General features: G+C 42.0%; 11 protein-coding genes across 14 annotated transcripts; 6 read left to right on the forward strand and 5 right to left on the reverse strand.

Annotated features, from left to right (window-relative positions):
- Positions 1-2489: 2489 nt before the first annotated feature.
- lta4h (leukotriene A4 hydrolase) lies at positions 2490-14417 on the reverse strand. Its single transcript, XM_080753997.1, has 19 exons — positions 14243-14417; positions 13204-13334; positions 12591-12711; positions 11141-11209; positions 10482-10586; positions 9479-9531; positions 9313-9385; positions 8563-8703; positions 8206-8229; positions 8034-8104; positions 7254-7365; positions 6781-6925; positions 4885-4988; positions 4689-4759; positions 4057-4111; positions 3713-3808; positions 3501-3583; positions 2979-3083; positions 2490-2842 (listed from the first exon to the last, which is right to left on the reverse strand). Exons 1-19 carry the CDS (start codon positions 14396-14398, stop codon positions 2710-2712), a joined length of 1848 nt encoding a protein of 615 aa, XP_080610123.1. The 5' UTR covers positions 14399-14417; the 3' UTR covers positions 2490-2709.
- A 1381-nt stretch (positions 14418-15798) lies between these two features.
- On the forward strand, positions 15799-27283 carry dennd6b (DENN/MADD domain containing 6B). Its single transcript, XM_080753998.1, has 20 exons — positions 15799-15984; positions 16789-16827; positions 16938-16980; positions 17182-17291; positions 17936-18016; positions 18368-18473; positions 18562-18641; positions 18833-18895; positions 19213-19268; positions 20279-20401; positions 20703-20798; positions 20916-21010; positions 21110-21175; positions 21287-21351; positions 21523-21612; positions 22207-22260; positions 22715-22824; positions 22956-23058; positions 23736-23810; positions 25518-27283. Exons 1-20 carry the CDS (start codon positions 15853-15855, stop codon positions 25638-25640), a joined length of 1710 nt encoding a protein of 569 aa, XP_080610124.1. The 5' UTR covers positions 15799-15852; the 3' UTR covers positions 25641-27283.
- A 280-nt stretch (positions 27284-27563) lies between these two features.
- Positions 27564-32512, reverse strand: gcc1 (GRIP and coiled-coil domain containing 1). The gene is made up of 3 exons (XM_080753996.1): positions 32390-32512; positions 29510-30694; positions 27564-29381 (listed from the first exon to the last, which is right to left on the reverse strand). Exons 2-3 carry the CDS (start codon positions 30623-30625, stop codon positions 28020-28022), a joined length of 2478 nt encoding a protein of 825 aa, XP_080610122.1. The 5' UTR covers positions 30626-30694; positions 32390-32512; the 3' UTR covers positions 27564-28019.
- Positions 32513-33518: 1006 nt separating this feature from the next.
- On the forward strand, positions 33519-41715 carry LOC308308585 (ADP-ribosylation factor 5). Its single transcript, XM_080754004.1, has 6 exons — positions 33519-33694; positions 34389-34469; positions 35235-35344; positions 35853-35924; positions 40076-40201; positions 40962-41715. The coding sequence occupies exons 1-6, from the start codon at positions 33628-33630 to the stop codon at positions 41046-41048; spliced, it is 543 nt and encodes a 180-aa protein (XP_080610130.1). The 5' UTR covers positions 33519-33627; the 3' UTR covers positions 41049-41715.
- Positions 41716-42681: 966 nt separating this feature from the next.
- Positions 42682-46956, reverse strand: lamtor4 (late endosomal/lysosomal adaptor, MAPK and MTOR activator 4). Its single transcript, XM_080754007.1, has 4 exons — positions 46889-46956; positions 45479-45562; positions 44298-44415; positions 42682-43331 (listed from the first exon to the last, which is right to left on the reverse strand). Exons 1-4 carry the CDS (start codon positions 46889-46891, stop codon positions 43234-43236), a joined length of 303 nt encoding a protein of 100 aa, XP_080610133.1. The 5' UTR covers positions 46892-46956; the 3' UTR covers positions 42682-43233.
- A 134-nt stretch (positions 46957-47090) lies between these two features.
- atp6v1f (ATPase H+ transporting V1 subunit F) lies at positions 47091-51331 on the forward strand. Of its 2 annotated transcripts, XM_080754005.1 has the most exons (3): positions 47091-47191; positions 47429-47901; positions 50134-51331. In XM_080754005.1, the coding sequence occupies exons 2-3, from the start codon at positions 47744-47746 to the stop codon at positions 50333-50335; spliced, it is 360 nt and encodes a 119-aa protein (XP_080610131.1). In that variant the 5' UTR covers positions 47091-47191; positions 47429-47743; the 3' UTR covers positions 50336-51331. The 2 variants fall into 2 exon arrangements, with proteins under 2 accessions (XP_080610131.1, XP_080610132.1); XM_080754006.1 differs by lacking the exon at positions 47091-47191 and having other exon boundaries at positions 47374-47901.
- An 828-nt stretch (positions 51332-52159) lies between these two features.
- On the forward strand, positions 52160-56955 carry LOC308308584 (uncharacterized protein). The gene is made up of 13 exons (XM_080754003.1): positions 52160-52598; positions 52729-52773; positions 53431-53493; positions 53836-53886; positions 53973-54002; positions 54151-54168; positions 55153-55209; positions 55730-55789; positions 56073-56129; positions 56214-56234; positions 56381-56437; positions 56529-56555; positions 56650-56955. The coding sequence occupies exons 1-13, from the start codon at positions 52516-52518 to the stop codon at positions 56798-56800; spliced, it is 720 nt and encodes a 239-aa protein (XP_080610129.1). The 5' UTR covers positions 52160-52515; the 3' UTR covers positions 56801-56955.
- A 4652-nt stretch (positions 56956-61607) lies between these two features.
- On the forward strand, positions 61608-64454 carry LOC308308935 (calumenin-A-like; the record flags this gene model as incomplete). The annotated part of the gene is made up of 6 exons (XM_080754391.1): positions 61608-61831; positions 62614-62807; positions 63450-63616; positions 63730-63790; positions 64022-64224; positions 64329-64454. 6 exons carry the CDS (start codon positions 61608-61610, stop codon positions 64431-64433), a joined length of 954 nt encoding a protein of 317 aa, XP_080610517.1. The 3' UTR covers positions 64434-64454.
- A 1618-nt stretch (positions 64455-66072) lies between these two features.
- Positions 66073-68457, reverse strand: opn1sw1 (opsin 1 (cone pigments), short-wave-sensitive 1; the record flags this gene model as incomplete). The annotated part of the gene is made up of 5 exons (XM_080753988.1): positions 66073-66174; positions 66723-66962; positions 67062-67227; positions 67618-67786; positions 68118-68457. The coding sequence occupies 5 exons, from the start codon at positions 68455-68457 to the stop codon at positions 66073-66075; spliced, it is 1017 nt and encodes a 338-aa protein (XP_080610114.1).
- A 6311-nt stretch (positions 68458-74768) lies between these two features.
- Positions 74769-93253, forward strand: tnpo3 (transportin 3). Its single transcript, XM_080754491.1, has 23 exons — positions 74769-75050; positions 76462-76662; positions 77687-77760; positions 78942-79098; positions 81046-81189; positions 81599-81774; positions 83017-83155; positions 83349-83495; positions 84203-84310; positions 84413-84504; positions 84604-84743; positions 84852-85043; positions 86073-86164; positions 86881-86957; positions 87173-87233; positions 87328-87468; positions 87575-87691; positions 87811-87905; positions 89629-89785; positions 90363-90530; positions 91056-91168; positions 92175-92270; positions 92416-93253. The coding sequence occupies exons 1-22, from the start codon at positions 74931-74933 to the stop codon at positions 92233-92235; spliced, it is 2772 nt and encodes a 923-aa protein (XP_080610617.1). The 5' UTR covers positions 74769-74930; the 3' UTR covers positions 92236-92270; positions 92416-93253.
- A 3543-nt stretch (positions 93254-96796) lies between these two features.
- On the reverse strand, positions 96797-106119 carry irf5 (interferon regulatory factor 5). Of its 3 annotated transcripts, none has more exons than XM_080754708.1 (9): positions 105848-106119; positions 103787-104083; positions 102585-102771; positions 102394-102419; positions 102275-102302; positions 101284-101649; positions 100405-100794; positions 99346-99464; positions 96797-97446 (listed from the first exon to the last, which is right to left on the reverse strand). In XM_080754708.1, the coding sequence occupies exons 2-9, from the start codon at positions 103958-103960 to the stop codon at positions 97258-97260; spliced, it is 1479 nt and encodes a 492-aa protein (XP_080610834.1). In that variant the 5' UTR covers positions 103961-104083; positions 105848-106119; the 3' UTR covers positions 96797-97257. The 3 variants fall into 3 exon arrangements, with proteins under 3 accessions (XP_080610834.1, XP_080610832.1, XP_080610833.1); XM_080754706.1 differs by having other exon boundaries at positions 101284-101700; XM_080754707.1 differs by lacking the exon at positions 105848-106119 and adding an exon at positions 104663-104771 and having other exon boundaries at positions 101284-101700.
- Positions 106120-142607: the final 36488 nt, after the last annotated feature.

The raw sequence follows: 142607 nt of genomic DNA on the forward strand, positions 1-142607 counted from the left end.
TAACGTTTAAGTGTATAGAGGGTTTATGCACATTTCTAAAGTGACAATTTAAGGACGTTTTAATATCTCTAAAATGACAAATTAAACTTTGGCCAAATTGTCACATATTAGAGCCATAAATTGTGAAAATAGCAGATCTACTGCGAGGCGTTGTGAGCATGTGGATCTGCTATTTTCACAATAGAACTGTGCTATACAAAATGTAATGTCTCAACTCTTAGTGCTTGTCAGGGTGGGGGTTCCCCAGTTAAAATGATTATTTTAGGGGTTCGCGGCCTGAAAATGTTGAGAACCACTGTCATAAATCAGTGTCATACATATTCTGAAGAAAACCTGGAGACTTTCAGTAATTGGGTCTTATAATGGTGTGTAAAAAAAGAGAAACTCTAAAGGCCAAGTCTTTGCCACGGACACATACTCGCACAGCCTGCAAACTCTCCCTGAGGCATGAAGCTGTCGTGTTCTTAACTTGCATTGCTTCTCCTCTGAACCTATAGCCGCAACTTACATCTTCCAATTGCAAATGTGTGACTTGAACCACTCTCAACCTGGTGTCCCTATTTTGAGCATGTTGTTATAGGCGACGCACTGTGAGCTTGTAGATCGGCTATTTTTGCTATTTGTTGTACAACAAAGTACATAGTGCTTTAAGTGGATAACTGTTTAGTGGGGGTGGTGTGTTTGCCATACACTGATGTTTGTTAATACCTTTTGTAACAAGCCTTATAATTGTCTTTGACTTTCTATCGTGTTATAAAGGATTTATGAATAAACTTCATACGTGTTTACTGTGTATTTTGTAGCCATATACTGTAGCAATACTCGGCTCTCTACAACATCAATGTCGTCCACAATTACCCCAAAAGTCTTATATCTTGACTTTGCAAGGGTATGTGAGAGAAATTACCCCAAATATCTGTCATTGAGTTATACAGATACAGCAACATCTCCTCACTCAAACCTCCATTTTGCTTTTCTAGTGCATGTAGAGTCAACGTATGGAATCCAGAAAAAAGTCAGGTGAATTTCACCATTTAAAACTTCTTCCTGTAAGAGTATAGCTGGACGGAGTTCTTTCGGATATATCCCTACACCTTTACCTCTCAGGAAACAGGGGGAGGGACACCCCTCCCGATGGTCCTCCGTGTAGCTTGGGCATGGGACTTCAAACCTGTCTGAAACTGAGGACCGGGACTACCGATCAAGCGCACCACACCATTGAGCCAACGCACCTTTGGGCCCTCAACAGGTATCTCCTGGTGCTTTTGAGTTTTTCTCTTGTCCTTTAGCCTTGCAAATGTCAAAGTACTCCAGCAATGAACTGTAGGTGGACTGGGATTTGAACATGGAACCTCTGAACTGTACCAAAAGTAAAAGTACTCATGATCCCATTTCAAGTTTTCAAATGTATCGCGGCAGCCACACCAAAGTACCTAGTGGATTCCCCATTCCACCAATGTATTTCAATCCGAGTGGAACGGTTTCATGCTAGTAGAGGATTTCTGCAAAAAAAAGAAAACGCTCCATTCTCATTGAAATACATTGGCGGAATGGGGAATCCATTCTCATAGGTACTTTGGTGTGGCGGCAGCCTATAACAATCTAAACAAGTAGATCAGCTATTTTCAAAAGGCAAAGTGTATACAGTATACAGTAGGTATTAAGTGGTTAATATATGTTTTGTGATAATTATCAAAATCTACAAAGTAACTGAAGTTTTCAAATAATTGTAGTGAGGTAAAAGTACAATATTTGTCTCCGATGTAGTGGAGAGTAGAAGTAAAAGTATAGGAAATTAGAAATACTCAAGCAAAGTACAAATACCTCAAAATTGGGCTTAGTTATTTTACACCACTGCTTCCACCAGCTATTACAGCATATAAGAGACATTTCACCGTATGGACCGTGTTTTTATTAATATATTTGGGTCAGAGGTTATCAGCACCATAGTAATACAAAAATGTCTTCTCTGCCCTGAGATGCATTCTTACATACGCCATTATGTAATCACTCACACAAAACAAAACATACATTCTACATACATTCCCTTGACAAGCCAAGAAGGTTAGACTGTATAGAGTGAGAAATGATTAAGTGCATTTGATTGGTTGGTGCTGCTAATACAGAGGTGTATTCAGTAATACAGGGTTCCCACACATCTTTACCAATTAATTTCCAAAACTTTTCCAAAACTTTTCCAGAATATTTAACCTGATTTCCAGGACTGTATAACAATTCAGCTCAATAACGAGTCACTTACTCCAATGTGCAATGCCCAAAGACAGGTAGTGTTTGCCAGTGGTTCTCAACCTTTTCAGGCCGTGACCCCCAAAATAATCTTATTTGAACTGGGGACCCCCCCCTGACGAGCACTAAGAGTAGAGGAATTTTGTATAACACGGTTTTATTGTGAAAATAGCCGATCTACATGCTCACAACGCCTCGCGTTGCGAGGCGTTGTGAGCATGTAGTTCTGCTATTTTCACAAGTTCTGCCTCTAATATTTGACAATTTGGCCAATGTTTAATTTGTCATTTCAGAGGTATTAACAAAATCAATAACCAAAGACGATGCATAGCTATTTTATCCAGGACCTTCCAGGACTCTTGATCAATTCCAAAACGTTTCCAGTCCTGGAAAAATATTTTTCTAATTACATGACCGTGGGAACCCTGGTATAAATAATACTGGTAAGAGTACGAAGCTGGTTTACAAAGCAGTGCTGGAATCCACCTTCAGGTCTTTGGCAACCAGACCCGCTGTCACATAGTGCATGGCTGAACGGTGAGCCAAGAAAACACGCACGGCCTCCTCGCGGTACTTGTCAAAGTTATACACCTCTCTGTGAAAAGAACAGGGGGGGGGGGGGGAAGAAAGCTTCAGAGAGTAGAATTCAACATGGCATTTAAAAGTGTAACAAAATATCCCATGTGTCACATCTGCAGATCGTTTGACGACACAGGATAATGGTCGCAAACCTGAAGAGAGGACGTGTGAACTTCATCCTCCCCTGATCTGTTGCCATCTTCAGTGCCATTGGAACCATATCCTCCCATTTGGACTTTACACACAGTCGCAGCCACCTGGAGAGAGTCAGTAGGTGAGTTTCCATTAAAATGCATCAACAACATGTTTCAGAAAATCTGCAAAATAAAATGTAGTGGATGGAAATCCACTACTGTTAGGTTAATATTAGGTGTTGGTTGAGATAAGCAGACGTGGCTCTATTTCTCCAGTCAGATGAGACGCATATTTGACTAACCGAGATAGATATAGCTTGATGCTCTTTTATCCGAAAATGCTATTTTACACAGCCTGCCTGGTTGCCAATTGGGCTGCAAACTGAAGCACACTGGTTGAACAGAGGCTGTGAGACATTTATTTCAATGTAGGCCAAATAACATGTTCATGAACAATTGAACAGAGGGGCATTCGTTATTATCATCTGAATGTACAGTAGGTCTTCTACGGCTAACATATTCTGATTTTGAGGTTCTCACCTGAAACGGATCTCTGCGTTCATGTAGGTGTTGAGATGGTACACCTCCTGCATCTTCTGCACATGGCTTAGTGGGAGAGGCTCCTGGAGGAACAGCCATAATCAGGCAATTGAACATTTCCCTCCAACTTATTTGAGCATTCCAGGGACACAGGCATGCCTCTGCACGTGAATAGCTAGTATGGCGAGCAGGAAGAGTGACGCGTGACTTACCTCCTGAAGAAGAAGGGACAGGAACTCAATGAGCTGGTGGGAAGAGAAAGTCTTCACGTCGGCTTCTTTGAAACCCCCAAGGTCTCCCTCTTTGGCCTGAAGGGAGAGAAGGAGAACAAATGTAGGGAAGGACAAAGGAAGGTTGTACAATTAAAGCCTGATTTTGATTTACACTTAGTTGCATGCCCGTGTCGCACAATGAAAAACAAAAAACATCTACTGTACAAGCTCACAACGCATCGCACGTTGTGAGCGTGTAGAACGGCTATTTTTGGGATGTGGCACAACACTCAACGTAAGTATAACTCAGGCTTAAATGCTGCAGGCAATGGAACAATCATTACCTGGACCCATCTCTGACACAGAGCAATGCAGGCATCAGCTAGCGTCGTGTCATATCTGGAACATGAAATAAAAGTTGCACATAAAAAACTAAAAACAATATCAGCAGCACTAACACAAGAATCAAGAGGGTAAATCGGTGGGTCAGAAACCTTAAAGCAGGGGTCTTCAACGTTTTGAGTCCAAGGACCCCTTAGTTGAGAGAGAGATGAAGCAGGGACCCCCACAACCTGTTCATAGATTACATATAGTTTCACTGTTTGACAGCACTATCGTCAGTGTATTTTGGATTCATGTCAATTTGTGTTTTCAGATATTTAACCACTTGAATTGTCAATACTTAATAAACTTGACCTTTCACTCTGTACTTAGTCTGCTCTTTTTCCCCTCTACACCAAAGCTCTTTGCCGTAAATAGCCGATCTACAAGCTCACAACGCCCTATTCTTGGCTGAAGTTCTCCGAATATGGACGCTAGGGCTCAAGTGGTTAATATAAAAAAGGAGAAGAAAAAGGTTTCTATCACTCAAAGATTTGGAGGACCCCCTGTAGTAACTCTGAGGACCCCCTAGGCGTCCCGGACCCCCTGTTGAAGACCTCTGCCTTAAAGAGTACTTGTACTGTACTTTACTCACTGTGGTTGGACAGGGGGCATTCCAGGAGTGTGCATCCAAGCATTCCAGTCCACCTTGTTGAGAATGTCAACCTGCAGTGGACAACATGCAGATTAGAAACCCAACTTAACTTTTCTACAATCTCTGAGGTTACAAATATAAAAAGCAACACAGAGAACTTCACCGTGTACACCAAGTGTAACACCAGTCATGTTACCTTGTCTTTGAAGTAGGTAAAAAGGTAGTTCTTCCATTCCTCTGTGGTGACACTGCTGTAGGCAAAGAGCTGGATGTAGGACTTGACAAAACCCATGAACACCTCTGGAACGGTCAATCATAAACAGCCAGATTACAAAACCACACATACAGTAGTAACATGAAGCTTTGCTAATCTATTCATTCCATCTAGATAAGGCATGTAGGGCCCTATTTTCGTCCATGCCTTACCCCTTATCCCTAAACTCTTTAGACATTTTTGTGCCCTAATTAATGTACCCTCTGAAACCAATACACTCAAATGCAAATTTAAAATCAAACAATAAATAAATTGAACTTACAAAATGAATACAGTAGAAAATACAAATAAAGCCAGAGAAGAAACCCATTCAAGCAAATGTGTAATATTTTATAAATAAGTTTAAAACTATTTTTGAAATAATTGACATCCACCTCTGCATTGAATTTATTAAAGGGTGTTTCGTTTAGATTTCATTTTCATTTCTAGAGGAGTTCCTGTGTGACCGAAACATGATCTGACATTGATCCTTTTATAAATTCAATGTAGGGGTGACCCAGTGTGCACGGGCAGTCTTTGTATTTTTGGTTGTACTTTTGGGGCTTCTGTGGTGCACACAGAAGTGAGAAATCCATTTGGTGTGTGTGTTGTTTTCAACTCATACATTTTGACCTGTTAAAAAGCCTATCAAAGGAACCTAGCAAGTTGACACTTTTGGGCGTGACATGCATAGCAATGTCCTAAAAACAGACTTACCCACATATGTTTCCTTCTGCTTCTCTGCATTATTGAAAGCGTTACTTAGTGTACTTGCAAGTGCTGACAAGTTAATTTGCTATTGTTGTGCCTTCTGGGTCAGCACAACATCCTACTCTTTAAGACTTTCTAGTTGAGCACCATTGTTTCTTGCTAAAAAACGGATTTATCAGGAGTGGAAAATAAAAAGACCTAGCCTAGAGAGCAACTGTGATTCAGCAAGATATATATTATAAATGTGAGATATTATGTGGGCATAGTTTGTAAATACACTACTCATCTTAAAATTCAAGCGCTGTGCTCTAGGAACATTCAGACCACACACACTGGCCGCTCCAAAAGCAGAGTTATTCAAGCATCTGTATTGTGACAGCAGGAAGTCACAATGCAATGGCTGAGGCTTGTTTGGTAATCTCAACAGTACAAAACACAGTAAACATGTTTACACAAAATAATACCATCCTCAACATAGTAAACATGTTTACACAAAAAAAACATTCTCCGCAAGACAACTATTCCACAATCACCGAATACGCTGGCCATTCGTAAATTAACTGATATCAAAGTGCTCTGTCAAAACCAGAATGCTCTGAAATCTGAGAAGATTCTCATAGCTTATTTAAGACACTCTCGGGTACTGGTTGGCTGTTTTTTAGTTTCAGGGGACAGTTGAGTCGACAGGCCCATCTCCATCTGGGAGGATGGTTATGATGTGCTGATGTGTTGCGTTCTTTCTTTTGTTTCCTATGGTGCAATATGGTCGTGGACATGTTGTCCATAATTATGGAGTTGGGTGCGTGGGTGGGCGGATGGTTGTTGTTACACTTACGCTTATACAATTATTATCTGCATCTTGTGACCATGTCTATGTCTATGTTCTTGTTTATGCGTGTTTACTGTGTTTTTAGAGTTTTTATTATATGCTGTAACATAAAATCGCCCAGTTTGGGACATGCTAATAAACCTAATGACCTTGAACTATGTGTGCATGTACCAATGCAATGTTACTGGGCGGGGTACAGTTAAACCGATACAGAAGTTTACCATTTGCTTGTTATTGCTTTGTTCAGAATTAAATGTTTTGTGGAGGTAACTGGTGTTAAGACGAATAAACATTGTCACCTGGGCCACCCATGAGCTCTTCTAGATGGTAGAGCAGAGCAAAGCCCTTCTCGTAGGGTACAGACGAAAAAGCATCGTCAGGGTCCACTTCGTGTAGGCTAGGTACCAGATTGGTCAGGGGGTTGTTGGCCCCAAAGGTATTAACCTGGGAGATAGAGGGACGACAGTCAGCAGGTTTGAAACGGACACAGCCAATGTAATGGACCATACACCATATGGCCGTATAAGATTCATGTTTGTTTACATAGCCGTTAACAAGCTTTCCAATCAGTCAATGTTGCATTAAAATGCATTAAATTGCAGTAACAAAAATGTTGTTGACCATAAAATAATAAGGTCCATGTGGTTGATTTTCATACCTTACTGTAATAAATAGAATTCAATGTCTTCCTCAAAAATCTAACAACCTATACAAAATGTGGTGTGTGTGTGTGTGTGTGTGTGTGTGTGTGTGTGTGTGTGTGTGTTCTCACTGAATCCTGCAGGTCTTTCCAGCCTCCCATGGCTTTAAATTGTCTGAACTGCTCACTTTCCATAGACCTGCCAATCATCCTCTCCAAATAGACCGTGTGTCCCTCGTTCAACCTGTCATCAACATGTAAGCAAGAGGTCACGCGGAGCTCAGAACCATTTCGCCGAAACGCTGTACCAGCAGTAGGGATGGGAGGATATGAAAATGTCATATCACGATTATTGTGACAAAAGAAATCGCGATTTACGATATAATCACAATAATCAAAATCCACTCTCCTGGGGCCAAACATTTGCCAAAAAAATAGCAGATCTATAAGCTCATACGCGACGCGTTGTGAGCTTGTAGATCGGCTATTTTTGGGCAAAGACATTTGATAGAAAGTGAAAAAATACCGTATCAAGTACGTATATTATAAGTACTTTTTACCAATTATAGAGGGTTTAAGTGGTACTGGATATGCAGCTCAGCAAATGTACCTTGCTCTTTACTGTACTCTGTTCTTGTTTTTTTTCTTTTATCTTTTTCTTACTTCTCTGTAACTTTGTAAATAACCTTATACTGCTGTGCTGCCTCTGGGCAACTGATTTTCCCCCTTGGGATAATAAAGGTATCTATCTATCTATCTAAATAAAAAGTGAATTGATCCCAGTGCATGACGGAGGACGATATCACAATAAATGTAATCTCCACGATACGATTATGGTGAGTGTTTTTTTATCACGATAAACGATAATATCGCGTATCGTCCCATCCCTAACCAGCAGTCACTATGGCTTACCAGAAGTGTTCCCACGTCTTGTTCGTTACCAGGTTGCCAGTCCAGCTGTGGGAGATCTCATGGGCAATGACCTGCCAAGATGTAGAACACATACAGTAGCTCAGCACAGCTATATCAATAGACATGGATCAGTTTACAGTACCTGGCCAACATTGGAAGGCTGTTTACTCACATTCGACAAGGACCTGTCTCCTGCCTGCAAGATATAAAGACAACAATGTATAATAATGAATATGAATAATAAATAATGACTGTAAACAACAGAATGGAGGTTGGGGGCCATTCAGACATTGGCTGCGGTTGTGTGTGTGCGTTCACACATTCCTTACCACAGTGGTTCCCAAACCTTTTAGCTCGTGACCCAAAAGAGGAATTAGACGTTTGCCCGGGACACAAAAACAAGTGAAAATCTACAAGCTCCCCTCATTCTCAAACGATACGGAGAAGATGTCTCACGCATATATGTGATTGCGGCCTTAAGGGACCCATAAAAATGTCCTGACCCAGTGTTTGGGGAACAGGGCCTTACCAGCAGGGTGGGGGTGGCGAAGGTGAGGCAGGGGTTCTCCATACCTCCGTAAGGGAAAGAGGGCGGCAGCACAAGGATGTCATACTGGCCCCACACATATGGTCCTGCCAGGTCCTCAGCCGTCTTCAACATGGTCTCCGTCTGAGAGCAATACATACACGCACATGAAGGGAGCAGGCATATCCTGTGTATCTCCATGAACTAGATCAGAGGTCTTCAACGTTTTCAGGCCAAGGGCCCCGTAGTTGAGAGAGAGAGATGAACCTTTTCATAGATTCCATATAGTTTTATTGTTTGTCAGCACAAGCATCATTGTATTTTGGATTCATGTCAATTGGTGTTTTCCATATAGTTTCATTGTTTGACAGCACATGCATCAGTGTATTTTGGATTCATGTCAATTTGTGTTTTCAGAAATGTAACCACTTGAACCGTCAATATTTTACCTTTACTTAGTCTGCTCTTTTTCCCCGTAACACTAAACCTCTTTGCCGGAAATAGCCGATCTACAAGCTCAAACAAAACGCCTTGCGCTTGTGAGCTTGAAGATCTGCTATTTTTGGCTAAAGTTATCAGATTATGGGTTCAAGTGGTTAATATAAAAAAGCAGAAAATAGTGTCTATCACACAAAGATTTGGAGGACCCCCTGTAGTAACTCTGAGGACCCCCTCGCAGTCCCGGACCCCCTGTTGAAGACCCTTGAAATAGATGAAGTACATCATGATTGGTGCTAGCAGAGAGAAACTCACCTCAGAGAACTCAAAAGCTGCCTTGTCTACAAACTCCTTCTCGGACCACACGCGAGACCTCGGCCCAATCTCTCTAGTAATTGAACAGATGAGAAAGCAATCTTTGGTTATTTAGACGCAGCTGATTGAGTTGAGTCAAAATAAAAGTGCTCATGTGTATTTTTACCTGCTTTCCAGAACTCCCACCACTATGGCAATGAGATAAGAGGGCATGGGCACCTGGGAAAAAATCATAGATTAGGCTTTTCAAACTTTTTTATGTCACAGACCCCCACATTTCATTAGATCATCATTTCAAATCATTCCTAAGGAGCCTGTTATGAAATGTGTTGATATGATTTGGTTAATTAAACTGACAAAATGTCATAATACACACATGAGAAGTTGATTCTTAGTGATGATATTGAATTGAATTGTCATCATATGTTTTGAAAATAATAATTTATACACATTTTTTGCAGTTAAACTACTCCTCATTTGACTGTAGAAACTCCTCAAGGACCTGTCCCTGTCCCCCCAGATCCACTTTGATACCAATGGGTTAGAGCATGACTGGTGAGAGCAAAAAACTGTGTACATGCAAATATTTTATAGCTTTTAAAGCTATTCTATATTGGTTATTAGAGAAGAATGTATGAGCAGCTGGTAACTTGCAATAACCATATAACTACTTTTTTATCAGCAGCTCATCATTAGCTCCTCTTGTACTTTGAACACTGCTGCCAAGAGAAAAACAGTCAGATATCACATTGACTGGTGGGTGTAATTATAGGAAAACGTGTTTTCTGTTTTTGTTTTCTTGTGTTAATGGTATGCCTACTTTGGGGTTGAATTGGTGGGATGGGAGTGGCTAGCTTTGGGAGAGATCTTGTCTTGTCTGTCTGCATGGATGTATTTGTTGTATTGTTTGTTTGTGTATTGTATGTGATGTTCATTTGTGCCATAAGGACCCCCTCGAAAACAAGGTGGTGCATCTTGTAGGGCTGTCACGATTATGACATTTTACATGACGATTAATTGTCACTCAAATAATTGCTTGTAGATCTGCTATTTCCACTATTTTTGAAAATGTCTGAAAATACTGTATATGACATTTTTTTAATAATTGCGATTAGATGATTATGTAACAATTGTGACAGGCCTATATACATGTGATGAGAGTGTCTTACTGGCTGTCTGAAACGGTAGATGATCCGGCTGCTGTCCTGAGGGTCGGGCTCCTGTCCATCTCGCATGGCACTCATCACTGCCACCAACTCCTTGGGGACAGAGACCTATACGCACACACATCATACAACGAAAACATGCTGTAGACCAGTGGTTTTCAACCCTTTTCATACCAAGGCCCATTATTTATGGAGCATTTGAGCCACGGACCACCATTTGATGGGATTTAGCATCTCGGACCCAATATTTTGGGTCAGACAATATTTTGTTATCGTTAAGATCCTTTTCTCCCACAATTCCATGCTGTATTGATGTGGTACCATAGGAGAGATAACAGGCAAACACAATTCTTCTACATTCTCTAATTGTGTAGACTAACCCTTGTAAATTAATGAATGCAGATGTTTAACAATAATTTAACTCTTGAGAGCATAAAATGTTACATTCTCAAGAGTTTAAGAACTATACAGGTCCATTTGTTTACTAACTCTCCATCATTTAGCTATGGACCACCTGGAACCCCCTCAAGGACCACTGGTAGACAGTAGACAGATCAAATTAAAAACACTAAGAAAAGCTAGTGCCTCCAGTTTTGTTTTGGTGAGAAGATCTGACAAAGTGTGTGCATGTGTGTGTGTGCGTGTGTGTGTGTGTGTGTCACCTGAGCATAGTAGGTGTGCTTAACAGAGGGGCTGTCCTGGCATGGGACCATGCTCCTGCAGTGGTGAGCCTGTATACATAGTACATACAGCATAAATCAATTCAACAACATCACTCACTAATGGGAATACATAACTGGAAGAGCGGGCGGGCGTGCTGGCGGATGTACGGAAGATTCATATCAATGAAAAATCCCTTCAGTTCACGACTGCACCTTGTTTAGACATTAAAGGAGTAGTTCACCCCAAAATGACTTTTTTCTATTGATTACTCATGCCATGGAGAGTAGAGTTCAATGATATTTTTTGGTTTTTGTCACATTCCTAAGACAAAAAATTGATTTGAGTAAATTTACCCCCATTCATTCCGGATGGTGACCCGTTTCGAAACGGGTCACCATCCGAAATGAATGGGGGTAAATTTATTGTTATCACATTTATGTCTTAGGAATGTGACAAAAAACTAAAAATATTATTGAACTCTACTCTCCATGGCAAAAAAGTCATTTTGGGGGTGAACTACTCCTTTAATAACACAGGTAAGAGATGTTCAGACCAGGGGGAACAGGCTCTGTCTGAATGGATACAAGATAAGGAAGATGTTTAAAGTTAATGGTGCCCAATTGCGTAGCGTAGAGATGTGTTACAAGTTACAAGTTACAACATGCAAAGGCAGATGAAAAGCAGAACTGAAGAACATTAAAAGGAAGTGGTTACTAACCAGAAATAAGTGCAACGGCAAGTGGTCATCATAACCACTTGTCATTGTTTAGAAAAACACTTTCAGAAGGTGTGTTTAGAAAAACACCTCTTTGAAAAAGAGGACCCCAGCCCTCAGTGTGTTCTCCCAGAATTAAATAAAGGGTAGAAAATGAAATGGTGAAATGGACAATGTCCTGTGAAAACATTGCAGAACAAACACGGGATCATGACTTGATGAAACAGAAGGAAGGAGAACAGGGACATGCAGAGACAGTTAGAGAGGCAGGGACTGACATTTCTAAAAGGGCCTTTTGGTGAAAAAACGAAAATAGCAGACCTCCAAGCTCACAACGTGTCGCGCTGCAACATGTTGTGAGCTTGGAGGTCGACTATTTTCGGTACTTGATACCACACTAAACTAAGCATAAAAAAGGCAATACTGGAGATGTGGCATAAGTAACGGCATGGATTTCTACACAGTGAGGGCAATTCTTTCAACATAAGATGCTGCATTCAAGTTCAGGAGAGTTTGAACAGGGCAATTCTCTTGAATGCTGCCTTCAGGTATGGCATGGAAAGAGGGCATTTGCATTTCTTTCACCATAGTAAAAACTGCATTCATGGTCTGGAGAGGGCACTTTTTACAGACGGATAAAAGGGCAGGGGTTCAAGACCCCTTTGATGTCTATGTGTGCACGCGTCTGAAGGAGAAGGTAACGGTCATGCGGTGACAAAATTCCCCCGAACTACCTGGCATTGGCTGAAGAGGTAGGGGTGCTCCTTGCCAGCGGTCTGTTCAGGGGTGAGCCACTGCAGTGCGGTGGCCTTCGGAGACGTTTCGTAGCTCACCTCCACGATGACATGCTGTCCCCTAACAATGTACACAGAAACATAACACAGTACAGTCACTGCACATTCCTGTTTGCATCACTCCAGGTTTCAAGTTGACCTGAAAATACCGAAAAATGACTTATGTATATTATGTCAGTGGTGCTCAAACTTTATAATGTCAAGGTCCCCTAGAATGATATGTAGCCTATTTCAAAATCTCAAACTATTTTGTTCCAGGGACCCTGAGAAAGAAGGATTTCAGTTACAAATGTTCGCTTTAAAAAAATATATATACCGTATTCAAAGATTTGCAAAATAATTCAGGATTTTTCAAAAATAGCAGATCTACAAGCTCGCAGCGCAGCACCGAGTGCCACGCTGCAAGCTTGTATATCTGCTAATTTTCTTTATAGTTAAAACATAAAATAAATAATGGTTAAAGTGGTTAAAATCTAACGCGACACAGATGCGTTCCAGGTCAAGAGAACTCTAATTGCATTCATTCGCGGGTTGAACTGAGTAGTAGGGTAACCTGGAGAGGTCAAAGGGCATTGTAATCTCCAGAGGGGACCCCATGAAGCGGTGCTTGGGTCCCATGCTGAACTTGGCTTCCTGTCCATTGGCGGTGACGCTTAAGATCTTCAAATCTCTGGTGTCCAGTGTCTGCATGAGAGACAGTAGTAGAGGGGAAGAGAAGAGGGGAAACCAAACGTTGACAAATACTGAAATGGAGCAACGATTTGGCAGCCGCCGATAGCCGCAAATGAGAACAGTGATTTACTGTGTGTGATTCCAGATTTGTATTGTTACAGCTTATATATTACATTGTACCTTGACTACATTCATAGGTTCAACATTGTGGTAGCAAAAATAGCAAGATATTAGGCCTATTACGGTTTATAGAGTGGAAAAGAATATGATAATAAAAAAGTACCACAGCTTGAGGTCCTTGAAGGTGCCATATGTTGTAGCCTATGGGTCCTACCTCTAAATATTATTTATGCCTGTGCAGTGCACTTGTAAAAAACACATGCTAGGCAGCATAATATGTATTTTACATGTGTCCAGTAAATTCACTCATTGTGAATTGTGAATACATAGTTACTGTCTGTCAGCATTACGCGCCGGGTACCCTGTCTAGCAAAACAATACCTCGTCAAGCCCAGATCTAAAGTCCATTCACCTGCCAGCACAATCTTCTAGTCAAAGTCCAAGAAGATGGAGCCTTAATTCTTGTGTTATTAAAATGCAAATATGAAACTCTGAGCATTGATAGCTGTCTGGCATATGAATGAGTTTTCTTAAATTAATAGGCATCACATCAATGAATGGAAAACTTCACAGTGTCCACCATCCCCGTTTTATGAATGGAAATCAGCCATTCGTGCATATAGTATAAGCTTGCAAGTTGCAGGGAACCACACTGTTGTGTTAAGTGTTAAAAACAACATTGCAGTTGAGCATAGTTAGTACCAAACACAAGTTACTCTAGTATCCCACTATGGGCGACTATATGGAAAGTGAACATAGAGAATGAATGGGCCTTAGCCTGATGGCTAAGGCAACTGTACCAATGACGAGAAACGATCCTCCAGGACTTCGATGGTGAGCGCAACCTTCCCTTTGATGACATGACTGTCAAAATCCACGTGGTAGGTGAGATTTAGATGCTTGGTAACGCACTTGGTGAAGGAGGAGAAGGAGCAAGGGTCCAAAGCTGAAGCCATGGTCGATTCAGAACAAGCCACCGAGCAGAGAGCAGAGACCGACTGTCTGTCTGTCTGCCGGGGACCGGGGTTTGAGAACTGTCTGCTCTGGAGGTGGGACGTTTGAGAACGAATCGAGTCTTTTGAACGGCTCTTTGAAATGAACGATGGGATCCGGTTCGCAGTAGGGAGCCGTTCCTTTCTAATGAACAGTGGTGGGAAAAGTAGGCTACAACAAATCTTTATTTAAGTACTGCAATGTAGAAATACTCTGACACAAGGAGAAGTTCGGAATAAAATGTACTCAAGTCTTGAGTAAAAGTTCAAAAATATTGGTATCAAATCAAAATGCACTTAAAGTACCTGTACCAAAGTACTCATTATGCAAAATGTCCCATTTCACAAGTTTTCCAATGAATAAAACATAGAAAAAAGCAGATTGTGAGCTTGTAGATCGGCTATTTTCAAATAGCGGAAATGTATATAGGGTCCGTTGAAGTGATTTGTAATTATAATCAAAATCTACAAAGTAACTAAATAGCTAAAGTAGCCTAAAAATGAGACAGATCTTTTGAACGGCTCTTTGAAAGGAACGGATCCCAGAGATCCGTCTCACTTCAAAGAGCCATAAATCCCATCTCTACGCTACTGCCTGACGGGACTCCCTCTTTCCCAGGTGCTTCGCTCAGGTAGGCGTGGTTATATCCCTTAACCTAAACCCACCCTAACCTCGCCCACTAACACGGTCGGTAATAAGGTAATAACACCTAACCTTTAACCTCAGTAAAAGTAAAACTATGCCTAGACCTAACCTTAACCCTAACCTCACAAACACTACACCTGACCCTAACCCCTAACCTAAACTAAGAAACCACGCCCACCTGGGCGAAACACCCGGGGAGGGACTGTGTGGTGACAGCGCGTTGACTCAAAGCATTATGGGACTTGAAGTTATGGTGGAACCTCATCCTGCACCTTCTGTAGCATAATAAATAGGCTTCTCCACTATATCTAACCGGTATATCTGATTGTGCTGTCATGAAACTGTACTTTTCTTTTGCAAACTGGTAATACACTCTTCAATCAATCAATCAATCAATCAATCAATCTCAGAGGCAAATAGGCCTATTGTACTTTTACTCTACTGCAATTTTAAAACTAGTTACCCACCCAAATATGTACAAGCTCCCAATCCGTAGCGATGCGACGCATGTATAGTTATACATTGAAAACTTGCACAATGAGAACTTTCTACTTTTGTTACATTTTGATTTGGCTGATTTGGTCTACTCTATGGGCTGGAGCCAGGCTACATAATTTTGATGCCAATTTGCCCCCACCCGCTAGAGGACGCCAGAGGAGCAGAGGAGGATTACCCGGCTGGCAGCTTGCAGAAAACAAACATTATTTTGATTGTGAAAAGAAGACGCGATCGAGGGATAATGGGGACATGGATCCACCTCTGATCCGTCGCGATGGACCCACTTGACAGCCCCGACAGTCAGCCAGACGATGCGGTGTCTCGCTCGCCGTGGGCTCGGTTCTCGTCGTGGTTGGAATGCGTGTGCGTCGTTACCTTCGACCTGGAGCTCGGACAAGCCATAGAGGTACAGTCTGTGGATAGCTTAGCTTGTAGCATCTTCTCTACCCCCGTCAGGTGCACTTTGTGATTGGTGGTGGTGCTGATGCAAGCCAAAGCTGATCGTTCATTTCAGTGGTTTTCAACTATTTTCACATCAGGGGCCCCAATTTAAACAAGCCCAAAAGTGGTGTTAATCCTTTTAGTTGACCTTGTATCAGTGAACTGTACTGTCCTGTACCCTTTCCTATGCAAACCTCAAATAAAGTCTTCAATCAATCAAGGCTCTTTATTTATTCAGAATTTGAGCCATTTGATGAAATGTAGCCTCTCAGACCCAAAACATAGAATATTTGTTATCGTTGGATTGGATAAGATTTTGCCCACAATTCCATGCTGTATTGATGGGGTACCAATAGGAGAGATAACAGGTAGTCTATAAACTTTGATCAAAATAACAATTCTTCTACATTCTCTAATTGTATAGATTTCTAGTAAATTAAGTAATGCAGATGTTTAACAATAATTTGATATTGTAAAATTAAACCAAATCTATTTGGTTTATTTTACACTCAAGAGTTACAGATATAAGGGTCCATTTAGTTACCAACACTCCATAATTTAGCTAATCCCTTCAAGGACGACTGGTTGAAAAACACTGGTCTATTTGGTCACATTTGCACAGTCTCACTGAGAGTTATCCATTACACATGGTCAGGATAAATACAACTGGCGATTTCGCCGTGTACATGCACATTACCACTGAGGATTTTAATTCACTGTACATGTCATGCACATTAATATAATTGATGTGTGTTTTATGCCATTTCAGCTTGTGTATCCCCATGATGTCAAACTCACTGAGAAGGAGGTACTCATCTACTTCTCTATCTCTTAATTCACTTTTCTTGTCTGTCAAGAGTGTTCAAATACTAATAAACATCAAATAATCACTCACCTTCCTTCTCTATGTTTTCACAGAAAAGCAACATATGCTACTTGTCCTTTCCTGACTCTTACTCAGGTAAGACGTAAAACTGTAATACTTCAATATCCATCACATGATTCAATGCTTCTATTCATTACCAGGTTGAAATGTGTGTGTGTGTGTGTGTGTGTGTGTGTGTGTGTGTGTGTGTGTGTGTGTGTGTGTGTGTGTGTGTGTGTGTGTGTGTGTGTGTGTGTGTGTGTGTGTGTGTGTGTGTGCGCTTGTGCGCACGCCCAGGATGTCTAGGGGACACACAGTTCAGCTTCAGGCTGCGTCAGTCTGTAGGTCGCAGCGGTTACTGGTTTGGGGACGATGCCTACAACAGGGACGCCCCTATCACACTACAGGTGAAGTTATGTACCTTTTGGTCACAAATTGTGTCCAAAATACAATGCTTTCTCGAGAGGGACGAGCACCATAAAACAGACTTTGATTTCTTAGCCTGTGCCATATTACCTCTGAGGCTTAACCTCGCGTAGCCAGGCTTACTCATCTGCGAAGAGAAAAGCCTGGGCACGATATGAGGCAGAGAGTGTTCTAGGAGGTGGGGCTTCGGCCTTGTGCATTTTCCTGGAAGTTGTCTTTATTTCACAGTGCGGTGTTCCTGCAAACGTATTCCCCACTGGGAAAAAAATCTGTTCTACATCTCCCGCTCCGTCTGTTGTACTCGCAATAAACATTATCCGAACAAAACATTGATTCGGACAAAGTTACACATATTAAGAGCGAGTTAAGAGCTACAATCTATTTTTGTATTAGTTTTTTCGCTGGGGGATGTAAACAGACCCGCACCGCATGACGTAACTTCCCTTAAACGCAGCACTTCCACCACTTCCGTTAGAACAACGCACTGCGCAGGTCGCTGAGGCTAATCTATTTTTGCGGAATAAATAATATTAATAATGATCTTTTGAGACTGTAATTCTTCCATGCTGATGCTGATAACCTGCTTTTTCTTTCTGTCTGTCATTCTCTGCTTCCCACCCTGCAGCGAGAGCTGGCCCATTTCTATGGTTACGTTTACTTCAGACAAGTCAAGGACGTCTCTGTGAAACGAGGCTATTTTCAGAAAGTGAGATTCGCTGAAACTCTTCATGTTAACTAACTCTACTCAACAAGCATACTCAGTCTCCTGCAGGAATTTCTGCAGAAAATGTGTTAAACATTTGAACCCCACCATCCCTATTCTGGGGAAACGTTTGCCAAAACTAGCTGATCTACAAGCTTTTTGTGAGCTATTTTTGGCAACGAGATTTGGTGTAGAGTGAAGAAAAGTGTAGAGGGTTTAAGTGGTTAAAGAGAGACTTGTTTTACAGATTCTGGTCGATATGATCCACTATGTATTCATTTTGATTTTCCATTGTGTCTTCCCTTCTCCTTCTTTTACACTGTTACTCTCTCTCTCTTTACTGTACTGCTGCAGTCCCTTGTTCTAATATCCAGGCTACCCTATATCCACCTCTTCCATAGCCTGCTGCAAATCATAGCCCCAGAATATTTTGAGAAGTTGGAGCCTTGTCTGGAAGCAGGTGAGTTGTGAATGGTAGCGGTTGTTGCATTTAGTGAAGGTCTTTGGGATCTGCAACCTGACATGCTCTGCAATCCTCTCCAACGCAGTGTGTAATGAGATGGACCAATGGCCCTCACCGGTGCCAGGGTTGACCCTCAATCTCCCTATCATGGGAATGGTTTTACAGGTAAGAATACATTTCACTGAGAGTGTAAGGTACTATAAACTTGGCAAAATGTAAATGACATTTTGAAACAAGATCTGAACTGGTTTCTGCCATTTCATACAATTTGATAAAATGCATTTGAAGTGAAAATGGTTATTTTTTTAAACTCTTGTACAAAGATCTGGGTGAAAAGATCAACATTTTCTTTTCAGGTCAGGATCCCATCTAAGAATGACAAAGCAGGAGGAAGTCCAGTGAAACATGCCCCAAGCGAGGTTTGTGTCACTTTGTCACTCAGTACACAGCAAATAGAAGATAAGAAGATCCTAAAGTGAAAGATTATCATGTATCCATTATGTAACTGAGTGTACAGCTGTAACCAAAAGGACCCGTAAGGGTCCATTTGCTGAGATACGTAGATTTGTTCACTTACAGTTACAAACACTTACAGTTACAAATGTATACAGTAGATTTATACTGAGGATGTTACTGTGTACTGCGTCCGGCCGGGTATTTGGTTCTACTTCAATAACACAGACTTTCCTTTTCAATGTAAATGTAATTTACTGTACATGTTACATGTTTTCTCCAGAATCTTCTACCAGCCCCTACAATGCTCCCTACCATCCATGAACTGGACCTATTCAAGTAAATGTATCTTTCTTTTTGGAAACGTGTGAACAGTCAGTGATTGTGTACATTGAGATTATCTGTTTATGATGTGTCCAGCCATTTGGAAATTCAAAGCAGCATCTGCATATCGTCCGTGTCGGGCCTAAACCTTGTGTGTCCATATTTTGTCTTTTAGTTTTTTCAGGAATTAATGCCATACTTCATTGTACAACAGTGTTGCACAAAAAAGTAATAAGCTATAGGCTCACAACGCTTCACATCATGGCACGTTGTGATCTCTAATTTCACTATGTAAACAAAATATTGGTTATGTGTGTCTGTTGGTTTGATGAAAACCAATGAAAAGTATTAACAAGAGCCTGTGACAAAATAACATTGGAACACAGGGTCTTTTTTCCATTTACTGAAAAGTAACAGATTTGGACAAGGTTTACACTGACATTAAGTGGAACAGTGAGGTTCCAGGAAGTAGAGTTAAAGGTGGAGGATTTTAAGTACTTAGGGTCAACATTCCAGAGCAATGGACAGTGTGGAAAAGAGGTAAAGAAACGAGCGCAAGCAGGTTGGAACGGGTGGAGAAAGGTGTCCGGTGTGATGTGTGATAGTATCAGCAAGAATGAAAGGGAAGGTGTACAATACAAGACGGTGGTGAGACCAGCTATGTTATATGTTTTAGAGCCAGTCGCACTGAGGAAAAGACCGGAAGCTGACTAAAATGTTGAGGTTCTCTCTGGGAATAACAAGGAAAATGAGTACATCAGAGGGCATGTTAGATGTTTTGGAGATAAAGCTAGAGTGGCCAGACTAAGATGGTTTGGACATGAGGAATAGTGAGTATATCTGTAGAAGATTGCAGAGGTTGGAACTGCCAGGCAGGAGGCCTAGAGGAAGACCAAAGAGGAGATTTATGGAAGTAGTGGCCAAATAGGGTTAGGGTTAGGGTCCTTGGCACGTAAAAGTTTGAGTACTGATGTAGAATCAGCCTCAGGTCTTTATGGTCTAAGTGAACTCTCTGACCTGTCTAGGTGTTTCCAGTCGGTTCTCATCCACCTGCAGATGCTCTGGGAGCTGATGCTGCTGGGGGAACCTGTGGTCGTCATGGCACCATCGCCCACTGTGTCCTCGGAAACCGTGCTGGCTCTAGTCAGGTAATTTTGTCTGTGATGCAGAGACATGCAGTGGGTTACCTCACCCAAAGATGTGTGTGTGTATATACAATATAAATCTATAAATAAATATGGCTCTCAATGTGGGGGACGATCTACAAGCTCACAACGCCTCGCAATCTTTAGCCGAGGGGACAGAGTCAAACTAAATGTATTGCCTCAATTGGAGCGGGGGGTCACGGCCTGAATAGGTTGAGAACCACTGGCCTGATGCATATGAAACTGGGGGTCTTTGAAATTAAAATGGTGTAGAATCAGTGCATTATTCCTTTCTTGTCTGCAGCTCAATTGCTCCACTGAAGTACTGCTGTGACTACAGGCCCTACTTCACTATCCACGACAGTGAGTTCAGAGAGTACACCACCAGGACGCAGGCACCGTGAGTGGCATCAACACTTTTATACTGTTACAGTCGGGGTCTAACTGACATGTCTTGGTGGAGGTCTTTGACCTCACCCTTCTGTTTTTCCTTTCTGTTCCCACCTCTACACCTCAGACCCAATGTCATCCTGGGTGTCACAAATCCCTTCTTCATCAAGACCTTCCAATGCTGGCCACACATTGTGCGCCTAGCGGAACTCAAGACTGCGGGTAATGTGTTTGACGTTTGGTGTTCTTTTACATCTCACAAAGTAACACTACATTTGTGTCAACTGGTTATCATGATATTTTTACTTGACACATTTTCAGGAGATCTGCCCAAACAGGTAAAGGTGAAGAAATTGGCTAAACTGAAAACCTTGGACACTAAACCAGGTGAAACACGATGCTGCTTGATACATTTCTTTCTTGATTCATACATTTTATTTGTTGTTGCTTTTGTGTGTAATGATGTATTTCATGTATTATTATTTTTGTTCTCCTTAGGCATCTATACTGCATACAAACCATTTCTACACAAGGATAAGACTCTAATCAAAAGACTCCTAAAGGTGAGTTGTCACCAAAACTAAAGTCTTGTTTAAGCTACAGTAGATGTATACTTTGTTGCCGCCAAAATGTTGCGATCTATGACGCGCTGCGAGCTTGTTCTGTAGATGTGCTGTTTTCAGCACGTGAAACCGTTGTACTCAATCAGTCAGTCTGATTTCATCTGGCTGTAGGGCATCCAGAGGAAGAGGCCGTCAGAGGTGCAGAGCGCCATATTGAGGAGACATCTGTTGGAGCTCACTCAGAGTTTCATCATCCCGCTGGTGAGACTTAGTCGCCCGAACGTCTCATGACCACCAGTGGTGTAAAGTAACCAAGTACCTTTACTGTATTACTGTACTAAGTACAATTCTTAGTTATATAGTAACCACTTCAGACCGATATACATTTGAAAACTTATAAAACGTATACATTTGATATACATTTGAAAAACATTTGAAAACTTCAAATAGGATATCTACAAGCTCACAATGCGTCGCAATGCAACGCATTGTGAGCTCGTAGACCTGCTATTTTCAAAAGATTTTTTATACATTTGAAAACTTCAAATGGGACATTCTGCACAATGAGTACTTTCTACTTTTGGTACTTTAATACATGTTGATATCAATACTTCAGTACTTTTACTCAAGTACATTGTGAATTCCAGACTTTTACTTGTAACAGAGTATTTCTATATTGCAGTATTGATACTTTTAACTTGAGTAAAACGTTTTAGTACTTTTTCCACCACATCCATGGCACATCTGCAGCTAGAACTGCTACCACAATCTCCTATGGGACTCTAAAGTCTCACATGCTGTCTTGGTGCTGTCTCTCTCTCTCTCTCTCTCTCTCTCTCTCTCTCTCTCTGTCAGGAACGATACCTGGCCAGCCTGATGCCCCTGCAGAGATCTGTGACGCCTTGGAAGGTTAGGCCACTGGCCCTCAAAGGGGGTGTCTGTAGATCCCCCCCATGGCTTCTTGAGGGGTCCCCCATAAAAATGAGGAACGGTTTAAACCAGTGGTTCTCAAACTTTTAAATGTCAAGGTCTTCCCTTACTCTGACAGTAGTCCTATACAAATGGTTACATTTTTATAATGTCAGAGTTACAGACTTGTAAGGGACGGGTCATTTTAGACCCCTCTAAAGGAACCTAGAGAGTCCCTGGAATCCACTTTTGAGAACCACTGGTTTAAACACTCAAGCCCGCATTGTTTGTCGCTTCGCATTGTAACTCGTGAGCAGATCTGCTACTTTGGAAGAATCTTGACAAATCTCTTATGGGAGTCGCTGGCACACAATAATTTCAAATGGGGGTCAAATACTTTTAGGTGAGATCCTATAATTGGAGATGAACCAAGAGTTTTGTTTGTGTGTTCCAGACACCTCCATTGATCCGTCCCTTCAGTCAGGAGGAGTTTATGGGGACACTAGAGCATGCTGGACCTCAGCTCACCTCAGTCAGCAAAGGGGATTGGATGGGCCTGTACAGGTTTGCGACCCTACCCTATTCATGTGTTTTGCCACCACTTAGAGTACATACAGCTGTGTGCAGGAGGCCTCTACACTGCAACGGTATTACTGTGATGTTGATATATTGTGCATCCTCCTGTGGCTCTACAGGAGATTCTTCAGGTCGCCCAACTTTGATGGCTGGTATCGTCTGCGGCACAGGGACATGACCCAGAAACTAGAATGTCTGCATCTCGAGGCTGTCTGTGATGCTGTGAGTTCAATGAACCAATTACAACAATGTGGTGTGTGAGGATATTGCAAATGTCCTCATTGGCAGAACAATGAATGCTTCAGCGTTAGTTTATGCAGGACACAAGAATCTAGCCCCACCCAGCTGTTGTCAGCTGTTAGGCAGCTCTTTTCCTATTCCTCATTCACATATCTGCTGGTCATTACGTCACACTGTCATACTCCAATCAAAGCTCTCGTTCAGTAGGGAAGGCTCCTTTAAATACGTCTCGCTTTCTCTACTATGCTTGGTTATCCGAAGCCTCGGATACGCGCTGCTAGCCACCCCCACCCTTGATCAATCTGTCTAAGCTCAAATACTTGTGATTACGTCTGATGATTTAAGTTATGTGTCAATGTATTGCTATTGTTCTGCTATTGTATCCCTATGGTGGTCTTCCCTGATTTTGCTTAGCAAGCATGCATGTTTTCCATTTATGCCATAAATGGTTAAATCTACTTTGATGTGAGTGTTCCTGACTAAACTAAGATTTTAAGATGAATAAACATTAACAAAACAAAAAAGGTTATGTTATATAAAATGTCATGGTATTTCATTCATTAAAACCTTAAGAGACCCCATCAATGTTATTGTTGTTCATGTGTGTATACATTATGCTGGAACGTTATATGCTCTTAACCCTCCTTTTCAATCACCAGGATTTGTTGGGTTGGACCAAAGACAAGTCCGAGGTGGAAAATGTTGACCTGGTTTTGAAACTGAGAGAAAAGCTAGTAAGTAAACCAATTATACCAGTTATTAATTCGCACACTGGTGCAATGTAACCAAACCTACCAGTAAGACTCCCTAATCGGGAGATAAGCGACCGCTGGTCGCTTATCTCCACAAATAGGCCAAATGTTTGTTTTACCAATTATCAAGACATACGGGCAGTTGACAGTTTGCCATGGTTACTCATTGAAGTTGAATCTCCATATATGGAGATAACCTACGCATCACACTAAGTCTGACCTCACCAGCCCATATTTTGGCATGAGCAACTTATGTCTCCATATATGGAGATATGATGACATCACACAGTCCTCAGCCGATGATGTGGCGTGATGTCATACAATACACAAACAAGCCCTACAGTATAAAGGGGCAATTCTTGCCAGGAAAGAAGCATTTCTTCGACTCAGACCTTATCGCCAGGGTTGGCTTATAGCAGCTGTCGGTAGGACCATATATGGATTCTGTTAGTGTGGATCTCCTAACAGGGCATCATCTGGGATACAATCCCTTTTATGCCCATATATGGAGATCCCTAACAGAATCCCTTTCATGCCCATATATGGAGATCCCTAACAGAATCCCTTTTATGCCCATATATGGAGATCCCTAACAGCATCCCTTTTATGCCCATATATGCAGATCACTAACAGCTAACAGAATCCCTTTTATGCCCATATATGGAGATCCCTAACAGAATCCCTTTTATGCCCATATATGGAGATCCCTAACAGAATCCCTTTTATGCCCATATATGGAGATCCCTAACAGAATCCCTTTTATGCCCAGTTGGTTGCTAGGGTAAAAAAACATGGTTGCTATGGTAAACAGTTGGTTGCTAGGGTAAACAGTTGGTTGCTAGGGTAAAACCATGGTTGCTAAGGTGGTTGCTAACGTACACTAACAGACCAGCAACAACAGACTGTTGCCACAGCAACGTACACAAAGGTTTGTGTACACATGTGGTGTGATGTCATACTGAAGATATATGACATTACACCGTACACAAACAAAGGTGTGACGTGTGACGGACGGACGGACGGACGGCCGGTGGAGGTTTTCATAGTAAACTGCTCCCTGACGGTCGCAACAAATGGATGCAATCAGCCTACAGCTCACAGCAGCAATTGAGTTAACGGGTATACAAAGCTGAAGGTATTAACATGAATTGTGGGTGTTTCATATACCGGTAGGTGTCACCATGTGCATTGTGCAAAGCATGGACAGCTCCTGCACAGTTAACTTCACACTGGCATACACAAACGCCTAAATTAAACACACCCAGCTCCGATAAAGTTATCTTCATGCTGGCATTCAAGAAAGGCCTACATTAAACAAACCATAGATAAGCACAGTTTCATTCGTTCTCTTTGTACACTCTTGAGTTAAATTAACACTGAGGATTTCACTGTGTACCTTCAGTTGCATTTACCAGTCAAAATGACTGCTCTCAAAGGGGCCTTTTCCACAGGCAAAGAACCGGTTCTGGTTCTTTCTCCCGCCTATGGGATGAACCAGAGGTGAGCTTTTCCACCGAGAACCGGAGTTGGTTCTGAACCGTAAAAGTTGGTTCCGAACGGGAACCACAAAATCCTTCATCCCAACTTCATCCCATAGGCGGGAGAAAGAACCGGAACCGGTTCTTTGCCGGTGGAAAAGGCCCCAAAGTGGTCCATTCCCTGATGGTTCTTTGTACCTGTCCATTCCAGGTGAAAGCACGCAGACAGCAGCTCCCAGTGAAGGATGGCGTTCTGGACAAGCTGGAGGGATACATCCATACCATTATCGGTTCACTACCAGAAGACTTGCAGACTGTTCTACACAGACACTGATATGTAACCACCTGGATTCCAACCTGGGTCTCCTGTATAGGAAGCCAAACATCTACAGTACGACTCACCAAAGGGGAACATCCCCTGGACAAGGGCGATATTGGCCTACTGGGATATTGTTTTTTGTATTCCCTTGAAAGATGTTGCCATTAATATATATACCTCTACACAGTGGTGTGTTCTACCATGTTATGCGACAGTATATACGTAGTGTGACCTGCAGAAATCTTTTGAAGCCATTGACAAACCATTTCAATCAATTAAAAACACAGTAGCGTATCTACACGACCACGCACAGGTAGTCGAGGTAGATTATCGTATCCCTCCCAAGAAATCTAGAACACACCACTGACAGTACCTGCCACGAGTAGGATAGTGACATACTAAAGTCTAGAAAGTGTAGAAATATTTTATTGTAGAGACTTGACTGTAGTTAGAGTAGGATGCTTTCATCATGTTTGCTGAGAAGGCTTTGTCACTTTGGAAATAGGACGCTGTTATTAATTTTACTGCTTCAGATCATCTTGTGGAATGAATCATAATTGTATTACCAGTCCTATACTCCATTGTTTCTTTAAATCTCTCATCTCTTTCCTCTCCACAGTGGGGGAAATACACATAGCATTGTTATTTATTGTGGTTGTTTGCAATTGCTACTGTAAGATTGTGATATAATTGTTTGCTTGGAAGCCATTCTTTACTCTTTCACTAGGGGGCATTAACTCTTTTCCAAATAATACAGGTTGAGAGAAGACTTGTTTGGCTAATGTTTGGAAAGAAAAGTGTTTTAGTAACATGTTTTACTGCATGCAGTAAAAAAAAAAAGTACACTTATGCATTTCTAATTAACATGCATTTACAAGACAAACTCAGCACAATTTACCATTTATTTTCCAGGGAATTATTTACCCTCTCCAGAAGTTTAGTTAAGTGCTGTAACACTACTACTACACCACTACCTACAGAATCTGCCCTACTAGCAGACTGAGCATATCATGTTTCTCACAAAAAATAGCTGATTTACACGTGAAAGTGTCACGCATTGTGAGCTTGTAGAGCTGCTATTTTTGGTGAGCAGCCAACTATAAATCAGCCATTTATCATTAACTCTTAAACTTCCAGGTACCAGTGAATGAATGTAAAATGCACACTTGACCTTACATATTGCACTCCCTTTGCAGTGTCTCCCATTGTACCGTAGTCTAAATGTTTGCCTTTTTTACCCCTTTAATTTGTTACATCATGTAAATATTTTCTTGAAGTTATTGCCTTGGCAGTAAAGATGTGTATCATTTAGATGTGTTGTGTGTGTGTGGCTTCATACAGCAATTAACGGTTTAGTCACAACCAGGCCTGGAATTTCGTCATTTTAGGGGCAAGGTCACTTAGGCCACTGTGGCCTCGGGTCATGCCATTGGTTTGAGGGGCACAAGGCCAAACTGAGGGGCAACAGCAGCCATGGCCCCCATGAAATTCCTGCCCTGGTCACAACAACACACCCGAGTAAAACATTCAACTATTAAAACCTGAGGGCGATTCTACAAATGTGTTTAAGATCTTAAGTTTTCTGAAAAACGTATGTTGCTAAATGTTGTTACTGTCAGGCAGAAACCTGTCTCCATATTAAAAGGTTGTCTTTGGTACATTAATGCCCTACTTATACTACAGCATCGCACAAAACCATCAAAAGTAGCAGATCTGCAAGCTCGAAACAACACGTAGATCTACTGTACAACTTAAAGCAAGCCTTACAGTGAATGAACAAGGAAAAATATTTTTATTTCAACGAGGGAATCAAAAATATAAATATCCATGATATGGAGTACTGCATTATTATTATGAAAAGACTTTAGAAATTACCCACAGTGTAAGTCCTTGATACTGTATATACTGTTATGTACACAATACACAATACTTAATGTACAAGAGACCAAGCATTAAAGCTACATAATGCACATGGTATAGCCTAATCACTCTAATATAATTTGTTTGGAAAAACTGGTTTAAATACACAAATGATTGCAAATATCCGAGTGGGTTGAGAAATGTCTCATTTTTGGAATGAAAATTCGGCAAAGGCATTTTATAATACTGTAATTCCCTTCATTTAAGAAGAAAAATGTTATAAAACTTGTTCAGTTATTCCAGTGAAGTTGTACTCTGATGCTATGTAACCAAACAATGATTCTCACAGCAAACTGGGAAGCCTAGGCCTTGTGTCAATAATTGCGTTTGACTGTGAAGTGGTTTGCCCAAACACCACACCAAAATAAATATACTTTATAGAGGAAAAACACATGTGAACTGTTTGAGAAAAACAGTAGTAGTAGTTCTCCTTTGTAAAGACTAGGGGTGAGCCTTTTCACTCCATCAGATATACTATAGCTTCCCTGGCTGCCACCACGACTGTGACTGCAGTTTCAACACAGCCTGTTTCTCCTGGGGGCTGAAGTGCAAGATGGTCAGTATAGCAGTAAGGGTCTGCTGCCGTCCACTGAGGTCAGGAAGAGTGAGGAATTTATAGATTATATTTTTAAGGTATTCAAGGTTTGAACCTTCCCTGCCCTGGTCTCTAAGCAATTTGTCCAGCTGATCTCTCTGCTCGGCCACCTCCTCCTCGTACCGCTCCCCGTTTGCGATGAGCTTCCCCTGCAGCTGATGTAGGTCATCCTCCAGGCGGTGTTTCAGTCTGCGCAATGATACGATCTCCACCTCCTTCCGGGCCAGCTGCTCGGCGTACAGGAGCAAGGTGGACTCGTTGGGCCCCGCCAGCCTCAGGGCCTGGGCGATAACATCGCTCTCGTCCCGGGCAAGGTCATCCACGAGGGCCTCATCGCTGTTGGAGCTGCCCCCGTCTGCCATGGCTCTGAAGTCGATGGCCCTGTCTCCCTCGTCGCTGCTGCTATGGCCCCGGTGGCCCGACAGGCCATAGCTTAAGACAGTGGAGCGCAGACGCTGCAGTTCCTGGTCTTTTTCAGTCAGCAGAGCCATTGTGCGGTCCCTCTGCTTGTGCAGCTCCTCCTCCATCTTCAGCAGGCTATCTCTGTGCACGGCCTCAGCCCGCTCCAGATCCTGTTTGTGGTTCTGCAGCAGAGCCACCTGTTGCTGCTGCCGGTCCTCAAGGTCGAGTCGGTGCTTGGTTTCCGCCTCGTCGCTATGGATTCTAAGGTTGATGTACTTCTCCTTGAGTTCAGCAAGCTGGTCACGGGTCTCCTCCAGCTCCTTGGCTTGGCTACCGTCCTTGGCGTTCTTGTTCTTCAGCACCACCTGGGCCCGCAATTTGTACCGCTCAAACTCCTCCTTTAACTGCCGTAGCTCCTGCTGGTAGTAGAGGGCTGAGGCCTTCTCGCCGTCGGACGTCTCTGTGCCGGCCTTCACGGTCTCCATCTCGGCCACCTTCTCGATCTCCAACGTCTCCTCCGGGTTACTTTGAGAAGCCATCAGCAGCAGCCTTTTGACCTTCGCCATCTTTTCTTTTAGGACGTTCACATCCAGGTTGGCCTCGTCTATGTTCAAGTCAGAGGAGCCCCGGCTGGTGGCGGCGATAGCCAGGGTCTTGTTCTCTGTGTCCAGCTGAAGGATGCGCTCCCTCAGCCTCTGGGCCGTCTGCTGGTCCCTCTGCCTGGCCTTCTCGCACACACCCAGCAGCTCAGAGAGCTCGGACACGCGCTCCTCCAGACTAGCAACCCTACCTTCTTCTGCCTGGGCTTGGTCCCGTGCACGATCATCTGCCTGTGTTGCCTGCCAGAGTATAAAAACACAAACAGACAATTAGACACACATCACGCAACATCTACTTTTGCAGCTGTATGTGGGAGAATTGTGTTGTTGATTATATATATTTTTACACAAGTGGTGTTTGTCCAAACCTTGCTGATCTCCTGATGCAGCTGCTGCTGATAGAGAGCTTTAAGCTCTACCAGCTCCTGCTGCAATTCCTCCACCCTGGGATCGGGCTTGTTCTTCTCGGCCTCTGCAGCCTGCAGCCTCCTCCTCATCTCCTCCCGCTCCTGTATGGCCTCCTTCAGGCGCGCCTCGTACTCCGTCCCCCGGTCTACCACCTGGGTGAACTCCAGCAGCGTCTCCTTGGTGTCCTCCAGCCTCAGCTCGGCGTCCTGCCTCAGATCCCTTTCCTCCTGCAGGAGCTTCTGGAGCTCACGGAGCATGAGGGCGTGGTCGCCCTGCTCCTGCGCCCTCTCGTGCTGCTGGGTGATGACCCGCGCCTTGCTCTCCGCCAGCTGCTCCTGCAGGGCCTGCAGCTCAGCCTCGTGCTGCCTCCTGATCTCCTCCAGCCTGCCCTGTAGCTCCTCTATCTCCTGTTTCATGATCCTTTTGTCCGCCTGAAAGTTGGCCTCCATCCGGGACTTCTCCTGAGAGACCGTGGCCAGCGAGCTGGTGAGGGTGTTCAGCTGAGTCCTCAGCTGAAGAACTCTCCTGTCCGCTTCCACGGTGGCAGCGCCACAGAGGGGGGGCGTAGGCGGGGGCCGGTCTGCCCCTCCACTGCTGCTGGAGCTGATGCCGCTCTCCGATCCACTGGCCTCCGTCTCAGACTTCTGGGTCGATGAGTGTCCGCCGGGGCCGGGCACTCCCGCCTCCCCCAATACCTGTTCCTCCTCCACCTGCTCGCCTCGGGTGCTTCCGCTAGTGATGCTGGTGGCCGTGTCTGCGGAGGCGGCCGTGTCGACGCTGTCCTCGCTGTGCAGGGAGCAGTGGTCATCTGGAAGGTCAGAGGACACAGAGGCAGAGCCAAAGCCGCTGGCATTGTCCTCGTCTCCTCGATGGCTGAGGTCAACCTCTTGCGATACGGTCAGCACCTTCAGACTGGCTTCCAGAGCCTCCTTCTCCTTCAGCAGGCTCTTGTAAGCCCTGACCACATCCTTTAAACGGGTCTGGTACTGGCCTAACTGCTTCTTCTGTGCATCAATCGTGTCCAGCAGCTCTTTCTTGCCAGGCCCGCCCCCAAAACTCATCCCAAACTTCTCCATGGCTTTTTGTGACTAGTTTGAGCCAAAGAATAATGTAGGTCAGCTTGAATCCATGCTCATCTGGCTCAGCTGCAAAGCCAAGACAGAACAAAAAAGTCAAGTAAGGTAACAATCCAGGTTTAGCAGAGACAGCTCGTGATATCAAGTGACGGTGAGAGAATTGATGAAACCAGCCATAGCAAAAATGAACACATATGTTGCTGCTTTTATGATGACGTGTGTGTGACTGACAGACACTTATCGATTCCGCGTTGGATGATGAGCTTGTGTGCTGTGAACATGTGACGTTGCATCATCTGTTGAGGCGTATCATTGGTACTTGTATCATTGACGTGTTGTGACGTTTCAAATGACCATAGCATTATTGATGGCTACATATAAAACTCATAGGTAAAAACTACGTTAGCCGTAATAGCCGATATAACAATGCTTGAGTTTAGGGCTGTCACGATTAGGATTTTCTCCAGACGATTAATTGTCATACAAATAATCGCCGATTGACGAATATATCGTCTTTTTTCCCCCCTTCATTTTATGCCACTATGATAATAGGCTTTGAGCTCATACTCACACTGTACCTTAATGAGCAATTTAATTGCTTTTTAAACATCAGTTCAGTGGTGTAAAGTAACTATTAAGTACATTTACTTGCTAACTTTAGCCCTATTTTATACCGTAGTTTTTGAAAATAAATAGCCGATCTGTAGGCTCACAACGCGTCGCGGTGCGTTGTGAAAATAGCCGATCTACAAGCTCACAACGCGTCGCGTTGCGTTGTGAAAATAGCCGATCAACAAGCTCACAACGCGTCGCGGTGGGTTGTGAAAATAGCCGATCTACAAGCTCACAACGCGTCGCGCTGCGTTGTGAAAATAGCAGACAACTGCAAAAATAGCCGACAGCTGAAAATAGCGACAGTAGCCTAATAGGCCTAATGTTTATCACGACCACGATCCAACATCTATAGTTAGTTAGTCGCCGTCTGTGTGTAATCATCATCATCATCCTCTCTCTCCACAGCAGAGAGAGCAGCAGTGAAGCTTAGCTCTGGTCCATAGCGTTAGTGGAGGGAGAACTCCACTAACGCTATGGACCAGAGCTATGCTAAGCTAAGCTGCAGTAAAGGCACTGACTCCAGTCCTCTGTGTTGAAACGAAAGTGAACGCCTTTTTCTGTATCGTATCAAAAGGAATATATAGTCCCGGGATGTGTATGGTACATGTGTCTGTTCCGACCGTCTGGAAAAAACAAACTGTTTACGCATTTTTAGTTAGCCAGCCAGCCTGCCTGTGCTGTGTGACAGTGCGTGCCGTGCTGCTGTTGTGTTGACTGACTGAGGAGGACCAGCATTGAGCGTTCACGGGTCCCCGTGGCAACAAGGGGGAGGCGCATTCAAGAATGCAAGTGTTGACGTGAGGTTTAACTTGTTTAAGAATGGTTTTATTGTCAAAACTCACTACTTTTTTAATTAAATTAGATAATTGACGATAATCGCGAATATGAAAAATATTCGCGAATATGAAAAATAATCGCGAATAGACGATTATGTATTAATCGTGACAGCCCTACTTGAGTTTCACAACACCCAGGCCAGAACACGTATCTGCTGCTTGCTGATGATAACACAGACAGAGTGAGAGCATTTTGTTCAAGTCGCCGCACGGAGAACACAATGGCTCACTAAATAAGAACCGTTTCGCTAGCAATAACGACATTATTATAGCCGAGCATTAGCATTACGTTACAAAGGCTCATCATACCTACCTTTGAATCATGGAATACACATCAGGGACTTCATGGAAGTTGATGCCAACGGGGTCTTGGGTTGATGAAGGGAAGAGAAAACCGTCAGAAAATAAACTGTAACATGACAAGTTGTCTGTGGACGTCAGAAAACGCAGCCATGTTGGTTGGTGACGTGAATGAGTGGAGCTGGAGGCGGGGACAGTGGCACTCACATAAATAAATGCATATTATAAATATAAATAAATACAAACAACAGCACTGTCAGCACATAATACCCTCTGTTCATCCTTTACCATTCACTTCTTGAGTAATGTTAAATGTTAATTATAATAATGCCAGGCATTAACGTTACTTGGGAGGCTGTGGTGTAAAGTAACTACATTTAATAAGTACAAATTTGAATTGTTTGTACTTCACTTGAGTATTTCCAATTGCCAATACTTTTACTTATACTCCTCTACATCTCGGATCCAAATATTGTACTTTTTACTCCTCTACAATTATTTTAAAATGTCATAGGTCTACTAGTTAGTTACTTTGTATATTTGTATTATTATTACAAAACATACAGTAATTTGAAAATAGACGATCTACAAGCTCACAATGCGTCGCGATGTCACGCATTGTGAGCTTGTAGATCTATATTTTCAAAGAGATTTATAGGCTACACTTGAAAACGTGTGAAATGGGACAACCATTCTGCATAACGAGTAGTACTTTCTAGCCTACATTTGATACTTTTTTTATAACAATACTTTTGTACTTTGTATTCATCTCACCTTTATCAAAGTATAACCTGGCTGGGAGATACATTGATAAGGTTCTAATCAGATAATAATGCAGTGGCGTCAGTTCAGCAAAAGCTAAGGTATGGCAACATAACTGGTGCGCGCGTGCAAGACACCAGTCATGTTGCCATACCTTAGCAACAGGCACACAATGAAAAGTACATTTTATTATTTCCACCTGTAGCCAAGGTATGGCAGCTGCCATAGCTTGCCATACCCAATTGACGCCTCTGTAATAATGTCAATGTGTGTGTGTTTTTTTTTTTTTTTAATAAAGTTAAATGAAAAACGAGTGACGTCAATTATTCCGCGTTGGCCTGGACGTGGCATCAAGGAGGAGACTGAAAGGGAAGGCTGCTGCGCCCACTGACTCTCACTGTCCCTCACTGTCCTCCTGTTCCACAACGAGCAGACCCCCAAAACATCCATTAACTGTCCTTTTGTCGTCTCATCGGGACCTGTCACATCATGGGCCTCACTATCTCGTCGCTATTCTCCAAGATTTTCGGCAAGAAACAGATGAGGATACTTATGGGTGAGCATTGATCAGGATGTATGAGCTAGCTGGTTAGCATTGAGATCAGACACCGGGGTTGTCACTTGTGTCATCAATACTGCTCTCTGCTTTTTTGATGGTGATGATGATGGGTGTGAAGGATAATGATCGTTTTAGTCAGCATTTGTGTCATTTAAACATGGCCCTCGCCACATAAAACACGATTTGTTAATCTATGTCATTTGGGTAGTTTGGAGACACTGTATGGCTAATAACAACATCCATACAACGATACTGTAACGTAGCTTAGTTATTTCAGCCTGGCTGCTGCATAGTCTCTGTACTCTAACTGTAACAGGTGGCCTTTACTGGTGAGTAGATCATAAAAGGTAAACACCTTTTATGATCTACACAGTAAAAGCCTTTGTTGATTTGACTCCGAGAATGTACACATTGAACCAAGTTGACTTGTTTGGTTCCATGTTCTCAAGAGTTACAAATAAGGAGTTAAGGATATTAATGGAGTTAATGGCTAATACATAAAACCAGTTATTATCCCTGTGGTAACTTTTGACACCTGCCACATAAAACCCCAAAAGCCTGATGGTCTGAAATGATGTGTCATATCATGTTTTGATAGGCTGTTTTATCATGTTATCCTGGCTGGTAGTACAGTAATAATCTATTATTAGCTGAAATTAAGTGTGTCTTATTTGTGTATGTTCTTTTGCAGTTGGTTTGGATGCTGCTGGAAAGACGACAATCCTGTACAAACTGAAGCTTGGAGAAATCGTTACCACTATTCCAACCATTGGTAAATTAACATTCGCCATAGTCCGAAAATGTCATGTAAAGTGATTATGAGTCACAATAATCTTGGTCCCTTAAATTCAGTGGTTTGAACGAAGCAAACAGGACACTTAATAATGATCCTATGAGAATGGACAAGATATTGTTTAGTATCAACATAGTAGTGTCCATATTTTCCTTAATTATGGTAACATGCACATATGGTTCACCATATATCCATCCTGTAATGCTTAAACAATGCAGCAAGTGAACACATGAGACGTGTTATAGGGTAAATGTTTAATCTTATCTTAACCATCAAACCCTATGTAAATTGACCAGGGCGACTCATCACTCCCCTTCGCCTCCTACACCAAATCTTTGTAGCCAAAATAGCCAATGTTTACCCCCAGAATAGAGATGCTAGGATTTATGTGGTTATAAGTCTGACACAATTTGGGAAGGGGGCTAGATTTTGATGGCATGATTCTAATGCTTTGGGGTGGCGACAGTAGAGTTCCACTGCCTCAAGAGCTGTTTAGGCTTGTTTGAAGGCAGATCGGTTGATAAGGCATAACTCGGCAGGCAGTAGCCAAAATATGTAGTAAATGGTCCAAGCAAGATCAGATAAAGACATCTCAAGTCAATTTTTTTTTCTTTTTTCTTCTGTTATTTTGGTAATTTAATTAATTGTGTTATGCTGATGTTTACTTTAGCTTCCAGGTCTCGTTTCTTATTTGTGCTTTGGCTCTCTTTGTCAACACCACCCCTTCTCACTGTTTCCCGTCAGGTTTTAATGTGGAGACCGTAGAATACAAGAACATCTGCTTCACGGTGTGGGATGTGGGTGGCCAGGACAAGATCCGACCTCTCTGGAGACACTACTTCCAGAACACACAGGTACAAGAGCAGGGCTTTGGCCTTTTTCTTTGCTGCTCATATCACCATTGGCTTTTTGATGTTGGCATTTATACTGTTATTGGGTAATAACTTTATTTATATAGCACTTTTCAAAACAATAAAAAACTAAATCAATAAAAACACACAACACAATTATGGCAAATGAGGTGATTAGGGGAAGGCTTTCCTTAACAGGTGTGTTTTTAAAAGTGTTTTAAAAGATGCCAGGGAATCAGCTTTCGTGATTGCCACAGCTAGGGTGTTCCATAGCTTAGGGCAGGGGTGGGCAACTTTGATGATGGAGAGGGCCACTTTATTTTCACACTCACTCCAGATGGCCCCACACACACACACACACACACACACACACACACACACACACACACACAGTTGTCGTTTTGTAACTTACACTGAGAATCTTCCAATTGGTGTTCAGTTATATTGTTGTGTAATCCAACTGATTTAACAAGTATGTTGCGTTGATCTTTGAACTTGGGTTGTTTTGCAGGGTCTTATCTTTGTTGTTGACAGCAACGATAGAGAGAGAGTAGCAGAGTCGGCAGAGGAACTGGTAAAAATGGTAAGAAGCAAAGTTCATTAGCATAATATTTTTTCGTACCTTTATCTTTTTTCGATGGGACATCATACTGAGACAAGATAAAGTACAAGGACTACTTGTATTGGCAGAGAATAATGACATTGTTTACATAGGACTAGCCCTTACCCGTTCAAAGATATGAGCTCCGAAATGATGTGCAGTGTGTGGGTTATGGGATGTGCACTGTGCACACAGTATATGAGGGATGGAAAGTAACTTTAACTGGTGCTTGCATGCTAATATGTAGGAGCATCAATGTAAGAAATACCCGTTCCATTTAACGGCTACAGAGATACTGTGTACCAATCTGCATGATTTTTGGACAACATCTGTAACAGGGCCAGAACCCCCCCCCCCGCCCGCCCGCCTGCACACACACACTCCCCCCCCCCCCCCCCCCCCCCGTGTGTGTGTGTGTGTGTGTGTGTGTGTGTGTGTGTGGGTTTGTGTGTGATTGTGCATGGCCTGAACAACAGCGCCCCTACCTTAACATGTGTGGTCACAAAAGGTACTGTAGGCTAAATAGATATATAGTCTGGTCAGTTTGGGGCAGATATGGGGTCAAGGCTGCAAATCATGATGAACATTTGAGCCAATGTTTTTCTGTTCATTTAGGGCCTGAAAAACAAAAAAATAGAAGGAGCCCCAAAAAATACCTAGGCGAAGTGCCTGAAACGGCCACGCCCACTTTTAAGCCTGGGAATGTTGTATCTCGGCTCCTAGAGGTCGCATAGAGTCAACTTAGGACTCAAAAGATGCGGAAACACCACATTTATATTAGTGTTCTAAACAAACATATGCCCTAAAACCTTTACTTTTCGAGATATTCATGAAAAACATGTTTTTTAATCACTGAGTTGATCAGTGCCCAAGCCAAATCTGCTCATTAAGGCCCTGCAGTTCCAGATCTACTCATGGGGCATACTGGTCTTTGAGTTGAGGCTTTGTTATAAGATGAGCAGCACCCTAACAACCACCTAAGAAACAAAGCAAACCAAAGTCCAAAAAAAAAACTTTATTTGAACCCATCACACGGGATTCAAACACTTGCTTAGGCACTTGCAATAAATGAGACATTTCATCCCCCTGCCAGCACAAGAACATGAGGTGCACTTATGGGGCTTTTAAGCCGTGACATCATTTTGTAGGCAGAGGAAAATCTGCCCCCAGAGCATTTTCTGTCCCTCGCTATTTTCAACAGATCCGAGACAAAAATAACGACTAAAGTATAATTCTAACACTTTCCTTTCAACAACAAAGAGAAGAAAAATGTGTAAATAGTAAAAATAGTAAAAAGATTCATGGAAACTGGGGGCAGAAATTGTCCTCTGCCTACAAAATGATGTCATACTTAACAGCCCCATTAGATCTGCAGCTACACACCCCTGTTACCTGAGACAATGTGTCTCCTGCGGAAATTGTGCTCCACCTGACGAAGAGTTCCTCCCCATCGGTGGTCCATCCCCATTCAACAACCGGGGGACAAGGGAGTTGTAGAATGCTGTTCCCCCACAGCCATCCTGCCTGGAATGCAGCTCTCAACAGATGCTGTAGAAGTGCATCCTGACTTGGGGGCAGGTCTCGCAGATCATCTTTAACTGAGTGCTTGAACAACTGGAATCTGAGTCCATCTATACTGGCACAGTCGTACAGTCCAGCCTTGTTGTACCAGCTCATTACCCAGGGCTCAATAACTTCCATGCTGTTCTTAACAGTCTCCATATTAGGGCTGCAACTAAGTCCTCTCAATGCAGCAGTGAGCTCTGCCAACTTACTGTGGTTCATCCAGGCTTTGAATTGGGCATTTTTTGAGTGGCCAAAGAAGGCACTCACAGAATCACAGCCACTGAAAGAATGGAACGCAGGCATGGCATCAGCCACATCGCCACCAAGCTTCTTGTGTGCTTCTGTGATTGAGTAGAACTTGTGTTTGTCTGGAACAGCAAAGTCGACGATAAGTTGCAAATCACAACATACTGACAGGAACTTTGTTGTGAATCCTAGCAGGATGACAACTACATCAGAGTCGACTGTTCTAACTGTAACTGACTTGATCCCCTTGTTTAGCATGTCCATCACATGGACAACGATGCGGTTGTCAGCCTCCTCAAGCATCTCTATGCGGTCATAAAGCTGGATCTCAAAATCTTCGCCAAAGTTTGCAAGGATCTTCCTGCCGTAGGTGATGCAGAACTCCTTGCTCCAGTTCCATGCCTGTTCCTTAGCAATCCTGGCAAACATTAAGTTCAGGGCTGCTTTGTTATCTTGATTAGACAGAAAACCTTCAAAGAATTGCTTAGATTCCGGCACGGTGTCATTCTCGCTGAAGGCCATCTGTGAACTACCTGCTGACCCCCGATTCTTCCTAGTCGCAGTCTTAATGCTCATAGTCTGGTAGAGGTCAGCCACAATATCAATACGATTGGCTCCCTTCTCATGACCAATCTTGGCAATGCTGTTCAAGACCTTGATGACAAAGTCCCGGAATGTCATGCCTTTGGTGAGAGACTTCGCCAGGATTCTTACTTGAACAGATAAATCTATCACAAGTCCCTCTGAGGCTGTAGATTGAACTTGTACACCAATATCCTTCAGGATTTGAGACTTTTGGCTGTGATAAATATCTCCATCCTTTGTTGACAGGGCTTCTGGTAAACCTGTAATTGAAATGAATAGTTTAACCAAAACTAAATTACTGCTGTCAAATCAATTCACTTATAAAATGAATCATTGAACGTCACTGTATCGAGAATCTGGTAAAATGAAAGGTGCCTGAATCTAAAATATTGAATGACTTTGAATCAACTAGATTTACCTGTGAATTCACCACCAAAGAGCCTCCTTGTCTCTTCTTCTCTCGATCTGCAGGCCTCCTTCAGCTTTGCAATGGTTCCTTTAGGTGGCTTGATTGCAGGGCTAGCAAGTTGGACTTTGCCACTTGAACTTGGAAGTTTCAGGACATTTCGTGAGATGTTCGCATTGACATCCTTCTGAGCATATACAAATCTCTCCTGCACAAACTGGTCATGCTGTGTTTTGCCAACTGTAAAAACAAGGCTGGCATCTTTACTTATGACATCTGGGAAGGGAATGGATGAGTTCAACCTCATGAACTGAGCTTGGTTGAATGGGTTGGTAAGATGGGTCATCTAAGAGGTCAGGAACAAACTCACTGAAGGCCAGAAGAGACATGAATATCACATTTTGGCAAATGTTTGCAGGAAATTACCTTTACTGAAATACTTGCTCTGCATCTTCAATTCCTGTGGAGTCATCCAGTTGAAATACAAACAGCGCCAATCTGTCATTCATTCTGTAGTTGTGGTCAGAGGCGGAATTACATCCCATGATAAGAACAACCACAGACAACTCAGCTTTTTCTAAGCAGACTTAAGATTAGTGTGTGTTTTTAGTACTTCATAACATAGATGTGAAATGAGATTCATGCCAAATATAACTCTTTATAACCTTCAGCAGCTGATACATGAAATGTGGCCTGCACACCATGTGAAAACTAGTTTTTCACAAATATCTAAAAAAGTAAAGGCTTTAGAGCATATGTTTGTTCATAACACTAATATAAATGTGGTGTTTCCGCATCTTTTGAGCCCAAAGTCAACTCTGTGCGACCTCTAGGAGCCGAGATACAACATTCCCAGGCTTAAAAGTAGGCGTGGCCGTTTCAGGCACTTCGCCTAGGTATTTTTTGGGGCTCCTTGCATTTTTTTGTTTTTCAGGCCCTAAATGAACAGAAAAACATTGGCTCAAATGTTCATCATTTTTTGCAGCCATTTTGCCTATACTGACCAGACTAATAGATACACCATAAAAATGCTAATATACAGCATATGATTTGTGAAAGTGACAAACAGGCTTCACAGTTATGTCAGGTGTGTTCATATGCTATTGGTGATGCGATTTCAGATCAATTGCTCCAGCCACTGAGGAGAAACGCTGTGACAGACAGACACTCACTCAGACACTCACTCAGACAGACATTCGCTAAATTATATGTTAGATATTCCTGCTGTCATGTCACATTGCCCCTCTGGGATACTATACATTATATGGTTTTATCTTCCCACTGGTCTCACTAATTCACTTTAAAACATGTTCTTTTTCCTCCCATGTAGTTACAAGAAGATGAGTTAAGGGAGGCTGTGCTGTTGGTATTTGCTAACAAACAGGACTTGCCCAATGCTATGCCAGTGAGCGAACTCTCAGACAAATTGGGCCTGCAGAGCCTGCGCAGCAGAACTGTAAGTCACTCTTTCTATATTGACAAAATCAAATATCACTTGTTTGACCAAATGCCTCTATTCGTATTGTGATATTATAAAACTAATGTAGAAAACTGAAATAACAGATCTACAAGCGACGCTTTGTGTGTTAGCTTGTAAAGATGACTTTTGTCTGTTCTAAACAGAGCTTTATTTGGCACTATGCCATGTCTCCCAGACCCTCCCACACACTATGTACAGTAACAACTCCCCTTCCGGTCCATTCTCAACAATAGTTACCTACTTCTCCCAATGCATCACAACACTTCACAGGTTAATTATACAATATTACTACTTGTAACTTAACATTATGAGCTCAAATCGATTCTTTTAACTTTTATTATAATAGTAAATAAATAGCTGATCTACTGTACAAGCTCACTTCAAGTGATTAAAACCAAGAAAAGATAACACTTCCAGTATATGTCTTATCACGATATTCAAAATGCAAGACATCAAGGGGGCTCTATTATGATCCAGGTCTTATGCCTTAACTTCTTTGCCTTTTTTTTACTATTTTGAAAAACATTTTTAAATACTTCAAATGCTGATCTACATCTGCACGTTGTGAGCTTGCAGATCAGCTATTTGAAATATTTAAAAAAAAATATGTCTATATAGTAAAAGACCTGGATCATAATAGAGCCCCTAGTCTCATTACATTATCACAATAGATTGTCCAGCGCTGCTATTTGTAGAAGTGATCTGTTGAATAACAGGTTCCTTCTCATCTCCTCAGTGGCACATCCAGGCTACCTGTGCTACCCAAGGCACAGGTTTATACGAGGGACTGGACTGGCTATCCAATGAGCTGTCGAAACGCTAGGCAAATGAGGACAAAGGAGCAGGACCGGAGCGAATGAGTGATTTGAACATGTGCAGAGTGAGGAAGATGGAGAGAAGGTGGCAAGCGTGGAATCAAGCAATTCATCGGAAGATGATGCAACCTTTTTCCTTTTTTATTTTCTTTTAAATTATAAGTGTGTCTGTTGGTAGAACGTGCAGTCATGGACTTTGCGCTCAGTTCCTGTTCTGAAGTCATTTTTTCAACATTCTTCCCTTTTATTCCCTGTGTCGATGTTTCTTACTGTTTTTATCTTTTTTTCTCTTCATGCTTCCCAACTCCCTCACCAGTAAAAATGTTTTAATTTGCATGTTTTAACAAAAAAACAAACAAAAAAACATAAAAAGAAACATGCAGGTTGTGCTGTTGTTATGGAATGGGCAGTAGGGCCCCTGGGCCTCTGGGTTTTGGGGGTCCAGGGTGGATAGGTAGAGTAGAGCACAGCACAGAGATGTTTCTCAAGGAGAAGGGAAGGTATTGGCTTGGGGCTGAAGTCAAGCTTGTTCTTTTCCCTGCCTGACTGACTCATTCCAGAGGGCTGAATCTGAGGGCCAGTTCCATTCCTTAACAATGTGAAGAATGCAGGACCTGAAGTATTTCCAAGGGCCATTATTATGATGCAATAAAAGTGTATTTTTTTTCTTCTCAACTGTTTAATTGTCTGCCAGTGTTCCTCAGGGGAAATAGTTAGTTGGAAAGAAGCTATCATATGTTCTGTCTGTTTACTAATGGAGTTGCCGGAGTAAATAGTTTTTTCCCCTCCTTTTCGTGTTTCCACAAGAACATGTATCAGCAAACGGGTGAAGTAAACCACATGCCAGTGGTGGAAAAAGTAATCAAATGTTTTAAAGTAAAAGTATAAATACTGCAATAAATACTAAGGGTGCCCTCATACCAAAATACCTATGAGAGTGGAATCAGCGTTCCGCCAATGCATTTCAATGAGAAGGGAGCGTTTTTTGCAGAAATCCTCTGCTGGCATGAAACCACTTCACTCTCATTGAAATGCATTGGTGGAACGTGGATTCCACTCTCATAGGTATTTTGGTGTGAGGGCACCCTTACAAGTTAGTCTGAAATTCAAAATGTACTTGATACTTGAGTAAGGGCACCCTCACACCAAAATACCTATGAGAGTGGAATCTGCGTTCCACCAATTCATTTCAATAAGAATGGAGCGGTTTCATGCCAGTAGAGGATTTATGCAAAAACCGCTCCACTCATTGAAATGCATCAGTGGAACGCGGATTCCACTCTCATAGGTCTTTTGGTGTGAGGGTTGTGAGTGTTGGCATCAAAACGTACTTAAAGTACCAAAAGTAAAAGTACAAAATGTTTGAAAATTATAAGTAACTAGTAACTCAAGTTTTCAAATAATTGTAGTGGAGTAAAAGTACAATATTTGGATGTGGTGGAGTAGACATAGGTATTGGAAATACTAAAGTAAAATACAAATACCTCAAAATTGTACTTAAGTAAATGTACTTAGTTACTTAAACCACTGGTTACAGCTACATTGATTCAAATTTAGATTATGTAATTGAGAGAAACAAATTAATCAGGTTTTATTTTTAAAGGTAGCTATCAGGCCATGTTTTACATAGAGATTATTACATGTACCCTTTTAAAAAGCATGTAGATAGATATCACTAATAACTAAATAAGATTGATTTTAAAACAAGATTTATTTCACCCTTAAATACTCAATTTTAAAGCATATCTCAAAATACACCATAAAGCAATGAACAGGTGAGATAGGGATGGGGGGTCACAATACCCTAGCAATAATACTAGTCAAAGCTTTTGTACTAACACAAGTTCAGATTGTGACTATAACAAACTCTTAACAAACGGCAGAGTTGCAACATGAATCATCCCATTTACAGCTAGGCAATTCTGCAGGACTGTAGGAGAGCATGTGCGTGCAGCCATAAGCCCCTGCACATCACAGACCCTCAACAATGAATGACTTAAAGTGAATGACTTTGCATGTCATACACAGACAGGCATAGTCCAGTACATGATGGTATAACATCCCCACAATCACTGTCGGTTAAGATCTTTACCCTCCTACTGTAAATGTCCTGAGCAAAACATGATCTGTTGCCATGCATAGTCCTGTATGAGGTCAATGAGCCGTTCCTTTCACCATCTCCCACTCTGGCCGCTAGACGATCACAGGCTCTTGCTGGTTGTTCTGACGCTTTACCACAAACACTCTCTGACCAGACACTGTCACTGTGTAGACAAAGTCTTCGTGTATGACTGTTAGGGGAGAAAACAGACAAGAGAAACAATGTTCAAATTACATATTACGATTACGAATGGTAAAGATATCTACTGCACAGACACTCCTGTGTCAAATTTCTTGTGTACTTCCATGCATGGTTTCATACATATTGGTGTGGTGTATATAAATATACGTGGGTCGTCGGGATCGATGTGTGTCCACTCTAACTCACGACACACTGTTAGGCTGGATAAGCAGCCAAGTGCCCAAATATAATATTGACCGGACAAATAGTATTAGGTGTGTGACAACACTGTGTTGTGTATCCCCGCTGTAGTCTTGCATAGCCAACTATTCCACAAACTCCGAAAGCTATATAGTCTGGAACTACACCTCCAGAAATCCGAGACAAGAAGCTGTCACCCGTTTGTCATTTCCGTTGACAAAAATACTTTAAAATATCTTTAGATTTTAACTGTAAAGACAAAACGGAAGTGGGGAGGTGGCGGCTTCACATCCACTTCATCGCTTGATCATCAACAGAGCTTCCGTGATCCAGACTGTATGACTGGAATCATTTGAAAATTGTGGGAGGACCAGCAGGGATGTAAACATGACAACAGATCCCATAGCCCGAACTCTGGTGTTTACACACAAAAAAAAAAACAGCTTACATTTTGGGAAAGTGAAAACAGGCTTCTTCACTGTCAGCATATGATAATGGTCAATGCCTATGTGCAAGTTCAGATCAATTGCTCAACCCGCTGAGGAGATGCAGAACATGCAGGACGGACGGACGGACGGACGGACGAACGGACGGACGGACGGACGGACGGACGGAGGTGTCCTTAATATATGAAAGGAATAAGATATGATAGGATGATCTGGTATACATCCAGATTTCTCAATTCTGACTACAGTGGTTATGGTAAAAATTGTACAACTATGTGTATCATTACTGTTTATTTATATACAGTATGTTTTCCATGCATGGTACTGACCTGACATGCGTTTGAAGGGAGGTTCTGCAGAACCGTGTAGCCGGAAGCGGCAGGCCGTTCGGACCATCTGCATCATGACCCCTGCTACATGCTCGTCATTCTCCAACTCCCCTGCAGACTGAGAACAAACGGAACGATTCCTTCAGCATCACATTAGGCTAATATATGTGACCAAACTATACATAATTGATTTGATTGAAGAAATGGTACAGTTTCATGACAGTACAAAAAAGCTTTTGGGCTTGTTTCAATTGGGGTCCTTTTCTTTTCTCAAACAACATTGAATGACAGACAAATGAAACAGTCCTATGCAGAAAATATATACCGTATTTTCTTTTTTAAACAGTCGTAAAACACAATGCAAGATAAATGGTATTTACAATAGAAAGGTCGGGGGGAGGTAAAGATAGGCTTTGTTTTCTTTTACCAGTTACGTGTAGCAGCCGCCTCTAAGTGGCTTTTCAGAGCCGTTTTAAAGGAAGGTAGGGATTTACACTCCTTTAAGGCCTTCGGTAGGGCGTTCCACATTTTAGCGGCTTTGCAGGAGAACTAATTTAACCTTTTGTTTGAGCCAAATCTGGGTTGGACGTGATCTGTGGAGCTGCCTCCGGTGTTATTGTGAACATCCTTAATGTTTGGAAGAATTTTGTCAGGTACATGGGTATCTTAGTGGTGTAGTGTATCTTGTACACAAGGCCCATTGCAAGATGCTGTACTCTGTCAGCTACCGTGAGCAACCCCATGCTTAAAAAGTGATTAGCGGTAGGTTAAGCAGTAGCCCAATTAGTTTGTTATGGGCTGTTTGGAGCCTTGTTTTTAGGGCCTTTGAGGCATCACGATACCATACGTATAAGCACAGAATGTGATGATCAAAAAGAGCAACAGATATGTTATATATATATATATATTTATAATATACTATACGATTGATCTATCGATAGATAGATAGGGGTCCATGACTCCATGGCCTTAATCAAACTTAATTGAAATTAAATGTTTGAGAGCCACGGGTCTACGAAATGTGTGTCCACAATGTCATATGATATAACACGGGAGAACACATCCCCACATTCTCTCTTTTTTTTCCAACTGAAAACATTTCAGGATCTAGAGATTGCAGACACCGTTGCAGTAAATCAAACAATCAATACAAATAAAAACAAGAATACTAGAACACTCACAGCCAACACGCCGTCCTCACTGATCACCAGGTATCCCAGCTGGTCAGGGATTCTCTCCAGTCCCTGTGTCAATGCAGCCGTCGCCTGTAACACATATAGCAAACACATTGTAGAAGCCAAAATGTATATTTTGTTTATTGATTTTTGTCTTTTCGTTTGGTTTTTCCCACGCTCTGTTTTTGATGTCCCACATCTAATTGATTGAGTAGTGCCTGCTGTGCGTCTGCTAATCAAGGTGTAGTTTGGATCACTGGTCAACCTTTTCAGGCCACGACCCCCAAAGTAATCAGTTATGAACTGGGGACCCCCCACAGGCATTGACACTGAAGCTTGCCCACCTGCCCCCGGCAGGTAAATAAAACTCTCTGGCAGGTGGACTTTGCTTTCAGGTTGCCCGACCGGGCAAGTGCTCATTTGAGAGGGGACGCAACCATGCATCTATTAACACAACACAATATATCTGTCTAAACACCGGGACGTGGCGAGCGCACTCTGTCTTCTGGTCTGTGGAAATAAAATAAGGGCACTGGGCTATTTTCACAATTTCTGCCTATAATATTAGACAATTTGGGCAATGTATAAATTGTCACTTTATAAAATGTGCAGATACCCTCTATACACATAAACTTTATGCTGGTTTGTTTACTGTTGAGTGAGAAAACAATGTTGCACATTAAGCTAATCATCTGATCTGAGAACCCCCCAAAATAATTTGGGGACCCCCTTGGGGGTCCCGAGTCACAGGTTGAGAACCACTGGTTTAGATCAGATGTGTGTCTGGGCCCAGGCATTCAGTGAGACAATGGGGGTGAGGTGAGCCATATTTTCTGTTGTCCGTTTTGCATTCGTTTACATTTACTTTATACGCCTTGTGATTTCAGATAGCCTAATTCCTATTCTCAGTAGCTACAACATTTGTTTACCTTTATTATTTTGTATCCAATAAATCACCTTAACTGCAAGAGAGAAGTTCCCTGGTTTTGTTGGGACAACGCGTCACAGTTACAGCCACACTGAGCCACATAGCACTACTTTTAAATTTTGATATAGAAGAAGTAGTTTGATATAGAAGAAGTAGTCGCTACAATACACATTGTAACCCTTTGCTTGACTCAAAGCAAATGTTACATTCAATCACAATGCGCATTGTTTATGTGACATGCGTCATAAACTGTACCGTCCAACCGCTGTATTGGTTTAATCTGAGGATAATAAACAATGAATATGCAATGCAACAGAACTGATTCCAGGCGTCAACTAGCAGGCCAGCCAAGAAGTGTGAATTGCTTCGTTTTGTTGATGGACTCATGACTGTCCATCCAAGACTATGAGCAAATGCATTCTTTAAGACGATAATCGGTGTCGAGTATGACGCACCAAAAGGAGTAAAAAACGTAGTGAAACACTCACCATTCTCAGTTAAAAGATTCTGGGATCCAAGTTGGATCTGTGTATTATTTCCTCCTTTCGTATTTTCACGTGACTGCACGTACAAATATCGTGACGTCATATTTAAAGGCGAGGGGAGGGGAGGGGAGGGGAGGGGCGGGGCGGGTGTCTGTCACGAGTCGACCGTGGGAGACGGGTCTGTCTGCAGACGTGGAGTCGTGGATGAACTTCAACCTGGTGTTTGCACCTTCTCCATTTACGGCCCGTACATCTACATAAACGATCAGATTTCAAATGTAAAGTGCTTAACCCATTGCCACGGATGTTAGAATTCCGTTCGGGCCCGTATCTTCTGTATTGTTCAAATAAAAAAAGTATTTTTAATCCGATCCGTGGCCCTTTTCTTCGTTCTTTTCGCCATTATGCTTTCAACTACGCGGTTGGGAGGTGTATTGCACTCTGATAAAGTATGCCGCTATAAGAAACATGGCCACCGATTGGATACAAATGCTTGTTCTTCAACAATACGGAAGATACGAATACTTCTGCGGGCCCGAACAGAATTGTAACATCAGTGGCCACGTGGTAAGCACTTTATATTTGAAATATGAACGTTTATGTAGATGTACGGCCCGTAAATGGAGAAAGTGCACAGACCAGGTGGAAGTGCATCCGTGACTGTCATGATATGACTGCCATGTTTCAGGGCAGTCGACAGAGGGCACAGTTGCAATTCAGGACCAGTTCAGGACGCGTTCATCAGAACGGAAGTTCCAGTCAGCTGACTCCTCACATGACCCAGAGAGATTCTCTGACAATAGCTGGCATTTAATTCCACTGTTGGTCATCTTCAGGATTATCGATAATAATATAATAATGGCAGGACGGGGGAAACTGATCGCAGTCATTGGCGATGAGGACACGTGCACCGGGTTCCTCCTCGGTGGGATCGGCGAGCTAAACAAGAACCGTAAGCCCAATTTCTTGGTCGTCGAAAAGGACACGAGCATCACAGAGATTGAGGAGACCTTCAAGTAAGTGTTTGCACTGTTTTGCTGAAATGACCTTCAAATCAGTCTGTAATATGGTAATATATATATTATAATTTATCTCTGGGAGTGTACAAATGTAACCAAATGGACCTAAGGGCGCAGAGAGCAATTTAGAACTGACAAATTATACAGCAAATATTCAACGACTCGTTTTATGTAAAGAGGTCTCTATGACAAATATAGAAGGCTCCTAGCTAGCGTTTCAGTTCGGATTTAGAGCACATGGTATCATATTTAAGTGCAACAGAGCCGTGGGAATATTTTTGAGCATTCTTTCATTTGAATCCATCAGACTACAGGCTTTGTACATAGGCTATGTGCACATCTAACATTAATTAATTAAAAAAGGGCCTCATAAGCTTTTTAGAGGTGTTGATCCTTTTAGTTGACCTTGTACCAGTGAACTGTACTGCCATAAACTGTACCTTTTCCCTATGCAAACTTCTAATAAACTAATTAAGTCTTCAATCAATCAATTATAACACTTGAATGTCTGAATGACTATCTGTTCTGGTCCAGTGGTGTAAAGTAACTGAGTACATTTATTACACAAGTTACTTTACTAGAGTATGTAAATATTATATTTTTACTCAATTACAATTATTTGACTAGTTACTTTGCAGATTTCGAATATTCATGGCTTGCAATTGTAGTCCTACACGAGCCATTTTGAGGACCAACACAGGTGTTCTGATTAGTTCTGTGCCAATCAAGACACATTGAAACACCTGTGTTTGGTACTAGACATGGCTGTGCCGTGTAGAATTACCATGAATTATTACAAAACATACATTATAACCACCCCTATACATTTTGGCCATTTGAAAAGATCTGCTATTTTCAAAAATATTGTATAGGCTCTACATTTGAAATGGCAGTATGGCACATTCTGCACAATGAGTACATTCTACTTTTGGTAGCCTTACTAGCCTACTTTAAGTACATTTTGATACCAATACTTTTGTACTTTACTCAAGTAAATTATGAACACAGGACTTTTACTTGTAACCGAGTATTTCCACTTTGCAGTATTGATACTTTTACTTAAGTAAAGAATGTGAGTACTTTTTCCACCACTGATGGCTCTGGTCCATAGCGTTAGAAGAACAAAATACAACGACGTTGGCCATGGGCATGGAAGATGTGTGTAGCCTACCTGTCAAAACCCTTTTCGCCTGCAGCAGTGTGCAAACTAAACACCAAACATCTTTCTCTTCAACATGACATATTTTATGAATTAATGTCTCACCGTGAGGTCCGTGACCGAAGGGGATGGGGATGGACTGCTGCAACGTCCACAGAAAAAGTTCCAAAGTGTTTGGATGCACATTTTTTAAGTCAGAAGAGAGGGTGGTTTTGATAACACAAATCTCAAATTTAGGCTTGAAGAAGATAGAAGACTTTATCTTAGGTTTGCATGGGAAAGGGTAGCCTACAGAACAGAGGATAGGTACAGGCCAATATCCATGTGGATTTGTTGACTTCCTCTGAAACGGGGCGGATTTCAAAATAAATAAATAAATAGTCAACACTGGCTTATTTTTTCAGTCTCTTTAGGAATTAGTAGATGGAGTAGACTAACTTAGAAATATTTGACAGACTTTATTGAATACTTTATTAACTTTTTCCAGAGATGGGTACAGGGAAGTACAATACAATACAAGGTTTGCTAAAAGGATTGTCCAAGAAAGCTTATGGCTTGTTTCCATATAGGGGTCCTGCTCTCAAAGAAGACCATGTCAAAGTACATTTTCTTGAAACTTTAATATATTTCTTGAAACTTTCATATTTAATTCTATATACATGGCACATTCAATGAATTATTCCAAACCTTTTTTTGTTAACATTTTGATTTTTTATGGCATACAGCTCATGAATATCAAAAGTCCATATTTCAAAATATTACAATATTACACAAGACCACTCAAAACAAGGATTTGTAATAGAGAAATGTCAACCTTCTGAAGGCAGTTGCTTGAAATCCAGTGGGAAGTCTCCAAAGTCAGTTATGATTTTGGGTGCTATGGCATCTGCAATGCTTTTTTTTTACACAATATTCTAGATGGATCTGTATGTGATTCTGGTCATTCCCCCCCAAACCCCTCCTGTGGTTCCTGCTTTCTGATCCATTTGGTTATATTTGTAGTTACAAATGGACAACATTAATATGAGGATTTTAACTGTGTATGACCTGACCTCATCATCTAATTTCAGGAGTTTCTTGGTCCGTAATGATATTGGCATCATCCTGATTAACCAGTTCATTGCTGAGATGATCCGCCATGCGATTGATGGCCACATGGAGTCCATTCCCGCTGTGCTGGAGATCCCTTCCAAAGAGCATCCCTATGACGCCTCCAAGGACTCCATTTTACGCAGGGCCAAGGGCATGTTCTCTGCTGAAGACTTCCGATAAATTCAACACCCACCCGACAAGCGCGCGCGCGCACACACACACACACACACACACACACACACACACACACACACACACACACACACACACACACACACACACACACACACACACACACACACAGGGGCAGAGACACAGATAGTCAGTGTAACGTAACGTTATGGATGTTTATATGTTGAAATTAAATTGTTGTTTTTGCCATGCTGTGAGTGCTGTTTGGTGAAAGTGTTCTTGTGTGCTACTGATATGAAATGGGGGTTCCATCAGTATGACACCATTGTTCTCAGTGTGCATCTTCCATTCCAAATCAAATGTTTGTGTCCATTTTTCATTTACAAAATATGTTTACTACACTCATTGACAAAGAAGTTCTACGTTGGTTGTCTTGAGTCTTACAGTATATAGGTATGATATAACAGACTTGACAGGGTCTTGACAATAAGGACTGCCCACTTGCCTGGGGTATGTTAGAAAAATAACAGGCAAGCAAAACCTGCTAATTAACAATTTTGCATGATGTTTTGGCAGTTTCTATTGCTTTTACCTGTCCATCCTTCAAAAAGAAAAGTATTTAGATGGGTTTCATGTTTTCACAACTTTCAACGAATATACATATACAGTATCAGTTACATATATGGGTTTGAGTAGTCCACAGGGCTTTCTTTGAGGAAGTGCAAAACACACTTGTATGCACGTGGTTATGCCTCACTTGTCATTTATATATAGATGCACACATTTGGAAACTGTCATTTCTGCCTTGTCTGCCGTTTGTTTACTATTGGCAGAATACACCTTATGATGTAAGGGAATGGCTGATCTTATCAAAGAAATCTTAAATTCCCATACATCCATTTCATGTTATCTCTTTGTTGAGCAGTGTAATATCACAGCTTGTAAATTAGTTTTGTGATTGTACAGAACAGATGTATTGACAGACCTATATGCAGAAAAAAATTATGTGTTGATGTTTAAAATAAATTATTGTGTTGGGCCTGAGCTTGTGAGTGTGATTAAGTACATTTAGAGTTTGATTCATCAGCTGTCTTCCAACATCACATCAGTTTAACATATTTTAGAATCCTTTAAGTTTCATGTCCTACCTAGGATTTTAACCCGTGTCAAACATGTTGGAGACCAAACCTTTACTGTTCTACCAAGAAATGACCGTGGCCAATAAAGATATTGTGCTTAATGAGCTTCATGTATAGTACTGCTACCATACAGTGTCCTATCTGACTGTTCTAACTTTCTGAAAGAGCAGGAGACCATTTCCAACCACAGCAGACGTGCTAATTATGTTGTATTATACTCTTACCACTGTGTTTCTCAAACTTTCAAATTCCAAGGTCTCCCCTTAACTCTTACAGTGTACAAATGGAACCAAATTGGTTCCATTTGTATACTGTTACAGACTACATGGGTCAATTTAGACCCCCCTAAAGGAACCCACAGAGTCCCTGGAATCCACTTTGAGAACCACTACTCTACCATACAGATTGGTTAAAGTAATGTGTTATTAATAAATAAATAAAATCCCAGATTCAGCTTTAATAACAAGAGGCACTCCTGTCTTTAGTGACATAACAAATGCCTCTTATTGCATAAGCTCATCAGCTTATCTCTTTTGCTAACAGTTGAAGGCTGCCTTTCCCAGCATGTCTCTGGAAACAGACAAGGACAGCCAACATACTAATCCTTGCATAAAGAAACCTTTAACAACTCCCCTTCATTCATTCAACCCCCTCTGATCATGTTGACTACAGGTGACCTGTGGCTGACAAAATGATGTCATGAACTGGTAAATATTTGAACAACACTGAGGAGGACTAATTAATCGTTTTGGACAGGAATGTTCTTCCTTTCCCATGTCCTTCAGTCAGCTGAGGACAAACATTGATCTGGCAGCCGAGCCCATTCTACAGTGGGAGTGCTGATCTGGGGGCTGTTGGTTAAGTTTCCCAACCATTTGATTCATTATTACCTTGCCGACTCCAGATCTGCTTGCACTTTGACATGCTCAGTAGATGCAATTCATGCAGATTAATTTGACAAGGTTGTTGGAGAGGACAGACTAGGTTATAAAATGAGCCCCTAACAAAGTCAATGCTTTTGTGAGTATAAAGGTTAGGGTAAGGCAGAACTCTCTCACCGGTTCTTCTGGATCCAAACAACTGTACAGTATGAGGCCTCCCATGTGCTTCTTCAGTGTCCTTCTCCTGGGCTACACTATTGGAGTTCCGCTTCCTCCAAGAAATGATGTCAGGTAAGATATTGGTTGATTTATGGTTTTTCAATATAGAGCCTAAAGTCAAGACAGAAGAATAATTTGTCAAATAGCAAAAACAGTATATATTATTACAAGATGCATGCATGGTTTTCCTTTCTTTCTACAGTAATTCACAACCAATGACCAATGATACTAGTACCTCTGCTTTCATGTAAGTATATCCATAAACTCACAAGAATCAAACCCGTATTACACAAACAGTCATCATTTTAACGAGGACACAATGCTTAAACGAAATGCGAAAATGACTAACATACTACTACTATGCAATTGTTGTCCAGTATATCTGTACTATTTCATACCGTTTCTGTTGTTATTATATTGCTATTTTGGTGTTTTTCTTGCTGCAATTGCTGCAGTTTAATCTCTTATAATGGGATCATTTTTGTCAAAAGTTCATTTTTGCCATGGACATACAAAATAAGTGAAGAATAATATTACCATAAACACATAAAGAGCTAGCCCTGAATTACCATAACAGGTTTGTAACTCTGAGAGTGTACTAATGGAAACACTAGTACTATTTGGACCTCTAATGTGTTATAGCGTCACAGTAAATCAGTGTCATACATATTCTGAAGAAAACCTGGGGACTGACATTCAGTAATTGGATATTATAATGGTGTGTAAAACAGAAAATCAAAAACGACAAGGCCAAGTGTCTGCCACGGACACATTTGTTGGTGTACGGACATATTGATGACCCCTGAATGGGACGTAACAATAAATCCTGGTTTGAGTTGTGATTTCAGGAATGACCATTGATAGAGATGACAGTCGTGCTGTCTATTCTTTCTTTTGAATTTAGAAACTATGGTGAACTCATACCCAGTGTTCCTTCAGTGAACAACACTCTGGGTAACTCTACAGGGTGAGTCTTGAAAGAATCCTCCACATTTGTTGAAAGTAAAATAAAGTCATTTAATGTAAATAAATGCATGTTTCACCTGCTCTCTAAGCTTCCTCCACATGAATGTCACACGGTACAATATCAAGTGAGGGCTGCTGAATACAATATAAAACACTGTAGCAGCAATTGCAGCAGGAGAAAAGAAAAGAGAGACCTCAAGCTGATTCTTCAAGTCTAAAATGGTTTCTAATCTTCAATGCTGAAATGTGTTATGAAAGAAACAACAACAACTCTACACCAATTTTTCTAAATAATGTTGTTTATGGACAATCAAGTATAACTTATTGAGCTTTCTTTCTATAGGAACTTCCAATCAAATGCCACTTCCAATGACACAACCCGTGGCACTTTCATGTAAGTGGAATCGTAAGCTCACAAAAGAGCTAAACTTATGTGTTTGCTATTGCCGGTTCAAATCTAATCTCTGCTTATTGTTGCAGGTTCATCTTTCCTGTTGAACCTGTGATTGTGTAAGCAGATTTCTCATCTACTGTACCTTTGACTGTGTTCAAATGCATCCCATACATATGCTGTATACAGTAGATTAAGAGTGGTGCACATTTGTTCAATTGAAAGATGCATTTTGAGTAAATGTAGATCTCTTTCTATCTTTTATAGGGAGGGAAAACTTCCAGTGTAAGTGTCACTTTGTAACTATGCACCATGGTGTACAGTTTAATGGTAAGGATGATTGTCTCCGGGTTCTCAAATTAATCTGTTGATTCCCTCTCTTAGAGGAAATGACTGCATTCTTTCTACCTGTCTGACTGCAAGGTTGGCCTCGTCCCTCCAGAAAGGGGATGAGGTGGCAGGTGGACAAACCACAAATCCCTTCGGCATAGGCAAAAAATGAAATGGTTGTGTCCACATCAATCCACATTGCATGCAAGCCTATTTGTACCTTTACACTAAAATCATCAGTGTTAATTGAACTCTGAGAGTGAACAAATGTAACCCAATGGACATGTAAGGGTATCGTAACACATGATTTTGCTACTGGAGAAGACATATTATGTAATGTAGTTTTTATAAGATCTTTTTGCACCAAAGTCTGTGCAAGGATTGTGTGCTAAAGAGTGACTACAGTACTCCCCCTGCGTCTGTGGATACTTGTTGGAAGTGATTACTTGTTTAGGTGATTGTATATTTTGAAAATGAGCATTGTCAATTATATTTCACTGATATAAATTGCATTAATAAACAATGTGCAAAACTGTCTGGTGGGATTCATATATTTTCAAGAATTATGAAAAAAATAAATCCATAACATTGAGCCCAAGTAACTGAATATAATTATGAATGTCGTTTAATGTCATAAAATATAATGTGGTATCATTTCATACAAAACAAATTATGTTGTAGCTGCAAGTACATGCCACTTTACAAACATCTGATTTATTATTTAAATCTGAGTTATTAAATATCTGTGGAAAATTACAACACTGACAGTGACTGGAATATATATTAGTATCTACCCAAGCAGGGGAATCAAGTCCCTTGGTAGAGCACTGATTATGACTCTGTAAAGAGAACAGCAAAACAATAATTTGAAATAAAACAAGCTGTAATAGAATTAACATTCATTATGGCTATTAAGAACCACCATTCTTGTTCAAACAGGACAGAGGAACCACCACAGGGCGTGAATCTTACAGGTGGCAACTGGACCATGAACAGGTGAATCATTTTGTTTCTGGCGATGTAGTGTCAGCCCATGTAAATAAACATACAAACATTAGCTTTGTTCTGCTTCTATTAAAGGGGAAGACCACCCATTTTCAATATTGAACTATGTCATTAATATACCTTAGAGGAGTTGTGTGGAAAAAAAAAAAAAAAGTTCCCCCTCTTCTGTGTTGCCTAGAACTGGAGGATTGATTTTGGGGTTTGTATTGTAAATATATTAATGACATAGTTCAATAATGAAAATGGGTGGTCTTCCCCTTTAACTACATCAGCCTGGTCCTAAGGGGTCAATGAGATGTATATAAGACATTCCAATTTATCATACAATGATTATCCCTCTGTTTTGAGATTTCTTGCCATTTTATTCCCAGAAATCATAGTAGAACCCAAGAATTGTACTTGCTTATTTGGTTGTAACAACAATGAATCTCAAATCTGTGTTTTAATTTGTGCCCAAACAATCTTGGGATTTCATTAGTGATGATGGAAGCGTTGTTTTTTTTGCCTGTAGAAATGATCAATTCAGAACCAATGTTCCTTCAGTCAACAACCCACTGGAAAACACTACAGGGTAAGTCTTGAGAAATACTGAATGAATGAATAACACTGAACCAATGTAATATTACGGGAAGCTAGTGTCACTTAATACTTCTTTCTTACAGTAGGCTATGTCATTATATAAATATTCAATGTTATTAAAGATATAGATATGCTGGTGAAATGTTTAAAACAGTTTATCTTGAGATTTAATTTTAGTGAATACATTTGCCTCCACCCAAGCAAGCATTGATATGCACAAAAAGAACAGGGAAAATTTGCGGTAATACAATTATTTATTATTATTATTTAAACAGGACAGAAGAACCACCACATGGCATGAATCATTCAGGTGGCAACTCGACCATAAGCAGGTACATTATTTTGTTTCTGGGGATCCAGTGACAACACATAAGCTTTATTTTTCTATTAAATACATTCTCTTCTCTCTGCTGCAGGTTTTATGGGATGGATATAAGGTTTGTATTGTTCACTCCAATTACCATACAATGACGACTTAAGAATTGAACCATTTTGTTCTGTTACACTTCAGATTTCACAAATAGAAGGGGGGAAAATAGCTGTAATACATTTTTTTTTATTTGTTACATTCTTATTTAAACAGGACAGTTGAACCACCACATGGCATGAATGATACAGATGGCAACTGGACTATAAGCAGGTACATTATTTAGGCTCTGGCCTGGGGATCTAGTGACGACACACACACTTTATTCTTCTTCTGTTAACTACATCATTTCTTTCTGCTGCAGGATGCAGCCACTTCTGATGGATATTAGGTGTGTTATTCACACAATTTTCATACAATGACTACCTATGAATTGGATCATTTAGTTTTTTTACACTTCAGATTTCTTGCAATTTTATCCCCAGATATCTGGTGCCAAATCAAGCTGCTGCACCCCCTGGTCCGCGTTGTGTACTTGCCACCTGTGCCTTGGCAAACCTCGGCAACAAATTACAGTCAGGAGGGGATGAGAAAGCAGGCCATGCAACCAAAGATGCTTATGGGCCCGGCAAATGATGACAGAATTGGAAAATATCTCACATGGAGGAGACAAGAATCAACACTCTGGCATGCACATAGTCTGTGTTCACTGACCAATGAGCTGCTTAAATGTTTATTTAAATGAAATTAGTTTCTCACTGTCATTATTTTAACCATTAAACTATGCATTTTCAGAGCATAGGTCTAACTTGAATCATTCTGCTTTGCAACTAATGATTTACATTTATGTTCGGGAGTTCAGAATACAAAAGTCTGTGAATACACTTAGGCCTATACAGATTTGTGGAAACAAGTCAACATGCATCCCTCCTCAGATATATATATAGTGTCATCCGGCCGCAAATATTTTGTTATACTTATACAAGATTTGTGTTAAATATTCAGAAATATTCAAGATGATTCATATTAAGCAAAAGCCCCCATAAAATAGTAGTACAATAGCAATACATTGCAATATGTTTCATATATTAACTTGACAAGTAACATTTCCCACTCCCTTTTTCTTTGATAAAACAATACTACTGCCAAATATTGTTTATCAATTTTGTGTGGAGGCTGTGCAATTTTTTTTCAGTGGAGCAGTTGGGTGAACTGACCAGGCAGTACAGCGACTTTCTTTCCCTACTTCATGCCTAGCAAAGTAAATACATCAACCAGTGGTCCTGATCATGTACCTTGCCATGCCTAGTCAGCCCAGGCCTATGGGATCATTGTTGCTATAGTATTTAATGTCACACATTGTTTATTTTTCTATGTTTATTCTTGCTGCAGAACTTCTGTCATTTATAATTCATGCATGGTACATTCTTTTCAAGTGATCTTAATAGTTAGCATTTGATTTAAAATGCCATTGTTTAGGACCAGCATTTAGCTGGATGTCAAACTTAACAGACTTTCTAAATGAAATTTGAATGTAGCCTACGATACTGTATATGCAACATACTTTTAAACCAGTAGCCTATATTTGTGATTAAAAAAAAGAAAAAACAATATACAAGCTATACTTTTAAAGTAGCATTTTTCAAAAGATTTGGATACATGCCGCCAGTATGACAACCCCCCCCCCCCCCCCCCCCCCCCCCCCCACACACACACACACACACACACACACACACACACTATTTGAAAAGACAAAACCGGTAAAAATGGCTTGAAGATATTTAATATGACACAACAGAACAAACAGTCCATATGCATATTTACCTATGTCTCTCTGGGAAGCCACTGAACCAGGAACACGTGTAATAGGTAAAGTGATTCAATTGGATATGTCTAACATACCCTAATGCTATGCTGGTCCAATCATTGGACCATTGTCTTTCAGTGCTCTGCTGAATCTCTTGTGTCCTATACGTACAAAGAATGAAGGAATATGACTTGGTGCATTACTCTGACAAAATGATATAAAAAAGTAAATGCAACTATAACAATAAAAATAGAAACATATGATCAGATCAAATGTAGCAGTATTATTATGCAACACATTGTATATTTGATATTGCACATAATATACATATTATTCCCATCTACATGTAGCCTATAGATATTGTAATTAGTAGATGATGGATACCAGTGCTTACAGTCCTGTCCAATTCGTTCTGCGTTGGTATGATTCAGTTGTTGAGTAGTGCAATCGCACATTAGAAGCTGGTTCTTAATCCCATAGAGAAGAGCTTCAAAGAGTTTGGGGCCAGGATGAGAGGGGTCAGAGATGAAATTGCCTGCTGGTATTCTGACCCTGGGAGCATACAGTTCAAGCAGGTTGCAGCCCATGATCTTTTCAGCTGACCAGATGATGTATATACCTGCTAGTGTTCAGCTTGGTGACGATGCTGAACCAGGTTGTGAATACAGACTATGTTGTGTGTGACTGGACCACCATAGCCTGCGGCAGGGTGAATTTCTGGTCCTTGGCTATATGGAGATAGTTCCATAGTATTTCATTATCTCCAGAGTCACCTGAGTGAGTGCAGTTTGATAGTCAACCATGTGGACAGGGACGGTTCCCGGGGCATGTTTGTGCAGAGGGGGTACTTTTGTTCCTTGAGCACCTGCCCTTTCGCCTCAAAGTGCCCTTTTCTCCAAAAGAAAACAAAACAAAAAAGTTTTCTTTTCCTTTTTTCATCAGTGTAACAGGAAGGGTGGGCACTAAAACATTCTGGGCACCATAGGGAAATCCGGGCACCAGTTCTCAGAAGAGTGGCCACTAGGGAAATGTGGGCACCAAAACAGAGTGGGCACCAGTCCTTGGAATTGGGCACTAGGGGAAATCCAGGCACCAAAACGGGAATACTTTTAAGTCTGGCATACGTAGAATGCAGCTAGATTTAGATTTTATCCCAACCAAAACATTTTCAGACAAAGTTTATATTAGTTTGAGGTTAAGATTTAGCATAGTTCTGTGAGGCTAAGGTTCAGTTGTTTAGGCATAGTTTTACTGAGGTTACGTGTTAGGATTAAGATTTCCCTATAGTGTCCACCCTTCCTGTATTCCTTAAGATGCAATGCATCTGCAAATCCTTTTCTGATTTATTTGATTTCACTTGGATCCCTTTAAGCCAGTGATATTCAGCTGGCGGCCCACGGGCCAAATTCAACCCGTGGTGAGTTTTCTTGTGGCCCTGGAACACATTCCATATTCCAAAAGAATGATAATAATCTTGGATGATTTGTTGTAGGCCTACAGAAAGCCATAACCGTTAACCACAACTCGTTAATGGTTAATAATAAGGGGCCATTGTGTGCTATAGTACAACATGATGTTATGTGCATAGGCCTATATTAAATGGCAGCTGGACTGCTACCTCCAGGCATCACTTCTATAGCAGGCTACCTTTGCGCCCCAAAATGAATAGGCCTACGATAATAACACTATAAATAACCGCTTAACCAATTTCTGTACAAAAAGTACCCTACTGACTGACCCTACTGACTGAGCAGCTGTCAGCACAACAGTGGACAATAAATTATGTTCACAAATAAAATCATACAACTCAATATGCCTGTTCTTGAGTGAATTGTTGTAATTAATTCCATAAAACAGTCCTGAAATAAAAGATCGACTCCCCATTTCAGTAACAATGATTTTAGGAAGATTGTTCTTAACCTAGGCCTACATTGCTGCATACAGTTTCGTGTGTGGAATGGAATGGAAAGGAGGAGAGATTAATTATTCAGACGTGTCAGTCAGGTATAGCCTGGCCTATATCATGCTTACTCGGAAAATCAAACATGATGCAATTTATCCAACCAATGGAGTTTACCTAATTTAAATGCTAATTTGTGGACGTGGCAAGGGACGTGGTGGAACGTTTCTCAGCGCGGTTCGACTCTTTCAGTTGCGACAGGTCCACGCGCTGCATTCCAATGACGAGAACCAATGAACGGCAAGTGCGGTGAGTGAGCGCTACACCGATGTACCATGTCATCATCCGAAGGGATCCCTTCTGCTGAAGTGGACCAATCGAACGCGGAGAGGTTTTTGCCGTGGGATTTCATTGGCTCTGTGCGGGAGGAAATGCGCCGATGCTGGGGTGTGAGCGGTGTGAGCTGAGATAAAAGAAGAAGATGTGTGTGTATCATCACAGGCTGTGTATCTGACTGTGGGTGTGTGTGTGTGTTTTGACTTTGTAGAAAGCGGTCTTCTTCGCTTCCATCTTCGGTGCAAACAATTACAGGCATCAAACAGGTAGGTTCACTCATGAATCATGACACGTCTAGCATTCTGACATTGTTAATACATAGGGCCTATTAATAATGCTCTCAGCCATCAGTGATCACTAAGTTGCATTCCTATAGTGGTCAGTTTGATTGATTGATTGAAGACTTTATTAGAAGTTTGCATAGGAAAAGGTACAGTTTCATGACGGTACAGTTCACTGGTACAAGGTCTACTAAAAGGAGATCCTAGAAAAGACCAAGCTTATTTCCACACCATTTAAGTATCTCATATAACATTGAATGACAGTCATAGACAGTATAGCCTAACACCAATGTTATCATAAATGGTTGTTAGAATGTAACTTTTGTTTAACTGATGACATATCCTATCACACTGCAGACACCCATGTTTTTATCATTTCAGTATTGCATGTGATCATTTTGCATAATATTACAAAAACCCAAACATGCATTGCTACAAGTGTGTCCAGGCCAAGGCCAGGGTGAATGTGTCCATACTTGTAGAAATCACTGGACAAATAGCCTAGTTGTAAAATCAGGTCAGTCGCATTTATGTAATTAGCATGTAATATAGTAGGCTATAGTTAATTAGCACATCTCTGACCATGGAACTGTTAGGCCCTACTGTACCAATTTGAGTAGCATTACAGTAGTATAATTTGATATAATTAATGATGTACATTGCACTGCCATGCATATATACCTAAGTTCACATTCACACAAAAAAATCTGGCATTCAGTTGTCCAGGAATTCTAAATAAATCAGAATGTTGAAGCAAATGGAGTAGGAAGACACTTTAATATTAACATTTTATTGCATGAATTCAAGTTAATTAGTGTTGGAGCAGAAAACAGACTTGACCATATGCATATAGGCCTAGTAAGTATACAACTCCCCTATATCTGTACAAGCATATATACCTGATAATAGATGTCATACTCTGTCAGTCTAGAACACAGTTGGAAAGACATACCGCCATACCGTTGGTAAACAGTGACTTATTACCGCGATAACTAAAAATACATAACCCCCCAGCCCTAATTACAGGAAGTTGTTGTTTATAATTTACTCTCTCTCTCTCTCTCTCTCTCTCTCTCTCTCTCTCTCTCTCTCTCACACACACCTTTCCTTCTTCCCAGAATGAGGTTGGTCAGACCATTGCTGATGTGCTTTGCCCTCTGTCTGGTGGTGTACGCCACCAGTAAACCCACAAAGAAGGACCGCATTCACCCTGAAAAGCCTCTCAGCAGCCATGAGCACAATGATGACGAGGACCACGAGTATGACCACGATGCCTTCCTGGGGGAGGAGGAGGCCAAGACCTTCGATCAGCTCCCGCCAGATGAGAGCCAGCGCAGACTGGGGTAAGTTAAAGTCCTTTATGCCAGTGGTTCTCAACCATGTGTGTCGGGACCCCCAGGGGGGGGGGGTCTCCAAATTATTTTGGGAGGTCCCCAGATGATTAATTTAATGTGCAACATTGTTTTCTCACTCAACAGTAAACAAACCAACATAAAGCTTAAGTGTATAGAGGGTATCTACACATTTCTAAAGTGACAATTTAAGGAGTTGTTAATACCTCTAAAATGACAAATGAAACAGTGGCCAAATTGTCAAATATTAGAGGCAGAAACTGTGAAAATAGCCGTTGTGAGCATGTAGATCTGCTATTTTCACAATAGAACCGTGATATACAAAAGGTAATGTCTCAACTCTTAGTGCTCTAAGTGTGTGTGTGTGGGGGGGGGGGGGTCAGTTAAAATATGATTATTTTGGGGGTTTTACTGCCATTGGCTGATGAAAGGAAACAAGGAAGCAAGTACTTCTCTCCCTATGAAGAAAGAGGAGGAAGAAAGACGTTTCTTTTTTTTTTTTTACCTGCTTACGGGTTTTCCCATCACAGCGATTAAAAACAGGTTATGCAAGATTAGGCTATGCAAGGTTAGGTTAGGCTATGCTAGGCATTTACTTTTACTTCCTACTAATGTATACTGCTCAAAGAAATTAAGGCAACAAAATGTTCCCTTAATTCTTTGAGCAGTGTATGTCTACTCTACAGTATGTACATAGACTTGTGTTGATACTAGTGGTGCTGCATTGTACACCTTGGAAACATGCTCATATCTTCATCATGCCCTTCTCTTAGCATTATTGTAGATAGAATAGACGAAGACAAGGATGGCTTCGTTACGGAGGCAGAGCTGAACGATTGGATCAAGAAAGCCCAGAGGAAGTACATCTATGACAACGTAGACCGCCAGTGGGCCGACTTCGATACGAACAGTGACAACATCATCTCGTGGGAAGAGTACAAGAATGTTACCTATGGTACTTATTTAGGTGAGGATGGGGGAATAAAGCTTCACAAACGCACGCACGCACGCACGCACGCACACTATAACAAAGTTGAAGTTGTCTGTATGTGTCTTTTATGTACACCAACACGCCCTTGGGGTTGGGTTGGTATAATTTGTAGTGGTGTGAAATTCTCTGGGAAAGGTCACATCAAGGGTCAAGGTTATGTAATGCCATGTAATGTCCATGCCACAGGCTTACAATTTGAATGCATATATATGTATACACACTATATATATGTGTGTGTGTGTGTGCGTGTGCGTGTGCGTGTGCGTGCGTGCGTGCGTGCGTGCGTGCGTGCGTGCGTGCGTGCGTGTTGTGTGGAAAATGCTGAAGATAGTAGATACACGCTAACACTGCGTTGCATCGTGACATGTTGTGAGCTTGTACATTTGCTATTTTTGGTACCTATAATGATGACATGCCCAAAACAGGGATGCCAGGCTGAAAGTGGTTTTCTATTGCAGCCTTTAATGCTGAACTTTATGCTAGTGCATTTAAAAAATAGAAAACAATTAAATAAATTCAAATCGATAATTCTCTGTAATTGATTAAATGGATTAGTTTGATTTACTGTTGTACGCCTAGAAAAGACCTAATCAAATCTAATATTTTCTCCTTTACTAGAGAACCCAACAGACGAAGATGGCTACAACTATAAGCAACTGATGGCACGGGATGAGAAGCGCTTCAAAGCAGCAGACAGGAACGGTGACAACATCGCAGACAGGGAAGAATTCACCGCTTTCCTCCACCCTGAAGACTTTGACCACATGAAGGACACTGTGGTGCAGGTAGACAATAATAGATCACAATGAACACTTCACAAAGATTTAAAGGAACTTGCTCCAGGATCATGAAGTATTGTCATTTATTATACACTGTACCGCTGTGTTTATTCAAATAGGAAACAATGGAAGACATTGACAAAAATCAGGACGGTTTCATTGACCTGAAAGAGTACATTGGTAAGTAAATGAAGATTCCAAGCAGCCTCATAATTGCTTTCGTTTTCCTGTGATTTGTCTAACGATCATCAGCAATCATCAGAGTAGTGATTGGTCAAAGTAATTGCACACTCAAGTTCCGCTTCCATCTAACAGTAGAACTTGAGTGTGCACTTTCTTCACATTCTTTAGCCAAGCTTTCTCTCCTGTTGAAATACTAATCTCCTGACGCCTTTCTTTGCTGCTCCGTAGGCGACATGTACAGGGCTGAGGAGGAGGAGGAAGAAGAGCCAGAATGGGTGAAGGCGGAGCGTGAGCAGTTCAATGAGTTCAGGGACAAGAACAAAGATGGTAAGATGGACGCGGCTGAGACAATGGATTGGATACTGCCTTCGAACTATGACCACGCACTGTCAGAGGCCAAGCACCTGGTCCACGAGTCTGACTCAGACAAGGTATGTTATCCTTACATCTCACTTTCATGTTACCTCGGGCAAACTTTGTCAGCAAACTGTGACTTCTGTAAAACAACCTACTTTGCATATCCGTGTTTTCTTAGGACGGGAAGCTTACCAAAGAGGAAATCCTGAACAAGTTTGACCTGTTCGTCGGAAGCCAAGCAACGGACTTCGGCGAAGCGCTAAATAGGCATGACGAGTTCTAGGGACTTCAAATTAGAAAACAAATTTTAGACTCAATTTGATACATGATTTAATATATTTTGTATGAAGAATATACTCAGTCACGACGAGTGTGCCGGGATTAAGTTGTTGATATTTTTATTTGAATTTGATTGTTTTCTTTGTTTACATTCAAGTCCATTACCTGCCTTTGGGTTTCTGTTACATTCGTTGCTGCCAATTTGTCATGGCTTTTCTCTTGTTGATATTTGAGTTGCTCTCACAAGCACTGAAAATTACATATACATTTGTCATACTTTTTTATACACCATCCTAATTAAGGCATTTTGTGTTGTTACTGTCCCTGGTATTGTACAGTAGGTAGACGATACCTTGTTGTCTATTTAGCTTTTCCTTTATCCTTCCGTGTGGCGTGTGCCTTCGTAATTACATGTAGGGTGGCTTCACGTCCTGGAGACATTTTTTTTTTTTTACCCCTCAGCACTCCATTTGTCCTCATATCCATACAAGTTGCAGCATCCCATCCTCTTTTTGAAGGAATAAGGACGGACGGGATCATATCAAGCAACTACCTCCTTTTCTTGGCTTCTGTCAATGTCCCATCACTGGCAGCACTGTCCTCATGTCTTTGTTTTTGTAACCCTTCTTTAATTAGGTTAGTACCATTGAGATCGGGCCAAAACAACTGCATAAAAACGTTGATAAAAAATAAAGAAACAACATTAAAAGTGCCAAATATTTTAAATCTTACTTTGAAGTAGTGTGAAGGCTATTCAGAATGATTTCTGTTAATCTGGCCATGGGGTCAATTTGTACTACTGTAATGTTTTCATTTGAGAACATTTTGAGAATAATGTGGTAATGCATCAATCCATGTTGAGAATTCAAAACTACTGGATAACCAGAATGAAGGGACTGATGCTTCGAATATACTCCAAACGGTCGGGTTATATTTTTTATGAGATTTTATTTTCAGAAAATGTTTTATTTAAAACAGCAATGAAAATGTTGACATTTGCATATTAAAGTTTTTATTTCTTTAATATGCATAGAGATATAGAATGTATAGGGATGTTTAATTAACTGCACTTTGCTGTTAAATACTGTACTTTGAAATCTACATCCTGTTTCTAAATAAAAATACAAATTGGAATACATCTATACAGGACTGTCTATTTTAAATCAATTATGACATTGAATGTGTAGCCTCAAATCACTTTATAATACTTTGGTATACCAAGATTAAATCAAAACCTGGTTTCCATCAAGAGCAATTCACTGACTATAAAAAATATATTCAAAATAATACAGATTTAAAATGTATTTTATGTTTTTATTTTCTTTGTATTTAACTACAGTATAATACATGTCATTATCAGTGGAAAATCCTTTTCTTCACCATAACATTTACATATCGCATGATCAGAGTGTGATCCATGGGAGGAAGTCTGCTAACATTTCAGTGTTATAAGCAAGTATTTTTGAACAAAAGCACATACATCACAGCATCCAGCAGTCCCATTTCAGATGGTTCACCAGTAAATAACAGATTTTCAGTGTCAACACTGTCCTATGACAAAATGTACTTTAGGTTTTAGTGTTCTTCTTTATGCTCCTGCGTTCCGAAAATCTCACTCTGATCACTGTGGGAAACAGCTGGCTCTAGGAAGCTGTAGAGACTGATGATACCTCAGTCTTGGAAGAAACCTCAGAAGCATCCTCCATCTTCTTACCGAAGACCGTCTCCATGATGCATGCATTGAACTGAGGAAGACAACTATATTGAGTGTCCAAAACTAAAAAACAGGTGCCAGACAGATGATATCCTATAAATCATGAACATAGCAGAAGTCTAACATCTCCCTTTGGTCGATCGATAGATATTTGGCTTCCAATATGTGGGACCCAGGTTTGAATCCAGGTTACTACATTCAGGTTTCCTGATGGGGGAGGACAACGGGATACTGTGCCCAGGAAGCAAATATCTCCTGAGAGGATTCGCCTTTGGAGTGGTAGATGTATGTAGATTTGGTTTCCCATGGTTATACATGCTTTGGTGAGCTAAAACACATTTCTATTGGGAGCTAAAAAGTGTGCAGACTTATTCCTGCCCTGTTGAAGAAATGATGGTCGAAACATGTCGGCTTTTTAATTAATAAATTAATAAAGCCTGTTCTTTTTTAACTTTGTGCCCAGATGTTCTGTTTTGTTCATGTTTTTTTTTTCATAGTATGCAGACTAAGTTCTTGAAACAGTCATACATTTACTGACAGATATAGATTAATGTGATTTCTTTTTTCATCTCTACTTACCTGCTTGTTCAGAAATGCATATATAAGAGGGTTGTAGACACAAGAACTCTTGGAGAAGAATGCTGGAATGGTGACCAGGCGATAGTCTTTGTTCTCGTCTGTTGAATTGGCAAAGTACAGGGCTGTAATGGCATAGGGGCCATAGCATGTGATAAAGGAGCCCACCATCACGATGATCATCCTTGACACCTCTTTCTCTGCTTTCTGTGTGGAGGCTGACTCAGCCTGCTGGGCTGCCACCTAAAACGTTTGACAAGGACACATTCCCATGCTATTAATTGACGTTAAATGACTGTTTAAGGTTTTCTGTTGTCATAGTAGCAGATTGCTCAGACTCACGGCACGCAGTGCCCCCAACAACTGGGAGTAGGAGAAGATGATGATGGTGAGCGGTAAGACGAAACAGGTCACCATGAGGAAGTACATGTAACTGGTACAATGAAACTCCTCGTTGTGCGTGTACCAGTCAGGCCCACAGGAGCAACCCAGGCCCTCTGGTATATACCTATTAGGGCAAAAGCAAAACATATACATCATGTTGTCACCCATATAATCACATCATAATTATTTTTAATTTTTTCCCCCTTTTTTAAGCAGACAGATAAGGCAGCATGTAGCCAAGACCAGTATAACAAAGAGGTCTGCAATTTTCTGACAACGTGCCAATATGGTCTAATAATGTTTGCCATGTTTTGTGAAAGGATTTCAAGGATCCACCAAAGAAGAACCTTATTCACTCAAGTTTAATATAATACAAGATGTCATGGATCCACCTGCCCAACAAGGTTTTAAATGCAATAACTCGCCATGAGGATGCTGGTTTGTTAGGAATAGAGGAGATTACGACAATCACAATTTCTATCCATATACCCACATGAGAAAGGTTGTTCGTTACCTGCTCCAGCCGAAGAATGGAGGGGTGGCACAGCCAATCCCCATAATCCAGGTAAAGGTGACGGCAGCCAAAGCATGATTGCTTCCAAATTTGAATGCACCAAAGGGTTTACAGATGACAAGGTACCTCTCTAAAGAGAGGACTGCCAGGGACCATGCTGTCACCAAACCTGGAAAGGACAGCGATGATGATGAGTTAAGCCTAATTTATAGCTACTTCATTTTACCACTGACTGCATCACTGGGCAAAACTAACAGATTCTCAATGAAAGATGTTCACTTAGTACAGTGGTTCTCAAACTTGTGAAGGTCTCCGCTTAACTTTGACAGTGTACAAATGGAACCAAATGGACCCTGAGGTGCATTTGGTTCCATTTGTACACTGTCAAAGTTACAGACATGCTAGGGTAAATTTAGACCCCTATAAAGGAACCTAGAGAGTCCCTGAAATCCACTTTGAGAACCGCTGACTTAATAAGTTTAATTTAGATTGCAGTTTACCTGCTATAGAACCCATGCAAGACTCAAGAGCACACAATGTGTGGCCCAAGAAGTAATATCCTTTGGCAGAAGAGAAGAACACTTGGCTCACAGAGAAAGTCACAAAGATGAAGCCAGCAAGTGAAATGTTGACCAGGATGTAGTTAAGTGGCACCCTCAACTTCTTGTATTTCATTGTCACAAAAAGGACGATGAAATTCAAGGGCGTCCCAGCGAAGAAGACAAAGCCCATGAAGGCAGTCTGCAGGTAGAAGGCCCAGTGTGGAGCCAGGTAATACTGTGGTCCCTCGAAGGGACTCACTTTGGAGACGTTCTCGTACAGATGAAAGTGCTTCCCCATTGTGGCTCCTCGGTTTTGTGCACGCATTGGCCGTTTCCCCCTTTTTATACTGTCATAAACCACTTACGGAAGATTACAGGAGGAGCAAGCTTCCCCAGAAGAGTTCCTGATCTTATTGTGTTGGGAGACATTTTGGGATTAAGTTGTCCTTGTCACCTTCACCTCCTGTCTACAGATGCTTTTCACCAAGTAGCATAATCCCAATTAGGGAGCACGGAATGAGAATCAGTGAGTTTGGAATTAAATACATGAATAATCTGTGGATAGGCCTACATTAATGTAATGTAATATCATTCATTTCATTCTTTCAAGTGCTGCATTACTACCTCTATCCAGGCCATATAGGGGGCTGCTCCATCATGAAACGTTAAATGAATTGTCATTGTCAATCCAGTTTTGTCTTGACAGGTTGTTTTTCTATGATTTAGGCTCATATCTTCTGACATAAATTTAAATAGAAACCCCCAGTTACCAATACAACAGTAAAAATGAAGGGCTATCGCTCTTTTAAGTAAAGAAACTTGTGATACAAAATTAATCTGATGTAGATGCAGGTGCAGCGTGCAGGTCCAAACAACATACATACATACTTACATACCGGTAGTAACCTGTAATCAAGCTGATTATTGCCCAATGGGCACTGGGCTGGTAAAGGATCCTTTGGTTCAAGCAGGATTCTTTTTTTCAGTCTGACTGCTGAGAACCTTATAAAACAAACAGGCCAATAACTGACCAACGTCACCATTCTGAACTGCATATCGGTTTATGACACCAAAAACAAAGTGTCACAATGTTACCAGTATATATTATATACATACATACGTATATATTCTTTTTTAATATACTTTTTTGGTTTCTTTTTCTGTCTTATTGACACACAGCAAAGGTCATCGGAATTCAAACCCACGACTGTCAGGCATCAGAGCCTATGTGGTATATGCCTGTACCGCTAGGCCAGTGGGCACCCTGCAATGTTGCCAATATTGCCAAAATGCCAACTGACCCTGAAATGCAGCTTCTTTAAAACATATAGGAGGTTTCTTATTTCTTACTGAAATAAGAAACAAGGATGAGGAAACATGCATAAAACTATTTCATCCTTAACAATTAAACATCACACAAGTTAATGAATTATGGCACAGCTATGATACAGAAAATAGTGTACATCGAAAAAGCATGGTCAATGATGTCTCACTCTATTTAAAAAGCAAAGAGTAGACATCCCAGTTATAAATTATAATCCATTTAATCCATCTGTTAGAATGTGTTGGTACTAATAATTGGATCAAGTTGGATCAAGCTAGTTAATCAAATATGCTTTTATATCATCAAGGATTCAAATCCCAGTCTCCTGCACTGGAACACTAACATCTACCACTCATCCAAAGGAGGAGTCCCCCCACGTTCTCTTCTTTTAAAACAGCCCTCAACAGACACGCCCCTCTTCAGACTTGCTTGGCGATATTGGACTGTCAAATCAGGGGCGTCACAGGGGGGGGGGGATTCTGGGGGATCCCTGGAACTAAATATTTTGAGATGGGGTCCGTGGCCAAATACATATCATTTTGGGGGTCCTTCACATGAACAAGTTTGAGCACCACTGACCAAAAAAAATCAAGATTTTTCAAAAATAACAGATCTACAAGCTCGCTAAATGGGTTAAAGCCCCTCCCCCTGTGAAGAACATTCATGGTGGGCCTGCAGTGAATCCTTCCACCCAGGGCCCAGAATTCGGTGTGACACCCCTGTGTCAAATATTGATCTATCATTTTCATGATTGTATGCATCAGAGACTCCATTTGCTCCACACACACAGCTGTGGAGAAGTGTCACGTACTCTTTGAGGTATAGAGAGAGAGAGAGGGCCACACCCCACCTGTATAAACAAAGCCTGGTTTACCCTGGCCAGGGAGGTCTTACTTCAATAAAAAATGTAATTCCCACACGGGTAGAGTGGAATGGATCAATGCATTTAAAAGACAAGAGCTCTCGGAGACTGCCCCATGCAAATGCAGCCTCTCGAAATGTCAGACATTTAAATCTTATTTATACAGAACAGGAAAACACAAATAGATGGAGGTTCGGTTGGTGGGCAGAGCCATATATGGTGCTTTCTTCATGACCATTCTAGTTTTACAAATATAGTTGCTCTGACAGACTCTGACAGGTGAAAACATGGCTTGCTTGCTTGCTTACTCCTGTGAGCTGTAAATAGACAGTGAACATGTCCTCTTGGTAGAAAGCTCATAGGGTTATAAATGGACTGTGAATTCCTGCTATTGTTGCTGTTTTAGTCATAATTTGTAGCCTCTATTTGTAATTATTATCTTTTTATCTTCTTTGCTCCTAAAGTTATTTGTTTCGTCTTTGAGTACCTATCAGCCTATTATCAGGCCTACACTACTCTCTTTATGAAGACCCAATAAGACTATTGTACCTTGTAGCCTCAGCCTGCTTTGTTGACCTGTGAGTGAATTTTTTTTTTACAATCAGTGATTGCAGCTACAATATACACACTATGGCTATACACAACATGGAATTATAATTAAACTATGGAGCATTGGCAATGGCATTCATGTACTGTAATTAATGACAAGGATGGCAGGTGATAGCGATTTCTTCTCATCGACCTTGCTTTTTCCACACACGTGAAAAACCATAGCCTGCTAACTTCTGTTGACCTCTGGAGTAAACTGGAGTATTAAGTTATCCCAAAGCTGGGATGAGCCTTAATCCGGATATGTCAGATTTACCTGAGAAGGACCTGCTCGGTAAATCCTCCAAATCCCAACCGAAACAGTGCTGTGACATGGGATTACAACCATTAAGACACAGCAACTTGGTTTAGACTAGGATAACAGCTCATTTGAGGGAGGATAAAGAGGGAGATAAAGAGGAGGATAAGGACATCTCCCCTTCCTTCCCGGCTGCTCAGGTCCTCTTCTGATCAGAACCGTTTTATGATCTCTACATGCTCCTTCCTCCAAGTTTTGAGTAAAGCATCAGTCGTGTCAGCAACACGTATAGATCTCCTATAAATGCAGCAAAGGTAGGCCTATCTTTTTTTGTAAATATACAGGTAGATGGGACACAGGCTTGTCAAAGCCCATTGGGATAACCTGCTGACACCTCCTCCGGTGCCCATTGCTCGATTTATATTTATCTGATTTATGATAAGAATAGCAGAACTTGAAAACTTGAAAATTGTTTAATCTTGCATTAAACACAAAAATATGTTTTTTTCTTTAACATCAACAGTTTTCTGGTTCTACATTTGTCCTGGAGTGTCGAGTGATGAGGAAGAGAGGCATTCAGGAAAAGGGGGGAACGAAGAAGGTAAAGAGAGAAGGAAGAAGTCATTCCCAGACCCAGGGTTGTATCATAACCAAGCTGTGAATCCAAGGTGCATGGGTATGATACGACCTGGGTCTGGAGGTGGTCTATCACAGCCTGCAAGAGGAACACTTTCCAAAGCTTTCCAATGCTGCCTAACACCTTTCTGTAGAGCTGCCTAACACCAGATATAGCTCCACAGATCACTTCCAAACCAGATTTGGCTCAAACAAAGGGTTACATTTGTTCTCCTGCTATGCCGGCTAAAATGTGGAACGCCCTACCCAAGGCCTTAAAGATGCAGTGCCATGACCAAAAGACGATGATCACGTATTATGATACTAGGAAGAAGATTTTTTTCCCCCAAAAAATGTACAGAAAGTGTTAAAATTATGTTTTTATGTGGCCACACCCACCAATTCATTAAGTATACCTGGTTGTCAGGTGGGTGGTTAGCCACACCCACAGTCTTGGGTGTATGGTAAAAGGGAAGGGGATGAGTTTATGATGTCATTAAATCTGTGTTTTTCAAATGGGCCTTTCAGTGGCTTTCAGTTAGAAACTAAAACTCAAAACTGTCAATGAAAGGGACATTGAGAATTGAAAAACCAGGTGCTCACTGCAGGAGATTAAAAACATCTTAAAAGTATGAATGGTAAAACTATAAAACAGATGAGATCTGTGTACTCGAAAAATGTGGAGGAGAGGAAAGTTAAAACAAATTTGATTCTATAAAACAGGCAACATGTTTCAACCATGGACGGATTAACCCCCGCGAGGGCCCCTGGCCTATCATTTTTTGTCCCGAAACGCACAACCCAGCTCGGATTTTAATCCATGATGATCATCTGTGGGCCAAGAAATCACTTGTATACAATAGAGGAGGGTCCCACACATTTGATTTTGAATTAACATTATACATTAAATTTTAGTAAGTTGTCAATGACCACGCGGCCCAGTTCCCCCAAGGGCCCCTGAGAGTCAAGGACCCCTGGCAACGGCCCTACCGGCCCAATGGTTAATACAGCCCTGGTTTCAACAGGTACACAGGACCATTATTGATGTGATGTTACAAATGAACAGGCAATCTATATGTTTACCAAAGGAAACACATTGGGGACATTCATTTCATTGATGTGTAACACATTGTTTATTTGTTCAGCTTTTAGCCTAAACCCAAATGAGCCACTACTACTGATAGAATTGTAATTATTTTCAAACCTATATCTTCTAAAGGATGCTTTTGATATTAACTATGGAGAACTAGATTTGTGTGGCATGGTATATCACATGTTTTCTCTGGTATTTGGAACATTTGTTTGTTAAACAAGGAAACAGTCAGAGGCCCACAAATTACATAAAAGGGGGATGACCTGTGTACATTTTGAGTTTGTCAAACTGGCTGTAGACATACTGTAAAAGTTGTCATTGACAAAGAATTCTATTAAAGTGTCATTCACTGTGCTTGTGAAGAACAGTGCCATCTAGTGCCCATAGCACAGCCCAAATCAGCAGCATATTATAGCTATAGTATCTTAATGAAAGTGATCTTTTTTTGGTTACAACGGTTTTAATAAACAGAAAATCTATATTCAGGTTGGTTGCCAATTTCAGTCAACCAAGAGAGAGAACAGAGACCCCATTTATGAGCTTCAATTCTATTTTTATAGTGTTTCAGTTACAAATGTGTCTGCTTATTTGCCACCACTTCCAATTTCACTTGTTTATCCTGCATTGTCTGTCATGTCTTTTTCTTGAGTGGATACAATTGGTATTTCGACCAGAACATGTATTTTCTGTTAACGAGCTGGAGAGGTATACTGAACAAACACTCTGAAAACATTACTATCAGAATACAGTGCTATCAAACAAAAGAAAATCACTTTAATAACATAAAGATCCATTGATCCAAAGCACTGAAAGCAGGTTCAGTGCCTAGGCTAATAGCCTACAATAAATACAGGACACATCAAACTAAATTAAGTAACATAAAATGAAGTCAAATAAATTATAATAAATAAATGCAGATAGCACCATTAATTCAGTGTATTGTACAGTAGGCCAACATACCTGTAAAGATGATGGCCAAGCAACAACTTTTATACTGAAATCAAGAGTTTATAATATTTGAAATCAAGAAACCTGATGCAAAGTGATGTAGATGGCATCTCACAAATAATAAATAACCTAGCCTTATAAAAACAACAATGTACAGTGATCATTGGAGTGCTTTGCTGACATCTAGTGGTAAGTTTGCAGTACAAAACTCGAACTGATGGGTGATGTGAGGTTGCCTTAAGGACAGCCTACTGACAGACTTTCTTTCCAGATAAACTTTATTTTGCAGCGCTACTCCACCCACAGTTTTGATGGCACGTACTTGGGCCATATGTCAAATCGACAGGCTTCATCTGGAATCGTGTGCTTATTTGCTAATAGATGTTATATACTGGTAGTTAATTTTTATTTTTATTTGTGAATTAATTTTCTCCATTGACTTGAATGGGAAAATGCACAAAAAAAAAAAACTTTTCCCAAATATGGAGATGTCTGACGTCATATACCACATGAGACTGAATACAGCATGTCCATATATGGGCATTCCAAAATATGGGCTTATTACATAGACTGTATAAAAGATAGGGCTTATTATTGATGACATCAGGGCTGGACACACTAGCCCTGCCTGAATACTAGCCCTGAATACATGACTATCATATGCATGATAGTCATGTATTCAGGGCTAATAGCACACTTGCAATTTCTTAGAATTGCATCTTTTGTTGTATTGTTATTATAATCTAAATATAGCAGCACCCTCTGTATTTATGAACAAATAATCATAATTATCAGCTCGTATGTTAGATTTCATATTATCTTATTTGGCCTCCCTCCCAACCTTCCCATGAAAATACGACGTTCCCCGTCCCCGTCACAATTTCCACACGGACCGAGTTGGAGCTTGCACGGGGGGGGGAAGGAAGCGCTGTGCGAGATGGCGGTCGACATAAGGGCCGAATAGACCTGTCTCCTCCGGCTGAACCAAACAACACACTTCCACCTTACTGCCGTTAGCGCGCTGCCACCACCGCAATATTTATCTCTCGTAACGTCGACTTGGAAGAACATAGCGTCGCGCTATGGAGGGAGGCAAACCCACGCTGGCGCTCGTCTACCAGGCGGTGCAGGCTCTTTATCACGACCCGGACCCCGCCGGTAAAGAGCGAGCCTCCGTGTGGCTCGGAGAACTACAGAGATCGGTAAGAGAACGGGGGAAGACGGGAGGGCGTGAATGGGCCCTCCCCAGCGTTGTGTCTCCATAACATTTAAAATGCTGAACCGTAAATGTTAAAGAGGTCGGCACTGTGTTTATAGTGTCGTTTTAAGCACCCCGGATACGACAGGGATCAGGAATGACGTCCGCGGGGGAAAGGGGGTGCATATTACCGTTGCGTGTTGTAGCCCAGGAGGGGCGACGAATGAATGAACCAAAACAGAAGAGGCTAGGATTACAGTTACTTTACAGTTAGCATTACACATGTAATGCTACATCAGCCTGCTGATGATAGCCATTTGCTATTATATTAGCAGGGAAGCTACACGCGGAAGGGAAGCAAGAATGCAATTCATTATTTATGCTGCGTTTTTGTAAGCAAGGCCAATGTTGAAACGTTGCTCTCTGCTGCAAACATGAGGTAGCACTTGGCATTTTGCAGGCAGGGGCTCAGGGGGTTTCAGCCAGGGGCCTCACAACTAGCTGTAGTAGCTCAGTTAGCCTTGTTAATTTAATTCGGAGTACAAATGTACATCCATTTGGTTAACATTTGTACCCTCTCAGGATGTGTTAAATGGCTAAATTAACCCAGAGGATGTCACTGTCACAGCGGTTCTCTGTTCAAAGTTACAGTTCTTAACTTGTTGACTGACTATTGTGAGCTAACCTGGAAGAAAGGCATTATTTATTTGAGTGCCAACTCCCATTTGGTTTTTTGGTTTGAACCACAACAGATGGGTTCAACTTGCTCAGCACATTCTAAATGTAGGATCATTGATAAGCTGCACTGCAGCTGTTGTACTGCCAACATGCCTGTTCAAAAAGCACCCATGTAGAGAACAATTACATAGCTCAATTCAGTTGGCCATGACATAATATGATAGTAGGGTGATTACATTCTTCAGTTGTTTAGTGTGGCTGACTGGCTGTGGGCTATACTCGTGATGACATAGATAGACAGTGCATATACCTCGTGTTTGCATCGGTTTTGGGGCTTTAGCAGGCTAATTGCAGAGAGCATTGGATTTGGTTTGTGTTTGTGAATACTGGCAGAATATGGATACTACTTATAAAGAAGAAAATTAATGTGTCCGCCTGTCCGGACAAAATATTCACACCTGGTGAAGGTTGAGGTTTTTCTTAAGCCAGAATATGAATATTCTGAAAGGGATGCAGTGTGGAATATTGGTTCTATCCACACAACACACTAGATCTTGTGGAGTGATTGATTGTGTTCAAATTAAAACCAGTCAGGGATTTTATCTTAACCACATGGTCACTTAGTCTTGAATTACAATATACAGAAAGTAAAGTTATAGGTTGTTTTGTGTCTGTGTTCACCGCCTCAACGCCTGTTTTGTTTGTGTGTGCCTGCTGCTGTGTTGTTCATTTCTCAGATGTATGCATGGGAGATATCAGACCAGCTCCTCCAGGTGAAGCAGGATGTGGAGTCCTGCTACTTCGCCGCACAGACAATGAAGGTCAAGATCCAGACATCGTTCTATGAGCTCCCACCGGACACCCACATCGCCCTGCGGGATTCACTTCTAACTCATATACAGAACCTCAAAGACCTCTCGCCCATCATTGTCACACAGGTAACACTGCCAGGCAACCTCGCCACCACTTGCATAGTTCTTTTTGCAGCCGTCACTGCTGCTGCAGTGAAGACCTCATCCCTTCACTTCTCTGTGAAGGTGCTGTCCCTCACTCTCTCGCTCTCTCTGAGGCACTGCCTCTCCCGCTTGCAAATCACACTTGGTTGTGTATAAATTAGTGTTTTTGTCATACTTAATACCCCTTTGTAAAACAGAATCGTCAAGCAGCATTGTTTTGTCTCTTATGCAGAAATCCCCCGGGCCCCTGTCTCTTTTATCCTGGAATGTAGCACCATCCATCGGAATGGCCTAGTTTCTTGTCAGAGAATTTACCACAACTGAAACTATCAGTAGTTAGTTTTGTTTACATAAATGTGAAAAAGAGACCTCATTAACTCACCCACTGCATATGACGAGTTTGACGAGCTATATTTATGGGTCCACTCTGCTTATGACGAGTTATCAATTAGCTTTAATAACTATAAAACAAAAAAGTATGATCGCCGATTCGCCGTCCATAGCGCTCTATGGACCGGCCCTATTCACAAAAAACGGATCTGGATGTTCCAGACCGGAAATGGGGGGGCGGGACAACGACGCCTGTATCCTGTCTGCCGAAATCCCATCCGGTTCAATGTTACACAACACCAGCGTGGCGCTCCGTCGGTTTCGCTTTGGGAAATGGCAGGCTGTTTACCGTCGTAGCTTACCGTGACTGGATCGTATTGTGAATGGAATCGGTGAACCATCGCGCAATGGATTCGCGCGCGCGCCCACGTTAAAGGTAGGCAAAATCCTGGCGGTGTGGATCATTAGAAGGGTCTTAAAAATAGCGGTGGGTGAGTTAATGACTTAGAAATAAGTAAACATATTATATACAGCTTGTATCCTGGTTTTGAATACAATAAAAATGTGACTTATCGTAACTTGTGCTTCAAATTTATTAGGTAATTGAGTTTACATTTTCACACAGGTGTCATGTCTAACCTGTCTGTCTCCATCTGTCCCTCTGTTTCTCTCTCAGCTGGCTCTTGCCATTGCAGACCTCGCCCTTCAGATGGCTTCGTGGAAAGGATGCGTTCACACCCTCATTGAAAAGTAAGACCTCTTCTCTACATGTTCCTTCATACCACTGCTCAAGCAGACAGAGTAATAAACAACTGTAGTTGAAATTATGGGTTTGTGCCAACCCCAATGTTGTTGGCACAGGATGTTTTTACTCTAGTGCGGCCGGTCACCATCATCAGAGCAGGATGAGCATGGATCAAAAAAATTGGCAACCCACCTGAATATATATTTTCTGAACCGAATGAATCCAAATGATAAACGTATTGGTTAGGCTAATTTCTAACAAACTAACTCGGTCATTTACCTCACAGCTGGGTTATAGCCAGCCAGACTCATGAAGTTCAGGGTTGCTATATCTGAATGACAGTTTCATGCCGAAGCACAACTTAAGTTAAAACCAGCCCAATTCAATAAGAAACAGCCCAAATCGGCCAAACCCATGTAAAACTGCAAAATCGAGTTTGAAACGCAATATATAGGCCTAGATACAATATCATAACCAGTAACCATATACAATAAAACGTCTTCCTCCCGCGTTGACATTAAACGGGTAACAGTGACACACTACGTGAAGCTGCGCCTCCATTGGACAGATGGGTATCCATCTGCTGCCCTACACACTCGTGTAAGGCAAATAACATGGCAGTAATTTGACCAAATAAATGTCCGCTGTAGAGTGGATACGGAAACAATGCATGCAAGTATGTGTATTACGGACTGGATACAGTGAGTAGGTGGGTTCTAGACCGGATGAGAGCACTGAGCAGTAGAAAGAAACCAGGCTTTACACACTGTACTGCACGAAAAACCTGGTGTTGTGAGACTAATAAAACCTGCCAGATATGTTAAAAACAAACCCAAAAAGTGCCTGTCCAATGCTATTTTTTCACAGCCCAATGAGTTAAAATAGTCCATTTGGCAAAACTGTTCATGTCTCTGAAGCAGTGTTTCTAGGAATTTAAATGTATATTCTATACATCTATATTCTATGGTTGTTAAACATGTTTGCAGGACTGGAGCAGATTTATATACACATAGTGTTGTTTTGGGCAGGTGTGATCAGGATCTGCAAGGGTGCGGAATTGAAAAAGAAAACACCACGGTTCTAGTTGAACGTTTATTTGATTTTATTTGTGGTTGTATTTCACAAACGTTTCAGCATTATCTGTTCATATATCACCACGATAATTTCTCTGCCTCCGCCCCGCCAGGTACAATAACGACATCAGCTCCATGACGTTTCTGATAGAGATTCTGACAGTGCTGCCCGAGGAGGTCCACAGTCGCTCGTTACGCATCGGAGCCAATCGCAGGACAGAGATCATAGAGGACCTGGCCTTCTATTCTGCAACTGTGGTCACTCTACTGGTGAGCTCGCCAGTCCTCCTTTTCTTATCATTGGTTTCATCCTATTTTTCACACAGCCATTTTGTTGTTGCATCATCATATCAGAGGGATGGAGAAGAACCCCACTCTAACAGGATGAAATAGATGTCTATGGCTAGTATCTGGTACCAAGAACTGGTGCCATACCATCATAAATTATGGTGTGGCTCTATTGGAGGCCATCTAGTAATTGTTCTGTGAGTATGTTTGTCCGGGGCTAATAGTTTTGCGAACCGCTGGACCAATCGGTGCCAGATTTGTGCATGCTGCCACTAGGCCAAGGAAGTACCTCCACATGTTATTTTCACATTGTCATTGTCTATGACTGGACATCAACACCATACCCATGGAAGACATGATGCAATTATTAGACCCCATCTTGTTTCCTACCTTTGCTGTTGTTCACTTCCGTCCTGAAGTGGAGCTTTCACATCTGTCCCTGTGTCTCTCATTAGTCACTGTAATACCCCCTGGGCTTTGGCTTGCTTCATTACCACAAGCTAGGGATAAAATGAGTTGCTTTGTAGTGCTTTCCTATTGGGACTGTTTACCAATGAATTATTTCAATGACAGTAAAGAGGACAATAAAGTTCAGTTGACATGTTTTCTCTCACTACTCCAAAACATTCATAGCATCCTTTCAATTTAATTGGGAGATTCCTGTTCACTTTCTTGACTTATAATTAATGGTCAACTAAACTTCTGCTTCTGCTATATAATCACAACAATCCATCTTTGTGCTAGGTTTTGGTCAGCAACCTGCTTTATAATGGAAAAGAATCCAGTCGGGGTGAAGGTAGACAATGTATTGAAGCATATTTGAGCAGAGTAACAGTATCTACAGCAACAGAGGCCAGGAGGCCAGAGCCTGGGCCCTGTGGGGCGGAAGACCCTTGAGCACCAGTCGTAGACAGTTCGTACAGTGTCCACTCTAACAGAGATGCTATTCTAAATGGTCTTAAGTATCATGCATAGTAATACATATGCAGGTCGACACTAGAAACGGAGGGGGAGAGAGATTTCTTCCGCTTGGTCCGTTTGATGTCCATTCTTTCTCCCTGTCCGTCGTACTTGTCCGTATAATGACGTACACCTCTCAACTGAACCTACTGGACTTGTCCGTAACAAGAAGTACCCACGGCCACTGTTGTCAACCGCAGGGGCAGTAGTGAGGAAAATAGACGAACTAAGCATGTTGACGTAATTACTGCACGTCCTCTCTCACCCAACACGTACACAAAATCCAAGATACAGAACTATAAACGGCCCTTTACAAGGATATGTAAAGGACACAAATAGTTACACAAGTCTTCCATAGATGGCATAATGTACTATAGACAGATTAAGCAGACAGTGGGGGGCATCAGCTGTTAATATTAACTGCTGCTGTCGAGTTCGAATTGGTTACATTGGTGTGAAAAGTGGCTGAGTAGCATTGAATGAGAATGAATGGAAGGCAGACAAATACCGCACACAATAATACATGGCAATCTAATACATTCAGCCACCACCGATATAAACTGCCTTCTAACTCCTAACCTTTTCTGAACAACGGGTAGAAACCTTGGCTTATATGTCCAAAACCGTTCCTTTTTTACTATCGTTTTAAACTATTTAAAATGGCGATCTAAAATGACAGATGGTTTCCCGGATTGAAAGGTATAACAACGTAGAGGCTTTCCAGGTCTAAATGGGTTGGATAGGTCAGTGTGTAGAGACTGGAAACCAAGGGCAGAGAGACAAGGTGAGACGATACAGTCATTAGAATTGAACCTGGGTCCGTACACTCACAAGGAGAACTATATTGCTGGTCTGTGCACTTAACTGGCTGAGCCACCAGGAACCCCACTCCTGTGTTGTTGCTTTATCGTGGTACTGATTCTTTGAATATCTGTGTGTGTGTTTGTTTTGTGTATGTGTTTCCCCCAGGCGTCGTGTGTAGAGAAGGCAGGAAACGATGAGAAGATGCTGATCAAGGTATTCCGCTGCCTGGGCAGCTGGTTCAACCTGGGGGTACTGGACACCAACTTCATGGCCAACAATCAGATCCTTATGGTCCTCTTCCAAGTGCTGGTCAGTCTCATACCTTTCTTAACCACTCTCAACATACGTTTTATTTTATTTTTTATTTTTTAGCTTGAGTTAGCCGATGAGCTTATTTTCATCTGTAGTCACGAAGCAAGTTAAAATTGGTGGCCTAGTATTGTCAATACAAAATACAGAATATAATGTATGTAAATGAATTGTCCTTGGCCTGAAAAACGTTGAAGACCCCTGTTCTATACAATATGCAATCACCTATGTGCAATGTCTTGTGAAATAATAAGTATGTGATCAGTGACTATGTGCTGTCTTACTGGTAATGTTGGTGTCCATTTTTGCCCTTTGACCCTGTATATCTCTGAGTCTACTGTCCCAGTTATTAGCGAGGCCCTGGTGTTTTGATGTTGCGTTCTTCCATTTTTCCATGTTTCTTTGTCAGCAAAGGGATGAGACCTCCACCAACCTTCACGAGGCAGCATCAGACTGCGTGTGCTCGGCCCTCTATGCCATTGAGAACGTGGACACTAACATGGCTCTGGCCCTGCAGCTCTTCCAGGGTGTCCTCACACTGGAGACGGCCTACCACATGGCTGTTGCACGGGACGACCTTGACAAGTAAGAACATACAAACACATACATGAACACACACTTGATGTTCACTGAGAGGCACCCATATCCATGTGCCACGCATGTCCCATTTTAGCTATACTTAATTTAACCATATCATTGACCTGATGAAGGCCAGCTGATGGCCGAAACGTCGTCTAACTTTAAGTTTTAAATAAACACTGTGGAGCATTCAGCTGTTGTGCGGACCTCTATTCTCTTTAATCTCATGTCGACCTGAGCCCAGCACCAGCACTTGGAAAGGATGTGCGCATCATCTTGTTCTTTTAACCATTTTAGCTATAGTCATGCGCACACATTTGACCCCTGCTCCACCCAGATGTCCCCTTTCAAGCTGAATACATGTTTAAAGTCTTAAGCCTCAAGAATTTCACTGCCTTAGGATATATTCACATAAACTGTCTTTTATGAAGAAAAAACACAATTGACTGAAACACGATTGACTCAAACCGGATCGTGAGTCGACCCCGCGACACGTGCATGGACCACTAGACTAGCCGCCCAGGCTCAATGTTTTCCTTGATCACATAATTCGCATTGAGGTCGAGCTTGATTCAAGTTTCTTTATTAGGATAAACCACTTGAGATGTGCCATCTCGTTTTAGAGGGGGCCCCAACATAAATGCATGTTACAATCGTTACATGTATACAGTAGTAGACAAGAAAATACATGGATAGAACAACACACATACAATAACATTATGAACCTTGAAAAACATCACAGCCTTAAGATAGCATAAATCCTATAATACATCACACATTGAGAAAAATGGTATGTTCAAAACAGTGAATGCAAAACAATATTAGAAAAATAATGAAATAATATAGTATTGCCTCATGTATGATGGCAGGTTTACCGATAACGGGAACATACAACTTCAAATTAAGAAGACAGTGCACGTTTAAAAAGTGGGAATATTGAAAAGGATCTAATGTTAACCGGTAAATTATTCCAATCTGAGGGGGGCATGTTTACCAATTTCATTAATAACCAAATCGACAGTAAGGTAAACCTGAGTAGAATGTCTGGTACGTTGTATTGAAGCTTCTGTTGTGACCCCTCCGAGACACTGTTACACAACGTCATCCCGAACACGCGCACCTTTTCCATCTATAGTTGTCTGTTGGTACAAATGCAGAACACTCTCTGAAGTCTGAACGGCGTACCTGTCACCTGGTGCTGATCCTCATGGGGATTCTCAATGTTTACTCTTTCTTCTTGACTTTCAGAGTGCTGAATTACTGCAGGATTTTCACAGAGCTGTGCGAGACATTTCTAGAGATCACAGTGAGGAGTCCAGGCCAGGGCATGGGAGACCTGCGGACGTTGGAGTTGTTGCTCATCTGTGCAGGTCACCCCCAGTATGAGGTACATGCATCGCACACGTGCACGTACACAGACACACACTGGGGAGGGATTGATGCATGGATGGATGGAGAGAAGGTTTTGCTTGCCATGAAACTATTCATCTAGACACGGTTGCTGGAGACGCTTTGCATGTCTTGCGTTGTTCTCCAGACACCAGGTTAAGTACTAAAAGTTTGATCTCATGTTGTTCCAGGTTGTCGAGATCTCGTTTAACTTCTGGTATCGTCTCGGAGAGCACTTGTACAAAACCAATGATCCAGCGCTCCACAGTATCTTCAGACCTTACATACAGAGACTGTTGCACGGTTTGGCCCGACATTGTCAACTGGACTGCGACCATGTAAGGACCACCTCTGCTTCTCAATAATCTAGGGATGTCCCCAACTCAGGATGTTGGTAGTCGAAGCTGCTTTAGCAGTTCAGTTCAACAATTTGTTTTATATATAAAGGTCTATAAGACTTTCTGGCAAAATATTACATTGATGTTTTATTTCAGTGCTGATGTAGACCACAGTAACAAGTGCAACGGAGTTATATTCATATACAGTGTTTCTTTGAGTATTTAAAATCAATAAAGGGCTTTAGACATAGGGCTGGGTGATAACACAATCTTGATAGGGAAAAATGAAAGACTTTGGACATTAATACTTGATATGTACAGATGTAATTGCAGAAATAAAAGAAAGAACAACAGAGTTGGCAGCAGAGAGGAAATTGGATGCAAAAGTGATTGAGAAAATTGTAACGGACACAAAACACTTGTGGAAGTGTTCATTTTTATACTGGCTCAAATCATCAACTATCAGGGTTAAGCCCTACGATAATCCCTGTAAAACTATGCTTGAAGACGTTGGGACGACTCAGACTGGGTAGGAACACTTGTCTGAACCAATCAGACTTGATGAGCATTGGTGTTGGACTCGAGAACCGATTTGGCTCCGATCTGTCCCAGATTTAGAAACTGTATCTGCAGTGATAGAGTAAGCATACTCCCCAGTATTCTATGTGAAGGCGCAGTTGTCATTAGTTGTCTTGTCCTACCGGCAGGAGGGAATCCCTGAAGACACAGATGACTTTGGGGAGTTTCGGATGAGGGTGTCTGATCTCGTCAAGGATGTGATTTTCCTTGTGGGTTCCATGGAATGTTTTTCCCAGGTAGCGTTTTGAAATGTTTTGTAATTGTCAGGGTCAATGTTGTTTGCATTGTGAAATCTTATGCCTGTATTCTCACACATGCCTAATTTTTACTCTCCTCAGCTTTATTCTACTTTAAAAGATGGTAATCCGCCTTGGGAAGTGACCGAAGCTGTTCTCTTCATCATGGCAGCCATCGCTAAAAGCGTTGACCCGTGAGAGATTCCTTCCTTTCAGTGTACATAAATACCAACAATGTTCCCTCCTTGTTTTATCTTTGCATGTAACACCTAAACCCATTCTCTCCCTGGCAGTGAGAACAACCCTACCCTCACAGAGGTTTTACAGCAGGTTGTGCTACTTCCAGAGACAGTCCACATCGCTGTGCGTTACACCAGCATCGAACTTGTGGGGGAGATGAGTGAGGTTGTGGATAGAAACCCCCGCTTCCTAGGTATGGTCTAGATTCACCTCTATTGATCATCAATGCAAAGCTTAAATTGATTTGTATGTTGCATTCTTCACACAAAGTGACTGTACCATGCTCGCCATCCTACCCCAGACCCCGTGTTGAACTACCTGATGAAGGGGCTAAGGGAGAAGCCTCTGGCATCGGTGGCAGCCAAGGCCATCCACAACATCTGCTCAGTGTGCAGAGACCACATGGCCCAGCATTTCCAAGGCCTACTGGACATTGCCCGTGCCCTCGACTCCTTCGCCCTCTCCACTGAAGCTGCTGTTGGTCTGCTAAAAGGTGACCATCGTTGATCTGTTTTCCTCTTGTCGGCTGGGCTTCTGCAGACTGATTCTTTGTTAGTCTGTGGTTATATGATGAGGCGAAGTTATATTATGTTATATTGCTTAGTAGTGAATACATTTGCTTGTTTGAGTGTGAGCCCTGAGAACCTGGATCTAACACCAGTTGTAGATAAGGCTAGAATGTAGGGAGTGTAGAGAGCAAGGTCACACAGCTGACTGTAGAAGAGGGGCCCTTGTTTTACGATTCACACAGCTTAAGGCAGGAACTCACTGTACGATATGGAAGTGGTCCGGGTGTCATCGGATCGTTATAGTATTTCACACTACAAAAGTGTCTTTCTTGACATCGGCTGTCATACCGTATATCGTTATGGTTTTCACACTATACGATTGATCGCCAACAAGGGATCACACACTGGCAGATATTTCACCAGGATGCGACACAGACCCGATATATAGCCTACTTTTGTTTTTATTCTAATTCCTATGTGCACAAGAGCACAGGACGCTAATGATTTTCTTATTTAACAGCAATATTACTACCAATAAGACAACTGAATTTAACCTCGGAATAAAGGTCTATCTATATATTCATGATATCCTCTTATCGATACAGACAGACAGACTTTCTGTGAGCACAGCTGTCCTGTGCTCTCATTGGCTGTAACACAGATCTTCTCGGGCTGCGCTCGCAACCTCTTTCATACTGTATGATGTCCAGTTTGCGACAGAGCCAAATATCAACCCTGCTAGATATCCAGAAACGCTCGAAGGGATCGCCGAGCACATATGTATTGTAAGACATATGTATTTGTTACAGCACTGTAAATAAATGTTTTTTCTATTATCTTTTAACATCATTTCTGAGTCAAGGTTTGCTGATCTTTTGAGAGTTTCAATTCCGCTATAGACTCTTAGACTAGAGTCCATAAATTAAGTAAGGATGGCCACGTCAGGTTATACCCTTAGTCTCAGGTCGGCTTTATGCATTTACTGTATTGAGTTATTGTCCAATCTTCCACAGGTACAGCACTAGTCTTAGCCCGTCTACCCCTGGAGAAGATTTCTGAGTGTCTGAGTGACCTGTGTGCGGTGCAGGTCATGGCCCTCAAAAAGGTAACTAGAAAACAGAGGCGTGTTCTTGAATCTATACTTTACCGTGCAACTAAAGCCATGTAAGATCACGTACAGCCTTTAAGATTGTATTAAGTCAAGTGGAAGTGGATGATATGCTTGGTTGAAAATCTCACTGTTTCAGTATGTTCATGGGATCTGTTTCTCAACAAAAGAGGTAGTAGTGCAGCCTACAGTAATGGAAGGTAGATTCAGAGGTCTGGCCCTGAACCAGTCGGAAGCGTATCTATGTTCCCCCGGGTTCTATGTTCCCTGCTTACCCAACTCTAAGGTAAGTGGGGAACATAAACCTGGGGGATGTAGGGATGACCTACGTAGATGAGCATACTATGGGTGAAGAAAATAAGAGCATTTGAAGAAAATTAGAGGCTTGTTAAATGGAACTGTAGCATTTAGAGCTTCTGGTCCCATTGAATTCAATTCTATCTGCACAGTTATTTTTTTGTTTAATAACGCTACTTATAATCCAAATGTAATGTTGATTTAACTCATTTACTGCCACGACTTTCGGGGTTGACCACCACGACTTTCTTAACTTTTTACGTGGTCACGTGTTTGTCCATAGTCCATGATGGTAAGTTGAGGCAGTAAATGTGTTAATTTGTCTTGTTATTCAATAATTGTTGTTAAAGCAAATATAATGACACTATTGGATGTGAGAAATTGATGTGTTGTGATTTACTGTGTCACCCCCACAGCTTCTCACTCAGGACTCTGGTAATGGAAAAACTGGTGACCCCACAGTGTGGCTAGACAGACTAGCAGTCATCTTTCGGTAAGGGCTGCACTGGTGGATTCGGGCATGAACGCATATAAACATAAGTTGTGGGCTAAGCATTTTGTGCACACTGAGCATTCAGTGATTGTTATGCTTTTGTTTTTTATCACTGACCCAATTTTGTTTCCCTTCTATTATATTAGTTTTGCTAGATTTTTATAAAAGACAAAACATTATAAATAATACATCAACAAGGCATGTTTCCCTTCTAGACACACAAACCCGATTGTAGAGAACGGACAGTCACACCCCTGTCAGAAAGTCATCCAAGAGGTTGGTTTTCTGAGATTTCAATCTTTACAGCAAAAGAACCAACAGCTCAGTGTCAATCTCCTAATCTCTTATGAACAATGTAATGGTCCTGTAGATCTGGCCTGTCCTGTCGGAGACCCTGAACACACACCAGTCGGACAACCGCATCGTGGAGCGCTGTTGTCGCTGTCTCAGATTTGCTGTGCGCTGCGTTGGCAAGGGATCTGCCTCACTACTACAGCCACTGGTCACACAGGTGCGTTGAACGCTAGATTTTTGTGTATTTGAGGGTAGTTGCATGGTTAAGGTTATGGTCTGTTGATGATAAATCATATTTGTTTGTTTCTTTGTGCATTCCCCAGATGGTCAGCGTGTACCAAGTGTATCCCCACTCCTGCTTCTTGTACTTGGGAAGCATCCTCGTAGATGAGTATGGGATGGAGGATGGTTGCAGACAAGGACTACTCGACATGTTACAGGTAACACATGCACATGTATAGAACCATTGCAGTGCCGTGTAATTTCCACAAAGCTTAATTGGTGGTTGTGTATCCTGCTTCTTTTTAATAATAAATGTGTTCATTCTCTCCTCCAATAGGCTCTCTGTATGCCCACCTTCCAGCTGTTGGAGCAGCCCAATGGTCTGCGCAACCACCCTGACACAGTGGATGATCTCTTCAGACTTGCCACCCGGTATGACATGTCTCCGCCAGTGGTATAATGGGGATTTATTTTAACTGGGGGATGCTATTTTAATGATGCCACGTGCACATGGCGGATGCACACAGGCACACTCTGACCAGCATTATGAAATATTTATTTTTAGTTTGATTCTTTTAGTTAGGTTTATGTGTGCATAAGTAGTTTTAGTTCTAAATATATATTTGTTTGTTTCATTTTTGTCGTCGTAACTTACCAATCAATCGGCACATCTCTAGTCCGTACAAGTGTGTGCCAGTATGAGTGATGCTCTGACAATTCTCTTGAGCGCAACATGACATTTTAGAGTTGGTAGAATGGTAAATGGTGCTTTACAGTGATTGTGCCTTTATCCAAGGTGCTTTACAATGATTGTGCATTACATTCACCCACCGATGGTGGAGGAAACCATGCATATCAGGAGAAATTAGTGATTCAGCATCTTGCACTAAATTAGTGATTCAGCGTCTTGGGGGAGCCCGGGATCGAACTGGGAAGTGGTTCTCAAGCTGCCGCTCTACCTCCTGAGCCACTAGAGGATAAGTTCCACATACCACAGTCGATGACAAACCCATTAAAACATTTTTACTTGGGGACAAAGTTTAATAACATGCTGGAGTTCAATGAATATTCCACTGTGAAGGGAAATAGAAACCGAAGCAGCGAATGTTCTTTTTTTAACTGTTGATCAATATGTCTTTAGAGTTTAACTGTTTCACGAGGCTATACTACAAAGCATCCTTTCCTTTGGGCCTGATTTGTGTGTTTGCCAGTATGCGTATCCAAGACCAAGATGGGTTGCAGCACATTGTCAGGATTTCGAGTAGGGTCATTGAGTGTGACGAGATGTCAGGCGCACAGCTGTGCAAAGACCTTATGTACAAGGCTGAGCTCATGCGACGCTACTCACCCTCACCCCACAATGGGTTCCAATTAATAAGCCATCAGGGCACAGGAACGATTCTGCAAAAGGCAGTTTGAACTGCCAGTTTGGCATGTCTTTTGTTTATTTGAGCAATTGGACTATAAATGAGAGGGACAGCACAAAACGTAGGATTTGATTATTTTGTGATCAGGTCGTCTTATACTCTACACACACACACACACTCTCTTGTTGATATGCTTATTGGGATGTGTTTCTCAGGGGCTATGTCACTGGAGGATTGACCTGTTTTTGAGCGGTGCAAACCGCTCCTACGTTTCACTTTGTGTGTGTCAGGGTTAGGGTTAGGGTTAGGTAGGGTAGGGTGAGATCTGTGCTAAAAACATTAGCACAGATCTCATGTATGGAGATCTGTGCTCATACACACAAAGTAACTGGACCGAACGGCCCCTTACAAGGAGATATGCACGTGTGTCGTGTTTGCACCGCTCACTTTGCACTGGTGCACTGGTTGTTACATTGTGTATCAGTGTTCAATAGAGTAAGGGCTGCTGGGAAGTGCTCTGTGTTTATGATTGTTCTGTCTTGTGTACTTACGGTGCCACGACTAACTGAATCTCCCTAATGGGATAATAGTTTAATACCTTGACCACATTGTGGGTGGTTGAAAAGTAGATTGTGCCAGGATGTGTGTGTAGCCTCTATTGGGGAAAGACTCACTGAAAGAATGACTCTGAAAGAATGACTCAGCATCAGAATCTATCAGAATCATTAAGTGTTGCATATTTAGTAGTTCTATATTCCTACATGTCTCCCCACTCTCTGTCTGTCCAGGTTTGTCCAGCGTAGTCCGGTCACCCTGCTCAGCAGTAGCATCATTGTTCACATCATCCAGTGTGCCATCGCCGCCGCCACACTGGACCACCGGGACGCCAACTGCAGTGTCATGAAGTTTGTCCGAGACCTCATCCACACAGGAGTCAGCAATGACGTGAGTGACCTTGTGACGAGTGGCAAAAGCTCTGTCAGGCTTGCAATGTCTAATGTTGATGGCAAGAGCAGTGGGTTGAGGTGACCAGGCAGTCACATTGTTTATTTGATTATTAACTCATTGCATGAGTTGTGAGCAATGTGGACACACGTGGTGCATTATCTAGGCATGGGTGTGCATGATCCGTGCACTATGAATTACATGGAAGTCTATGGAGACCAGAGGCACCATAGAGTACGAAGGTATTGTTAAATGGCGGGGAATGTGTTAAATACAGACCTGCTCAACCACTTTCAACCTGACCTCCCTATTTTGGGCATGTCATTATTTCAAGTGCTACATTAAAAGGGAAAAACTGATTTTAAAAGGGCTAAAATGATAAACAATTAAATTAATAAATTCAGATCAGTGGTCACACTACAGTATACACAGCTAAGAAAAGGCTTAAAAGCCCACAAGTCCATCCAGGTAAATGCCTTGTTAAAAGGACCTTTAGTCCCTATTATTATTCACTATCATCTATATTCAGTATAAAACGTATATACAGTATGTCTGTATTGTTTGTCTTCTGCTGCAGCATGAGGATGACTATGAGGTGCGGAAGCAGTTGATTGGCCAGGCCATGGAGCAGCATGGACAGCAGCTGGTGACCCAGCTCATGCACACATGTTGTTTCTGCCTGCCACCATACACACTCCCAGATGTGGCCGAGGTACTGTGGGAGATCATGGTGTTTGATAGGCCGGTGAGTAAATACACGCACAATGTCTAGGCCTGTCTCAATTATTACCTAATTGCAATTATTTGACATCATTTCAGTTATTTTGTCATAATTGTTAACATGTTGAAAAGTCAAACATTTTCAAAAAATAGTGGAAATAGCAGATCTACAAGCTCACAACGGGTAGCGATGTGACGCATTGTGAGCTTGTAGATCGGCTATTTCTACTATCAATGTTCTTTTTTTAAGTATAAAGTTGTCAAATATGTCAGTAATGTCTTTGTATATTTAGGTTATGTGTCATATCTGCCATGTGCATTGTGCAACTTCAAAGCATACACACCAAACAGAAATGTAATTGTCAACGGCAAAGACAAAATTAAATTGTTAATCCCAATTAGAGTGACAATTATTGTCATGTAAAATGTCATAATAATCATGACAGCCCTAGCCATGTCTTTGCCACTAGATGGCAGTCTCTCAAAGTCAGTGGGGGATGGCTGATGACCTGCTGTCCAAAAGTGACTGTGGTGAATAATTTCGTTTTAGACGTTCTGCCGCTGGCTGGAGAACGCGTTGAAGGGGCTTCCTAAGGAGATCTCGGGTGGCGCAGTGACTGTCACGCACAAACAGCTCACAGACTTCCACAAGCAAGTCACAAGGTGAGCAATAACATTGTCATGTCAGTCAGAACTGTTCCCTCTTCCTCTGCTGTATCGTAGACATAGTAACGCTTGCAGATGATGCAGATTCCTGGTGTCTTGCTTAGTTAAGATTAGGACGGCATTCCCAGGGGCAACCTCTACCCCTGGATATGCATTTCTGTGCCAGATTGTAGCTGTGGAGGGTTAGAGCCTCACGGGACCAAGCCCAGACAGGCCGCTGTGGAGGCGCAATGGAACGTTGAAAAACTGGCACGGGAAAACGATGCGGATTCCCTGTGTCTTGTTCAGGCTCGCCCAGGACCTTTCTGTTGTAGCCGTGTGATGAACCTGACTGAGCTTTATGCATTTCAAAAGAACCAGACTTGACTCTTCTCCTAAGACAGTATATAACTTATAACCCACAGAAGATCATTGACAGCAAATACCTCTAATCTCGTTTTAAGAAGTAATTTGTAAAAGTGTTATTTCCCGCATGCATTACATAGGCCAGACTCAACAGGGGTTCCGGGACCTCTAAGGGGTCTACAGAGTTACTGCAGGGGGTCCTCTGAATCTTTGTGACTTTTTTCTTCTTTTTTTATATTAACCACTTGAACCCTAGTGTCCATATTCTGAGGACTTTAGCCCGAAAATAGCAGATCTACAAGCTGCGAGGCGTTGTGAGCTTGTAGATCAGTTATTTTGGTAAAGAGGTTTGGTGTAGAGGGGAAAAAGAGCAGACTAGAGATTGAAAGGTCAAGTTTATTAAGTATTGACGGTTCAAGTTGTTAAATGTCAGAAAACACAACTTTACATGAATCCAAAATACACTGATGATTGTGCTGTTAAAGGATGAAACTATATGGAATCTATGAAAAAGTTGTGGGGGTCCCTGCTTCATCTTTTTCAACTAAGGGGTCCTTGGCCCGAAAACGTTGAAGACCTCTGACATACGCAATACATTTTCCAACGTGGCTTCCAATCTAACTTTGTTCTGTCCTCCTGTTCGCCCACTGTTTCCCAGTGCGGAGGAGTGCAAACAGGTGTGCTGGGCCATCAGAGAGTTCACCAGATTGTTCCGATAGCCACGCCACTCCTTAGAGCTCTGCCAGAATACCAGGTAAATACTAATCTTCTCTACACAAACTCTGCCCAGGCGAGGGCCTCGGGGATGAGATAACCCCATTTTCTTAAAATCAAATAAATGGCAATTGGTAACAACCGGCGCTGCAAAGTTGTTGACTTGCACATTTCCCCCTCCTCAGGTTAAATCTTTTGTTGGCTAACATTCAGAGGTGACGGCAAAAACACGCTGAGGACTGCAGATGTGAATCTAAAGGGAACTCTTTACTGGAAGATGGCGGGACTTGGCAACGCGGAAAGCCAAACGGACGCACCACTCTGAAATTGGAGTGACAGGGTGGTAAAGAGACATACAAAGACTCTTGAGAGGTCTGATAATGGGAGCCCCCCCGCCGCCCCCCCCTCCCCCAAAACTCCTCTTACAGCTCCCTCTTAAGACCCCCCTCTCCCTCACTGTCCCCCCCCCCAGCAACAGGTGGCATCCGGGGTAACGGGGTGGGACGAGGGAGCACCCCAGGGAGCAGGGATGTTCGCCCACCTGGAGAGCACCGATGGATTCAGCTCTGTGTCAGCCGGATGTCTTGAAGTTCCATCTTTAAAAAAAGAAGAAGAAAAAAAAAAAAAAAAAAAGAACAAGGAGAAAAAAACCAACAACAAACAAAAGATGTGCCTGGTTGCAAATCATAATGCATCAAAAAAAGACTTGTACGTTTTAAGATACAGTAAAGGAGAGAAAACAATTTATTTTCGTGGACATTTCTTTAGGACTTTATCATGGTCTTGCTGTCCGTGCCATATTGAAATGAATAGCAAACCCAGGATGCTCTTCACAGCATGGCCACCAGTGCCTGTGGAGGCGTGTAGTTGGTGGAAGGGTAATGCTTGAAGATTTGGCGTCACCTTTGACCTTTTTAACATGTTGGCTGGAATTTTAGTTATCTTTTGCCGGAAATCAAGAATCACTCGACTAACTGGTAAAAGAAACGTTTTTTTTTTTTTTTTTTGCTCTTCCAGTTGATATCACCCATATTTGGGCGTGCGACATCACTGATGATGTAGCCTTGTATTGAACAATAAAAAACAACAACTGAGAAGAACAAATATGCTCTTGTTATATCTTTGCCTTGAGTCTCGCCGGTTCATCTATCTGTCGGTTCGGGACCCAGACTCACTGTTGTGATCGCTACAGTAGCATGTCAAACAACACTTCATCACTCTGTAGCTCTGCTTAGTTTAAGTATAAACTCTAATTAACATGAGTCCTCCTGGCAGGTGGCTGTGGATACAGGTCAGGTGGGCACTAGGGACATCTGGGCACCTCCATGTAGAATTGGCTATTTTGTCCAAAATGTACAAGAAATATAATTTTAAAGGGATATTTCACTTTCAAATGGAGTATATGTGTATGGAGAGGTGTCCTGCAGGAGGAGGGACATTTACATCAAAGATCTAAATATTGAATCAAGCAACTTAAAAACTGTTCAGGGTGTTCATAAAAGCCTGTATAAACGATAAAATTAAGTAATACATGATGTGAACATGTACAATACATCATTATCAGACACTTTAAACTTCTTGCTTATGCCCAGGTCTTGTAGCAATTGTAGAAGTATTAGACCTAATTTGTCGAATGTTCAAGCATGTAATGATCATATATACTTTCTTTTATTTCCCTTAAGTAACAAGACATCTTGTGAAATAAAATGTCGTCAACCAATCATCAAGGACGATGATAGACGAAAGAAATATATATATTTTTTTACATTTTGGACCAAATGGCCGAGGTGCCCAGATGGTTTTGGTGCCCACCTGACCTGTTACCGTGGCTGTATGCATCCTGACCAATCCCTAACTGCACAAGTACCATCAGTCACTCAGTAATCTGAATCCCTTCTTTGAATGGGGATCTAGCCACTTTCCAGCCCTCCTCCAGGGTTAGCTGATGTCATCGTCACACTTGCTGCCGGTTCCCTTTTGTGTTACATTTTGTCATGTTTCAGACCCCATTCACAGCATGTTCAAGTCAAACAGGTTCATGTTTGTTTAGCGCCTACTGGGGAAGAATGGTTTTCCTTACTGTTCTGGAATCCCCGAGAGAATTGCCAATGTAATCTGATATGCAAAGTTGGGCTCTCTCAGGGGGAGATGTGAATCTCCCCGTTTTGAAGATGGCCATACGTTTTCTTGAATTGAATTGACATGGTGGTATAAAGGTGGTTGCACACTGCTGCGTTTTTCGGGCCGAATATCGGAGTGAATTTCGGAACACGCAAATTAAAAAATCAACCTCACGTTATGTCAGTCACGTTTGCACACTGCCGCCCGTTTCGCGCACCACTCGGTCCCTTGCTCTATCTCTCTCTCTCTCTCCTTGCCCTGAAAAACGCATTTCGCAACGAAAAACGCAGCAGTGTGCAACCAGCTTAAGGCAGTGGTTCTCCAACATTGAAATTTGAAGTTCTCCTCTTAACTTTGACAGGGTACAAATGGAACCAAATGGACCTGTAAATGGAACCAAATGGACCTGTTAGGGTCCATTTGGTTCCATTTGTACACAGTCAAAGTCTCAGACTTGTAAGGGTCCATTTAGACACCCATAAAGGAACCCACAGTCCCTGAAATCCACTTTGAGAACCACTGGTATAAGGGGACACACTGTATGTGCATTTCAGTTCATTGTTGATTATCATAATCTATAGAAATAACATTGCAGAAAAGAATTTCACGTTTGTTTTGGCCCTTCTGTTCCAACAAATTCCATGGATGCTCCCTGGCATGCCCATACAGTGTATTATACATCCACCATTACATCAACCTGATGCATATTTGCTGAAGATAAGTTAAGATTGTTATTTTGGCTGTAAATACAGTAAACAAGGTCGTCAACAGTCGCTGAGGGTAGCTGCATAAAACCTCGACATAAAAGGGTGATTATACCAAGCTTGTGTGCAGTGTGCTTGTAGATTATTAGAGGTTATTTGTGGTGCGCAACAAAGTATTAATCCAGTTTAAAGGACAAAAAAAAAAAAAAACAAGACCACTTCAGTCATTTTCAACTCTTCAGATAAACTGTCCAATGTGTCCATCCATGCTTAATATAATATGGTACCTTTTCTTTTTTTGTCTACTCACTGACTCAGAGGGCTGTAGACGGTTCAGAAACCTGCTTACCAGTGACATCAACGATGGGGAATCCAGGCTAATAGAAACTCCAGGCTTTCTATTCCTGAAGGGACTTGTTTGAAAAACTCCCAAGCTTTCTATTCCTGAATAGTCTTGTTTGAAGAAACTCCAGGCTTTCTATTCCTGAAAAGTCTTGTTTAAAATGACTTTAAACCTGCCTGCCTGCCTTTGTGCTCAGTCGGTAGAGCTCTCACCTTTGGACGCACAAGGTCATGGATGGGTACGATCATGGGCACTGCCAACTCAGTGTATGAGTAATAACATGTGTTGCAAGTCATGCGGCAAGTACTGGGAGCTGATGGTAGGTGTGGCGCTCCACCTCAGCGCTCCATCTCATTGTAACGGGGATAGACTGCGTGTTACCGGAAAAAAACTTGCCTACCGCTGATGTCACTGGTTCTAAACTGTCCACAGCCCTCCTTTGGGACACAGGGTAGACAATTATATGAAGACAGGTTGAAAATGGCTGAAGTGGTCCTTTAACCCATTTAGAACGGGTACACATTTTGTGTATCATTATTTTATGCTTTAACTATTGAAAAATAGCAGATATACAAGCTCACAGCTCGGCACCGAGTGCCGCGCTGCGAGCTTGTAGATCTGCTATTTTTGAAAAATCGTGAAAATTTGAATTTTCACCCGATTCTATAAGTGTCTTTTGAATCCTTCTAAGATTTTTTGAAAAACCCTGTTTCTGTGTCAGCAATCTGGCCAGCCATCGTCAAAGAAAAGGTCCTTTTCACTTAACTGGAGCTCAGTTAGTCTGTTCTTGAGAGACTATGTCAGTGGTTCTCAAACCTTTTCATGTGAAGGACCCCCAAAATGATATGTATTTGGCCACGGACCCCCATCTCAAAATATCTAGTTCCAGGGACCACCCAGAAGCAAAATTTGAGTTACAAACGTTCGCTTTGAAAATACATATATTCAAAGATTTGCACACATTTTCACGACTTTTTCAAAAATAGCAGATCTACAAGCTCGCATGTGAGCTTATCTGCTATTTTTCACTGGTTAGAGCATTCAATAATGCTAGGCCTAAATGGGTTAATGTCTCACGTTCATGGTTTTTACCCCCGTCCCCAGGAAAGAATGCATATCTTTCATTTCATATACAAATTCTGTTCTGCCTCCCAGCAATGCTGCTTAGAAATTGTTCTCTTGACAAATTAGAATATTAAACAATTGTTTTGGAAAGGGAGACTATAACCATGTAGGATTTATTAAAAACATTCAAATGGGTATAACATTGTGACTTTAAAAATATAAAAGTGTAACACAGTGGTCTAACACTTGTGTGGAGCCAGTAACAGATTGCATGTTACCAGTTGTGCCAACACTTGATTTACAAAAGCATTAGAAAATTGACAGCATCTCAACTGACAAAACAGAGGAACAACACAACTTGACACTTGAGGAATACTGCAATGGTGTTTATTGAAATTGTCAAATTCTAAGAATACTCCCTTTCTCATTAAACTGGCCAAGCAAATACAAATGCCTGGTGACTCAGCCAGTTAGTGCAGACCATAATGCACTTTTTGAGCGTGAGGACCATGGTTCGAAACTCTCTGCCCTTGACTTCCTCTCTACACATGGACCTATCTGAAATAAAGCATGAAAATGCCAAAAATAAAATACAGTGGTTAGAATGGCAGCATTAGAGCCCTTCCGGTTAACTCAACATGACAAGTTACTGCTGTAACCTCCCCATGTTGGATTGAGTATCAAAAGCAAAGGCTCTTGAGGGGTCTAGGGAGGGACCAGTGTGGATGGGCACACTTTAATAGCCTCAGGCTTTGGGTGTTTCCCAGAATCTTTTATTTTGTGAACCCTCTGGTTCACGGCCCATTATTGGCCCAGGGACCCTGGATGTGTTGGCTCTGGAGGAGTCTCTGTAGCTCTTTAAACTGCTCCACTGTGTGGTCCTTCACGTCAGGGTGTGAGATTTGTAGTCGAATGCTGTCTAAGGACCAATTGAGCTCTCCAGAGAACATCTCTGTCAGGATCCTTGCTGCGACTGGGACCACCTATGGGGAACAGTGTTTATTACTACTAGAGAAGAATTTAGTATGTTTATCATACTCTCACTACCATGTAAAAAGCGACTTTGAGTACTTAGAAAAAGCACTATATAAATTTGAGATTAATATAATAGAAATGGCAATATTTATAGAATCCATAAAGACTCAGGTCTGTTTCGCCTTGGTCTTCCAGTTACTGATACATTTTGTGGGTGAAATGGGCCTGACCAAATATGCTTAATTTAGGAAGATACGTCATCCCACGCTTTGCCAGGTGTGAAATGGTACACACATTAATGGTCTCTTAAGTGGCTGCTGCCTGACATCAGATCTCGCAAGCGTCCTATAATTACGATTCTATAACATAAAGTTGTCTTCTTTCTGAAAAATTGCATCTGAGAATGTTAGGAAGATGTGTGGCTTGTGAAGAATGGATATATTTGGAATTAATACTCATCACCTACTTCTGGTCTCCTAAATAGGCAGACACTACATCACACTGATACGCGACCGCAGTTTTCCCGGTGAACCTGAGTGCAACGGTGGGGGCGCGGGAGTGTGGGGACTGGAGCACACACCACTATTGCCGATGATGGAGAGGTTATATAGCTTTAGGCCTATGTATTGAGAGGCACTCTTGCCGATTTCTTAAGAAACTCGTCGCCAATTGCAAGATATTTAAAAGTTATTTGGGGCCATGATGATAACCCCTTCTTCCCACTACTAGACTAAGGATTTATAGTGTCTGTGTTATTGTTTACAACCACAATTATTCACGTGTGGAAAGATCGCGGTTCCACTAGTTGTACTAGTAGGCTAGTGTAGGCTTAGAAGCCTTTTCAGAAATTAATTTAATGTTTTCCATTTAATGGTCTCCTTTATCCTCATCTTGCGCTAATGCACGCAACTGTTCCTCATAAGCTCGCGACCCTCCTTGCGCATCGGCCCCCACCGTTGCGCTCAGGTTCACTGGGAAAACTGCGGTCGCCACTGATACAGGAAGTAAAGCAGAGGCTATTGTTTGTCTTGGGCCTGACCCACCCATAGGTACAGTATATGACCGCCATTACTAAATGATTACAGACCGACTGATTTAATAATTTCTTTTGAATATCACTCAGGATCTTGATTCTCAGAAGGACATCTGAGGTAGCAGCTAAAAACAGGAAGTAAGGGGTTTTTAGTGTTCACATTCACAGATTCTAGTGGCGTCACTGGCTGCTTAGTTTTACTGTATGTCTAGTAATGGAACATTAGCCCTACAACAAATATAGAGATAATGTTGAGAACATTGTCAGTGTTCTAAGGTCAGTATAGGCATGCTATACCAGGGGTTCCCAAACTTTTTTGTCTCAGGGCACCCCATATTTTTTTCATCCGAGGCACCCCTACATTATATCGTTGTTGTCGGGTGGAAATTTGTATGTCCAAAACCTTCTCTTTTTGTATTATTTTAAAAATAATTTAAAATAGTGAAAATAGCCGATCTACAAGCACACTTGTGTGTGCTTGTAGATCTGCTATTTTCACTACTTGTGTGAGACTTTTGTATGATGAAGTAGGGCTTTTATTTTACCAAAAAACATACACATTTGAAACTTGGAGATATAAGGTTTTTGCCTGACAGTGACGATATTCCTCATTTTCACTCCCAGCACCTTATATTTATAGCATATTTTAGTGATTATGTTGTGAGGAAAACATTGAGATAATAGACATTTTGGTTAGAACTGACTGAAAATAACTTTGTACTTCAAGTTTTAAATGATACTATATATAGTGTCCAAATAAATTCCAAATATTATCAAATTATCTCGCGGCACCCCTGGACTGCCGTCGCGGCACCCCAGGGTGCCGCTGTCACCCACTTTGAAAACCCCTGTGCTATACAATCAGAGCACTGACCTGGACAATAATGAGCTTCTTTTCTTTGGGTTTTTTGTCCGGCCAGTCCTCCCCAAAGCAGAAGTAGATCTCAAAGGGAGGAGGCCGGTGGGCTTCGCCTTTCTGGAACAAAATGAGTCCTGTTTTCCGTAAGTGAGGACAGAAGAAAAAACAAGATTCCAGTCAAGATTAACTGAACATGATATAGCTATTGGGCAGAAATCTTGTATCTCCATATTTAATCCGTTTTTTTTTCATAAACCAATCCCTTATTTTATACTTCACCATATGGCACAAAAGCAGCAAAACATTGACAATTTGTGAAAGACATGTCCAAAATAGGGATACCCTGTTGAAAGAGATGTCCGTCTGTGGGTTTTACAAATATTTAGCAGATGAAAAGTAAAACTAAGAGCTGGTGACTAAATAACTACATTGGGTTCATTGGATCTAACACTGGTTATTTATTTCCTGAAAAATAACTGTTTGGACATAAAGACGAAATATCCCCCCACATTTTTCTCGACAATTTTGTCATCGTCAATTCTCCATGCATAGTCAACCACAAGCCCCTGTTACTGCCAAATGAATCCCCCCCATTATTGGCCTGGGGAGAGTATAGACAAGACATCCGTGCGCTTTTCTCCAGTACACAGAGGGCTGCCGGCTGCCGCTTTTCATCTGGGTAATTTCACCGGGAGACCATAATGTACATTGAGGTTCAAGGTATCTCCCCCAGGTAAATGGTAAATGGTGCATTTATATAGCGCTTTTATCCAAGGCGCTTTACATAGATTGTGCATTACATTCACCCATTCACACACACATTCATACACCGGTGGCGGAGGAAACCATGCAAGGCACCAACCTACTCACTGGGAGCAACTAGGGGTTCAGAGTCTTGCTCAAGGACTCTTCGACGTTAACTCAGAGGGAGCCCGGATTCGAACTGGGAACCGCTTGGGAACCCTTCGTGCTCTAATAACGGTTTCTCTACCCCTGAGCTATGCCGCCCCTATTGAATAGGCTGCAGTAGGAGTCACTAGTCAATGTTCAGTATGTCGAATTTGCGCGTCTCACCTTGCAGGAAGTCATTAAGGCTAAACACTTTGATCTTCTTTTCCCGCTCCATGGGGTTTGGCAGGCCCTGCTCGGGCATTCCGGGTCCGGACCAGTACACTTTGCATTGACACAGGCGGATGGCGTAGATGTCCTGCTCCCAGATCTCCAGTATCAAACCGCGATCCATCACGTCCAGTAAAGCCTCGGTGTAGAACTTCTGTTTCTGGTTCTGGATGCCGGCTGTGTCAGGGAAGCGGACCTGCTGGAGCGTGACGGGCCCAAAGAGGTCCACCTGTTCAGGAGTGGGCCCCAGGTGGCCGTAGTACAGTCGACAGCCTTGGGGGTTGCTGACGGTCAGAAAATCTGCTGTGCGACCGCGGTATTGGAATTTCATGTCCAGATCAGTCACTGGTCACAGCCATAGACAAGAAGAGATGAACAGACAGGAAGGGTGAAAGACATGGAGTGAGCAGAGCAAGTGTGTCAACACTACAATTTTTCATTTTCACAATGCTAATGATATTTAATTAGATGCAAACAATAACAAATGAAACAATAAATATGTTTGCCTGAGGGTAACGAGACTAACCACAGAACCTGCCACGCCTTCCGTCTTTATGCCAGTGTGTGTCAACTGCTGGGTGTGACAGACTGGTATGCATGTGCGCCAGTGTTACCGACTTTTTCCACTAAGACCCACATAATCCGCATAATGGCAAATCAGGCCACGGCTATTGTGATGATGTGCATCTCAAATAACACCAAGTTTAACCACGCTATCTATGTACTGTATAATCGGAGGGATAAAGAAACACAAATATGCTGTTGCATGTGGTTGTGTCTTACGCATGTGACTATGGTTCCCACCGCACTGCACAGGGAAAATGCTCTACTCACATGGAAGGCTGCTCAGCAGGTCGTACTTGCAGGGCTGAGCCTGTGCCTCTCCCTGGGTTTGGACCCCTGGCATGGGGCTATCATCCATAGGGGCTGGCCCAGGGGGTGCAGAGGCAACAGGGGGAGGCATCTCTGAGAGGGCTGTGGGTGCTATACCTCGCCCGTCTGAGAGTCGTCCACGATGCACAAAATCACCCTGGTCCATGCCACCGACCAGCTGAACCTGGGCCGGGAAGTCTGAGCGAGGAAGGTCAGCTGTCACAGGAAGGCTGGAATTGGTTTGCATGCTGTCAGGAAGATGGGGCATTGGGATGAGGTGGGCAGGTCGAAACGTGCCGTTCACCTGGGTGCTGTAGTGCGCAACCTCTGTGTGTGCAGGGAAGGTGGGGAATGATGGTGGGTCACTACGTCCTGAATCTGGAAGACATCGTTAAGAAACACGTCTTAACCACATGAAACCTAGCTTCCCTGTTCTAGTGAACATTTGATTTACTAGCTTACAATGCAAAGATATTCTGGTGTAGAGCAAAAAGAAGGTATGAACCGCTGGGGGACTCCAGTCAACAAAGTACAGTATAGGTCTCTCTCAGACAGATAAATATACACACACATGCTATCCTGGAGAACCATTCCCATCCCCTCTAGCAGAGACGTATTCCCCCTCAGCACTCTTTTGTGCCAGTAGCATCAGGCTCCACAGCCAAGCTTGATCCCCATTAGAGCTTACAGTGTCACCTGCACTGTCTGTTCTATCTTTGTGATTACTGACTCCTGCTTTAAATCTGGTAGGACTGTCTGTTCTTTATTGCTACTGACAAAGGCATACAAGTTGGACATGGGCACCTAGGATGTATTGATGAGCAATGTACTTTTCTTTCTCTTTCTCCCAATATAGTCGTATGATCAATGACCAATCTCAATCAATACTCTTGGTTACGAAAGAGACCATATAGGCTACTCCAACAATAATATTTAAGGACCTTTTACTTACTAATTGTGAGACCAACAAGATTCGGCATCTGAAATCATGAACGTTAGATAAAGATTAAATCATAAACCATCCACAGGCAAGTACAGCTTCTGTTGCATTTCTCACTTTTAATTCCTTACCTCTTCCTCGTCTTCATCAACAGTATCTGAAAGCGGATTTTAAAAGAAAACTGTCACATTTCAGTGCATTACGAAAATGTATGTCCAAAGATTTCATGTAACAGTGAAGTTCTGCACTTTCAGCTTAGTCAGCATACATCATTCACATCAGCCTCTGAGATTAAGCAGTAAACAACGTCTGCTATGCTTACCTCCGTTAACAGGCTGGTCGCAAACCTCGTAGATTTTGTACGGCTGAACGGGAGTCTCCTTGGTGCCATCGTATTTGAGTCTGAACTCACGGCTTTTGTTCAAGGCACAGCGAAGGTTGGCCTTCCACTTAGCTGGGTCGGGTTCATCAACCCCCTCTTGGTACTTCCCCGTCTCCAGGGCCCAGGCCTGAGAGGTAAACAGGGGACATCAATGTGATTCTCTGTTTTAAACACTGTTATAATGTTCTTATTTTGGTCATAACACCCAATTACTGAATGTCATGTCTCCAGGATTTCTTCAGAATATGTATGACACTGATTATCTACGATGCTATGGCACACAAGAGTGTGTACAAATGGAACCAAATGGACCAGCAAAAATGGAATTTGACAAAGATTTCCACCATAAGCCAACACGATGATGAGGACCCTGGACAAGCTGGTTTAATCATTTAACCGTGAGTATGTAGAATTGTAACCAAAGGCATCATGGGTCCATTTGGTTACATTTATACACTTTATACACAATTAGAAATGGATAAATTGACACTGAGGATTTCACTATGGAGTGAAATGTTACAAAACAAACTACCGGTACACTGAACAATTATTATAGCCAGAAATAGATGGTGACTAAGGCAACTGCAAACAAGGAAATGATCACCTCCAAATGACCTTTTTTCTGAAAATTACTGAAACAACAGGCCCCTGAGAAAGTGAAATGAAACTGAAAAACAAAACCCCCCAAAAAGTACGCCAGTCATACCACCATTCCAGTCTGGATAAGGAAGTTCTTTCTCCCTTAAGGCCTTTTCTTATGCGCTTCTCACTTTTCTCCGTGTTCTGCAAATGTCAATCCGGAGTTACTTCCTAAGGAACATGTGTCCCCTGTACAGTATGTCTGGTGTTCCGCAATTTCCCTAGCATGCTATGGACTCGACTGAGCAATACACTATAAATAACCACAGTAAGGGGAAATATAACTGGCATGATAACATATTGTCAGCTGGCATGATAAGGTAATGTCAGCATGTGTCAAACAAATGACTAGTGGCCCACATTAGAGATAAGACAAAACAGATCCACTTTTAATCTCTTCTCCCTAGTGCTTCTATCGCTTTATCTGCTTCGTTTAAGTTCAACAGTTGAACATTCCTATGCTATGAAATGAGACCTGTTAAAGAATTCCCTTCAGGTGAGACCTTAAAGATGGTGTTCTCCTCCTCCGACATGGGCAGGTGACGTGTGGCATGCCTCCAGGGGATCTGGAAGAGCCTGTGATCTGGAGTTAGCCATTGCAGGCCTGGGTACTGTCCGCTGTTCACCTGGGCTAGGAGCCAGGGCTTTAAGCGGATCCTCCGTGGTTGAGTGCTCATGGCTGGACACAGGGACCAAGCAGCAAGAATGGGTGAGGGGAGATGGGAGTGTAGGTGTTGAGGGTTGTAGGCTTGTTATCGTGGGTCCCGTAGAGAGTGTTCTTCCAAGAAACGATGTCACGCCTGGAAGGGAATAAAGTGGATGAATCAATGAGCCAAGGTAAACAACACAGAATGTCAATATTTGTGATGGCAACATCCCTGTGTTTAGGAAATTATCCCTCAGAAACTGAAGCTGGAATTCGCACAATGTGCCATGTAATACAAGAGCAAGGAGCGCTGCGCTGAACAAAAGCAATGCACAGAAATGGAAACCCGATCTATTGAAGCAGATCAAAAACATAAAAATGTTTGGACTAGTTTTACATTTTTTTGCCAACCTAAAATTTGGTTGAACTGACTTTTATTACCAGATGAAAGCCCTAAACACTGAATCAGGTCAAAGCTATGCGTATCATTAGATTTCAGTTAACACAAGAAGGAATGCAATTCATTCAGAGCCAACGGGAAACCGTTTTCCCAATGACAAATCACAGACTTATAAAAGTCTATGGTGGTTATGATACTGTCTGTCAGTCAGATCCTGCACTGACTGAGGCACCTGTGTGTAGCCTACTGTACATATGTATACACAGGAATAAATAAAGCACACATTTGGACAGTTTCAAATCTACCAGCTACCAAGTGCAATGAGCACCTCACCCTCCCACGGTTAACACATAATGGCCAGGCTTGTCAACTCTCCTGGATCTCCCAGGAGTCTCCTGGATTTTGACCCCATCTCCTGGCATGCTCCTGGATTGGCAAATCTCCTGGATTTCTCCTGGATTTGGTATCAAACTCCCAAAATTCACCAGAACACAGGAAATTACATCTACTATGTTATTTTTTTCTGGGGGAGGACCCCCGGACCCCCCGCTTTAGAGGTGGGGCAATGAATGCAAGAAAGATCAGACACATATTCACTTAAGTAATGACTTAAAAATTTGAAGTCATCATTAAATCCTTTGCTTCAGTCATCAAATCTGTACACCTACATTTGGCATTTTAAGGCTGAAATTGTACCCATGCTAGTAAAGCAAGCCTGATAAACGTATAAAACATGCACAAAATTCACCAGAACACAGGAAATTACATCTACTATGTTATATTTTTTCTGGGGGTGGACCCCCAGACCCCCCGCTTTAGGGTTGGGGGCAATGCATGCAAGAAAGATCATTTAAATGTAATGACTTAAAGATGAGAAGTCATTATTATTCACCTACATTTGGCATTTAAGGCTGAAATTGTACCAGTGCTAGTAAAGCAAGCCTGATAAAAGTATCAAACATGCACAAAATTCAACAGAACACAGGAAAGTATATATCTGTTAAGAGGTTTTGGGGAGAGGACCCCCAGACCCCAGTAGGAGAGTTCCGCGCACCCCCCAAAAAATAAATCTCCTGGATTCTGACCGTCCAATGTTGACAACCCTGCATAATGGCAGACATTCTAGTTAGAAGAACGAATCATAGTGTTTCACCTCCTGTTTAATAAGAAGCAAATTCTACACAGCTATGGTACATTCGACATGTCATGTCCTACCACTACCAGTAATGTATTAAGTAATGCCAGTGGCAGGACATGCCAGGTGTGTTTGTTTGTTTTCTGAGAGCTACTGTGCATCACTGTCTCTGATCTGATTAAGATGAACATCGCAAAACAACATTTTAATACGTTTTGTTGTTGTTTTAAACCTTCATTTGGTTATTGCCTTTGTCTTTACAATCAGACTGCTAGTTTCACCAGAGTGAGAGAGACTTTCATCAATGAGCAATTTTTCAGGTAGTCCAGCTTATCTATATTGTTTTATAAATATCTGATATATTAAATTATCGTCCCACTTGCCTGATCTTGTAAATCCAAGAGAGACTTGCGCAGCAGGTGAACCGACAGCTGGTCTGCGTTTCTGTGCACAGGTAAGAAGTTTACACGTACATCAAACTGACCCGCAACAGCACACAGCTTCACTCGCGGTACACGCGCACGTTTTCACGGTCAACGTCGGGACATTAAAAATGTCTCAAAACAATACGCAAAGCATCGTCAAACGAGCAGCAGATGTGTTTTTGCTTTACAGAGGACGGCAACGAGCGTGTTGTGTTTGCAGAACTAGTTGAAGTAGCCTACCACCCTTCCGGGTGTTGGCACTTCGGGACGGAAGCAAGGCAAGCACTAAAGCAGCAGTGCAATGAGTGCAACTCAGTGCAACTGACAGCTTTCGTTTTCTGCAGTGGTGGAATTAAGGTTTTTATACCTTTAGTCTACATGTATCAAGTAAGTATCAATATTTCAATGTAGAAATACTCCGTTACAAACAGTGGCGTCAGTTCAGAAAAAGGTAAGGTATGGCAACATGACTGGCGTCAACCAGTCATTTTGCCATACCTTAGCAACAGGCATGATACATTTATTTTAAGAAGTTGGCCTACATTCTACCCCCCCACCGTTGCCATAATATAGTAAACGTGCCACAATTAACAATAATGCATTGCACCTGTGCAGCTGACCTGCGGAACCTGGGAATATACCATTCTGTCAAGATGGGGAGAATAAAAGTGTGGAGAATATAATACCTTGTTAAATTTTGCATTTGTATTTTAATGTAATTCAACAACATAACCAGCACAGATAGACAATGAGACATTCATGGATTTAGATTTTAAAGTAATTTATTCTCCCCCCTGGACCCAGGGTATGGCAGCTGCATATCGCTGCCATACCCAATTGATGCCCCTGGTTACAAACAAGTAAAAGTAACGCCATTCTAAATGTACTCGAGGTAAAGTATAAAAGTATTGTCATAAAATATAGCCTACTTATTAGGAAGTACGGTAGAAGTATGCAGATTATCCCATAAATCTTTTGAAAATAACTTTTCTTTTTCAAATGACCGAAATGTATAGGGCTGAAGTGGTTGGTTAATGTAGCCTATGTTTTGCAATACTCTAAATAAATCTGCAAATTAACTATAGAGTCCCTAAAGCTGTCAAATAAAGGCAGTGGAGTAAAAGTAGCTAGGCCTACAATATTTTGATCTGAGATGTAGTGGAGTAGAAGTAAAAGTATATTGGAAATACAAATACCTCAAAGTTGTGCTGTGTTACTTAGTTTACACCACTGCTAGTGCACCGATGCAGAGGTAATATAGGCCTATCTAGGCCTACTACCCAGCATTGGCCAGGTAACAGGTTATTGCGTTGCGAGGGTGTCCCTCAAGTGGAGTCTGGAGTGGACATAGAGTTATTATAAGAGTGAGTGGATGGATGCCAGAGCCCAGTCACCCCAGTGGAGCTGGTCCACTAAGTTACATCTCACAATTTATCCTCTGGAGGGCGCAAGATCCTTTTGAATAGATTGTGGACGTCTGCAGCAGGGCATCCATGATTGATTGATTGATTGATTGATTGATTGAAGAGTTTATTAGCAGTTTGCAATAGAAAAAAGTACAGTTTCATGACACCACAAATCACTGGTACAAGGTCAACTAGTACCAGCCTACCAGGTCAAAGTCAGGTACATGGGTATAGGGTATCTTGGAGGTGTAGTGTATCTTGTACACCAGGCCCATTGCAAGATGCTGTACTGTCAGCTACTACCCCACGCTTTTTGGAGCGGTGAAAGCGCTCCCAATAGACAGGTATGTCTGTGGCTGGCTGGCTATGTGGCTGGCTGGCTGGCTGGCTGGGTATGTCTGTAGCCTGGCAATACCTTGAGTGGCCACACAAGTTAAAGGAGGGGCGCTGTTGTGCAGGCACAAACACACACACACACACACACACTCACACACACACACACACACACACACACACACAGATTCACCGCTCCACTTCGAACCGAGGTTTGATTTTTGGTGATGAACGGTAAGGTGGGCCCGAGGAGGACCAAGCACGACCCTAATCAGTTTGTTCTGGGCTGTTTGGACCTTTAACTTTAAGGCAACTGGGGCATCGCATCGCTATACCAAACGAGGATTCCGTAATCAATGAGGGGCCCAATAAGAGCACCTCCTAGGGTTTTCATTTTGATCAGGGGGGCAACCCTATGCAAGAAACAAATTCATTGGTTGACTTTATTGATGGTTTGGTAGAATTTTCTTCACTGGATAGGGCCTCCAGGATGCAACCCAGGTAGCAGATGTATTTCTTTCTTGTTATCACAGTGTCACCTACTTTAATTGTGAAGTTCTCGACTTTGCTGAGTTTTTGACTAGATCCAAAGAGGATCTTATATATACATTCCTCCTATTGCCGCATCGCACTTCCAAGCCCATTAACGCCCCCTTTACATCGACTTCAACTCATAGGTAGTCGTTGTCTAGGACGTAAGGAATACAGCCCCTAACCCTATGCCGTCCGCTCATTCGCTAAGCACGAGAGAGAGGAGGCAACAGGGGAGGGGGGGCGGGCAAGCGAGAGAGAGAGAGAGTGAAATTTGACACCACTGTGTTTGCATGTGCAGCTGCTGCTGCTGCCTCCACAAGTGAGTGCAGAGCACGGCAGCAGAGTCCCCGCTACAAGACAAGCATCAATGATCAAATATAGAGCAGTCCTGCCTGAGCGCCTGGAGGGCGCGAAGTCCTAGGAATGGAGCGGCGGCACAGCCGCCGCGAATTTCTAGTAGGCCTACATTCAGTTTTACCTAGGTGAATTGAGAGTCTGTTGTCATTGAGCCAGGTGCACATCATGTTTAGTTCACAGTTAAGGGCCTTTTCAACCTGCAATATGTCTCTGCCTGAGACTAGGAGAGCCGAGTCATCCACAAACAGAAACAGATTGCAGTCACAAGCAGATGACATGTCGTTTACGTATATTAACACTTATGTTGCAATGATTTTTTCTCTTCAATGTCCCGCGATGCCATGGTCTCCATAGACTTCCATGTAATTTATAGTGCACGGATCGTGCACGCCCATGCCTAGATGATGCACCACATGTGTGCACACTGTTCACAGCTTTTAAACAAAAAACTCCGCTTGGAAATCCGTTCAGGCATTCATGATTTATTAGCCATTATGTTTTCTTCAGATGTAAACAAACATGGCTGCCATGTTTGAAAGAATGGGTTGGTATGGGGGTTAAACATGCAATTTCGCGATCGCGATCATGCCTAATACATTTCTGGAGGTCCAAAAAACATTTTTGAAAAAAAGAAATTTTGAAAAAAAAAAAAAAAAACTCGGGAAACTCGGGGTTGGCACAGGGGTGGTACCTTTTCAAACTCGGGAAACTCGGGGTTGGCACGACCAGATGTGTTAAGAACAACAGTTTTCCTAGTATTTTCCCATCCATCTCACTGCTGTGCTGTCAAGACCGATAGCTTAATCAATCAGAATAGAGTGATCGACTGTGTCAAATGCCTTCTGGAGGTCCAGCATGACCATGCCGCAATATTTGCCCTCGTGATCCATCCACATGTGTCATGACTCACGGGTCACAGGCCACTGCCCCGTGGTTACGACCTGATATGTCATGTTTCAGGGCTACCAACCACACTGCTGTGCTGTCTGAGCAGTATCCTCCTACCAGTGGTTCTCAAACCTTTTCATGCCGGTCGGTCCTTAGCATGAAAAAGTTTGAGGGGATGTATTTTTACAATAGTTGATCTATTTTCAAATAGCTGAAGTAGGCTACTGACTGTTTAATTGTTAACTGTAGCTATAGGCCTATAGGTTGAACAGGTTTTGACCTTGACGCTACAATAACTAATTTGTCTGGGGGACCCCCTGGAGGACCGGAAGGTCGGACCTCACTTTGAGAAAAACAGCAGACTTATTACAAAGAAGAAAAAAATCATGCATATTCCGCGAATGTAAGTCTAAACAGAAGTGTTCTTAAAAATGCCCACAGTCGCTGCAGTTCTCAGTACCTGGGTGTCTGGGAGCTACATCCTGAAAGGCTCTGTCGGCTTTGGTTATATAATTAATTAATTGGAGGCGGTCTATCTATGGATGTTTTACTGAGGCAGGTGAAAGGTGAATTGCAATAGTCCAGATGAGAGGATACAAAGGCATGAATAATCATTTCTAACTCTTTGTGTGAGACAATAGACGTGAGCTTAACAATGTTCCTGAGGTGGAAAAAGCAACAACATTATGTGAGTCAGTGCGTGTCGAGGAGGTGCATAGTCTGATCGAAAGTGAACAAAGTTCTAAAGGGTTTAAATGTTCAATGTTGTATTGTTTGTTACAGACGGCGTGGGTAAGCGTTTGGCGTGGAGGTCAAGCCGTCCAGGAATGCAACGTCGTTTTATCTCTCGCATTCACACATTGAGACAGTTTCTGGCTTTTGACCTGAACCCTGGGCCTGACACGAAAAAAAGCAGTGCTGAAAACTGGAAAAGAAAACAAACTATTTACAGATGGTTCTGGTGACTGTGGGGCTGAGAAGTCAGAGGTGAGGACCCCTGAAATACAAAGGCTCTTCACTGTTCTGTCTAAATAAATAATGTGACTTGGGTGAGGAGGCTTCAGAATATACACTGTCAGTCGCACATGCCGCAAATAACGTGCGATTGAAAGACAGTTGGAGTGGAGAGACGTGAATAAGTTCTTGAAATAACATGAAATAATAATAGGCGGTTTATTACAGCTTTTAGCTTGGATATTATAAGCTTATAATAAGCTTTGCGATGAATTATGGTCATTGGTCACCCTACTTTGATATGATTTAAGTTACGTTACAAGATCAATCAACATAACAACATAGCAATACAAATTAGGCTACACAGGGCAATGCAGACAAAAAAAACACAAACAATAACAGGCTAATAAAAAAAGTTTTAACCCCTGAAAATGTCATTGTAATTCAAATAGTGTCCACTATATTAATAGTGTTCTTTTTCAAATGAGAAAAGTATCTAGTTCAAGCGACCAGTCAAGGTGATCTCATTCTCAGGCACTTTCTGTATTCTATTTGTTGTATTGCGTTGAAAAGTCTCTGTCATCTGTAGTCATCTGTATTCTAAACCTTTGGCTTGAGTTGATTTACAGTACACGAAGATATTTACTCTCATTTCATCCTGTGTGTCTCTGCAGAGAAACTCATAACATTAGTAACGGCATCGCTGACATGCATGCAGAGTGTCACAGTACCACCACCGGCCAGCTGCAGCCAGCGCAACAGTGCATTGAGACCCTGACCCTATTGGAATTACCAGCCACAGCATCTCCAGGTATGATGTTGATGCATGGAAGGCTTACTGTGCCCGGAGGCAAAGATGATGTTTTCTGCTCGCAAACTGCTGGTCTGTTTGTGCCTTTTACTATCTTGTGTTCTTGATCATGCTAGCCGTATTTTATACTTTATTATTGGGAAATTGCATTACATTTGCGATTTCTGTGTTAACTCTACTAGTCCTTACCCGTTCAAAGATATGAGCTCCGAAATGATGTGCAGTGTGTGGGTTATGGGGTGTGCACTGTGCACACAGTATATGAGGGATGGAAAGTAACTTTCTGGTTCTTGCATGATAATATGTAGGAGCATCAATGTAAGAAAAACCTGTTTCGTTTAAAGGCTACAGAGATACTGTGTACCGATCTACATGACAACATCTGTAACAGGGCCAGCCAACACCCCCCCCCCCCACCCCCCCCCCCCCACACACACACCTTTTAGCAAGGTTATACCCTTCAAAACGTGACTTCAGCACCAGGAAGTTGCTGAGTGGGCGGGCCGTGAATAGGGCTAATAATCAGTTAAATGTGTATTCATACAGACAAAGCTAGATGTAGGAGCGTTTAGCACCGCTCAAAAACTGTAGGCACAAAGAACTGAGGTCAACCTGACTAGCTTTAGCATATTTGCCATTGTTTGTCTTCCCCCCCCCCCCCCCCCCCCCCCCCCCCCCATTCACATCCAGCCACAGCTCAGGCTCGCACCAGATTTATTCAATTTATTCAATTTTTGTCTCTAGATTATTCATATGCACTTTCCAGGTATATTTGCTATCTAAGCATAGTCCCAGGTACTTAAACTCTTGCTGACAGTTTGAACCCACACTCATATGAGCACTTCTCCACCTTCTCAATGGACGACTCCCGGCTCCGCCCCCTCCAAAAGCTGCCTCCGCCACTATCACAGCGCGCCGCTATTGGCTTCATTCACTTCAATGGGAAATACGGCGGATTGTACACACATTTTACACATTAAATACTAATTCAGTGTTGGACCCAGAGCTTCGAAATCTCTTCCTGGTCCGTCGGCAGGGCAAGGCATGCATTGGAGGAAGGTGTAGTAGTTTACACGGCTAATGGAACAAAACTATGGAACAAAACCGCAGAGGAATATTTGGGAAATAAAGGAATGAGGAAGCCCCTGTCTGTTGGACCACAGATCGCCGTTTTTTATATAAAAGCCGATTTAAATATGAATACACTGTGTTGGCTAAAAGGCCATTGACCCATGACTACAACACCTTATTTGTTATGTAAAATAGCTACTGATCAAGTAGCCTAATGATGAATGAACAACGCGAAGTGTATTTTTTCTGACATGCAACAGGGGATGCGTGCAGGTGCGTCACAAGAGGGGGAAGAGGGACTGAGTTACTAAGGCCCAAGGTGGAAGGGCCTTAATTATTTTATACTTTAGCTATCGAAAAATAGCAGATTATATAAACTCGAGAGTGCCGCGCTGCGAGCTTGTATATCTGCTATTTTTGAAATCCCCAGATGAAGAACATTCATGTGGGCCCGCAGTGAATCCTTGTACCCAGGGCCCAGAATTTGTGCAACGACACCCTTGGCTGTATTTGCGACTCGCTGCGGCTAAAACTTTTCGGAATCGAGACGTTTTAACGCCAGAGATATCATTTATAAGCAATCGACATGATAAGAAACATGTAGGCCTAGCCTACATTTGAAGCAGTTTATTCTGGTTGTTGTGAAATAAGAGAAATAGGCAGAGTAGGATACTGTCTACCTCATTCGTCGCTATAGGCTGTTTAAACACCATCATCACAGATCAAATAAATACATTAACACGCCGTTTAGGCGTCAAATTCACTGGTAGTTATATTTATTAGTTGTCTTTCTTACCTTATGTAGGCCTACACAACTGTCCAGTCCAGTGATAAGTTGCTTTATATCAGATGAAGTAGCCTATTCCTTGGTGCTTCTTCATATAAACACATACAATGTTTGTGTTGGTATAAATGAGTAGCCTACACATATTTTCTCAGTTCATATGACTTGATGAAAGTAACTAATATTCCGCCCAGGTCAATAACACTAATCATTATAATGGCATGAATCGATCTAAACAAATACAGTCTGTGCTGATAATGATGATGGTAGTATGCTTATGGCTTATGTTAGGCAGGCCACTTAATAGATATATAGATAGATAGATATCTTTATTATCCCAAGGGGGATAATCAATAGCTATTTAACATAACAAATAAGGTGTTGATGTTATAGTCATGAGCCATTTAGCCAATACAGTGTATTCATATTTAAATCTTTCCGAGTCAGTGTAAAACGGCTCTGAATCCAGCAGAGAACTTATGTATTCTCTGCTGCTTTGTTTTAATAATAGGCCTACATATTTTTCTAATCTCATGCCAGGTCTTGTTGACGGATTTGGAAGAGATTTAGACGCTCTGGGTCCAAAACGCGACATGCAGTGTGTCTGTGTGTGACATTCTCCTCCATCGTGCTGACAGTGTTGTTGAATGACTGAGTGAGGGCTCAGGGCTGTCGGACTTCAAAGCAGTAACGTGGAGGGAAAGGTGGGGGCGGAGCTACCGGGAGTCATGTATTGCTTTCCTTATATTTTTTAAACAGTGGCAAGCCACAACGTGTCACAGTCCGCTCCTTGTTCCATATGGACTTACTATACAGTATGTACAGTATATACTTTTTTTTTTTTTTACATTCAGTAATTATTGCGATAATCGAAATCCATTATCCTGGGGTGGAACATTTGGCAAAGACATTTGATATTACTTATGAATTACTTATATTACAACTACCTTTTAACAATTATTGAGGGTTTAAGTGGTACCGGATATGCAGCTCGGCAAATAAAGGTGAATTGATCCCATTGCATGACGGAGGACGATATCACGATATATGAAATATATGAAAGTGTTTTTTATCACGATAAACGATAATATTGCTTATCGTCCCATCCATAGCCACAAGCAAGGCAAGACAAGACATCACCCACAAATGACCCTTTTTGAGTAATTGATGAGTTTTTCTTCATTTCTTCGTTTTGAGTAATTGATGAGATATTCTTCATTGACAACATTTGTTTATTTACATATGTACATTAACGATATTGGATATATTTTTAAGATTGCAAACTGTAAAGCAAGGATTTCTTACAGGACCATACTGGCACTCTGGCATGTTTAGCCCATTGACTCAACTCATGGTATACATTTCTGCTGATCACTTTCCAAAGCATACTTCGATTTTTGAGGAAGCCATTGGATTCCATTCATCCATAAAATCTTGAAAAAACAATGTCTGTTGTTATCTATGATTGATGGCCGAAGCTGTGAATAGATAATGACAAATGCAGATGTCACATGAACCATATTGTCATGATGTTTTCAGTATGTCTGTTATGCGTCATAGCACTGGATGAATTAGTATGGTAAGGCCAAACACTTAGGCTGCCATAGAAACGTCCATTCCAAGATATAGATATCATGTTGAATTGCACTAAATATGATGACTGTAGGTTTTGACCCATTGCGGTTGTTGAGAGAAAGAATCCATGTAGAAGAGAAACAAGTATGTCAAGGTGTGAAACTGGAGTCTTGTTCAAAGAGAACACTTTGTGAGGTATTTGTTTGTTAAGACCTATGAGTGTTTGTTTAGGATGTATTGTACAGAAAAGACATTGATTGGATTCTCTCTCTCTGTGAGCCTTCTGATGTCTTTCATTCAGTAGTTGGCTTGCTACCTTGAGTACTTAAAGTACATGTTCATCCTCTGTGCCTGTGCTGTCCTCATCACAGTCGGGGATTATTGGCTGCATGTGCATGTAAGGGTTCTCTTCATGATCCTGCGTTTTAACGTTGACCTCTGGTTGTTGCTTTGGTTGACCTTCATTTAGCTCCTCCATATTTGTTCTCCCACTGCTATCACCGTGGTCTTCTGCACCAGAACCTGTTAATGTACCTCCTGTCTGTCTCTTTTCGAAACATGTTAGTTCCGTGACAGTGGGGATGTGTTCAGTCTCCATGGCTGTTTCCTCTATTACGTTGTCCAGCATTCTGTCGTCGTTGACACTGGTCACGCTATGTGTCTGACCATCGGACCCTAGAATCGTTGAAGTGGACAGCAGGTGACTCGAGGGCCTTGAGTCGCTTTGCAGGTCACTATTAACAAAGCTTGGTGGAGGAGGAAGAGGCATTGACTGCTTCCTTGTGTAAACACCCTGTCTGCCATGCAGACTTTCATAACGCGAGGGCTGGTATTCACCGGTGAGCACTTCATTTCTGGTGGACAGCTCCTCCATAAAGTAGACCGGTCGACTGGAATTCACCTGTCGATTATGGAAAGAGGGAGCATTTAGGGTCCATGTGGAATTACAGCACATTGTTTTTTGGGTGGCTTTGCTTTGTGTATGTGTGTGCACTGTGAGCACACATGGTTTAAAAGAATAAATACTCACATCTCCACATCTAGATATGACCTTCACCATTGACTAACAATACAAAGCTACCACTGATCCACAATATCACCAAGCACCACAGGGGCAAAGGGAATGCTGCACATGATGTACACACAAAGCACACACTGTTGTAACCATTACATCACTGACTGCAGGACAAGCATCTCAGATCAACATAGAGTAGAAACTCACCATCTTATACCTCTTTAACCTCTATATGAGCAGCGTTAATCAAGGTAATGAATGTGCAAGGACGGAGAGAGTCAAGATGAGGCAGGGAGGGAAAAGAGGGTAGATTTGTTTTTCTCAACCACAAATGTTAAGATTGTGATTTAGACAGATGTTAGATTGCATGTAATTTAGGCAGATGCTAGGTTCATTGTTTACCTGATAACCGTTTCTTTGAGCCACTATACTGTTCTCTCTGCACTCTCTGACTATTTTGTATTTACCTTGTGCTTATCCTGCTTCTCGCAATTATAGGTCGGCCTGGATAAGAGCGTCTGCTCACTGCCTAAATTGTAAATTCTAGATGCGTATGCCTGATGCCCCTAAGCACTTTTTACTTTGTTGAACATGAGATGAGATCAACCATTTGTCTTGCACTTTCAAGGGCAAATAAATGAAGATCTCCTTCCTTTACTTTACTTTCATAGGTGCATAGTTGAAACACAAACTATGCACTCAAATCTAATAAGATATTAACACATACTACTACTACAAAGTGTACATTTGGCAAAATTAATCATTAGTTTGAAATATTTTCTCTTCTTGCTTGTGCCAAAGTGCTACAGTACATCGCTCGAGACAACCCTTACCACATTCGGGTGCTTTCCCAGGGCGACAGCCCCTCTGTCTGCCGGGTCTTGCCCATCTCTCCTTCTCCTGGCTGCTCGAAGCAGCAGAAACGACGCCAACACAAGCAGCAACAAGATCACACCTGCGACCCCCCCAACCAGCCTCTTATCCATATCACCAAACAGCTGCTGCTCCTCTGCGAATGGACTCCAGGGTACTGCAAGGAGAGGGCGGAGGGGTAGGGGGTCAAAGGGTTCAAACATATGTCAATGAGACCATTGACATATGTTATTGCTTATATTGACTAGTGTGACCGGTACTGAGGCAGAGGGTGGAGTGGAAGATAATGGCAGTTTATCTTGCAGATAAGGGAGGATTAATGCCCCTTCAATAGGACAGATTAGCCCATGGTGAAAATCAAAGCCCCCTGCCTGTCCTCACATCACATGCAGCATTTGTACTTGGCTAATCTCTCAAGAACAGGTGGAAGATGGGTTCCCACATTTGTGGCAGCACTGCTGCCGCAGCAGGTTTGAACCTGAACCAAAGGTTTTTAATATAGCAAAATATACGCTCTCAATTGGAGCCACTAGAAGCGACATGGTACACAAATCCTAAATAGTCTTGCTGGCTTCTGACGGAAATCTCGCACACGTCCTATGTTTACTGCCTATAGCAACATTACTGCCATACCTTTGAACTTTGAAACTTGAGCGGCTAATGGTACTGTGTGGTACGAGAACGAGACAGAGGCATTAATCCCCATCCACTCCCATGTTAAAGGAATAACCTGGAAGTGGCGTTAGGGCTCTGACCGAAGCAGCATTTTGCCGTTGCGGGGTCACATGCACAAGGGTTGAATACAGGTTCATGGTTCAGCACTGCTTAACCATGACCCTGTAGTGATAGGCACTGACCAATGGGACAGACCTAAACACCGGAAGAACAGCACTTTGTTGACACTCCCATTAGCCGCTCAAGTGGCAAAGTTGGAAGGTATGGCAGTAATGCTGCTATAGGCAGAGAGAGACAGAGAGAGAGACTGTAGTTGTGTGGATACACGCATGTGTGCATCAGTATGAAAGTATGAGCAAGTTTATAGGTATGGGAGTTGGGAATTTGTTTTTCCTCAGTCTCCATGTTGTTGTGTCTGTAAAGTATACTGTGCTCACCCGCTTGGCTTCCCTGTAGAACCTCAATTTCCACTGAAGCTGTCGCCACTTCCCCCGAGTCCTCGTCCGTAGCAACCACCTGTAGAATCATGATCACACAATGGTATTTCAAACTGGAATTAAAGGGACACTAGCGCTACTTTTTTATGTGTATTTCGGTTAATTGTTGATGCGTACCATAGTCCTGCTAATAATTGTAATTAGTATTTTTTAAATCTGACAGGAGGAACTGATTCACTCTATTGGAGATTAGTAGTGGATTAGTAGTGGAATATAGACAATAAAAATGAATCAACCTTAAAGGAGCTATAGTCAACTTTTTCATTGTGGGCCGACACTTTGTTTACATCCTAGTCTATAGACTAGAATGTAAAGTGTCGGTCTGACAATGGCCAAAATGATTATTTTATCATTATTTTATGCTTTTTGTGGTAATTGTTGAATAGATCATAGACAAGATTGTGTGTACATCTCAAGCCTATATTCAGGCCAGGTGCTGGACATCAAGGTATCAGATAATGGAAGGAGAAAACGCCCGCACACTGTTCATATGCTCCAAAAACTTACTTTTATTATAGGCACCTGGCTGCAACGTTTCGACTTTACGTCTTCATCAGGCAAAAGTTTTGCCTGATGAAGACGTAAAGTCGAAACGTTGCAGCCAGTTGCCTATAATAAAAGTACGTTTTTGGAGCATATGAACAGTGTGCGGGCGTTTTTCTCCTTCCATTGTTGAATAGAAACACATATATGAAGCATATTTGTTTATAAAATATTTTCGAAACATTATTTTTATTTTAGCATCCGTTTTTCAAGAAAAAGTTGACTATTAAGATCGATTGATCAGTAGCAAAATGTTTGCAGAATCATAAATACCTCAAGAATGTGGCGCCTGTCAGAGGCTTGCAACCGGTCAGTCCTAACGATCAGAACTCCCTCCTGGGTAATATGATACAATCCCTCGCTGGCCTGCAGCGGGCGGATGGAATAGTGCATCTTGGGATTAACACCCTAGAAACAATAGAACATTTCTCCGGTCACTTTTTCAATCTTCCAAAACATGGGGCATGAGCCCCCATATATTGATTGAGTACACTGCACTGATTGTGAACACCACTGGTTCCCAAACAGTGGGTCGGGACCCATTTGTGGGTTACGGAAACATTTTTATGGGCCTCTTAATTTTTTGTTTTGAATTATTATTAAATAAAATAAAAAATCCTAAGATTTTCATCAATAAAAACAAATGCAATGATTTTTCCAAGTAATCTCATTAATAAATAAAGGAAAATTTAAGAAATTCCATAAATTAGAAAACAAATGTTTAAGTAGTGAAAATAGCCGATCTACAAGCTCACAACGTGTCGCTTCGTGCCGCATTGTGAGCTTGTATATCTGATATTTTTGGCTAGTTTGGGTCCCGTGGCAAAGGTTTCATTTCTCTTTAGGGTCTTTGCTAAAAAGTTTGGGAACCACTGGTGCACGCGCGCTCCATCCCACTCTTCCCCCTTACATCTCTGAAGTCCTTGTCTACAGTTTGGAGGAAGAGCACTTGGTTTCTATAAGTGGACACGATAGTGGCGGGGCTGGAGTTCTGGATCACAAAGCCCTTGTAAGTTGTTTGGTTGAAGACTGGTGGAAAGCTGTTCTCCGCTAGAACGTTTACCAATGCTGTCGTCACACTGTACTTCTTTGGGTCGTTCAGCTGAGAAGCCTGAGGGTGGAGGACATTGAGGTACACGCAGAATTAGGGCTGTCACGATATGACATTTTACATGACGATTAATTGTCACTCAAATAATTGGCGATTAATGATTTAATTGTGTATTTGTCGTTGATAATTACATTTCTGTTTGGCTTTTAGGCTTTGAAGTTAGATATGACACATAACCTAAATATACAAAGAAATTACTGACATATTTTACAACTTACTACTTAAAAAATAACTTTGATAGTGGAAATAGCCGATGCGTTGGGAGCTTGTAGATCTGCTATTTCCACTATTTTTTACTTTCTTCAAAATATATGAACATTTTTCAACATGGAAACGATTATGACGATTATGAATAATAATCACGATTATGTCAAATAATCACGATTAGACGATTATGTAATAATTGTGACAGCCCTACACAGAATTACCCTGTTTTTCATGTTTTAAACATTTAAAAGCAAAACTATTTTCCCTTGGGGATAATAAAGACATTTAATCTAAAACAGAAAAGAAGGGTTTGTGAGGGACATTACTACCATGATACGCAGTCTGAATGTTGATGTCCGTTGTCTGTTTTCCACCTGTTTAGTTAGTGTGATTTCTCCAGTCTCATTGTTGATCATGAATCTGCCACTGTCAGCACCTGATAGGTTCAACACACAAAGAGACGCTAAAATAGCCTATTTGCATTCAAGGACTATTCTAAAGAATCTCTTGTTTGAAAAATATATAGGCTACAGTATACATTGGCCCAGGACACCCCCAGATCGTGTTGGAAGAACATAAATGTTTGTGCATAGGGTGGCATAAGTCTGTACATTTAGTATGATGTCCACTGAAGAATTAAGAGTTAGGCCTTCACCTGAAAGAATTGTGTAGCTCAGAAGAGTGTCCAGGCTTCTGTCTCCGTCCTCTGCATGTATCGGTCCCGGAGAAAATTCTAGAACCACATCCTGTAATGGAAGAGTTTGCTGCATCTAAATATAAACCAAACATTTACTGTATTTCACCATGGTTTAGAAAAGACAGAATATCACCTGTTGATTCTCTGTGATGTTGGCTGTGTAGACAGGGTTGGTGCAGACAGGGAGGTTCACATTGGTAGAGGCCGGCGTGCAGGGGACAAACTGTGGGTACTGGTCGTCACCATCCCTGATGTTCACAGTGACTGTGGCGCTCACATTGTACTTCTCCCTGGTGTTGGTTTCCTGTAACAGCCGTTTTATGATATCAAACAGTGGAGATCAGCAAATAATGTGCTTTGATAACTGCACAGTAGTTCCCCCCGGCAGTGTCACTAGCAAAAATACAGTCATACACACTGTTGTTTTGAGCCTAGTTAGCCATGTATACCAACTTAGTGGCCTTGTGGTTAGAGTGTCCGCCCTGAGAAACTTCAAGGCCTGTCGATACTGTCTCCGACCACCAAACTTTTCTTCAGAAAGGTCCAGTTCAACTAAAAAATCACACTCGTGTGAACTGAGCGGTGGTGTGTGTGTGTGTGTGTGTGTGTGTGTGTGTGTGTGTGTGTGTGTGTGTGTGTGTGTGTGTGTGTGTGTGTGTGTGTGTGTGTGTGTGTGTGTGTGTGTGTGTGTGTGTGTGTGTGTGTGTGTGTGTGTGTGTGTGTGTGTGTGTGTGTGTGTGCCCCCTGTGTGTGTGTGCCCCCTGTGTGTGTTTGTGTGTGAGTGTGCCTGGCCTATGCCTGGCCTATCCTGAACAACAGCGACCCTCCCTTAACATGTGTGGTCAGAAAAGGTTACTGCAGGCTACATACCCGGAGACAGACAGACAGACAGACAGACAGACAAACAGACAAACAGACAGACAGACCCACACACACGGCCACGTATAGGAGCGTTGTGACCACCGCTCAAAAATTACGTCACTCGCATCTTCTGAAAAGCATTACCCCGAATTAGAGTCCGGAAAGCTGCACGTCGGAAAGTCGGAACTCTCAGACGAAAGGTTTGGTGGCCGGAGACAGTATGGACAGGCCTTTAAGTTAAGGCATGAGAGCTGGTACTTAAGACAATCAAAATAGAGTCCCCAGGCTTTATACCAAACACTATGGGACCCAATTGCACTCAGCATCAAGGGTTGATTGGGGGTATGTCCCTGTGACATACAGTGTAATACATCATGGCTGGGGGATGTACTTGTGCATCAAGCCGCCTCAAAGTAACAGGAACAGGAGATAAGTTCCTGCCCAATGGGCCTCATGGCTCGGCAAGGCTTATTACTTTACCCATCTTGTGAATACACTGGTGGATTTAATTATATTAGATGTTATTATCAGTTGCACAGTAACACCCTGTAGCATTAATTGTAATGCTTTAGATTCACAGCTTTCTTAATGATTAATGAAAAAGAGAATGTATTACCATGGCGTAGATGACCAACTGCAGCTGTGTTTTGGTCTCATAGTCCAGGGGCTTGTCCAGGACAACATTCCCACTGTTGGGCAAATCTATCCTGAAGTAGCTGGCATCAGGCTAAATGGGAGATTACATGTTCAGTCAGTAATGCTCATCAGGTTTGCACTGAGAGGTAGAGTACAAAGGAACACAAAACGTCTGACTGACTGTTAGCACTGTAGTCGGCATGAAGTGTGCAAATAGCTGTTGAAGCAAAATTTGCTTCAACAAAATTTGCTTCTGAAAATCAACCATTTAATGGTTGATTTTCAGTCAATATTATGTCATACCAATGACTTGTCAATGATGTAGGTAATCGTGTCTCCGTCTGCATCAATTGCCTTGACTCTGAAGACGACAGAGTTCACTGCTGTGAGCTGCAGAGAGATAAAACATTCATTTGTGCTGCTATTTCTGGATAGTTATGGCAGCCCGTACAGTATATTGTCGCTGTCGGGCAGAAACCTTGTATCACCATTATTTATTTATTTTATGCTTTTTAATAAATGAATGCCCCCTTTTTTATACTTTGTCATTATGATGAGTTTCAGCTATAAGCTAGCAGATCAGCCATTTTCACTCATTCTGAAACATGGTGAAAGATTTTGCCTTTTGTATGTCATGCAATAGGCTCTAACTCTAGAAATAACTTAAAGGTTGAGAAAGTGGATAAGTTGGTGGGTTTTATAAATATCTTTCAAATCAAGTTTTAATAAGCTTGTGACTAAACAACAACTAGATTCGAACCATTGGAACACAGGTTCTTTTTTTTATTTCCTGAAAAGTACCATTTAGAACAGTGGTTCTCAAACTTTTTGGGCTTCAGTACCCCCTTTTCCTGATAGCTGAATCCAAGTACCCTCGACAACAACATTTTGACGAGAAAATACTGTCATCAAAAGTCCAGTTTTTATGTCAATATGTTGAGAATAAAAGTAAGTAGCCTGTTTTCTATTCAGTAACAGTAAAATGTGTACTTAATTTGGTTTAAAGCTATACAGAGCAGCACGTTCACATACATTTGTCAATGTTTTATCATTAAACATAACAGTAAAATAAATGTTTCCATTTTTCATGTTCTTTCAAGTACCCCCTGTAGTACCTCTGCGTACCCCTGGGGGTACACATACCCCCCTTTTGAGAAACACTGATTTAGAACATACACAAAGTCAGTTTGCATTGTGTAACATTGTGTCAGATATAGAGAGAGGGCGATTGAGTGCCAGATATAGGCGAGGATCTGAAAGTGTGTGTCCTCCAGTATGCCCACATGTCATACCTCACTGATGTTAAATGGTTGTATTGTCTGATCCAGGAATCTTGGTTTGTTGTCATTTTCATTTAGGATCTCGACCATGACCCTGTATCGGCTCTGGGGGACAGAAACAGCCTTCATTTTGTGTAAAAGTCAGCAGTATCTCTTTTATTCTCAGTAGCACTGTTAATAATAATGTACTGCTTTGACACGTGCTTGCTCATTTGTTTACGTGGCATACCTGTAATATGTCATCTTCATAGCAAGTCAACTCTGCCATAAGGACAGAACCCTGAACCTTTCAGGGAAAAACACAATTGGGAGAATTAACGTCAAGCCTGACCAAACAAACGGCAGCAAGCAATTTTCTGTAACAGCTTTCGAGTAGCTGGAGTGGACAGTAGTACCTCTCGATCCAAAAGCCTTGAAGACGAGTTCAGTCGTATAGTCTGGCCCTCTAAGTAGAGCCAGCTGGCGTTCTCTCCGGTGAGGCACAGGCGAATGGCATTAGCCCCTGGGTCTCCATTGACACTGAGGTTTGCAATGAACTGACCAAACGGGCTGTTCTCTCTGACCGTTGCAAAGATATCTGACCCACCCAGGCACCTGCTGGCTGGTCAACAGACATTATGAGCTATATTTTCATCCATACCGTACCCCTTATCCCTAGACTTCTTTCCCTTTTTGTTTTGCTATTTTGAAAAACATGTCACAATACTTCAAATAGCCAATCTACGTCGACAGCTTGTAGATCAGCTATTTGAACTATTTAAACATATTTTTCTAAATATAAAAAGGCAAAGAAGTTTAAGGGGTAAGGTAAGGAGACAAATAGGGCCCTATCTGTTAACTACACATACCTGGATGTGCAGTTCTCAATAATGCAATATTACCATGCATACAGGATATGCCTGGGTCTATATTTGTTTAATAGGACAGTAAAGCATAGGTCTTCAACAGGGGGTCCAGGACCCCCAGAGGGTCCCCAGAGAATCTACAGGGACCCGCCAAATCTTTGTGTAATGGGAAACATTAACCGAAAAAATCTTTGGTGAGTTGGTGTAGAGGGAAAAATTAAAGCCAACGGTCAAGTTGACTAAATATTGAGGGTTTAAAAGATTTAACCATCTGAAATGTATTGACACAAATCCAACATATTAATAGAAATGATAATGCTTGTGAAACAAGCCTATGAACTATCTATAAAATCCTATGAACATTTTTAATCTGCAACCCAATTTTATTCAATATGTAGTGGGGGTCCCTGTTTGATCTCTCCGTCAGCTATGGGGTCCTTGGCCTGAAAAAACCATGCAGTAAAGTATATACTGTATTTCTGCATAGCATACTGTACATTCAGGAGTGGCAGTAAAGAGGGAGACTGCCAAATTCATATTTGCTATACTAGTGCATGTACTTTAGTCTACTGGGGAGCTAGAACGATGCCTACAGTACATGGTGAGTTATTTAGTTTCATTTTTTGACCTACCTGTAACAGCATCACAACATAGTTTGACTGCCAACTGCCAGATTAGCAGCCTGGATGGGCTCAGCATCTTCCACTGTCCTCTGCCACCAGCACCGCCAGCTTCACAGCCCGCCCACCTGAAAACCATAAAGTTAGCCTGCAGTTTAACTCCATGCTTTGGTCCAAAAATGCAACGCTTTTGTTTTTGCTACAAAATAGCATTTTGTCATTTTTTCCATTGGATTTCAATATTTCAGCAACCACAGCTCCCAGTTTGTTATAGCCAAACATAGACAATATAAACAACTTAATAGAATTTTCATGAATAAAATGGCGCTTTATCCAAACCTTTGCCTAATCTATGTTGATTCTTTCATCACTCACTAATACATTTTTTCATTTTTTTTCTTTCTTTCTGAAAAAGTATTATCTGGGAAGATTACATAGCCTTTAACCACGACCTGGATGATGCCCTGTCAGAGCACAATATCTTTTTTATACCCTCCTATCATGACCCAACTCCCCACAAAACAAAAAGCTGATTATGTGCATCATTATGCCATTTCCCTGTTATACATTGATCTATATACGTTTTTTTTTTACATTCTGTTCAACTAATGACTGTGGCGTGGCCACAATGTAATGAACACTAATGTACTGTAGGCCAGTGGTTCTCAAACGTTTTCTTGTCAAGGACCCCTAAATTGATATGTAAATATGACACATGAAAATATTATGTGCCAGGGACCTCCATAACATAAGATTTGTGTTAAAACAACACAGATTTTTCAGAATTTTCCTCTGCTATTTTTCAATAGATGACGCATAAAATAAAGTGTCCCACTTTGGGAACCACTGCATGCTGTGGCTCACCTGAGGTTTTACTACTCACTAGGTGCGTTTCCATGAAGCCTTTTAATGCGCATGAAGGCTTTTGCACATAAATCTTTTATGGAAACACTTCAAAATTCGAATAAACTTTCATTATTTGCAAAAACATTTATGCGCTTGGAGGAGGTGGATTTTGAGGTTTTATCGAAAAAACGTAATGCGCATTAGTGAATGGAAACACTAAAGCGAATTATGTTTTGAATTAAAATGCATTGAACTTGCAGGAAGGGCTGGTGGGCGTCGGCCGCCTCTTGGTTGTACCAAGTTACCAACACAGGGGTTGACACTAAGGTCTCAAAGGTACAGGTCATGTTCTACTTGCCCGAAGGTCATGCCCACTTGCCCGAAAAGTAAATCGTCCGTTATAAAATGATAGGTACGATTTTTATTACCGCTCAATTACTGTCTTATTTCTTTACTTTCTGGGCCTGTGCGATAAAAAATGTCACACCTCATTGCTCAATACCTCCAAATCCAAATACCTACATACTGTAAAAAAAAACAGCACATTATAGGTAAATAGTGCTCTTATTTTACATTCCACAGACCAGAAGACACGGCCCTCTGGCCACGTTCAGGTGTTTAGACAGATATCTCGTGTTGTGTGTTTATAGACATTTGTGTCCCCTCTCAAATTAGCACTTGCCCTATCGTCATTATTATTCTCCGTTCCGCGACGGTGTTGCGTGCACAGAACGGCCGAGAACAGCAGCGCTCCAAGCTCACATCGCATCCGCAACGAGCTGTGATGAGCTTGTACTGTATATCAGCTGTTATCGTGCTCAATGCTGTTGCGGGGTTGTGGAGTGGAGCGTCTTCTCTTCTCTCTCTCTCTCTCTCTCTCCGACTGCTTATTTCATGAACTATCTTCCAAGAATCGCATTTTATCAGTGAATGGAAACAGGCAAAATGCGCATTTTCTTTTTCCTAATTCAAATAAGCTTTATGGAAACGCAACTAACGTCTGCCTGTCTGACCTTGTTTGCTCACAAGATGTCATTGCCATTCCATTCCAGTCCGAATAAATAAGAATTATTTATTGGAAGAAAAAAAGAATCCAGAGAGAATACATCCTGACTTGTATAAAGCATCTCAAAGCAATTTATATTTCATTGCCTCGGGCTGGAAGCTCTTGCTGCAACTACTATGTCCAGTATTCATGACTGTCAGCCAAAAGCAGGAGCATGAGCTGAAGTACAAACTGTAAAAAAGAAGAGTGAGGTGAAATACAGTTTTGATTAAAGCCATATATTGAGAAATATGTCCACCAGAAGCCAGCATGGCGATGAACCCTGGTCCAGAACAACAAGAAAGTGTGTGCAAGAATATTGACCTGCACATAGTCACATACTGAGGAGACACCTCCTTAGTATGTGATTGTAATCCCATGAAATTCAAGCCAGGACATTCAATCATCCAACATTCAGTTTATATATATTATACAGCCCTGACTGAGTAGCTGCAGATCAGTGATAGGTTCTTTGAATGTTTTTTCATGAAGCCTGTATCTGCATAAGCTTGATACACGCTCTTAGGAGTTCAATTCACAGCGTTTTAGTGTCTACTGCCATGAAGCAGTGTGAATCACATTGTGACGCTTGGTTGGCAGTTCCTTGCTCTCCCAGGAAGTCTCTGGATTACATTCTTAATTGGTATGAAATACTAATACTCAGTTATAACTAGGTCTTTGTCACACAGACAGGCAGCTTAGATAGGGATTGGCATATAAATGATTATAGCTCAGTATGCCAGCACACTGACACACCTGCTTCCAACAGATGTCTGGGTCTTGTGTGTGTGTGTGTGTGTGTGTGTGTGTGTGTGTGTGTGTGTGTGTGTGTGTGTGTGTGTGTGTGTGTGTGTGTGTGTGTGTGTGTGTGTGTGTGTGTGTGTGTGTGTGTGTGTGTGTGTGTGTGTGTCTGTTCTCTATTGCGTTGTGTCATTTGTAGCTTCAACTGGCTTCTGGACTGGTCACTCACAATATGTGTGTGCGTTTATGTTGCACCACCAACATAACCTTTATCAGTTTGCACCCGTTATTAACCATTTGATCAGATACTCTGGACCTCTCCTGTTTTCAGAGGAATACTTTGTTTGCATACTTTTAGTCTCCCTCAGATGCATCTCAAAGTCTTTTAACAATCAGTGCATAGGACTAAATATGATCACTGTATGCTGTCAGGCTGACATTCGTTACAGTTAAATGGACTCATTACCGTTCATTTGGTAAACACACAAAGCAATTACTGGGGCAATGAGGCCCCTGCCATTTTAAACAATGACTCTACAGAATCATATGCATGGGAACATGTCAAAAGCAATCAGAAATAATACAAGATAAATTGTGTTTTTTAATTAAACCTACATTATCTTAGAATGATGAAAAGTGAGCTTGGAATTTTTCATCTTCATTTGCTCAATATAAAAACAATTAGTATGCTAAACCCCTCAGTGTTAATTATCCATTTATAATTCTGAGGGTGTACACGTGTAACCAAAGGGACCCTTACAAGTCAATTTATTTACATTTGTTTAATGAACACTGAGGATTTTACTGTGTTCTGTCTGGCCTATCAACTGTTGACACTGGGCGATAATGGAGGTCGCTACTCATATTGACACACCTGTCAAAAGATTACACAAAGAGAACATTCTCTATTAGCCTTATAGCTTTGTGGTGTGTAGTATATGATTGAAAATGAGAATGGCGAGCACTCATCAGAAGAATAGTGCACAGTTGTATCGGGTGTACCGTTCTGGCACTGGCAGAAATAGTATAGCACTCACTCCTTTTAGGATTTCTTGTTAATTCAGTCAAATGCCCCAGCATTTGACTTGTAGTATATGCTTGGTCTAACAAACTCAAGAAAACACACAACCAAATATGAAGTGACACTTCGCACAAATTAAGCTCAAAAGGCACCAAGCCCAAGTTGCTCGCCACGCACACCGGGACACTCACCCCTTGCTTGCCTGGCCGTTCAGCACTACAGCTGAATTGTTGTCTCATGGGCGCCGCCGTCCTCTATCCTCATGCCCCTCCGTTTCTGCCACACATTTTCTCTGCCCGGAGCTCCTGTCACCCTGGCAGAGATGGCATTTATTGCTCCGATCCCCCCCCCCCCCCTCAGCCAGGGAGAATGGCAGAGACCTGTGTGTGTGTGTGTGTGTGTGTGTGTGAGTGTGAGTGTGAGTGTGAGTGTGAGTGTGTGCATGCTCGCAGGTTGCTGAGAGCATTAAGAGCTCTCACACGTTGTCCACAAAGGGCTTAGAGGGCATTTACTGAACAAGATAACCAGGCCAACAGCCGAGAGCCAGGGAGGTTACTTACACCTAGAACTCTACTAGAGCCGAGTGCCCGACCTGCATGCCCACAGCAAGACTCCCCACATCACTGTCTGTTTGAACCTCATGCTTCCTTCTATGCATGAGGAGTCCAAGCCGCTTCTTGGACATAGCACGTGGAAGGAACGCGTTATTCCAACCAGTTCCTCTCCCCTCCATCAGGCACCCCGGCTGGCCAGGGGGAGGCAGTATAGAGACCAGGATTAGTTTACCTAAGGAGATACAGGAGAACATGCAAACTCCACACAAAAAGGCCTTTTTTGCCAACCCCACCTAGGGTATGGGCACTGATGACTAGGAGGGCTTAAAGCCTTATAATTCATTGCACAACCGTGTCACTCAACAGATTTATTTTTCTGTTTTTTCTTATCTTTATTGATAGTCTATATATATATATATATATATATATATATATATATATATATATTATTATGTTGAGCAATATAATCATATGATCATAAATTAGCCCAGAGGCTAACTCTCACTGTACAGATCATTAATTACAAGGGATTAAACTACCTGTCACTCTCACTATCTTTCACCACATACTACCCTACGTGTTGCTCACCCTTAGATTGCCTTGACAGTCACCTTCTGTCCATAACGGAGACAGTCTTCATAGTCCAAGATTTAGATTTACCACACATTTCCCCCTCTGTTTCTTATTGTAGTTCATCTGTGCTACCAGGTTGCAGCAGGTAATTGGCTCAGGGTCTGGTGCTTGGGATTAAGAGCTATTATAGATAAGACACCTTGCCATTTACAAGCCTAACGGGAAAGAACGCACATCATTGCACCCATTGTCTTGTAACACGTGCACTACATCACACTTGCTCAATATAAAAAAGAAGACGCTGAAGCGATGCTGCATGGAGTCACGATCTTTGACATCAGCACACCCTCTCACATCTAACAATGCTGCAAAGGCTTCATTTGTAATTCAAATGAAGTGTGGCATATACACATGATGAAACACATGTTAAAGGATTTTTTTAATGACGAGCAGCCCTAGATTCTTCGTCATACGACAAAGAGCATTGAATATCCTGTGAGCATGTGTCTATGGCATGTGTGGCATGTAGGGCAGCAATTTTATTTTCTTACAAAATAGCTGATCTATAATGCATTGCAATGTGATCTAGTAGATCTGCTATTTTCTGTTGCTTTTGTCTCTACCAGGCTGGATGGCCAAAGCCGGAAGTAAAACAAAGCTTAAAACAGAAAGTATTGTTTTATAAAAATCCATCGTTTTTAATTATCAATTAAAATGTTTAGTTTGATTTGATTAACTGCCCCTTGTTGCATGCTTATAATACAATGCCTAAAATAGGGCCGTCAGGTTGAAAGTGGTTAGTGGTTAAGTTTATCAAACTTGGCCTGTCAATGCAATTTGCATTGTCTTTTGTGAGGACTTGTAGACTGTGAAATAACAATATCTTGTGCGTGCCGTGCATGCCTGCCTGCTTGGGTCTGTGTTTAAGCTTTGCACCCAAGGTCACTAAATCAGCACTTCTGGTAATAATGGTGCTGTCACTCATTATTATTATTATTATTAGTTTTACTCTTGCCATCAAAGTATTTAACACCAGTTGCCAAGCAACTCATAAACTGACTTTGTGGAATGCTGTGATATCGCTCTCGTTTTGTCTGTTTGCTGTTTTTACTAGCTGGATAGAACATGGTATTCTATTCTTTTGTATTTACTGCAATGACCATAGAATGCTTTTCATTTTAAAACCGTCCATGCGAACAACAAAAAAATCATTGTCCACCATGTCTACTACACCCCTCTAATGCAACAACCTCTGCCCATACATCCTCTTAAGCACCCCTGGGTGGGCTCTAAGTGGACTGAGCCACGTGCCCCAAGCACTGCGGGGACCTGATGGTACTCAGCACTTTGAACATTTTCAGACAGGTACGGTACACAGGACCAGGTGCCCCTGGCCGGACCTGTGTACCCACGCACTAAGGGGACTGAGCCACGCGCCCCCAGCACCGTGGGGACCTGGTGGTACTCAGGACTTTTCCGACACGGCCAGGCACCCAAGGCCTGGCCACCGAGTCACGGATCTGACTTAGTCCTTCACGCCGAGTCCCTCCGTCCGCCCGGCCTCTGGGACTCGGCCCACATGGCAAAAAGGTTTAGTTTAGCGCCAGGCGGTGCCGGTGGGCCACGTCCCGGTCCCGGCGTCCCCGGACAAAAGGTCAGGTCGAGGGTTGACTCTCAATAGATCGCGGCCTACAGCCGCTCTGCTACTTACGAGACCCTGACCCAGAATCAGGTTGTTTACTAGTCATTTGGCGCCAAGCTGTTCACAAACATGAAGTGCGGTTCCGGAGGGTGGCCGCCATCTTTCGGCGCCCCCCCCCCCCCCGGCCCAGTAAGGAACGGCCTCTCCGCACCCAGCACTGGGCCAGGCTACGCGAGGCCAGCCGAGAGTCCTCTGCGCCCAGATATCGTTCCGTCTATGCATTCAGTCAGAAACCCGCAGATGGTAGCGTCGCTCCAGTTGCTCCTCAGCCAAGCACATCATGCACCAAATGTCTAAACCTGCGGTTCCTCTCATACTGAGCGGGATTACTATTGCAACAACACATCATCAGTAGAGTAGAACTAACCTGTCTCACGACCCTTGGCTGTGGTTTCACTAGATAGCAGGTAGGGACAGTGGGAATCTCGTTAATCCATTCATCCGTGTCACTAATTTGATGACGAGGCATTTGGCTACATTAAAGGAGTAGTTCACCCCCAAAAAGATTTTTTTTCTGTTGATTAGTCACGCCATGGAGACTTGCGTTCAATAATGTTTTTTTGTATTTGTCGCATTCCTGAGACAAGATTTAGATTTTAGTAAATGTACCCCCATTGATTCCGGATGGGGACCCAAATGCATTTGGGTCGCCATCCGGAATCAATGGGGGTGCATTTAATGTGATGAAATTATTGTCTTAGGAATGCGACAAAAACAAAAAAGTATTATTGAACTCAAGTCTCCATGGCATGAGTAATCAATAGAAAAAAACCATTTTGGGGGTAAACTACTGCTTTAAGAAAACAAAGACAACATTTTGTGTGGAAATATGACATCTCAACCTTTGCAGTCATTTTGACCTTTTCTTACCTGTCATCATTGGGGTAGCATGGCTAGAGCCTGGGAATCAGAAGGTCCTTGTTCGCCCCTGGCCCGGTCCCTGTCTATGTGTCGAAGTGTTGTGGCGACTTTTATTCGCTCTGTGTCCATGCAGGACCAGCGACGAACTGAACGTGCGCAAGCGCAATCCACTGTTCTAAACTGTGTCAAAGTGTCCCTGACACCCTGAGCAAGACACTCGACTTAGCCGTGTTAATGGTACTCAAATGCTCCTAAATGTATGGTGAATAATAATACTGTCTTGTCATAACACCTGACTTAACATCCTAAAAATGGACAGACATTTTAATACATCCACTTTTAACTCCTTGCAGTCACATACATTTTGTCAATGGACATTTGTTTCCGAAACCTCTGTGCCTTTTGGACTTTTGTGCTGTTTAGTGCTTTCCAATGCCAACCTGTATGGATTACAGAGGCCATTTTTGACAAAGTACAGTATGTGAATCATGAGAGTGTCAAAATATCCTCCTCTTACCAGGAGATTCTTGCATTATGTGTTTGTCAGTTTCTGTCTGCAGCTAATCTCCTATACTACTGGGCCGATCAGCGTTATATTCCTTATGTATGCTGCAAGCAGGACCTCAACCCCTGAATATTTTTCAGTCAGTTTTAGTCAATTATGCTATGTTACCTTCACATCAAGAGTTTGGGCTGCACTGCCGATCCGACCAATATAAGAGTCATAGTGTTGAGGGCTGTACATCTATCTGTACCTGTCTTTCTGTGTCCCTTTTGTGCCCATATATGGAGATCTCTGTATCTGTATGTCTACTAGGGATGGGTATCGTCTGCGATACTTTTAATGGTATCGATTGCATGACGTCGATACTATCGGGTATCGGTTCACGTAAAAACAAACGATACCTTGTTTCGATACTCTTGAACACACCCCTGGCCGGTCGCATCTGTAACAGTTGGGCTACTGAGAGTTTAATGACTGCTTTAGTAGGCTACACTCGTTACTGTGGAAAATAGCCGACAATAGCCTATAATGTTTATTATTATGATGATTATCCAACGTCTATACTCTCCGCTCCGCCACACTGTGATCAACATCATCGGCAGCAGTGGTAGAGCAGTTAAACTTAAATAAAAAGTATCGAAAATGGTATCGAAAAGGGTATCGTATCGATTCCCAGGTATCGAAAAAGGTATCGTATCGATTCAAAGGTGAACGATACCCATCCCTAATGTCTACCACAAATTGGAACGAAATATGGAGGATAAGGATGGTAGACATTGAGAGACAGGAAGGTAGACAGTTAGTTGGATTTAATTTGTCTGTATGGGTATACAGTAGGTGAAGGTGGAGTTGAGTAAACAATGCTCTGAGACATTGCTGTGCTTGCTGTCACTTTTATATTCACTTCACGTTGCCTTTGTGACAGTCAACCTACTGCACATGTCTGCCCGCTTGGCGGTGTGACGGACAATTTCAAACCACAACTGTAAATGGTTTGGTGAGAAAATGTGTTGGGGACAATGAACAGGTAGTCAAATTGACTGTGTGGTGGGAAGGGGTTTTAAATATAAAACTACTATAAAATTCTCTCTGTGTCATACCAGTGGGGGGCAGTGTGGCTGAGGCTGTAATTGTCCCCAGCCTGCCGCTGTGGGAACTGATGCTGTCATCCTTGTTGTGGACTGTGCTGAATCCATAACTTCACTCTTAACTGTTGAGCCATGTGCCTGCATGCCAACAGCTCCGAGCAGCTCACTGATGTGGTGGTATTTCCACAGCTCCTGTTCTGCTCTGCTGTTACTCTCACCTCATTATCGCCTCTGGTTTCAAATTCATTCAGTGCCATGAGCTAAAATAAACAGTTGCGGAGGTTGCTTTTAGAACAACATACATATTAAAGCATGCCTTAATACAGATTGTAGGCGTAGTATAAAACTAAGCCAACCACACACAGAGACAGCAAAACATGCATGCACACACACAGCTGAATGGGTAGAGTGGCTACCTGGGAAACAGAAGGTTTTCCCTCCAGCCCTGGTCTGTGTCTAAAGTGTCCCCGAGCACAGTGAGCAAGACATAGCAACACCTAACTCCTCCCCTGGCGCTGTCGCCGTAGCGCCCACTGCTCCTGTCACTTAGGATGGGTTAAATGCAGACACACATTTCACTGTACAGGGTTCCCACGGTCATGGAATTCCTGGAAATATTTTGAAATTAGAAAAATATTTTTTTCAGTACTGGAAAAGTTTTGGAATTTATCAAGGGTCCTGGAAAAAATAGCTATGCATTGTCTTTGGTTATTGATGTTGTTAATACCTCTGAAATGACAAATTAAACATGGGCCAAATTGTCAAATATATAGAGGCTGAAATTGCTATCTGCTATGTCAGGGTGCCGGGTCCCCAGTTAAAACATGATTATTTCGGGGGTCATGGCCTGAAAAGGTTGAGAACCACTGGCATACACTACCTGTCTTTGGGCATTGCGCATAGGAGTAAGCAACCTGTTATTGAGCTGAATTATTGTTATATAGTCCTGGAAATTGGGTTAAATATTCTGGAAAAGTTTTGGAAAAGTTTTGGAAATGAATTGGTAAAAATGTGTGGGAACCCTGACTGTAGCCTATGTGCATAAATGCAACAAATATACCCCAAAGCAAAGGAATTGGGACCTAATTATTATTATTATCGCACCCACACACGCGCGCGTCACACGGCAATTAATGTCTACTTTACCCTGTCAAAAAGCTAACACAGTGAGTGCTACACTCCTTTTGTGCTCAGATTGTCCCCCCTTAGTGGCTCGATTCAGCGACACACAAACAACACGGACAAAAAGACATGTGGCATTGGCAGTCTAGTGCTTATAAACGGAATCATTCTTTTTACGCTATGAGATCGGTAATCAAGAGGCAAGAGAGCCTAATTCTTCCATTCAAAGTGAAGAGTTGTCTTTGTCTGGCACTGGTATTCAGGATAATGGTGGGGCCTTTCACTGATTTTTCATTGCCTCAGTCCATGAAAACCTGCCATTTGTTTACGTACTCACTCCACTTTCCAGGGTCAGTTTGCACTCTCCATACATTCTTCACACATTGTCCACAGATGTTTACCACTGTACAAGGACTTTCCACAACCGCCAATCCCGGACACAGGCAGACAGACAGATACAAAGATCTCTGTATATGCCTGTATATGACCTGTGCCCTGAAGGTCTAGTTTAACTACAGGTCTTGTTTAGGATAATGGTGGGGCCTTGCATTGAATGTTCATTGCCACAGTCCATCAAATGTCTTTATTTCTTCTGACCTAAAAAAAATAAGAATAACACATGTTGGGTATATATAATAACACTTGGAGGCTTAACCAGTAGGCTTTTAGAACAATTTGACTTGGGGAAGTTGGGGCTGGATTCTTGACTTTTTAACAGATAGGACACAAAGAGTGAGGATAAATAGAATGATGTCTGACCAAGTTTGCTCCTCCACTGACACCCCATGATGCTCCTTTATATATTGCAGGGGTCATCAATGACCCACCCAATCACCCATTACATTGGGTGTGTTGGAGACATTTAACTGCTTATACCATCAATAATTTGTATGCTCTTTTTTCCCTCTACACCAAACTTCTCTGCCTAAAATAGCCGATCAGCGCAAGGCATCGTGAGCTTGTAGATCTGCTATTTTTTATTAAAGTTCTCCTCAGAATAGGGATGCTATAGGGTCCAAGTGGTTAATGTATCACAAAGATTTGGCTCAGTAACTCTGAGCTCCCTTGTTGAAGACCCCTGATTGCGACCGTAGTTAACTATGAAAACTGTCACATCTTGTCCGTACGTCCTTGAGTGAGTTACGCCTCAATGTCTATAGCTGCTGGCCTGTTGTCACATCGTTGTGACATCACATTGTGACATCACATTCCGTCCTTGTCCCTTGTATGCCCATTGTATGCCCATGGCATATATGGAGATCCTTGATCTCCATATAGGCGTCGTACTGGTATACTATATCCTCTGTACAAATACTGTACAGTATGTCAGAGCAGGTGTGAAAATAATATATGTCCATTTTAAGTATGGCAATGATGACTGTTTACTGTTCAGGAGAATATCATTACTAACTAAATGCATTTGGGTCCTTATGTGGAATCAATGGGGGTACATTTACTATAATCAAACATTTATTATTTATTATTTAGTATTGAACTCAAGTCTCCATGGTGTGAGTAATCAATAGGAAAAAAAGTCATTCTGTTAGTGAACTACTACTTTAATACAGAGTGGAACGCCCTACCTGGCCTTAAAGGAGTGTAAATCCCTAACTTCCTTTAAAATTGATCTGAAAAGTCACTTACAGGCGGCTGCTACTTGTAATAGACTACTTACCTCCCATTTTCCACTGTAAATATATTTTATTTATTTTCTTCTTTCTTTTATTTTTCTTCTTTCTTTTCCTTTTGTTATTGATGATATCCTCTGCATAGTACTTACTGTGTTCTACCCGTCTGTCATTCTATGTTATATGAGATACTGTACATAAAGGTTAAATAAGCCAAAAGGCTTACTAGGATCTCTGTACTCATGAAACTGTACCTTTTCCTATGCAAATTTCTAATAAAGTCTTCAATCAATCAATCAATCAAACAAACAAACAAACAAACAAACAAACAAACAAACAAACAAACAAACAAACAAACAAACAAACAAACAAACAAACAAACAAACAAACAGGAGAGCTAGTGGTGACAGCTTGGTTACATCAGACGAATGTATTGATTTGGTGAATTTCCAGTCTTCACCGCCACTTGCTTTTTTATGCCTTTTACTTTGCCTGTTCTTTGTCCACAGTACAGCATGTGTATCATGCAGTTCTCCTGGTTGTAAAAGGGTCACTCAGCTGGAACAAACCAGCAGCAGGGTGGTAACCTGACCTCCTGCACACCACTCAGGTGTGAATCCTGCTCTCTCGTTCCCGCTTCATCATGACACATTCTGTCTATATTTTATTCTCTGTCTGTCTTTTCTTTCCGCGTCCCTCACACTCTCTTTCTATCTATGCCTGCCTGTTTGACTGTCTATATCGATCGATTCCTACCATCTGTCTGTCTTCTGTGATTCTGTCTATGTCTCACACTCCTGTCTCTCTTGGAATTGTGTTGCTTGATGTCACGCACTTGCCCCTCTCTCACTCACCACCCTTTGTAACTATACTCTGCGTCTGTATATGTGCTTCTCAAGTTGTCCACCACGTGCCACTTTTAACACACATCATCTGTTTTCTTTTTCTTTTTTCTTCCCTGTGCAGTGTGCGCTCACCTTTCTTTAAAGGGCAATTTCTCCACGTCACCTGTTGCTGGTAACCATTCTGCCATTGTTCTCGTCCACTGACCTTTTTCACAGCCTTTCTCACGGCAGCACAATTAAACAGGGTTTGTGGGGAAGGGGACTGGAATATTCTTTGTTTATAATGAATCCCCTTTTAAGGGGGTTCCACACTACGCGCGGTCACCGCCTCCTAGCAATTAATTTTCAATGGGAGGCGGGCGGCTATTTTGGCCGCGCAGCGAAGTTTTGGTGCGGCGAGGCGAGCGGGCACGGTCCCGTGAAATCCCCCGCGAGCGTGCTCGTTTGTGCATGCGTACGCGTGCGGTGAGAGATGGATTGTGTTCATCTTTGTGAAATACCGCGCGGCGTTTACTCACTGAGCGAGTGTGTTTGTGTCTCACCGCGGTGCTGCCACCGCTGATCCTAGCGGCAGCCCCGACGGCAACCGCCTGTAGTGTGGAGCGCACCTTACTCAGCCAGCACTGAGTGAACATATCACCAGAGCCCATTACACAGCGTGAACAGAGTCACTTCCCTCTGTCGAAGTTTCATTTATATCTAGCATTCCCATGTTCATCCCTGCCTTACCTCATCAACATGCAGGCTACATGTACTGTAAGTGAGGGACACAATATTGCACTGTACATTAATACCCGCTTGTTAAGAGGTGGAGTTGGCTAGTGTCTGCTCATTGTGTCCCTTGTTCGCCCCCCGGCTCCTCCAGGCTTCTTGGGCTGTTGAGCTGTCCCTGAGCCAGACACCGAACCCCTATTTAATACTCCCTGTGTGCTCACTTGGAGAAGCACACTGCTCCCACTGGAGTCAAATGCAGAGTCATTTCCCCACTACTACTCGTTTCATTCTAATTCTTTCTTTTCTTTCATTAACTTTTAGGAACAGTTGGCTCTGCGTGTGTGCGTGCGTGCGTGCGTGTGTGTGTGTGCTTGTCACTGACTGCATTCATTTGTTTAATTATTCAGCGCTTTCGCACACTGAAGTTTTCAAATTGCTTTGAAGTTGCTTTCACTTACTCCCTCCTGTCTTTCACCAACACTCATGCAGTTCACACACTCTCATTTTCACAGCTATGTTCGTTTTACATTTTACCACTTTGTGCCTGTCAGATTAGCACCGTAGGTTTCTTGGCACACAGGGTGGAGAACATCATTAACACTCCACAAATAGATCCTCCGCATGCATGCTTACAAAGAACCCCTACATCACTGCAAATGATGTCAAACAAAGCTACGTCACCTTCAACACTGACTTAGACGGAATGTCTAAACATCGGTAAAGGCAGTCTAGCAATAAGGCTCTCGTTATCTCTGCATCTTCCCTTTCCAATCTCTGATGGATGCCCTGCACTTTAGCTTTAGCTGCTTTCAGAGTCAGTGGTTGACGAATGGTATAGTACCAGAGCAATGTTTTCTTCTAGTCGCCGGCTGTGGCTCAGGAGGTAGAGCAGGTCGTCCAATGATCCGTGGGTCATCGGTTCGAATCCCGGCTCCCCCTGTCCACTTGTCGAAGTGTACTTGGGCAAGACACTAAACCCCACATTGCCTCCAATGGTGTTAGCTTGCCAGTTTCCACCATTGGTGTGGGAAGCGAGGACGCTGGCGTCGACTGTTCGCCGCTTCACTTCCCATTGTAAAGCGCTTTGAGTTCGCAACTTGCTTAGAAAAACGCTATAAAAATGACGGTAACAGCTTTGGTGGATGAGATGCCATACACATGTCCTTATGGGAGTTCAGTTTTCAGGTTCAGCACCGCTCTGTAATCAGAGTTCAGATTTTCCACACTCGAGGCTGAGGGCTTAGTTTAAGCCTCAGTGGCATTACTTGATAGAGCTTATACAAAAATGGAACCCTTATATCTGTTTTGCTTCCACTGCTGGAACATGCTGAACCACTGACTAATACTCCCTGCCCTTCAGATTCCTGATCTAGCTGTTCCCATACTCTCGCTGAATAGGAATGACTTGGAGAAAAAAAAAAAAAGATAATAATAAATAGTGGTGCTCTCCCACAACCACTTTCACTCTGTCTTTGTTTTGGGCATGACATTATAGGCGAAGGTTTTTGAAACTTGTAATTTTCAAAAATACAAAAAAGAAATTGCCATTATCTACAACAGGGGTCTTCAACCTTTTCAGGCCAAGGACCCCTTAGTTGAGAGAGAGATGAAGCAGGGACCCCCACAACCTTCTCATAGATTCCATATAGTTTCGTTTGACAGCACAATCATCAGTGTATTTTGGATTCATGTCAATTTGTGTTTTCAGATATTTAACCACTTGAACCGTAAATACTTAGTAAACTTGACCTTTCACTCTGTACTTGGTTTGCTCTTTTTCCTCCTCTACACCAAACCTCTTTGCCAAAAATCGCAGATCTACAACTCTGCAGATCTACAAGCTCACAACACCTCGCGCTGCGAGGCATTGTTTCCTTATTTCCATTATTTTATTGTGTTGTGTTTTTTTTTTTTTTTTATTATTATTTTTATCCCACAATTTTGTAACCCATTTTTTCACCCAGTGCTAATTGCCTATGTAATCCTGGGCTCTGCTCTCCCTCTGCCGCGCCTGGGGAGACAACGGACTGACCTCATGCTTCCTTCTATGCATGAGGAGTCCAAGTTGCTTCTTTTCACCTGACAGTGGAGATTTCCCTGGTTTGGACGTAGCGCGTGGAAGGAACACGTTATTCCAACCAGTTCCTTTCCCCTCCATCAGGCGCCCCAGCTGGCCAGGGGGAGGCATTATTATTGAGACCTGGATTACGTGCATGTTTTTGTGAGGGTATCAACCCTAGGAGACACGGGGAGAACATGCAAACTCCACACAGAAAGGCCCTATCGCCAACCCCACCTAGGGTGTGGGCGTGTGTTGTGTTTTTTAACAAAGGTGATATGGATTTTCCTGGGTCTGAAATAAAGATTGAATCGAATTGAATTGTACAGTATGTGTCAGGATAAGAACCTCTGAAAAATGAAATGCATGATGAATGGGTCTGGATTAAGCAAACACAACCCATCAATTCCATTAGATGAAAGTACATAACATTTTGGAAATTGAATGACTCTGAGATTTCCTGGCATCCAAAAGCTGAAAAGGTCTTGTAAACCATTTATGGGTCCCTCTTGAAAATGAGATGCTGCATCTCAATGGGGCTTTCCCTTCAATAAAATCTTACAAAATCTTACAAATCATTTAAATTCCGCAATCTTGCATGGTTAGATTTTTGTAACAGCTAACTATTGATACAGAAACATTTAAGGCCTTAAAGGTGATACACCATGCATTTAAAAAGTATTTATGTCATATTGTTTATGTCCCAAAAACGTTTTTCAAAAGGTTTGAGGCTAAATCCTAAATACCACTCCTTCTTTTCAAATCTTTTTATTCAATTTTCAAATGAGCAAAGCCCAGAGGCGGGTAAACAATCTCAAAAAGATGGATACATCACATGTAGAAAAACAGAGTACATTATTATGAGAGTGAATAAAACCCATCCCCTATCCCCCCTCCCCCCACCCTCAATCCCCAGGACGGTTGAACTGTCAAAACAAAGTAAGTAAATAATCAAAACAGTAAAGCAGAATAAATAATCAAAGCTTGCTGCGCACTGGGTTGGTCAGACAGGTAAGCGCCACACTACACCGTTTGAGTATTATGGTAGAACATCATAAAAGGGCTCCAGGTTTTATAAAATTTCTTTTCAGAGCCGGCAATTGAGAACCTCAACATTTCCAATTCCAGACAGGACATTATAGCGCGAAGCCACAGGTCGAGCACAGGCGGGGCAGCATCCTTCCACTTAAGCAGAATGGCGCGCCTAGCGATCAATAAAGCAAAGTCGACCATACGACTTTCCGTCCGTGTTAGAGGAAGGCCCTCGCTTCCAACTGTACCAAACAGAGCTAATAAGGGGTCTGGGTCTATGTCACGATGTAAAATGTTGGATAGCGTGCTGAATACCCCCTCCCAGAACGGCTGTAGCCGTGGGCACGTCCAGTATTGATGTATAAGAGTGGCCTCATTGTTACATTTATCACAGCTAGAACTTACGTCGGGATATATGCTTGCAAGTCTGGCTTTAGAAATGTGGGCCCTATGAACTATCTTGAACTGTATTAAACAGTGACGGGCACAGAGGGAAGATTTGTGTATAGAAGAAAAAATTGAGTCCCACTTTTCCTCTGATAATGTGAGCCCTAGATCCCGCTCCCAGTCAGCTCTTATCCTGTCCAACGGCGCAGATCTCAGATTAGAGATGGTGTCATATAGGATTGATATAGCGCCTTTTGTTGTCGGATCAAAAGATAAAAACTAAATACCACTCCTGAATAGAGAGCCTCTCTCATTTTTGAATGGCTCTCAGAGCATTTCAGCTGCAGTACCACCTTTGGCCTGAACTGCGCCATTTTTTTTGGTGTGGTGACGTCACAATCGGCAGATGACGTCACAATCGGCAGCAAATCTGGATAGCCTGTTTTGAGAACCCGTGGGATACTTTTAACCTTCGCCTTCTCAAAACCAGAGAAAGACACAACGGTCAGAAATGGGACTTTGTGAGGATAGAAGGTGCTAGTGGGACCCCAAAAAAAAGGTTTTAAAATAGGAAAAGTGAAATTTCATGGTGTATCACCTTTAATGGGTTGAGTTTAGAGCTAACATTAGTTTCTATGTTTTGCCTATCAGAGGGAACGGGCAAGGTTCTACCTCTATAATCGTCTAGGACTGAGGTGAAGGAGTGACTGGTAGTGAGAATCTATTTTTAGAGAATATGGATGACTTTTTCACAAAGCGGGTAATAAATTGGATGGGAAAAAGCTGTCACGGCACATGCCGTATATTCCTCTCCACTCAAAAATGATACATTTGCCATTAGACATTGTGTTTTTTTCCCCTTAAGATTATTTTTAGCCTTTATTTTAAATCTCCACTGCATGGGCCGAAATGGCCGGGGGTGAGGATTACGTTTTTACCCCATGATTCTGCGAGCTAATCTCAGGCACCACTGGACAGATCTGCATCATACCTTTGCTGTCCATATTGTCACCGACCACCGAACTTTTCGTTGGAAAGTTCAGACTTTCCGACATGCAGCTTTCCAAACTCTAATTCGGGGTTGTGAGTGACGTAATTTTGTAGTTGAACCGGACCTTTCCGACGAAAAGTTTGGTGGTCGGAGACAGTATGGACAGCCCTATAGTAGGCTACACTCCCATTAGGCCAAGGAAGAACAGGCCTCATGATGCCACCGCTTCACGTTTTGGCCTATAACTCTAAGTCTTCAACCATAGGTTGTAAGCCTACCATCCAATTTTTGCCACAGGCTGTGAAACGAAACCGAATGCTGATAAATAGTCTGGAAGGAAACCTGACGTTTGCACAGCCTTTTGATGATTGGCCAATTGACAGCATTTCAGGTTATATGGCATCTGTCATCATGCCCTGCACACTATGGCA

This window comes from Nannobrachium achirus (genome assembly GCF_963921795.1).
Source record: "Nannobrachium achirus genome assembly, chromosome: 23".
Lineage (NCBI taxonomy): Eukaryota > Metazoa > Chordata > Actinopteri > Myctophiformes > Myctophidae > Nannobrachium > Nannobrachium achirus.

Bases quoted from the DNA above. Each gene is read 5' to 3' on its own strand.
- LOC308308585 (XM_080754004.1), top strand. From the start codon at position 33,628: ATGGGCCTCACTATCTCGTCGCTATTCTCCAAGATTTTCGGCAAGAAA. The intron at 33,695-34,388 runs GTGAGCATTGAT...GTTCTTTTGCAG, and splicing joins ACAGATGAGGATACTTATGG to TTGGTTTGGATGCTGCTGGA. The intron at 34,470-35,234 runs GTAAATTAACAT...GTTTCCCGTCAG, and splicing joins TACCACTATTCCAACCATTG to GTTTTAATGTGGAGACCGTA.
- irf5 (XM_080754706.1), bottom strand. From the start codon at position 103,960: ATGAGCACTCAACCACGGAGGATCCGCTTAAAGCCCTGGCTCCTAGCC. The intron at 102,303-102,393 runs GTAAGGAATTAA...TCATGATTTCAG, and splicing joins TTGATGAAGACGAGGAAGAG to ATGCCGAATCTTGTTGGTCT. The intron at 101,701-102,274 runs GTAAGTAAAAGG...GATGTCTTCCAG, and splicing joins TCTTGTTGGTCTCACAATTA to ATTCAGGACGTAGTGACCCA.
- lamtor4 (XM_080754007.1), bottom strand. The intron at 44,416-45,478 runs GTGAGTGTTCTA...GTTTGTTCTCAG, and splicing joins GTGAGGACGGCGTGTTGGCT to TCTGCAGGGGAGTTGGAGAA. The intron at 43,332-44,297 runs GTCAGTACCATG...CTCCCCTAACAG, and splicing joins TCCCTTCAAACGCATGTCAG to TCATACACGAAGACTTTGTC.
- gcc1 (XM_080753996.1), bottom strand. From the start codon at position 30,625: ATGGAGAAGTTTGGGATGAGTTTTGGGGGCGGGCCTGGCAAGAAAGAG. The intron at 29,382-29,509 runs GTTTGGACAAAC...ATACTCTGGCAG, and splicing joins TGCATCAGGAGATCAGCAAG to GCAACACAGGCAGATGATCG.
- atp6v1f (XM_080754005.1), top strand. From the start codon at position 47,744: ATGGCAGGACGGGGGAAACTGATCGCAGTCATTGGCGATGAGGACACG. The intron at 47,902-50,133 runs GTAAGTGTTTGC...ATCTAATTTCAG, and splicing joins GAGATTGAGGAGACCTTCAA to GAGTTTCTTGGTCCGTAATG.
- lta4h (XM_080753997.1), bottom strand. From the start codon at position 14,398: ATGGCTTCAGCTTTGGACCCTTGCTCCTTCTCCTCCTTCACCAAGTGC. The intron at 10,587-11,140 runs GTGACACACACA...GTGTGCGTATAG, and splicing joins AGCACACCTACTATGCTCAG to GTCTCTGTCCCCAAGGAGTT. The intron at 3,809-4,056 runs GTAATGATTGTT...CTCTCCCTTCAG, and splicing joins TGTGTCAGAGATGGGTCCAG to GCCAAAGAGGGAGACCTTGG.
- tnpo3 (XM_080754491.1), top strand. From the start codon at position 74,931: ATGGAGGGAGGCAAACCCACGCTGGCGCTCGTCTACCAGGCGGTGCAG. The intron at 76,663-77,686 runs GTAACACTGCCA...TTTCTCTCTCAG, and splicing joins CGCCCATCATTGTCACACAG to CTGGCTCTTGCCATTGCAGA. The intron at 84,505-84,603 runs GTGAGAGATTCC...TCTCCCTGGCAG, and splicing joins ATCGCTAAAAGCGTTGACCC to TGAGAACAACCCTACCCTCA.
- dennd6b (XM_080753998.1), top strand. From the start codon at position 15,853: ATGGACCCACTTGACAGCCCCGACAGTCAGCCAGACGATGCGGTGTCT. The intron at 22,261-22,714 runs GTTAGGCCACTG...TGTGTGTTCCAG, and splicing joins GATCTGTGACGCCTTGGAAG to ACACCTCCATTGATCCGTCC. The intron at 23,811-25,517 runs GTAAGTAAACCA...TGTCCATTCCAG, and splicing joins TGAAACTGAGAGAAAAGCTA to GTGAAAGCACGCAGACAGCA.
- LOC308308584 (XM_080754003.1), top strand. From the start codon at position 52,516: ATGAGGCCTCCCATGTGCTTCTTCAGTGTCCTTCTCCTGGGCTACACT. The intron at 53,494-53,835 runs GTGAGTCTTGAA...TTCTTTCTATAG, and splicing joins ACTCTGGGTAACTCTACAGG to GAACTTCCAATCAAATGCCA. The intron at 56,556-56,649 runs GTGTGTTATTCA...TTTTATCCCCAG, and splicing joins CCACTTCTGATGGATATTAG to ATATCTGGTGCCAAATCAAG.